A 110,603-nucleotide genomic window follows, 5' to 3' on the forward strand; every position below is an offset into this window, starting at 1 on the left:
AATAATTTGGGCTCTGGCTGTTGTTTACTTAAGCAAGCAGTGTCCACTATCTCCTCTGTTGTCTGTATTAAGTTTGGACTCTACTAATTCAAGGAATATTATAGAGGGGGGCAAAAAATTGCAGAGAAAATAGTTTGTGGACAATTATTTACCTAAGTCTTGAAAGATTAGTATTCCAATATTGCAATTTCTGACATCAATTTTCTCAGGGTCAGAAACAACTTCTCAGACTTCATCTAAGCCTAAGAGTACCCCCATGAGGAAGCGAGTCATCGTTATCAACATTTTGAAGAAGGGCAAATTGGAGGTAAGAGGAGGTTAGATGGCTTATTCCATGGCAAGAGAAAGACCCTGACTAAAATCCATCCAGAATCCAAATCTGCCTTTAAATCTTAGGAGGGTATTTCCTGTTATGAAGTGACAATATTCTTTGATGAAGCTACATACAGTAATTATCAAACTTAGATCTAGTCAAAAACATGTGTACATATCCATAACCAAGGCAAAAGATACTCAGCCTTCCTGCACAAACATACGACTGGATTTTAATAAACTGCATAACCACAAGAACTCAAATTGATGAATAGCTTCAGAGTGGAACAGGATCTGTATGACTAATTCACAGCCAGGAAATGCATAAATATAGTATAATATCAAACGTTCATTTATACCACTAATTACACCTTAAAATAATAGACATGGACCCAAATTTTCCCTTTCCCTGTGGACACAAGTGGGGAATAACTTTAGAACTTAGAAAAAATCATGGTTCTGGCACTGAACACGGGCGTTCTTGGGCCAGTTGTCCCACTCAAGTTTCTAGTATGAAACAGCTGCTGCTTGCTGGATCTCCAGCCAGTTAATAATTTGCCACTCTACCAAATAACTTTTTGAATGATTTATTAAGCGATTAGGAATCTGCTCACACAAATCAAGTGGACTTTATTATCACAGCAGTGGTAATTCAGCCCTGTAGCAGAAGGAAAGTTATACCTGGAAGTACAAAACAAAGTCCTTATTCAATACCTTTCACTTTCCTCTTGGAATTACAAACCACATTAGCTGTGACTTACCAATCTGTTTTCCCTTCCAGTACAGGGCTATGCCAGCATCCAGCTTTGCAGGTGTACTCGGTCTGGCTGGGATGGAGTTAATTTTCTTCATAGTAGCTCACATGGTGCTGTAGTTTAGAGTGGCGACCAAAACAGTGTTGATAACACAGGGATGTTTTTGTTACTGCTGAGCAGTGCTCACACAGAGTCCAGGCCTTTTCTGCTTCTCACCCCACCCCACCAGGGAGCAGGCTGGGGGGGCACAAGGAGTTGGGAGGGGACACAGCCGGGACAGCTGACCCCAACTGACCAAAGGGATATCCCACACCATACGATGTCATGCTTAGTAATCCATATGTCATACTCAGCAATAAACCTAGGGGCCAAAGCTTTTCCAAAGTTGCTGTTACTCAGGGACCGCTGGGCACTAGTCTGCTGGTGGCGAGTGATTGCATTTTTATCACGTTGTCTTTGCCATTCCCTCCCCCCCTCCCCAATTAAACTGTCTTTATCTCAACCCATGAGTTTTCTCACTTTTACCCTTCCAATTCTCTCTCCCATCCTGTTGGGGGTGAGTGAGCAGCTGGGTGGGTCTGAGCCGCCCACCAGGGTTAACCCACCACAGCAGGGTACAAGTCGTTACGCAAAATGCTAGAAGCTTCTGGAAATTTCTTGACTCACCTGCCTCTTAATTGAAGAACCTGTGGAAGTTATCTCCTCAGTAGTTCTTGTGTGGCCTTAGTTAGACAGGTTCATCACTGTGAGAAAATGGAGGCTCTAAGGTCAGGGTTTTTTGGTTTTGTTTTTTTTTAGCGTTGATGTTCTCTGATTTCTTGCTTCAGGTTCACTAGCTTGAGTTAGTCCCTCACTCACAAAAACACACCAATGAACATTAAGAGAGTTAGTTATATGTCATCATAATCTCATGCCTTAGGAGCAACAAGTTTGCTTAAGGGCCTAGTGTCATGTACCAGGGATATGCAAATTATAAAAAGCTACAAAAAGTGTTAAGATATTTTCACTGTATTTAAAACTAACATTGAAGCACATACCTCATATGCTGATTTTATTTTGTTGCCTATAATGTGTGCCAGCAGTGGAAAAGGATTCTGAAGTGAACAAGGCATTGGGATATTTAGCAGTTTATGGTAGGTGAGATACTTTCTGCCATGACCACTACACTTCTTCCAGCGAAACCATTATACATCATTTGCAGTGATCCAGCTTTACACATCACAAATGTGACGTATCCTTGGTGTGGTTGAGAACTGGACCTTGCTAAGGTGCAGCTCTGTATTTGCTTCAGGATCAGATGTTTCATAACAAGCACAGCAGAGCTTCCAGTGGAATTACTCAGGCGCACTCCTGTTAACAAAATTTGGTAATCCTCTAATAAAAACATCCAGTCTGTATCTGGCTTCTACCACATACTACATAACCTTATAATCCTCAGTTTTAATAACATCTGCAGGTTTTGGGAATAAAGTCTTGCAAGTGACAAAACAGATGATGACTCATGGGAGGGAAACCTGGAGGCTGAAGATGGAAGGAAGGTTTGTAACAAAATAAAAGGAAAAAGAAAAAGGATTTTTCTCTTTCTTTTTTTTTTTTCTTCCCTGCATCTATTAGAACAATTTCTGATGCATTCAAAGGATTGCTTTTCCTTCAAGAAGGCCACAGTGAAATATTTCTGTGTTTTTATTCTTTTTTTGTAGGCATCCTTCTGACGAGAGAGTAGGAACAACCACCAACCCAAGGATTTTTCCGTGGAAAACAGCTGGTTATCCTATTTGACTGGAACTGAAAGACTTCACATTCATAAAATACCCCAGCAAGAGCCTTATTTTGTACAAATGCGTACTAACTCCATGGGGGAAATCTGCACCAGCATACCTCATTATATCCCATGGAATACTACTAAGAACTCCATGCTTTGAGAGTTGAAAACCTTTCTGTAAGCAGGTGGCATTCTCAGTCTTGCTTATTAATGGATACAATCAGAGCTGGTAAAAGCATAGTCCCTTCATGTGTTTTGCCTCCTATCTATCCTCTGTTATTCTAGAGCCAAACACCCAGCTTCAGAGATGCTCGAATCCTTTGTGCTGCTGGGTTGGAACTAATGGGATTCACCTGGTCTCAAATTAGAATCTGCAGAACCATGCTGCATCTCTGCAGAGATCCTAAAACCTGGCACCATTTGGGGAAACTTTGTTCCACTGCACAGTTGGAAGAAAAAAAAAAAAAGGCAAATGCAAATATAAACAATACTAAGAGTGTCTTCTGATAGAAGTGACCACTCCTACTTGCTCTCCTTCAGGATGGTCCTGAGGTTGGGAATTAATCTTCTCAGGGGAGGAATTCAGGTGAAAATATTTAGCTCAGACAGAAGCTTCAGAGTGTGTAAAATATTTATGTTAAAATTCTTAAAGGCGAGTCACTTAGAAATTAAAATGGTTTCATTTAATTTTCCTAAAAATGGTTCACCCATACTGTGGCCCATTCAACAGTTCAAGAAAACAATCTTAATGACTTACATTAAAATGTCAAAATGGTTTTAAACAATCTAAAAACTCTTGTGTTCCTAATCCCTGAACAGCTGATCTCCAAAACCATTCTCCGCAGGGGAACTTAACTACATGCACAGGCTTACAAAAGCTGCATGAAACTAAGAGATGTTAAGGTCAGATGAGTGGCTGGAACCTCTGAAATTTCAGATTGTAAATAGGATTTAGGATCCCGTGTTTTCACTGAGGCAACAAAAGTGGATATAATTAACACACATTGTTAAACTTCATTAGTCTCCCAGGGTTTCAGTTATGCTTACAAAAATCAACCCACTAGAATAAATATGGTTAAAAAGGTGGGGAGCCACTTTACCATGAAAACAATTTTCACTCTACAAAAAAATGCATGTTGGGTTGGTTTGGTTTTTTTTCTGCTGTTCCGAAAGATATAAATAGAATGGTTTTTACCACAAACTGCTTTGAAAAGTACTCAGAGGTTCAGGCCCTGAACTACTCGGCAAGCTTTTCAAAGGAGATGGGTATCCAACAGTAAGCCAGACACTTTTTTTTTTTTTAATAGTAGCATATCACAACATCCACTGTGAAATACCCGCTTTGAGAAAGCCTCCAGGAACTCAACCTGCTCTCCTGCACCCTGCGGTGTTCAAGGACGAAGAACCTCCTCAGGAGCCTCCCAGATGCCACCGAACGCTGACTTCAGTAAAAGCCCAGGGCTGTTGCTTTTCATAGCTGCTGGTCAGTAATACCTGCCTCCACGTACAACATTTGCAGTTGGGGTCTTATCAGAGCAGGAACTGCTGTCTGCTGTCAAAGCCAGGTGGGCTTTTGTCTTCATAAAACACGATTGCCCTCAGTTTCTGCAGAGCTCTAGCTTGCTCCTGTGCAAAGCAGAGCCTTTGGTGCCTGCAAGTGTCAGCAAGAATTTAAGTGCTAATGGGAGGCTGCTTGTCCGTGGCATGGGAGTACCAAGCTCCTCCTGAGTTTGTAAATAAAACCTCACCATTTTTCACTTTATTTGGTAACCTGACATGCACATATGACTCTACATTAAAATGCAAACTTAGGAATGGGCACAGCTTTCCTGGGTTTGGTGAGGTGTGCCTTATGGTATTGGCAATTGTAATGAAGGTGGTGGGGAACATGGACAAACTGGGAGACTTCTACAAACAGGTGCTGCTTGCAAGAAGTAAGAGGGTCAGAAGTGTGAACCTTTGGAAATGTATTTAAGGAATTAACCTCATCTTTGCTTCCATAGCTGATGTAACATTAAAGTACAACAGGTCCCATTGACTCTTTTGGCAGAAGGGAGATATAGCTGTGTGGGGATGTGCACATAAAAGGTGGCTTTTCACTAGTTTTTGGATGCCTGAGTTTTCAGACACCACTTAGTGTCAGGCAGCACTTCAAAGACACTTTGCCTCTCCCAGGGAAATAATGGTAATGAAGATACATTGACACAGGGCCAGTAAATGATTTTGGTTCCTATGAAGCCTGAGGATTCAGGGAGGATAGGTGAGGCTCAATCCAGGAGTCACAGCCACAGAAAAATCACTAAAAGAGGCAAACTTTTTGCATTCACCTGAAAGCCAGAAAGGGAAATAAATAAAAGACATCAGGAACTTTTTATTTTCTTCCTACGAGAGAATAACAAGTCTTGCATATAGAGAAGAAGTAGATGTTTACCTTTACTTACTTTACTAAATATCTTAACTACTATCTCACATGGCATTTTTACACACAAGCTATGGGAAAAAAAAAAATGGTCTTGATCACACTCCTATAAAGCAGGTACAGAGATGGTGGGAAATCTGCACCCAGTCTGGAAACCAGTCAATTCCCAATGGGGAGGACAGCCTGCCTCGGGTGCAGAAGTTTGTCTGTGATTTGCTTTTATTCAGCCCTTCTGTTAATGACTTGGATGACAGAACAAAAAGTAAACTGATTAAATTCACAGCTGACACCAAGCTGGAAGGGCTGTAAATACACTGTGGGGAAGGATTAGAATTCAAAATGCTCGTGACATGCTGGAGAAACAATAAGGGGCGGGGGAAATAAAAAAAGGGAGGTAACTCAAGACAAAGGTAAAATCTTGGCAGGAACAGCCAACTACAGAAATATAAAATGGAAACAATTGCATAGACAGCAGGTCTGCGGGAAAGGATCAGGCAAAGATCACATTATGATATAGAGAGTAATATCGTCTGCAAGACAAGGGCAGTAGTAGTCCATGCTGGTCAGCTGATGCGCAGAGGTGTTTGTGCACTTCTCTTCCACAAAGAGGTGCACAGTCCATAGGAGAAGGTGATCTACTCAGCATAAAAGCCTACAAAAATTTAGGAGGAAATCTTAAAAGAATTGGGACTGTTTATCTGAAAAGAGGGAAGGGCCATTGGTACAGAGTTAAACTCTCAAGGTTGCACGAAGAAGAGGCACGAAGGTTGCAGGAAGAAGGCTGTTGCAAAGAAGAGAATAATCTGTCCCCCGTGCCCATAGTGGATACGGCCAAAACAATGGGTTTAATCTGCAGCAAGAACCAGGCTAGAGAGCAGAAAAACCTGTAAGAGCAAGGATAGTCAAGCCATGGCTGATGGTAGATTCTTCATCAATGATGAGTTTTAAGAACGTGATAGACAAAGTTAAGTCACAATTTACGTTGGTATGGTTGGGTACAGTGTCTCTAAATCCCTTTCAGACCCTAGCACAGACACCAAACAAGGAGTCATGAGTGGACACACCATCACTTTCCCAGCATTCTTTAAAACAACTTGTATTTCTTTGCACAGTTTGATTTCCTCCTCCTCTTTAACTGCACTGGGTATCCATGATAGTCCATAGCCTTTCAAATAAATTTTGGAGGTTATTTAAAGAGAACGCTGGGTTATGTTTTGTTGAAATAAAGCAAAGTGTATCTGTATTGCAATATGTAAATCAAAAGAGTTTAAACTCTCTTATTTGAAATACTGTCTGATGCTTAAGTGAAAGCGCACCAATCCTTTACATGTAAACATAACGGAAGTTAAACTGAAATTTGTGAAGAAGGATCAGGTCAGTTTTGGGACTCAAACTTGTTGCCTGTAGAAGTATCTGTAATTTCTCCTTTCCTGCCTGCTTGCATCCCTGCTTCCTGCAGTGGCTCCTACCTGCCCTCTCTCACCTTCCTGGCATGCTCCCGAGGACAAGGATGAGCCTGGGCCAGAACTGGGCTTGTTCCTTTAGGAAGGGACCGAGCTTCCCCTTTTTGGTCCTGGAACGTCCTGCTGTGTCCTACTCAAGTAGGCGGCCTCAAGTCTACCGCTGCCAAGGAGGACCTGGCAGCCGGCAGCACCCACAAACCCATCTCCCATCCCAGCAGTGACAACAGAACCATCGCAGCATACGCACGCAGAAGGCAGGGATTAACCTGTTATCAACGGCTGTGTCTCCTTAGTACGCTAGAAGGATGGAAATATCTGAAAATCATGCTCAGTTCATCCGCGATGATCATCAGACTTCCGAGACACCTGCTCTTAAGTGTCATAAAAAGAGAGATCGTTCTGTATTTAGGTATCTGTACGTAACTGCTGCTCATATGTCTGACCTACTGGCCCAACCTCCCTGCAGCTCCTGAGCTTTGACTTGAAGCTATACACATCATTAAAGTTGTCCAAATATGCACAACGTGTGCAATGCGCACTTTGAAATAAAAAAAAAAAAAATCAAGATATTTCCATTTATGGCCATTGGACAGTGAACTTGAGAGAAGTCTTGTGTTTGTTTCTTGTCTCCTCTCAAACAGCAAACCCCTCTGCAGATTAATGGTATGCAGCAGAAAAGATAAACATTTAATAAAGGATCAGGGAATTAATGCAAGCACAAATAATAACGTAAATTATCTAATATTAGCTGGGTTCCGTCCCTACTTTTTACATTACATATTTATATTTTATATCCACGTGTGAAGTTGAAATTCTGTTAAATTAGTCTGACAGACCTAGAATGAGTTTCTGAATGCAGCTTTTTTGAAAAGCTTACTTAACAGTTCATCTCTCCCTCACTCTTATGAAATGATTTCTTCTCAAGCTATTAAAGAGGAAGAATTTCAAGAATTTTTCAAATTGGCTGATGTACAGTAGTTTGACAGTTGCATGATCTTCTGTTTTCAAGAGAAATTACACCCCAGAGAGAACAGTGTTGTTTCCCTTTTGTGTATTTATTTAACGTGATTTTTTATGGGTAATGCCCTGAAAAGTTGGAAATGTATATAGCTCTTTTGCAAGAATATTATAAATGGATGCTTATCTCAGGCACTAAATGTCTTTATTTCTTTAAATAGAAACACCAAGTCAAGGAACAGGAATAAGCAGGAAGAGTAAGCCTAGACCAGCGACAGATTTTCTGTCTGCTACAGCAAGATTTTTCATTTTCTTTTGTTTTTTTTCTCCTTATAGCAATTGCAAACGAGCTCCTCCACCATGATTTCTGCAGGACGAGGTGCTGCTTGCCACCCGGCGCCAGCCCTGTGCTCACCACGCAGGCTAAAACCGCTCAGCCCAGGACGAAGCCCCCCCTCTCCTGAGCACCGGAGCCCCACTAGACATTAACAGGCTGCATTGGACAACACGACAGGCAGTAAACAGCCGAAGTCTTTGCGCCTTTGCGGACGCCCTGACAGCATTTCTGCTTTCTAAATCCTGCCTGAGTCGGCAGCGCTGCTCGTAGCTCTACAGATGAAAATCAACGCTGCAGGCTTTACCCGCAGACCCGCCGGCAGCTGCTGGGACACGCCAGACGTCACGCGAGGCTGGTGCTGGGCTCGCAGGCAATTGCTGCGCGGAGCACGGACGATACCGTGCCAAACTCAACATGTGGCAGTTTTGGTGCCCTGCAGTCTCTGTACAGCAAGCCGGTAACTCCCACGCACCAACAAACGCCGGATGGCCATGCTGCTGCCTGATGACCCACCAGCGTAACTGGCTCCCTGGCTGGGACCGTGACTCAGAAATGGCAGAAATTGCCCTGAACTGAAGGAGCAGATTAGGTTCCCAAAGATCTTGACTCTGCTTCCCTCAGGTTACAAACATCCCCCTTCTTTTAGCTGCTCTCGCCTCAGCCATACGTGGAGAAAAGCAGTCAGCTCCATCACCCGCTGCAGAAGACGTAAAACCTGCATTCTCTGGGTGTCATTTTTATGGAGAATCATTCTACCGTAAAATCACTGAGAGCAGATCCAAGTGCTGGAGACACAAAACGAGGCTACTGCTTGCTACAAAAGGATGCTCTCCTATGCGGTGTTTCTTCATCACATTTAACTCTATGCTGGACAAATCAAATTATGTTGACCGGCAGGGTGATGCAATGGGATGATGACACCACAAAACAAACCCACCAACCAACCAACCCTGAAGGTCACAGCACAGATTGAGAACTTGTGAGCAGAGCCGCGTATAAAGTCCATTGTAAAGTCCACGAGTAAAGCTAAGTCTGGGGTTTTTTATGTCGTCTAGAGAGCCTTGCAGAAGTTGTTTTGACAACTCTGTCTTGTATAGCCCAGGAGACTCCAGGACATTGCATGAAATTCAGGATACAATAGATCCTGCACAACTGGGACAAAAGCAGAGGTCTATTTTTTAAACTGGGATTGTAATACAAGAACAAGTGCACAGTCAAGTCGCTGTGGGCTTTCCTCCCATTAACCGCTGTCTTCTTTAAAGGCTGTTAGCCCATTATTCAGCACCTCTTTTTAACCAGAAAACTAAAAACATAGGCAGTGGGTAACAATAGACTTTAATGACACACCTGGTTAGTACTTAGCGAATTCCCTCTTTCAGACCCAGACTCAATGCCAAATCACCCTGGCAAGTGCAGTTGTTGTAGTTATCAGCCCTTCTCCTTTTTAAAATACACCTTTCTGACAGCAGCCCACAGCTAGTATTTCCTTTTCACTCTCTGAAGTGCAGAGCACTACAAATACATCATTTAGCTTTGCTGCAGTCCTTTCTGTCCCTTTGATCATCTCCTTTACACCCTTCTGCATTTCGGCTTCATTCCCGCATGTGCAGTACATCAAAAAAGAGCTTTGCAGCAACTACCTTGGGCTTTTCAGGGTGGTTTTTTCAGGGACAGAATCCCAGCTGGTGTAAAACAGCACAAATGCCACTGAAGTCAGCAGCATTATTGTATTTAAGCCAGCTAAAATTCTGACCCTAGTTCCTATTTCAAAATGCCTTATAATTCAACTAAAGCTTTAAAATTCTTTTCTTGGAGTACTGAGTGCTGGCTTGGAAATTTCCTTGCAGAAGCGTTAAACTCAATTGCAGTCCATTACTTTGTGACTCAAGGAGTAAACCATGAATGATGCTCCTTGCTTCCTTCCATTCATCATATCCCCTTAAAAAATGGTTTATTACGCTAAGAAATAGTTTTTCTAATAGTACCTAGACTGGACAGTTGCTTCTTGGATTTTACAAATTTAAACCACCCTCCTTTGCATTTGGCTAGTTGTTAGCTGAACATTTTTTGCATATATTTATAAAACATGATTATAAAACATTTTACTTCTTTCAAATGCTTTAAAACCGAGCAATTTCATAGTATTACCATGTTGCAAGTATGGATTTCCCCAGCTCAGAGACTGCCAATGAAAGAACTTGGGAAAAGGCTGCAAAGGAGGTAGTGTTAGGCTTGGGGTGATGGGCAATCCTAGCTCTTGGTCTTAAGAGTTCAGCTTCCACTGAGCACTGTATGGTTCCCATGAGCACAGTAATCTGAACAACTCATAAATACCCTGAAGAAAAGAAATACTAGTTGTCCTAATTCATAGATTAGGAACTGAAACCCAGGGCTAAAGTAACACGTTCAATATCCCAAGCAGAACTTAACTCTGTATTTCCAGTCCCTGGCTAATGATCCAAGCAGTGGACACCCCTTTAGCTCTACTCTCCCTCATACAGAAAGAAAAAGAATCAGCTTTCAGATGACTGAGTATCTCAGATCTGATGTAGAATAGGATAGCAGCAAGATTAACACATACAATTTTACCATTCCAGAAGCTGACAGTCCCATTCCTTACCCAGCTGGCAGGAGACATGAACTGGGAAAAAGGATTTTCTTTGCAATTTTCTTGAGTTGAGAATTGTTCCTGAGTAATAAGAGCTACTCTTTTCTCTCTACAGAAATCTCAGCCTGTTAAATTGCTCTTGTGACGGCTGAATCCACATTTCAGCTACAACAGTGGGAAGCGCTGCAGGCAGGGCAATGCCCTCAAGAGGAGAGCATTTCTCAGTTCACAGGATGATGAAACACATGTGAACTCTCCGTGCTCCAGCCAGCTTCTGGGAAACCATTTCTCTGTGCCTCGGTCTGATGTTGCACTCACTGCCTCAGTACTGCTTACTTCTCTCTTTGGAAAAAAATCACTGCTGTCTCAAAAAAAGAAGAAAAAATTACTTCAGTGGAGCAGATAAGTTGGCAAGTGAAGTCGCAGACGGTAGCCCTAAAACTTTACAGAGAAGCATCACTGAAATGTACCTCGACATCTGACAGTTTGAATTGTGCCCTTCAGGTTTTAAAACCACAGAAACTTTGGTATACATCCATGTGGAACAGTTCATGTTGCTCAAGCACCACTTTCAATTTTGGCTAATAAAGAAATAAAAAAAGCAAACCAGCTCCATAACAACCAGCACGTAAGTGAGCGAACTGCCCAACTGTGCCTTAATAAAGCTCCCTCTCGCTGCACGGCATGTTGAAGGTCGCTTGTTTTAGATAAGCACATGAAGTCATCAAAAGGAAGATTAATTTAAAAGCTTGATAACTTTTTTCCTTTTTTTTTGGAATGTCAGTGAGGACTGAGAGCCAGACTAACAAAGTAACCGAGAAAGGACAAAGTGTTCACCCTGCCCAAAATGAAAATGCCTACAACTTCTACCCCCCTCCCACAGTTCTCCTGGTGACGCCTCCCCTGAGCCAGCGTTACCTAACTTTTGCACAAACACGCAGTTCCCACAAGCATCAACTTCAAACAGCTCTGGCTTTCTGTCTGATCACATCTCTGTTGAGGGGAGCAGAGGCAAAGAGCTACTACTGAGGCGTTCTGCAACTCTGCAAGGTAATCAACTTGTTGCATTTTTACTTTTCGTTTGTAATGCCTAAGCAGTGGTTAAGTAGATTGACCAAAAAAAGCCTCTTGGCAAACTGTCTTGCTGGAATTTGTAGCAGGAGGAAAGTCTCAATACAAACTCAAAAATAGATTAAACAACGCTCTGGCTTACTTGCTTCCTGCAGGGAAAAAGAAGCAGTTTTTAAGATCAAGATCTAGCGTAAAATATAAAATCACTAGCATTTCTTTTAGTCATGGGTGTCAGTTGTATGTGTTTAAACATGCATATGCATTCTGATTTAGTTTCAATTCATCACATTAGACAGATTTAGAAAGCAGCAGTCGACCGGGACAATGCTCCAGCTGTTTTGCTCAGCACTGCCACAGGCTGCGTGCCTTTCTCCCCCACCCACCATACTGCTGAAAAAAGCCCTTAATTCTTTGTAGCTTCTTGTACCTTTTGCAGGCTCTGAATTGCCAAGATGCTTCTGCTTCTTTCTCTGGTCACTGGGCTTGCCCTGTCTGCCTCTGGTGTCACGACAGCCAAAGAAACCGATCCAAGCCAAGAGTCATTTCATGACATACAGAAAAAAGTGAACGACCTCTGGCAGAATTTGCTCCACCCGGTAATGCCTGGTAATGAGACTGATGGGATGATTTATGCCACTTGTGAAATGAAACCCAGCTCCAAAATAGATGCTGACAAGCCACAAGTGACTGGACAAGTCTTATTCAGACAGCATTACTCACATGGAAGATTAGAAGCCATTTTTTACTTGGATGGGTTTCCGTTGGATAATAATCAATCTGGTAGAGCTATACACATCCATGAGCTTGGGGATCTCAGCAACGGCTGTGATTCTACAGGAGGACATTATAACCCTTTCGGTGTGAATCACCCCCGTCACCCAGGGGATTTTGGCAACTTTTTTCCTAAAGAAGGCAAAATCAGAAAATACAAAACAAATCTCTTTGCCACTATGTTTGGCCCATATTCCATCATGGGCAGATCTGTTGTGATCCATGAGCAGGAAGACGACATGGGCAAGGGCAACAATAAGGCCAGTTTGGAAAATGGAAATGCTGGGAAACGTCTGGCTTGCTGCGTGATTGGGATATGCAACAAGAACTTGTGGGAAGAGAAACTGTCTGAGGTTACAGACAAGAAGAAGAGAGGGCTCAACAAACGAACATAGAACCAGGCTTATGTGAAGATCAACAAGCTGGTTACAGCCTGGGCAGCACAAAGTACCTTAGGCTGTGCCACTGGCCACTAAGATACACGGCTAAAGGATTCCCATTTCCATTTGCTTGCTCCTCTCAGAAATGCGTATCACTTTGTAGAGTCTCCTTTCTGTAAGCCCATCAATAAAAACAGCATCAACTCAACCTTGTGATGTATTTTCTTGAAAAGATTCCCTTTTATGCAGTTTGGGAGTTGAATGCATGTAAGGAAGAGTGCTAACGGAGCTGGCTGATAGTCTGTAAAGAGTCTGTGCACTGTAAGGGGCTCTTAAGGGATCAGAAGTTAGATACTAAAGGAAAAAAAGTTAAGAAGGATAAGTAAGAAACTGCTTCTCATTAGCTGCTATCCTGTATTTAGCTGCTATCCTGTATTTAGCTGCAAATCTGAAAGGCAAAAAGATCTCTGTGCTTTCAACAGTGTTGGGTGTTGTGTTGCAAGACCTGGATAATGGACTTCCCTTAAAAATAAAGGAAAGTACAGACATTTCTGTTTTAAACTTTAGATCCATTACATTATTCTACTTATACTTTCAGGTTTAACTCACAAACACATATAAGCTTCTTATCTATTTTAAATTGTCCACATGGCTACACCTAAGTCACACTGTTTACATCTGAATGCAGACTTAAAAGAAATATTCCCGTTTACCACCACTCCCCAGCAAAAATTCCCTAAAGCTTCTAGTTTGTGCCTGTTAGTAACTAAGTTGTATACAGAAGTTTTAATGCTGCTTAGATGATGATAAATTTAGCAGATCAGAGATAAATATTATTTTCAAAGCCAAAAAATACTGAGCGTGTTTCTTCATACAAAAATGTAGGAAGTAAATCAGTCAATTTAGCCTGGGAGAAGTGACAGTGAAAAGATTTAAGTCAGATAATTTTCAGACTTAAAACTCTCACTCAATAAAGCTTTACTTTCTTAATTTAACACAACTCACTGAAAACACTAAACAACTACCTCATGACTATCATTCATCTGATACTGAGAAGAGAAAAGGGAACAAGCAGGTAGAACAAACATATCAGGAAATGTTTTTATTAAAGATGACAAAATGTATGTTGTGCAGTGTTGGGCAGTTAATCCAGGCAGCAACAAAAGATTTCAAATAAATTAAACTGCGTAATTTAGAAAGTAAAGCTACAAAACAGAAGCTGGTAAACAAAATCCTATCTTTTAGAAATGTAGCAGACTTTCAACTTAATCTCAGTTAAGATTTTGAAATACATTCCTGAGCTCATATGGATTAAAGAAATTCCACTGTCTTTATTATACAAATTTCCATATGCTTAAAAATAGTCTCACTTAGAAAAGAAGCAGCATTCTAAAAGATGCTTCTTAATCTGTCATTTTCACACACTTATTTTACAAATTCAGTGAACATTGTTTTTCAAATAACCACAACATCGTAGTTTCAAATGAAATCCTTCTCACAGATAATACATGAATTCACTTTTAGGTGAGACAACCTCCTTAAAATCAGTTTGCAAAATGCATCTTCCCCATACCCCTGCCACAACATTCCCTTCCCAGTTTGCTTACCCAGAGCCCAACACCAAAAACACTTATATGTATGGATGCAATTCCTGCATTTCTAAAGTCCTAGAAAAAGGGAACACATTTCTAAAAAAACCCCCAAAACCAACCAACCAAACCCACCCCGCCCCCGAAAAACCTAAAGTAGTGTTGATTCCACAACAAAACAATTAATTTACTGGGAAAAAAAATCATCATTCTAATAGCATAACAACATCAATTAAAGCAATATCCAAGGAAGATACTGACAAGAATATTCAATTAGTTAGCACATAGCGCAGCAAAGACGTCTTACTTCTACAAGCCTCCTGGCTTTGAAGCCTTGTCTTCCTGGGAAAAGGCTAAAAACATAGCTAGAATACACATTCACCAGAGCAGAAAGGAGAGGGACAGTATTGCAGCAGTGATATAGCACTAAAAATGATGTTTCCAGAGATCTAGATATCGCACTGGAATTTAATGATTGCAAAGATATAAAAATGGCATCTAAGAGGGAGAATGGTGTGAGGATAATTACCAAGATGTCCTAATTGTTGGGTTGTATATCTCTATGTTCTCACAGAAAAAACATACTAAAAAGAATCAATGAATGAGGCACTAAAAAGCTGTTGGTCCAGCACTGCTTCTACCTGCTCGAATTTTTGCACCAAGCTCTTCATTAATTAATAGCATTAACTGGCTGTTAAGGGACCAGGAGCAAAATGCTAACTCACACAACTGTGGGTCAGGAAAGACACAGGACAGGGAAACAATATAACACTCTCAACACTTCTGAGCTCAGCTACATGAAATCTTGACCTTCTTATTTGCTTGCCTCAGTTCTGACTGCATTGATATTTAGCTCTGCGCAGGATTAGTCTGTGAAAGATGGAAAAGAATATATCTTGAATAAAATGCTACTTCATGTGACATTCAAGCATTAAAGGAAAAAATCCTGCCACATTCTCCTGGAGATTTCAGTTTCTGCAGGTATTTCTCTTCTGACTTGTCAGTACTGTCATATAAATGAGTCAATAATGCAGTCAGTTACAATTAATGGGAACAGCATAACAATCTTTCAAATACTTAAGCTCTTCTTGGTTTTTCAGGTGATGAGGAACTTAAGTGGTGACAGGATAATGAAAGAAAAACTTTTTACTGCTTCATGTCCCTAATATGCTTAAATATACAGATGGTTTTTGTTCCTAAGGGCTGCTGCTTAGTATCAGTGAAATGCTGCAATGTCAAATTACCTTTAAAGAGAAAGGAAACATCTTTGAAGAGCAGTGTGAGTATGGCTTTATTGCCTGCAGACAGACGCGGAAAGGGTTACACAAATGCACCTGCTAGGGAAAACACATGAGAACAGAGACAAGCCACATTTTTCACCTTCCCACTATCATTCCTTATATTTATATGTAATAATTTACATGCAGCTTTTCTTCTGCTGAATACAAACTGTTCATGGACTCTGACACCTTGATTATGGCAGCACCTGCTAGCTCATCTTCCATATACAGAAGAGTTTGTCAGTATTGCTAATATAAACTCTGTTTATTCAGTAGCTGACAAGTGGGCTGTAAAAATTTGCAGCTGGCAGTTATTTGTCAAAGAAGGACTCAATCTGGGAGGGATTTTCCTTTTTATTAGTAGTATTTTATTAAATTTGGTTTAATTCTCTCTGATTGGTTTCAAGTTCTAGGAGTGAGAAATGAACATTTACAGACAATTAGGTCCCAAGCCAGCAGAAAAATTGCCTTGACGGCTGCTGGCCCATAGAAGCTCTGCAGCTGCAGAGACTATTCCTTATGCTACGAACAGGAGAGCAAAGACATGCCTCTCCTTCTCCAACAGCTGCTAACTTCAACATGAAGTATTCCCTTGTTGCTGCCTTCCTAGGAGCAGAGTGGCACAGCTCCAGCATTAGGAGCAAGCTAGGGAATGACACAGCAGCCTCCCTTTTCCCCAGTTATTATAGAAGTGTTTTCCTATGACTAAACATCAACAAGGGAAGAAGTTTAAGAAAGCGGCAACAGTGCAAATAAACCTTCTACCACACCACAGATTGGTGAAATGAGGAGGAAAGGAACAGTTATCCTTAATTCCAAAACATAAGAAAATAAAAAAGACACAGATTCCTTTAAAAAGGAGGGCACGGATGGAGTAGGCTGAAATCTACCACCCGATACTCAGCCCGAGGGCTGTTCCAGCTCCTGTAAGTTGAGGAATGCAATTCCAGTAACTGAGAGAGCCAAGTAGGTGGACAGCGCATCACTGGTTCTCCTCTTGCCGTTCTCCTTGCTTTGGAACAGCATTGCCGTTGCTCACAGAAAGACTTCTGGCTTCTCTGATGATGTTTCCTTCAGAGCTTCATTAAATTGGGTTCTCAGTGTCTGGTGAAATAACTCCCTGCATTTTCATGAGATGAGCTAGGAGAGGGAAGGAAAAATTTTGTACAGTTGAGAAGATATAAAGGTTTGTAATGAGAGAACTATATACATGCAGGGATGGTTTTCAGAAACTTCCTATAAGGGAATAGTGATTTTATTCTAAGGATATACTTACAGTCACTATATGTAAAGAGAAACTGAACACAGTCTGAGAAACAAGCAAAAGCTTGCAGCCTTAAGATGCTTCTCAATTTATCGTTCCAAATTTTTCATCCTTAGAAGACACTTCTAACCATTAAAATACAGTCCAGCACTAGGACCACACATGTTACAGAAGCCTAGTGATAACATGATAAATCATTATCATTGGTTTCTTTGCTACACTAATGTAAGAAACTTCAAATCATTACAAAAAACCAACACAATTAAACCTCATCACTAATTCTCTCCCTTAGGTAATTTACATTTTTGGTACACTGTAGCCAAAACTAACAGAAAAACACCTTTATTAGACAAATATTAACAGTTCAATGTAAAAATCAACCCTACGGCACACTGTGTCACTGATCCTATTCGCAGCAGCACAGACACTGCAAAAGGATTACAGTGAGATGCTCGAGGGCCTGGATTTCATACCTCAAGCCAAACTGTTATCCAAATATTCACAGTTTTCAGCAGGATCAGATGGTTTCTTGTTTTCAGATTCAGGGAGCTCCTCAAAGCTGTTATTTGTGTGTGCAGTTGTAACACTGAGCCCTCCATGCCTTCCAGGGTCCTCAGTATGCACCTCATCCACGGTGCTGCTATTTCGATCCCCTCTTTCATTTGAAATTTCACAATCGCTCTCTGAGGTTTTGTCATTGTCTTTCAGGGCCTCAGTTTCAGCTGTTTGTTCATTCTCTGAGTTTGAGGGATCTGTGGGGTTGGATGGGTCGGGGCTGGAAAGTGGGAACTCTCCCTCAGATGAACCATTAAGCTCTGCTCCAACCACCCTCTTCTGCTCCCCTGCAGAAGTGCCTGCTCTTTTCCCTTCCAGTTCTGCAACTGCCTGCTCTGTCAGCTTAATTATCTGACTTCCAAGCTTGTTTATTTCTTCTTCCTCAGAAGGTAGCTGGGGTAATGAAGGATAAAAATGTTTAGTTTGGTTTCTGTTACTTAAGTTTGTTCCCTCTGGAGCCAGGGACGCACTTGCAACAGGACAAGTTTCAGCACGTTCTCCCTTTTGTTCTGCTGAAAGAGAAATGGAATAGCAAGATGCTCTAGTGAGTCACAGGTATTTATGATATATCTCACCTGAAGACCATCACCACCAGTGCCAGACCACAGAGAAATTCACCTCAGTAAGTAATTTCTAAGAGTGATTCGCCACCGCATCCCAGGCCCGTTTCTTAGACAATAAGCAATCAACACAAAGTTTCTTGCTGGATCTGGCCCTGTTTTGGAGCCTGTCTTTCCCTAACACCAACAACTCTAACAGAGTCATAGTGGATACCGTACTGTAGAACAGCAGGGTCATTTTTTCAGAGGAATATAAACTCTAAGCAATGCACTCAGCTACAGAAATTTTTGGCACAACTTAACATTAATCCCTGCATCGCTACCACCTTCAGGGGTTAACACAAGCTCCATTTATTTGGAGCTTTTCACAGGCTTTCCTCTAATAATGAAGTTTCATTATTGGTCCTGCAACATTTTTCCTAACATAAAAGATTATTCTTATTTGGGCAACAGCATAAAACAAAGCAGCAGTGGAAGGATTTTAAATATACTGTTATACCAAAAGGCAAACACTGAACAAAGTGTCAGAATAGAGAAAACAGCAATGTGTAAACACACAGCTTTGTCAAAGAGAGAGAATTTGTCCTCATCTCAGTTAAGGACAAAAAGCCTCATTGAAAATAAGCTTGTGAAATCAAGTAAGAAAAATTAGGAAATGCCAGAAGTACAGCTGCATTGACAGCTTAAAACGACTCTTGTCATGCAGATGCATTATCTTTTAGTATGTGAGCATTTACACTATTTCTCCCGCAGGAATCCTGCCTCATGCAATGCACAGGACAGCCTGGCTGCAGGGATGGACCAGAGCTACACAATACAGGAGCCTACTGTCTCTATCAGACCCGCCTCATTTGTAATTCGGGAGCTACCAAGTGAGTGAGACAAGGGTTGGCATGAAGGGAACAGACACTCTTACTACCATTAAGGAAGCTAGGAATGCTACTTTGAAGAGCTGGAATTTAAGTATGTGGAAACGGCAGGGATAAATTAATTTTCAAAAGGTGATCACCGACTGGATCTAATCCTCATTATCTGAGCACTCAGCTGGAAACCTAGGAGCTTGTTTTGCAGTACTGCTCTGCTCCTGTTGTATATCTGAACACACATACTCAAAGTGCTCCAAAAAGAGCCAAAACTTACGTGCATCAAATTGGCACTTGAAATTAGCAGGGACTCTACCTTACTCTTTGTGTACCTCAGTTTCCCCCCTCTGCAGTGGGATAACACCATCCCATCACCTTGCTGCAATTTTCTGAAAATAAGTTGTTTCAAAGCACTATATCACCAGAGAAAAGTTCATAGAAAAACAGTACTTTTGTCTTCAGGGAATGCTTGAAATAGCGCACAGGCAATACAGCAGGAACAACGCATTCAACAATGAAGAGGGAAAAAACCCGAATAGCTGTTCATTAGCAGCTGTAATGCTCAAGTACAATCTATCCCACTACGCTATCCATCCTGTGCATTGGATAAAATGAGATTTGGTGGCAGAAGACAATCTTTAATTCATATGATTGCACTACATCATTATGCATTTTAACATAGGAACTGCACAGTATATCCTACAGACTTCTACCATCCAGCTTAACTGAAACAATGATAACACATACAGACTAAAACAGGCCTTGATGAGACCAGGATAAGCAGATAGATTAGATAAAAAAAGCCTGAAAAAGTCCTCTGATTACCTGTAGATCTAGCTAGAGCAACATTTGATGTATAACAGAAAGTTCTGATAAAGAATGTATGTTAGTGCAAAAGTTAAAAACATTTCCTGGGCCAAACAGGCACCAAATATCAATGGTACTATTTAAAGGACTATACCTGACCAACATGACGTCAGGCCTAGTATTTAAAGATACTGTCCTGGTTTCACCTGGGATAGAGTTAATTGTCTTCCTAGTAGCTGGTATAGTGTTATGTTTTGAGTTAGGTATGCGAAGAATGTTGATAACACTGATGTTTTCAGTTGTTGCTAAGTAATGTTTAGTCTAAAGTCAAGGATTTTTCAGCTTCTCATGCCCAGCCAGCAGGAAGGCTGGAGGGGCACAAGAAGTTGGGAGGGTACACAGCCAGGGCAGCTCACCCAAATTGGCCAACAGGGTATTCCATACCATGTGACATCACATCTAGCATATAAACTGGGGGGAGTGGGGTTGGGGGGGATCACTGCTCGGGGACTAACTGGGCATCAGTCAGCAGGTGGTGAGCAATTGCACTGTGCATCACTTGTATATTCCAATCCTTTTATTATTACTATTGTCATTTTATTAGTGTTATCATTATTTGTTTCTTCTTTTCTGTTCTATTAAACTGTTCTTATCTCAAGCCACGAATTTTACCTCTTTTCCTGATCCTCTCCCCCATCCCACTGGGGGGGGGGGGAAGCGAGTGGCTGCATGGTGCTTAGTTGCTGGCTGGGGTTAAACCACAACAGATATGTAAGAATTTCATTGCTATTCTGCTTATCAACTGTTTTCACTCAAGTGATCATTCAACTAACAGGAAAAGAAAGTGGTTTTGTTTTTATTTCTGGAATACTTTTAAACCAAGGGCATACTCGCTTGGTAAATGAAGGCAGGTGAACACATTCCTATGTTCTTCCCAGCTGCCAAGCTCCTCCAGATTTTGAAGGTACACTGTATAGATGAAAAATTGCAATATGCACCAAGCTTCTAAAACTCAACAGCAGACAGTCATTCTCTATTCAGAGTGGCACAAAAGGTGACTCAGTGTATCACTCCCATATAGCTGCTGACTGCAGAGAAGCTGTGTGACTCTAAGCACAGGGACATGCCCTACAGCTGAAAACACACTGCTTCCTTTCCAGGCTTTGAAGGAAGATGGCAGCCCCAAACATCCTCCAGAAAAAGAAGTTACTGTTGCTCCACCTACTGCTAGAAGCTATGGTGTTCCCTGCATAGCTGGTAGTATGTATGTGCTCATCTATGTCACTGAAAAGTTGGCCCAGTTATTTAAACTATCACAGAGGTGAGTTTTGTCTGAGTTCTCACTGCAGGTTGTCAGGTATACTGGACCACATGCAACAGGAAAAATCAAGCCGTTTGTGCAGGCAGAACAGTAATTTCTTAATCTACTCCAGTTTAATGACATGATTTCTGGGATTGATCTTGGCTCTTTTACAGTTATGGGATGGGGAAGAGGAAAGAGGGTGAAGACCTCCTGGGAGCTGATTCTTCCCATGACTGCCACAGGCCTAATCCTTGTCTGCCTTCTCCCCTCCAGGGCTGTCTTCTTCTACTCTTCCCCTGCGTAGCTCTTTGCTCCTGCCCTATATCCCTTTGTTTATCTCTGCCCATTTCTCATCCACCTTTCAATCTTTTTTATCACACCTTGCTTTCACTGTGAGCATTTTGATTCCTTGCTCCTGTGCTCTGACCTCTGCGCAGCCAGATGCAGGTCTCCCCTCACTCAGACTTCCTTCGACTCTGTCAATCCCCATCTACTCTAGTCTTCCCATCACTTGAGATTCCTGATCTCAGCCTTCCTTTCCTCTCTGCTCCTAGTTTTGTTCCCTCTAGATGGTGCAGGCAGAGTTTTACCAGCGTTGGTCGCACAAAGCAAGCTTAACAGAATCATTGGTTTGGGTTTTGTTGTTTTTAGCAGATGAGATTTGAAAGTGAATGGTTTAGAATGGGGTGGAAACACCAGCCTGTTTTCTCAGGGTGGAAACCTTTTCCCCAGATTTCAAATTCCTTTCAATTATACATATACTAAATGCTTGCATGTTTTAAAAAAAAAAAAACAAAACAACACCAAACCCAAAGGAAAAAAACCACAAAAAACACATGGTCATCAGAATTTAACACAAAAAACTGACTTGGCTGATATTACAAAAATCAGCTGAAGTAGAAAACACAGCAAGGAAAGCTTCAGCCCAGAGCTAAAGTTTGGCAGTGTTAGAAAGCAACAGAAACAGGGTCTGATGAGATTTGACAGGCAGCTTTAATCAAAACTGTAATACCAACCTCACCTAGGACAAATAAGTAAAAGAAAGAGCATAATGCCACCAAGTAAATACTTTCAGTAACTGCAGATTTAATTAAAAAACAATGATTAAGCAGGCAAAAAATGAATATTTATGAGTTATTATTACTCATCGGAGAACTATTCACTAGAGTTTCACTTCTTATTTTTAGCAAAAATATCAGCTGATCAAGATTATAAAAAACGATCAGTCTGGCTGTCAAGTTTTATCAGATGATGACATGGATAATAAAGTAAAAATTAAGCCACAATCTATTTAGTTTTAGGACTGACAAATAAATAGTTTATGATGTTTCATGGTTAGCTGAGTAAGATCTGGGCATACCAAAAATGTTATGCCCATTAAAGAGCTTATCCAAATGCTGATAGGCAAGCATAATAATCCATCTCCCATCCATTATGAAAAACTAAGGAAAAAAAATTAAGGTTATCAGCAAAGCACTATCTCCTGCTACTGTCAAATAAAGTTAAGCTTGACTTTGGAGAGATGTTAAAGCTTGCTATTGGGGAAGGACTTTTAACAAAACACATGCAAGACTATAAAAAAAGCAGTCAATTTCTCTGGGAAAACGAGTCAGGTATTTCAATTTACTGGGTGCAATCAGGAAGCCTTTCATCTAGGTATCAGCTATAATGCAGGAAAGTGCTAAGCCAGTTCCACCGACTGCTCTCCTACTGTGCATTTTAACTGAGGGAAAAAGAGCAGGAGGCAGTTAACTGTAACATAGATGGCATGAATAACTTCTCACAGTATCAAGTTATCTGGCAGGAAAATTCTTTGAGGTGTTAAGAACTGATCCCTAGCCCTGTGCAATCTATTCAACAGTCATTTTTCAGTCGTTTCTTTGCTATTTGTACTGGGACCATCTATCCATTTTACTTGTGGATGATTTATTCAATCTCTGTGACCACTGAAACTTTGCCTTCTGCTATGCCAGCATGAAAATTTATTACTTCTTATTTGGAAAGAAATGAGTGCTCAGGTCTCATCATGTTCCTTACGTTCCAGGTGCTCACCTTGTACTTTAGTTTTCTGTGGCTTATCAGTAAACGCTAACAACGGTGACCTGGACTGCTGTATAACAGGCAAGGTTGGGTCACTGAATGTTATGGTATCCTTTCCACCTGAAACAATCAAAGTGTTAGAACCATTAATTCACCAATTACATCCATTGTGGACTAATGATATTCAAACATCCCACAACTGTTTTGCAATGTTATTGAAAAGTACAGAACAGGAAAAGCATCTCAAATGATCCTTCTACAGCATGGAAAAAAATACTCTGTACTGGAGCTGGAATATGCAAGTCAAATACAGAAAAGGTATATGTTTTTACCTGCAGTACTGAGTAAAGGACAGATTTTGAAAGAAGACCAGGTGCTGTATGCAGCAAATTGTATTAGCAATTAGCATTCAATTCAGAATATTAATAATCAGATCATACCAAAAGTTTTACAAAGAGTAATGGATCATTTGCATGCTATTACCAGCAAGTGTTCAGCACTGACTCTTTACTCTCTTATTACTCTGCCTCAATGATGAACCTGCTCGTATCATATATACAGTTTTACAGTACAGACTCACACACATATTATCCTACAATGCTCCCTTTAAAAAAAATATTAAAAGCTTAGCATAACTAAAAACTGATGGAGCAAACAAGTATACTTGGCTAGGGAACAGGAGGGATTTTAATCTGAAAATTCCAAAAACATTTCTGAGCATTTTCATTTTAAACCAAATGGAAAAGGGCAATTTTCCAGCTCTTTTGCAGACAAAATAGTGCAAGAAACTCTTCAGCTGAGGACTCTGCTGTAGATGTCTAGTCTTTACATATTCTAGCCATACAGAAAGCAACACCTGCAGATCCTTTAGGAAGTCCTCCACTATTCAGGATGCTCGTGTTTTTAGTGACTGACACCACCTTAAACCTAGAGGGGAAATGGCAGGAAATGTGCAAGATCAGCTAAGCGTGGTGTTTGTGTGGCCTCCAGAACAACTGCCAACTGATAAGTAATGGCTGGGGAGGCGGCAAGCTACTGCTCTATTTATCTCCATAAGAATGGACATTTATGTAACAACCACTTCTCCCCTCTAAATCTGTTTGTACGTTTCACCTTAAGGCAACATCCTAAATCTAATCACCCATCCCAGACAAAGACTTTCAAAAGAGCACCAGGTCAGGAGATCCATGGAATAAATCCAGCTCTGAGAAAGTTCTGGTACCTAGTAAGAAATAATGAAAGTCAAGCTGTTCCCATGGAGTCTAACTGGACTACCCCAATCCCTAACTACTTTTGAAAGCACTGGCTATAAATACCTTGATCCTGAAGGTATTAATGACATTTTTATATCCTTAACATGTTGGGGTATATACTGCAGCAATATGAATGCAATTAATGCTTTTGAAACATGGATCTTGTCAAGCTTTGATCCCCCTGTCAAGTATGCATCAGAATTCTTCCTTCACCATAGCAAGTAATAAAAAATAATATTAACCAAAGCAAAGTGGAGAATCCCCCCAGTGTAAGGCAAAATTAATTAAAATGGGAAAAAAAAAAAAAAAAAAGGCAAAACAAATCCAATGGCTATTTCAAAATCCAAAAGCGCCTAGACAAATGCACTTTCCTGTTAACAATGAAAGAATTTTGTGTTGGAAGAAGAACTAAATCATACAGGGAACTAGTGGTATGAAAACATCCAATAGATATTCATACACAGTCAAAAGTAACCACATATCCAAAAAGAATCCAACAGAGGAAGTAAAATTGAAAAAGATGATGACTAAAAAAATTGGGCAAGGGAGCTTTAACAGAGAAAGCAGAGTCGTCTTCTTTTGGAATAAAAGAGTAAAGCCTGAGCTAAAGTCCCTGAAGATTGCAAGACAAGCTTCAAAAAAGAAACTTCTTGACTTCCAGCCAGCATTTACACAGTAAACACATTTACTTTCACATTTTTCTCTGAAAACCAACTTGGTTACTGAAAATAAAGCTCAGCTCAGTATCCACACATCTAAGCAGCAGATGTGGCCCAAAGAGTCCGATGCATATTTATTTATTAACAGCAACTCACATCCATTCATGAAGGAGGGGCATGGGGGTATTGCTGCACTATATTCTGTGAATCATGATCTGACGTTGGATTACACACAGGGAATTTCAATTAGCTGCCATGTAAGCTCAATTTCATAACTTACATAGCTTTGTGTTCCTCTATTCAATGAAATTTTCAAGGATATTAGTGAAAAGTACACAGATCTCAAAATAAGCAGACAGATAAGTTTTCAGTAGTACTAAATTCGTCATTTTTTTCTCCAGGGATGGGTATCCCTTTATAACCTCTGCTGCACCCTACACCACTGTAACTGGCTATACCCACAGCAGCTGCTGAGACCATTAATTCTACCTTGCCTCTGCTCCACGCTGATTACTGCAGAGCAAGAGGCAGCACCAAAACTTTCTTATCATCCCAGACAGAAAAAGGCTGAGTCATAGTCAGCTCTTTTCTTAGGCTCTTTTTCAGTGGAAATCTGGAATTTTCAGGAAATTATAGGTTTTTTTAAAAATACAGAATTACTTGTCTGAATGTCTAGTGACATCAAATTGCGAGAGGAATAAGGTGGTGTTTACTATGTATTATTACTGAATACACGTATATTATGCATGCATATTTGAACCACAATGTACCTAAGACAAAGCAAAGAAATGCTTCTGCGAACATCACATTCTCTGCTTTCTTCTCAAGGCAAGTAGGCTCATAAAAAGAAAATCAGAGCCAAATCTATGCCCATGCTTGCTTTCTTTTCAGCAATGAACCTTGCAAGAGATTCATCTAATTAAAGCCCATTTTCCAAACAGGGGAAGCTAAAGTTTGTGGTGAGCAGAACTTCTACAGAAAATGAACTATATTACCAGTTTCACCATTTCAAAAATTAAATACACACTTCCTTTTGATTTAGCTTCCCCATAGTTCATTCATGCATTGCTTGAAAAGCAGATGACAAATATGTCACCTAACAAAAAACCAGAAGTGGTCAAGCTCTTTCTTCAATAGGGTAAAGTTTATTAACATCATTTATTAACACCATTTGGAAGATATTAATACCATGGTGACAGTGGATGTTATGTTATATGGACAATGATGCCTAAGTAGGAATGTTAACTTCAGATTAAAAACCTGCAATTTATAATGTGCATTTCTTTCAGTGCTAGACTGAACATCAGCTTTCATCTGCGTATTTTTTCCAATGACAAAAAGTTCAACTCAACCAAATAATAATTTATTCTCTCTGGATTTAAGACTGCCTAGATGAGATACTCTCCATATTCTGCCCCTCACCCAAGCCAAAATTGAGCTGCAGAGTCCACTGTGGTAGTTCCCACACTATTTGTTACATGCTGCTGTTTTATGGAGCGGAAGCTTTCCACGCTCTGAAAAGAAAATTGGTGACCCACCAGGTGTTGCAAGGCTGTTTCTGACCACCTTGGGACTGGAGTGCACTTGGAAACAAAAGTGCACTCTTGATTTAAAAGGCAAGCAGCAAATCAACAAACCTTGGGGCTCAACAGAACTCGCAATCCAGTGTAAAATTCCTTTACAACTATTTAAGATCATCCTTTTTTACTATTTTCCTCAATTTAAAGGAATTGTCTTGTAGAGCAGCCTTCCTCTCTCTTGTGGTCATCTAACTCACTTCACTGAACATCTTAATCTGCCCAATATAAAAATGTTCAGATAACATTTGTGTTTGTTTACATGCAGTGACAATATTTAACGTACTGCTAAAATCAGTTACTAAAAATATATGTTAAGCAGAACCTACTCCCAAATCCCACTGAGACATTGTAGCTCAGGCCTTCAGGCAGCAAAAGAAAGGAAGGAAAGAGACAGTTGTTATTGTATAAACATTAATTTGATGTCTTACCTACATAGACCAACAATGGTGCAAGAAGTTCCCACTGTTCCTTTTTTTTTAATATATTTTGCAAAGATTAGAAACACTGCATTTATTAGTGTATTAATTTCATGGAACACTATTTTTGGGGAAAAAAAAAAAAAAAAAGCCAAACCAAACAACCCTACAGTACCTTAAACTGGTGACTTTATGATACACATCTGTACTAATGTACAGAACTGCCTTACCAGGGTCTTAGACAAATATTTCACCTGCATCTTTTGGAAAATGTGGGGAGGGACAAATGCACTAATGTTAGGTGACTAAATGAAGAGTAATCCATGGAAACAAATGTGCGACCTTCAGTTCTGGAAAGCATCAAGACGAGAGCCAGTTCCAGAAAGGTGATTGAGAATGCCTACAACGGCCAAGCTAAAGTGGAAATACACCACATCAGGCCAAATGGTTGAACAGCATAGGTTTGTCACAAGGTCTTTTCAGCTTTGTCAAATGTTTTCTTCTAGATGGAAAGGTTAGGTGGAAAAAACACAGAGACAAAAAACTAGAAGCCTAAACCACACTTATCTCCCACCCCCAGTAGCACTGATAGGAAGCCGTAAACAACAAAGCCTAATGATGCAAACACCAACAATGGAGCAGCATAATTTACAGTGGTTAAAGAAGACACAATTAGGTGTAATGAGAAGAAAAGAAGCAAAAAGTAAATGTAAATTAAATATTGCACATTTTCCTAACAGCGAGGTCTATTAGGAAGCAGATTAATCTCCCATTACTTGAGTAATTCAAACCCAAATACAGTACTTAAGATACTACAGGGAATAAGCCTGTTCTGGAGAGATGGACTAGAAAATTTAAGATCATTTACATTTCCAATTTCTCAGAGTTTATGATACTACAGAAAAACATTAAAAATACAGCAATAAAATTCATGGAAGTTACAAGAAGTACAAAATTAATAAATAAAATTTGTTGAAAAACATAATGGTCAATATCCTGTGTATCATTTTATATAACTGTTTAAATAAAATAGTTCCCTTTTTTTTGCCTGCAGACTATGGAGACAATTTGATTATTTCCAGTATTTAAAACTTTTATTTTTTTCAGTATACATATTTGAATTAGAGTTTAAAGAGTCTAGTGATTTTTGGTTTCAACTTAACATTTATTAGAAGTTTCTAATTTTGCAAATGTGCTGAACAGCACATTCGTAAAATAACTGTCATTAAAAAAATTATAGCTAAGCTTTTCATAAATGCAAATATACCCTTGAAAACTAAATAATGCAAGCTGTTCTCTTGAATTTTTACTAACCTGGAAGACTCCACAAGCCAGCGATTTCCAAAGTTCTTAATTTCTTTTCTAGTTCTGCCACCCGATTCCCTAGAATTCTTCAGAAAAAGAAAACAAAAACAAAAGCCAGGGACAGTCAGCCGAGATGAGATTCCTTGTTACACTAAGGTAACCAAAGCCCAATTGCTCACATGACTACAGTTGAATTTTTAAATTGTTACTTAACTAGTGCAGTAAACCTGTATACAGTCATCTCTTTTCACTAATGGCTTTGGACAACCTCCCCCAGAGTTAAAAGAAAATGAAATATAGTTGTCTAATCTATCCCATGTTTTTTAAAAAAAAAAAAAAAAAAGTCTAGGATGTACTGGACATTCAGCCTTGGCCCTTCAGTAAAGACAAACAATACCAACTCACAATATTTCTACTTCCTTGCCCGCAAATGTCTCTTCCCAGTTACTCTTACTTTCTCTACAGCTAAAACCAGAAGGTAAAAGCTATGCAGACAAAATATGGAAAACTCAAGGCAGCATCTAGAATGATTTTGAAGTTCTAAGGCACAATTTTGGGCTAGACCTTTATTCAGAGAGGTTTCTCCATCACTAAGATTGCTTAAAATGGCAAGGAATATCTTTTGTACTGCATCTTTTCTTTTAGTGCTGAACTCTGTTTTTTACTTTACTAAAAAGCTTCAAGCTCTTTAGTGCGTTTATCACCCACTCTTAGTTTTCACTGCATTTCTTGGGTCATCTCTTCTTTTGTATCTGATTCCTACACAAATACTATTTGCAGTTAGCCCTCCTGCAGGATTTAACTTTTAGTCTTAATTCTCTCCCCAGATCAAATGAGAGATTACTATCTTGTAAAGAAAGCCCTTTTTTCCAATGAATTTTTGAAAGTGTTTCTCTCACAGGCACAGCAAGTTTCCTGGAATCAGAAGTCTGAGTAAATCCCAAACAATACTCAATAGAGTGAGAAACCTAGACGAAGCAGCAATTCTAAACATGACAGCAGAGAAAATAGACAGCAAGTTTTACTCATCAAATTACAGCAACAGGGTAAGTCAGTTAAATTTGAACTGAATGCTGAGAAAAGCAGGATATCACAACACAGCAAGGCAACAGTACCTTCCCATGCTCACCAGAGCTGTGTAATACTGCACTGTGTGCTCTCCAGCAAGGGTTTTATGCTGCAGACATTTGAGCATACTGGGAATGTCACTACTCACAAGATGGCAGAATCTGGGAAGGGCGTGAAGAATAGCAACCTCAGCAAATATCAAAGGGGCTAGAAAAATTGATTAACAAGGACTAAGTATTTTTGAAATTTCTACTGTGAGGGCTCTGCAGTGACACAATAAAAGCCTATAAGTATTTTAAAGATTACAAAAAGAGAAAGCTTATAACAAGTATCAAAGAAAGCACTGAAAGGTACAGGGGTGTGTATCAGCTAAAAAGCAAACAGTCCATCACATTTACAAGCAGAGGAGAGAAGACATTTGGGAGCAGTTACATTTGTTTCCCCATTGAAACTCAGTAATCAAATAGGTTACCCAGGTTATGATGGATCTGTTACTGTCTTCTCCAATTACAATCAAAATTGTTCAAGGCTAGATTTCACTTTCGGAATGCTTCCATCTGGTAGGAGAGACTCAGCCTTAATACCTCTGTTTTCATATCCCAGTGTACGGCCCAATGCCCAGCCACTGCACTCTGCAGTACAAAGCAACAGGTGATGGAGAAAGGCACAAGACCAACTTTCCAGAAGCTCTACCTTGCACACAGGCAGCCCGCTCCCATCTCCCTGTCTAAGGCCCCATCAAGGGTCAGCTGAAGGACATGGAGTTCTGCTGGCTTAGAGGGACAGGGAACAGACAGAGATGATGCAAGACTTCTTCTGTGTTACGTTAGCTCAGCCAGGGAGCTGACAAAACAACGTTGATTTGGCTAATGATTGTCACCACAAACAGGTCACAAGCTTAGAGCACTTCTGCCAGGAGAAGAAAAAATCCTTATTATTTTCATAAGTAGTTCACCAGTAGTTCCAGGGCAGAAAAGGGGGGAAAGATACTGCCCTCCCTGTCAGCTAGCCGTGTCACAGAAGGAAACTCAACCCTCTGCATCAAGTTCAGTTATTTCTACTGCTCTTGTTATTCAGACAACAATAGCAAAGTCACTTTTCTCTTGCTTCTCTTAAATTTTATAGTTCATTTATCAGCTGTAGCACACTATTTCTAAAGGTTTTGGAACAAATATATCCTGATAATTCCTACTGGATCCTGAGAAGAGACACTGAGCTATTTAACCTTTGTTGCAGGTTCTCACATAGAAGGATCATTCTGCAGCTCTGAACAACAGTTGGCAAAAAGAGAGGACAATACTTAACCCTGCTCCATTCATTCAGGAAGACAGCAAAATACATTCAGTGATGTGTATGTGTCCTGGGTTCAGCTGGGATAGAGTTAATTTTTACAGGAACCTGGGAGGTGGGGGGGCATAGCCGGGGCAGCTGACCTGAACTAGCCAAGGAGCTATTCCATACCATGTGACATCATGCTCAGTATATACATGGGGAGTGGGCCGGGGGGAGGGCTCTCCTGCTCTCGACTTTCGGTGGGGGAAGTGGCGGAGCGTCGGGTCCCGGGTGGTGAGCAGTTGCACTGTGCATCACTCTTTTCTGTATACTCTTTCATTAGTACCGTCGTTGTTGTTGTAACTTTTTTTGCGTTGTCCCAGTAAACTGCCCTTATCCCAACCCTCGAGGTTCCAGTTTTTTTTTCTTTTCTCTCCCCCGTCTCCCCCCTATCCCACCGGAGGGGGCGGGAGGAGTGAGCGAGCGGCTGCGTGGTCCTTTGTTACCGGCTGGGCTGAAACCACGACAGTATGATTCTAGTTTGCTTCAAACCACAATATCTGAAGACAGGTATGGGAGGAATGAACCCCACATAAAGCTGCAAGTTCTTATAGAAATATCTTTTGAAAAATAAAATGTGTAAGCAATCCTGAACACAGTGTGGTTTATCCCATTCCTTCCTTTCCCTTGTGACCTCCAAATAATTTGCCACATCCATATGTGCTGTGGGAAGACTGAGTTGTGGTGGCCTTGAACAGTAGGTATTTTTAAAGAGGCTGCATGGGTTGGTAGCATCAAATTCTGATCTATTTTTTTTATCTCTAGCCACAGTGGACTAGATCCTTCGACTGAAACAGAAAGATCATGTCATGGACAAAGGTGCTGATAGCTATTTCCATTGTCCTCTGGTCATGTGTCTAATGCAACAAGGGAGTTAGCCTAAACCTCCCTCCAGGATAAGGTTTTACAGAAATCTGTTGTTCACGTAACAGCAGCAATGCTCCTACCTGAATTCTGAAGCTCCCTTCTGGATCTCCCATGCTTCCTAACATACCTGGCCATAATCTGTAGGGAGCTGTGCTGATTTACTGCACCTGAGCTCCATTCACCTCACTTTCAATTTAGATCTTGCTACAGAAGACATATACCCTCATATAGATACAATCACCCAAATGTCTGTAAACAGGGTCTGTCACGGTCACATATCTAGTTCTGTATATCACATGGAAACATTTACCCAGTTACAGACTGACACAATTCTTTTTGTAATTTTGGTCATGACCAAGCTTGCCCAAGTTAGAAATGTTAAAATTAGTGCAACGTGTCTAAGCAGCAGAGCAGCTTCTACACTAATCTGGCTTGCATGGGTGCTGCCAATTTCAGGAACAAATTACCCTAAAAAGAACATCTAATAAATGGTTTATTTCTGGCAGAAGAAAAAAAAGATTTTTATCCACTTTCTAGGCAGGGTTAGGACTGTTTATTTTTGCATTTATGTAACTATTTAATTTTGAAACACATTACTGCATACAGAATTCATTTACAACTGCATTTTCAAATTAAAAGCTAATGCGCTTCTGAAGAAAAACATACAACATTACTTAAACTTAGCAGTAATAGCCACCAATCACCTAGGGAAAATGACCTGTTTTCTTCTCAAACAAGTTCTTTTTTTCTTAAAAGTGGGACTAAAAAAATAAAGGCTGGATTTAGCCTACTTGTTCCTAGGCACATACTCCCACAGCTCCTTTGATCATGCCACATATTTAGAAAAGCAGCAATAATAATAGTGTGTCTGTTCCAAGAGCAAGTAGCAACGGATGTTTTCAACAACAGTGTAACAGCAGAAAGTCAACTTCAACAGCAGACCCACATTCTAATCTACATAAAAAAATCCACTGTCTTGTTATTGCTTCAGTTAATCAGAAAGCACATCTACCATTCTGCTATTGTAAACTTACATACCCATACCTTAATCTGCAAACAACAAAAGAGGTTTTGACTTTAAAGTAGGTTAACTGTTTGGAGGAAAATAAGTTCATATGGTCTGAAAAGTCTCATTTACTGGTAATAGAATCACTAATAAGTCAATCATCTATCAAATATCAAAAGCAGAACTTCTTCCCTGAATGAAACAACCACCTCAAAATCTCAAGTTCTTTACCCAATAAATCTCACTTTCTTCAAACAACCACCTCCAAGAATAACTGTGTCCTCCAACATGGTCTTTCTGCAGGAAAAGCCAGGCAAACAGCACAGAGGGGTGAAGGAGAAGACTACCTTCTGATTTATGACCTTTTGCCATTACAATTCTCTCTAGCCCCACATCCTTCTCATCTTCCTACTTTGAATGGAGAAATGTCTTCAACAAAAGAATGCATCTTCTACTAGTACCAGTCTATGGACCTGTCTGTTTTACTTGTGCACTGATGTCATTCTCACTTCTAACCTTCTCTGACAGGTGGGCAGTTTCTTCCCCATTTCCAGAAGTCAGCAGTCTTTACTTGTAACTTTTTACTTGGCAAATAAGTGCCCCCAAAAACCAGCTAATGCACCTCAAGTAAAGGATGTTTCTCTGTGATGTCCTACCTGCATTTCCCTTTTTCACTTTAACTCTTGTGTCTTAGGTGTTTCTACTTGAAGTAGTTCCCATTCCTCCTAGCTCCTTAAAAGCTTCTTTAATCCCACTAACACCAAAGGTGACAAAAAGAATGAGCATACCACACAGGAGTATTGCTGAGGCTCTTCACTCAACTTGCCCAGGATTTATCTTACTTTTTTTTTTTCCCCATGAAGCATCCTGAACTGAATACAACACTACAGCTCTGAGCACACTCCTGACCTGGGAGAGATGTGGACTGTCAGCTCCAAGACCTGATCTTCTATTGGGCATAGAATACTAGTTTGTGCACACATCCAATCTCTACTCCTGTGGCTACATAAGAGCAGTTGGGCATGCAGATAAAAAGAATCATATCTTCTTGTGAAGACTTATCTCAAGAAAACCCGTACTCAATAGTTGAAAGCAGAAACAGTGATATCAGAAAGTAAAGCCATCATTGCAATGGTACATTTGAGAGATGCAAGAGACTGCATGTGATCAGAGAGAGATACAAAATTAAGAAGTTTTCTATAGTTATGGGCAAGAGTACACAAACTAGAACATGAGGTAATGATACAGTATTGCGATATAAAAGGCAAAGATTGGTTATACCTGAAATAACAAAAATTGTTCTCTGGATGTTTTCCTTCTGATGTTACATTAGCGGTAAGAAGGGAGCAAGGTGTAGCCCTTCACTAGCACTGCTCAGTGCAGGAATTCCTCTTGCATTACAGGACACACTTATAGACATGAATTAACTGAGCTGCCGTCAGTCAGATCTGGGCTACATTTTCACTGCTTTAGTCTCCCTTTAGCTGATTAGGCATTTGCCTTCTCAAGAGTATTAAGAGTGGCTATAAACTGCTCCTCCACTTCTGTTGCCACATCACTAAGAATTATGCAATGGAGACTGCCTAGTATCAGAGTTATCAATTTTCAAAATGAATCATCTATTCTAGTGCAATACAGTTTACTTCAGTACTACTCCTTCCTTTCATGAAAGATGTCTGCCTGTTTCTGGCATCTGGTCCTGATGTGCTTTTGAGAAGCCTGAATAACCTCTGATTACTAGTAGTGACTCAGTGTTTTAAAAAAAAAAAAAAAAAAAAAAAAAAAAAAGGAAAAAAAAATGAGCACAGAATCAAGGAACACTTCCTAGTTGTGATTTTCATACACTGTAAAAGGACAATAATATCAGAATGTCAGAAAATGTGTCAAAAATTATTATATTCTGCAATGATAGGAGCTGTACAAGACACAAAGAATTCTACTGATGAGTAGAAGAGCTAAGAGTAAACAAATCCTCCTTGAAAGTTCAGTTCAGATTTTTAAAAAAATCATATAGTAGCAATCCAACTGTGTTTATCTCCTACAACTCTTGGCAAAGTAACTATAGGAGCAACAGCTATCATTTGTATGACACATAGGCAGGTAGCCTGTGACAAATGTTACACTAAAACTTTTCAGATCCTTTCCTAAGTGCAACATTTACTACTCCCACCAGTGTTCATTAGCAAATTGCTACATTAACAACCAATTATCACATATCTTCTCCTCCAGTTCAAGGGTGTCCTTCCTCCCAGCAGCTTTTCTTTAGCTCTCCCTACAAACTACTTGCTAGAAGTTCCCTCTGTGTTATGGTTTGTCCCAAACCTGAGCAGCAAACCAATCCTTGCCTAGCAGAGGCAGACAGGTCTCTGTCAACCCCAGACTTTACTTTGAAAATGTAATTTTTCTCTAAACACATACCTGATCTTAAAAACTACAAAAACTACCAGTTAACAATGACAATGAATTTCTGTGAAAATGGACCTTCCTTGCCATTTCCCTGAAAATCCCCCAAAACCATGACTTTTCCATAGCTTGGTAAGTTCTGTTTTACTTATAAGTCATGCTACCTACTTGTTGGTTTGCCTTTGGTGTTGTATGACCATGTTTTTTTCATGGATAGTTTCCAGCAATGCAGTGGCCAGTGATTTGAGATCTGAAATGGACTGTGGTGTGGCTGGTAGGCTACATCCATGATCCTCCGACAACAACTCTTGGACTATAATGTTAAAAACACAAATGAGTTTTGGCTTCTCATGCACAGAGATGTGACACAAACATTTACTTAGCATTAAAGAACTATTCTCATTACTTAAATGAATACTTTTTTTTTTTTTTCCCAATTAACAAGCAAAGCCAAAAGACCACAAATACAATCTCCAGCTGGCATGAAGATGGTGGCTTTCTACGCTCATCATTATTCCACAGCAATTGCCAGAATAAGTATAGGCAGACACATCTTACGTTAACATAATTCTGCTTTTGGAAAATTACTTTTGTTCAGAAGGAAACAAACTCATTCTTCTACAGGCCTACAGACTGGTTAAAATCGGTCATTTCTCTCCCACTTACATTAAAACATAAGCCCACAAGGAAGTCTTTGTATTATTTTTTAGAACTATTATATCCTTCAGGTTATTTAAGATTGATGTGAAAATACAGTCACTCAAACTCCTCCTCTGCAGCTTAGAGCTTGCACCTCTCAACCACATCAGGAAGTTCACTAGTATCATTAGCTTCTGTAACTAGAATCTGACTCTGCTTCTTTTTATATTTTTATATATATGCAAGTAAGTGGAGAAGAGGACAGAAGAGAAGTCAAAACCAGAAAAGCGAGTTTCAACCTACCATGACAAATACTACTGATCTCGTGTGTGTATGAATATACCTAAACAGTAGGGTGCCAGGTATACTGTTTCGCTCAAAGAATTTTTACTTCCCCTTTCTTTCCTAATCTTGATATTTTCTTTGAAGGGGGAAAAAGAGATTACTCCATTTTGCTGCCCATGAAGAAACATGGGACAAAAGGATTTCTTGCAAAACATCTGAATGTAAAAGCTTCCAAGAACAGTAGCAGAAACCCTGACTTAAGGCCCCTCCTCTACCACCCAGTCTATTTTTCATTGGAATATGAATTGTGATTGCCATTGTTAGCAGAGCAAAGAGATGAATAAAGAAGTGATTTGTCAGGGTCAAAGTTGCTGAGGGGTTTAGAGAGTGGGGGGAAAAAAAAAGAAAAAAAGATAAAACTGACGGGGAAGAGAATGAATGGCAAAAGAGTAACAAAAGGAGAAGCAGTACTCAAGAGGCAAATTTTATATTGTCAAGTCAACTGAGAAAAGGACAAAAATTAGCACATAATAATAAACAGGAAAGAGAAGAAAGATTTTGATTTGGTTGGTGAGGAAAGGGTTACTGAAATTAAGAGGTAAGATGGAAGGAATTCAATGAGCTATGCAACACGACGCTGCATTTATGTAATACCTTGCTTTGCAGACAGGACTCCAGTCAGAGCACTGCTACTGGATCTACTATGAGTCTTTGAATTTTTTCGTCTCTCTAGTGCATTCTAAGGAAACAACAAATATCTTATTCAGAAAAACAGTAGCTAACAAATCCTTTCATTAGGAGTAAAGAATCTGGAACTTTGGATTTTGGTCTCTGAACAACTGCAGGGCCCGCAGCTTACACCCATAGTAACCTATGGGAGTGTGACTCTCCTGGAGTATTATTCTCCAGCCAAAACAGTCTTTGCAAAGTCTGTTACAAAAATTCATTCTCATTGCAGTCACTTTATTGTAGTCTCTCCCACTCACTCCCCCCAGTGCATTTTTAAGACTTGCCTATTTTTTAATCATTTGCTGAGCGCCAGTGATTATACTCCAGTATCCTGTAGAGAATATCAGTTGGGAACAAAATCAGACTTTTCTCAGTATTTCTTTGGATAGGCTTCAAAGGGAAAGCTCAAACTTCTCTATCAGAGTTTCTAGAAGCCCTTTTAGTAGCAAATACTGACTTTCAGGAATTAGCAGCAGAATGATCCTGCTGCAGAAGTCCAGCTCTTCCAAAACAATTACAGTTCTGTGAAACCCACCAGACCACCAAGATGCTCGGTTGTCACCGATAAACTAACTCACACTCTGAGAGCCTCAAGTCATAAGTGTGAACAGAAACTCAAATGAACCTGCTACTTTGAGGAACTTTGCCCATGGACAAAAAGCAATTAGTGCTGTGACTGCTTCATAGTGACCTAAATGGTTAAAAATTCCTACTGACAGTCCTAAGACAACCCTTCTCATGCCCTGACAAGCAGCCCTCCCCTCCCACACCCCAAAATCACTTGCAGAAATAAATGGAGTGCTTGACTTCAGGGAAGAGCAAGAATATTTTGCCCTCAGGATTCAGTCCTGAAGGTTTCATGCAAAACAGCATATATCTCAACCCAGGAACAGAAGAACAATGAAGACTTAGCAATCATTAAGACACATGAAGAAATAGTGTGGCCATTAGGGAACAGGGAGACAAGACCCGCTTGTGACAGCAACACAGTTGCAGTCATTCACCACACGCTGCGTGACCTGCTACTCTTCACCTACAAGCAGCCTGGAAAGCTGATCACCCCCCCCAAGCAGGAGTTCCCCACAGAACTTAAAAAAAGGTACTTAATTCATTTTTCAAAATACTTTTAATGGTTATCCCTTTGTACTACATCAGCTAAGAAGCCTACAAAGATGACTGAGCATGTAGTTAAGTACACATACTAATACTTTTTGAATGTTAATGGTGCACTTTTCTTTGAGGACACAATTTTGTTCTTTAAATGCATACGAACATGAGAATGAACGATAACCTCCGCGAACAACGAAGCACAGTTTAGATGATACACTGAGAGGATCTTACCTTATATTTAGTAATATTAGACTTAAGAAGGTTGACTTCCTCTTGAAGTTGTTTTAATCTCTCTTGAAGATACCTGAAAAAGAAATGTAATCCTTTACTTCGTGTTACCTTCAAGTACTGCCTCAAGCGCTTCTCTTTACTATTTGGCATGTCCTCTCTTTGAACTACTGAGAGTTCTTTTCCCTCTGCAGTTCTGTGAGGGATAAAATAACAAAATCTTACTGCTCTTGACCCCATAAAACTTTTAAGTAGGGAAACAAATTGCATCAGAAAAGGAGGCTGCCCTTTTGTTAGATTTGCCAAGCGTGCTGCACAACCATTTTGTATCGGTCCTCAGGTTTTTGTGGAGGGAAGCTAAAAGGATATATTTATGTCTAGAGGAAATAGTCAGGAAGCATTTACTCGTATCCTCTGTACTTGAAGGGTTGTGAGATGGACACATGAAGATTTGTATACATGTCAACACAAGACTCAACTATGCAGAACTTTTGCATTGCAATATCCATCACTTACATGGCACTTCTCATTACAAAGCAATCACAAAGTAGAAAATTCAACAGTATAGTTGAAAAATGGTATACAGTTAACTGAAACAGTACAGTTCTTCCTAATAGAGTTTATGCACTTGGATTAGATGGCTATTTCCACATAGGAAAATATCTTTTTCATGTATAAAGGGTTTATAAAAAATCCTCTTTCATGTAGTGCAACTGCAGCTGTATTAGGGTTTGTGACAATTTAACTATTTTAGAGAAAAAAAATCATATTGCTGTCGGGGAGCAGGGGGCTTAAATTGATACAGAACTCTGTAGGCCACACAAAACAGAAAAAAAACCTGGAGCTGCTGGGAGGAAGTAATGCCTTTGGTATTACACTTTCCTACCTGAAGCATAAGTCTCTGTAAATGGAAAGTGTCTTACAAGATCTATTTCACTTTAAGGTAATTGTTGACGTTAAGGGAGGTACCTGCTATGGCTCTGTCAGTGACTCCTCTCTGTTGTCCTTAGCAGAGACCATAAAACACATTCTTTTCCCATGGAAGTGGCAAGAATATCTGCATGGGTGATTTCACCAGCAACTTTTGTTGGCAAATCACTCCATGTTGACAACCTCTCCCTGTGGTGAGAATTATGTCCGAAACTGTTAACTCAGGGTACTCAAAGTCCCTGTTTCCAATCCAAGATTAGCCCATTACAGCTCATGATGAGCTTCTGAAGACACCGATTTTTAATATTCTTGCTTTTGGTGCCACACAGTGATGGGAATAAAAAGGTCTGCACTTCTCTTCCTTTTCCTCATTAGCTCTATTTGGGAATATCACTGACATCTCTGTAGCCAAATAAAACATTGGTAATTTCCTGCAGCCTAACTTTCTCAATATTATTTGATGATTAGCTACAGTACAAACAAAACAAATTACCAAAATCTCTTAACTTTTATTCTTGGATATATTTTCTTTAAAGTTTTGTTGTGACTGACTTCCTGATGCTCCTGTTAAAGCAATACACTGCTTGTTCTAGGGAAACAGTAAGGTTTGCAATGCACTCACCTGTTCTCCATACATAAAGCATCTACGTCGATGATACGGTTTTCATGCCCTCCTAAGACATGATTAAGTTCTTGGTTTAGTCTGTCAGACTTATCTTGGTAAAAAGAGCGTTCCTCTTTCACATCCTGTAACTCATCCAGTGCAGCCTGAAGATCATATCTCAGAGTCTCGATCTGAGAAGAAAGGAAAGCTGTACGACTATTTTGAAGTTTAAACAAAAGATTACATAGCGCCCAAACTGAAAACAGCAACAAGTACTGCATGTCTGAAGAGGTTTGATTTTGGGCAGTCAAAAGTCTTTCCAAAGCTCATAACCCCTGGTACTTTTACTCTGTTTTGGTATTATTTCATTGATTTGAAGTTAAGTACCTTCAGCAGTTAGACCTATTTTACAGAATTTCTGGAAAACAACTAAAATGTAACAGTGAAAGAAACCTCAATCCATACTATAATTCTGCTACAAACATATTAAGCTGGTTTTAGCATATAATTTCTAGGACTCCAGGAATGAACTCAACTGAATAAAAATCTGGCAAATTTGGAGGATGAAGAAAAAGCCTGTAAGGGGGAATTTATACTAATTACGGGACTTTCAGCAATGAACTTCTACAGAATAGGAAGAAGAACTGAGGAAAGTAAAAAATAAGCCAGCATGGAGTTGACAGGGTAAACTTTGCTATTAAGAAAAAGGGTGAAGGAGTCCAGTATGAAAGATACTCAAGGACAAAGAGCTTCAAACTGCCAAGGAGGGGAAACGGAGAGCACGAGAAAAGTCTGCAATGAGTTGAGGAGTCTCCACTGGCACCTCAGAAAACACTGATAAGCCAGGAAGGACAACAAATGACTATGTAAAAAGAGGCCAGGTGATAAACAGAGAGCGCAAGCTTGGGAACAGAGATACCAGAGAGAATCACACTGGAAGAAGACCAAGTGCAGTCAACAGTCTTTATGGTAAGCTAAAGCAGCCTGCACTTGAGTGAAGACTGAAACCCAAGAAATATGCACCTCCTCCTGGATCACAGAACAGCTTGTTCAGGGTGGAACTGACATTGGTATGAATGAGTGTGGGAACAACAGAGAACACAAACCCCCCAAATTGTCCAGAAAGCTATGCAGATGAATTGGATGCTGCATGGTACATAGTATTAATACAGACTTGAGGTAGGCAAAAGAGGTCTGATGCAAGAATTTTTCAAAAGATGGGAAGAAATAGCTAAGAGGCAGAAGGAATAGAAGACTAACAACACTTCTACAGAAAATTTGATTCAGAGAATATCTTTAGGAGATGCATCAGCCACCACATAGAGTGTTGAATACTTTTAACAGCTTTCACTGAGGAGTCTCTTTCATTGACAATATTCAATTGTCACAAGTTGTTGCTTCACATTGTAAAAAGAGGAGAAACAGTAATCTAGAGAAGGAATTCCTGAGATTAGGGAACTCACTCTAACCACGTATGCATGTTTAAATTAGTGCTCAATAACAACTATTTCAGTAAAAATCCCAACACCTTCACCACTATTTGCAATGTTAATCAGCTACCAGCCCTCCAAACACAACAGAAGCCATCATTCACTTGCTACTGCACTAGCTCTGTAAAACATAACAGTATATGCCTATTTAGTTATTACTTGCTCTCGAGCTGTCTCCAATTGTTGAACAAGGTCCTCCCGTTCATGTGCTGCAAAGTGGCGAGCCCCAACTTCATCATCTCCAAGTCTTTGCTTTGCTATTGTCATTCGAAGGAGCTGTGATTACAAAATCAGATTCGGTAAGCAAGAGAACACAGGCTGTAGTATCAGAGTACATCTGCATTAGAAAGAGTAAAGCTGTCATAGATTTCATCTTTCAGGCCAAACAGCTGGTATTATTTAAACCAGAGGGAATTTTCTGAGCCAAGGGCTCAATCCTGTTCTCAGTGAAAAATTCCAGTCAAACACTCAAAGCATCAACAGGAGCTGAATTAGACCTGCAACAATAGTCACCAGAGTATGCAAATTATGAAAGACTAAGTAAATACAGACACATGGTCAATGTTTTTTTAGCAGTCTCAGGAACTAATTCTGGGCAGACTAAAACTAGAGAATTCTCAGAAAGCCGTTTTCATATGTAAATCTTAAAATTCTCTGCAGCAGAGAACTCTTCCTAGTTAAGAATAAAAAGGCACGAAGTAGCTTGTCCAGCTTCATTTTACTGATTCCACTTAAAATCCCACTGCACTACATCAGTGCAGAATTTGCATTAACAGCTGCTAATACATTTGCTTGTGCATTATATTTTTCATCTACTCACTCAGTTAATTCATGTTAAAACCAAAAAAACGGGCTAACAACAAAAGGACTTGGCCAAAATGCTTAAACAGCTGATGAATTCATGAGCTTTGTGACTGCTGAAAACAGTCTGACTTGAATTAATACACAGTTATATTCAATATCCAAAGCAAAAAGCAACTACCTTTCAAGAATCATGGCATATTAAAATAACAGTCTATAAGGCATTCAGCATTTACAGTTGTTTATACTGAGTACAACTAGGCAAAAGTGTTGCCTCCCTATGGCCTCATTTGTAGCAGCTCCACAGAGACTAGAGAAACCCACCACAATAACCAGCCTGACTTTCCCCGTGTCTCTGACTGCACCAAGGAATTAATGTACATCATTATATTGCAGAGTTAGAAAAAAATCAATCTTCTGAAGTAGAAGATTGTACATTAAAATCTATCTTTGGTATTTATGGGATGCCAGTCACCATAGCTGCAATGTGCCAATTAAAATCCTGCTGATGCAAGACAGACTACCAAAATCATCCTCCCCACTTATTTCAGCTCCAGTTCAGTGCAAGTCACTGAAGCTAGTACAACTTGTTCTGATAAGCAGCTCACTTGTTCAGGGGAAGCTGTGCCCCCAAAAGTAACTGGTTTTGGCAAACTACGTTGCCCTATCCCCACAGGGAAAGTACAAACCACTGCACAGTTAGTAAGGCTGAATGGATCCTAGGAGATATAATTCCTATTAATTTCTTTATCAAAACAAGTAAGTCAAAAAGGCAACTAGCAAATCCTGGAATGGCTTCATAGCTATGGGACTGGTTTTTTTAAATACTAAAAGGCTCATGAACAAAAGGTATGGTAACATGATTTAATTCAGTTAGATTAATTTAATTTCTAGAATCTCTCGCTAGTGAGAAAGGCAGTAAGAAACAAACGTGATAACATTTTGAGGACTCAATCTTGCTCACAAAAAACTGGAAACAGGAAGGGGAATCACATTTTACCAATGCCTCCAATGCCTGCAGCAGAGCAAAACTTCTGCATAATGCTCGGCACGAGGCTGGGAACTGGATCTGAGCTGTGACTCATGCACTATGACCAACTCTCCTCCGGCCCAGGATGGGGTGAGGCATAAGATGCAATTATAACTGCAAGCAATTATTACTTGCAAGGTCAAACAGTCTGCCAGTAAAAGGAAAACTATTTACTACTAATTTTGAGGTGAAAAAAAATATGTATGAAGTCTTACAAAAAGAATGCTTCAGAAATCCAAATTCAGCCAGTAAAAGCAGCATTATAAACATACATAAAATAAAGTAAAATACCAATCCATAAAACGACAGAGTGCTTCTTCCAGACAGTTGGCCAATCAGAGAGTTGACAGGGCAGAACAGGCCAAGTCCTTTAATTCTGCATTGCGAATGTCTCATGAGGCAGCACCACCTGCTATAAAATTCTTCCTTGAAAATGCTGTGACCCAAAGAGACACTAAGTGTTATGCCAGAGGGTTAAGGGTTTACTTCATATATTAGTGCTTTGTTATAAACTTTATACACCTGCCCTCTGGCTGCTGTATTTTTATTTCTGTCATTCAGAAATCACGGAGGAAAGGACGGCTCAACTTCATTTTGCAGCTAGAGAATAGGTTAATGCTACCCCTCAGGATTCTGAGCATCCACAGCAAAGTGGATTTAAATTAATGGCACCCAACCAGAGAAAGCTCCTGTTTGTCAAGAACCTGTAGATTGGTAACCAAAATAATCCAGTGTTGCAAGCCACTGTTTTTCTTATATTAATATCACAGCTTTTTCTTAATCAGTGTCAGCTAAAATAATTATTTATAAAGTAGCAACTCTGTAGCAGCCCCACAATGCCCCAAACAGGCTTCACTGTGATAGCTGCTGTGCAGGCTAGGAGTCCACAGACAATGCCTGCACCAATGTTGTACATTCCCAATAAAACATGCAAAAGGAAAAAGGCAACAAGCACAACCAGTAAATTCTTCATGGAAGGCAGAAATCATCATGTTCAGCCACAGACACTGACAGCAACTGTCTTCACCACATTGCCTACAAAATCTTAAAAAGTAGACCAGAACTATGCAAATTTGCTACCTTAAGTCCCAGTTCTGCCAAAACATATGCACCACATTTAACATTTCGCACTGTTGCTGCATAAATGATTGTCTGCCTTATAATAACAAACTGTCAGTAATACCGCAGCCATTGTTTTCCATGCATCTTCCTCTCGCTTAGCACTGCCCTCGACAGCTTACAAAACCATTTCTTTGCGTGGGTAGGAATTCAAGCGAAGGCAACTGAGTCATCTAGTGTTCCAGAAGTCTACAGTTTCTCTTATGCTTTCCATTTTCACCCTTTTACAAGAGAGAATTAGATTTCCTAACTATCCTCTTCTAAGTTTCAGTAATTGTTCTCCAAGCATTGCTGCCAGAACGTTAGGAAGGAAAGAGATTTACAAATAACTATCACAAACATAGAGTAGTTTTCATGTGTCAGGGCTGATAAGAGATTGTGATCAATCATAAAAATAAATAGTCTTAGATATCTGTTGCTGGAGCGCTGCAGTCTAACTATTGCTGTATTTCTCAAACTGCAGCAACAAATTCTTCCAGAGACTGCCTGAAGAAGTTTTATTATTTGTGCCAACAGAATTCTAGCTGAAATTAAAGGAAAAAATTAGTCCAGTTAAACCAAATGCAAGTAATTTGTTATTGCCTAACTGATGACGTATTTAAAATTATTTCAACAAGTAAAATGTCACCAGTTTAAAGCATTCTTGCTAATCTGAGTGACTGCATCTTACTAGTAGCAAACATTAAAATGGTGAAAAACAAGTCAGGCTATCAAAACAATTCTTTATCAATAGAGCTAATGTGTGATATTTAAAGAGTTTTTTTCTTTTTCAGTCCTACAAAGCTCTTGCCACTCAGTGACAAAGCCTGCATGAGTCACCCCTGCTGAAACACAGGCAGAATTGTTCATCCATAAGCAGCTTCACTTGGTGCAAAAGCAGCTGTTTGTTCATCTCTTGCCAGAAGTAAGGTTGACGTAGACCAGCTGGGCAGGATGCCCTCCCTCACTTTGGAAAAAGCAGAGAGAAGAATGCAGGGGAAAAACGTAAGAACAAGCAAATTATTATAGTTCTTTGTTTTTCTATATACTATGCATTATCTGGACTCCAGTGCCTAAAGTAACCCAGCTGCCAGTACAGGAGAACTGATGAACAGAACAGAATGGCTTCAGGAACAAGCCGCTTTTATCACCAAAGCTAGGAGGGAGCAAAATCTAACACAGGAAGAGAGTGTTAAATCCCTCAGAGAGATGGCAATGCTTTTTTAGGCACTTCAAAAAACAGCAACCTGACTCTAAAATAAGCTCTATTTCTCATTTACCAGGAAAGTGAAGAATGTGTTCCAAAAATGAAAATCCTAGTCTAAATTAATCCCTAGCTGATGCAGTTCTTTCCTCCCTCTATTTAGTGATGCAATACTTCGCATCTTTTGGAGAGGGGCATGGTGGGCAGAATAACTCTTTTTGTGTTTTTCCATTCGTTACGAGGATCATGAATTTAAATTCATGCTGGGAATACAGATGTCACAAAGATGACCAGCTAATACCAAGTTAACCCGCAAAGGCAAATATAAACAAAGCCAGTTCAAGCACAAAGAAGTAGGCTCTGTGTTACCAAGATCATATTGTTATAAGGAATTAGAATAGGTACATAACCTTGATATTTAAATATGTTGTAGTTTTACTACCTTTGTGTTCTGTTTGTACTTACAAACCCTTGTTATCTGTTCAGGACTGGCTTGGAAAAGGCTGTATGGCATAATATTAGAACTGGAGAACTGCAAGGCACAGTCTTCTACACTGTCATATAGTTCAAACAATAACATACAAAGGAAGAGAAACACTGGGAAAGCTGGTCTTTGAAGACTTGAGCAAGTTACACTGAATGGTATGCATACTACAAATTCAGGTCTCACTTGACCCTCTCCCAGCTCCCTGCACACCTTCAAGCAAGTTCTTTAAGACAGACAAGAAATAAAACTGCATTATCACAATATACTTACATTTAAAATAAAATAAATAAAATAAAATGAACTTAAATGGAACAAAAAACCCCCACCTGAATAATTAAAAGCCACATCATTTTTATTCACATTTTTAAATCCTGTAACTTTAAAACTGTAGTTGAGGGAGTAAAGTTATCATTCATTATTTGTTTCATTTTTACTTTGTTAATCACCTCGACTCTCAAATTCAACCTCTCACTAGTTTGATCTCTGAATGTACTTTTGCATACCGCTCCAGCTGTGAATGTTACACACATTTGGCTTGAGTTTAAATATTTCAATTAACAGAGACAACAGGAGTTTGATTAATACCAAATGGCAGATTTTGAGCAATGTTCCATATAACTTGCTAAATTTAGCAATGAAATAAATTGGTTATGTAAGGGTAATAGGATGAGGGCTTAATACAAAGCTCACTAGATATATATTTGTCATCAACCGCTCCATATTTTTGAAGGGAAACATTATGTCTCCCCCAGTTTTGTCATCTACCAAAATTTTGCATTTTCATTGCAAAAAAAAAAAAAGAAAATTATCACATGATGAAGAAGACATACTTATCTGTACTTATTTCTAAGAGGAAATACCACTGATAAAATATATTTTAAAAAAAAAAGAAAGCAAGAAAGAAAGTCTGAGATCATTAAAGGAAGGCTAGGTGCAAAATACATAGTTAAGGACAACAGAGCAAAAGCAGCATACAAAAATATATAATAAGCTGCACTTACTGGTATCCTGTACAAGCTTCTTTTGTTCTACTGGTTTGAGCATTTATTGTAATCAAAGTATTCTAGAAGTTCTGTAACCCATTGTTTTATTTGTTTTCCTAAGAAGTAAATGCAAAACTCCAGCCCAGTTTACACATTCCATGCCATTTACTGATAACAAAAGTTTATAATACCTTATTGTCCCCTTGTACTTCTCCCAGTCTCTGTTGAAGCTCTCTAATCTCTTCTCCAAGATGTTTATTTCGATCTTGCGCCTCACTCAGTAGTTGAGCAAGATTTGCCTAGAAAAGGAGTAAATATCAGTCAGAAGTTAGTGCCTATGGAGAGAAGTGTAAGTGGTGACTTAAAAGAAAGCCTAGACTTACTCCTCATCTGCCAACAATCTTTACTTTTATTGTTGTTGGTACCCAGACTTCATGCTTCATTAGAGAGATAACAAAAAAAAAAAAAGTCGTCAGGGTTCCTTTATCTTTAATAGTAGGAAATACATACAGCATGTGTGCATCCACACTCCCAGAACAGTGCCCAAACCCCAAACAAGACAAAGTGAAAACATCTACGCTAGTTCTGGTATCTTGGCTGGTGGGAAGAGCAAAATGCAGAGTACTTTGATAATATTTGCACAAAGTTGCCAAAATAATAGTTTTAAACTTGCATATAATTAGAAAAAAGGCACAGCTGAGAAATAATTATGATATAATTATATTCCCTAATACTGTTTAGAGCAGATTCCTAGCCAGTAAAGATGATGCCAGCCAGAATCCCTGCCCCTATACAGAGCTGTACCATGGATATCTAGTAGCACAAAACTTCAAACATGACCTGACTTGTGTTGTTAGCTAGTATGTAAACTTCTCGAAAAATAGAGGTGAAAGCTAGAGATTAAAAAAAAACACCCCACCCCCAAATAATCCAGGTCAAAAGCTGTCATTCACATTAACCTACTAAGTTAGCAGGGTGAGCAGTCTGGTCTATAATTTTACAATTAAATTCTATCAGCTTGATCACTAACCAAAAAATAATGCAATCTCCTTCTTTCCTATCTACGATATCTGAAAATGAGCGAATACTACAGATAAATTTATTATATTTTTACCCTAAAAATATCTCACAAATACACAAACATTGACCCAGCATAGGAAAAGCCTACCAATGACATCTCTTCTAAGAGAGTTATAATCATAGTGGCTAAAGTACAACCTTTCAAGACACTGTCTATGGACAGCTAGGTGTGTCATCCATTGCCATAAATTAGAAAAGTATAAAAACCAAATGAAAAAACAATTTTCTATCTTCTAAGCAAGACTTGGTAAAGCCCCATGAGTCAGTATTTCTAAGCTACACTTACACGTACTGCCTGGGTTTGAGGCCAATGCATCAACTGACTGTTCCTAGTTCTCTCTCAGTATGTTAGGTTTAGTTTTAGATTCCCTACTTGCTGTGCTTCTCTTTCAGCTCCCCCATTTATCTATTTGGTATCTTTCTTTTTCAGTCCTGCTCTTTCAGTCAGTCATTCTCACCACCACTTGATAGTCTCATAGGAAGTTTTTCTGAGTTTTATCTTTAAAACTCATACACTATCAAACCAACAAGGTGTCTAATAGCCATTCCTGCAATCTCTCCCCTTATTTACTAACAACTGCTATTTCCACATGTCCTGTTTTATATTTAAGAGAACTACTAACATGAATATCAACATGAATATAGCTATGCATGCATCTGACCATTTGCAGGATTAGACTATCCAACTATTGTCAACTGAACTTTTGTATGCTAGTATATGAAGAAGATGGCTCCAAATTCCAATTGGTCTAAAAGAGCAATAGGTTCAAACTTTTAAACAGGAAAAATAACTTGAGAAACTGATATATCATACTTGATGAACAACAAGCCTAATTCACTGCTACAGCTTCTGTACTGCTGGTGCTCTGAGATCAAAGGTTCAGAATAAAGTAAGGTAAGTTTCCCACAGTTTTGGAAGACAGTAAAGTATTTTTTAAACTACTGATAAACCTGAAGACTGCAAATAAAGAATTTGGGAAAAGAGTGTAATAGCGAAAAACATAAATAGCCAATTACAGGGCCGAAATTAAGCTGCCTCTAACTTTAAAGACAGCAACCATTCAAGCAATGCAAGAAGTTCCTCAAGTATGCTTTGACAGAATGATTTTTTTTCTGCATGTTAAACAAATGCGTAATAGTCATTCATATATTGAATGAATCAAGGCACTTCAGAACACATTCTGAAGTCAATGGTTTTGAGAGGTACTTCTTAATGGCTGTTCAAAAGAAAGAAAACAAAGAACCCATGTTTGCAGGAAATTGTATTTAAACGGAAATATCTATGGCTACTGCTCAGATACAATTTTTTTTTTTTTTTAAGAAAGCTGACTTTCAATAAAGACCATCCAACCACCAGACTGAGTTAGTTAAAAGGAACACGATTTGCACAAACCTCTCTGAAACACTTCTATTTATAAAGTCCCTTTTTATGAGGAGTTTGAACAACTCCTAACACTGCAATAGCACATGTAATTTCAACACAATCTCACTAATCAGTGTTTACAGCCACAACACCAGGATTCTAGCAGTCTGTAGTCAAAATCTGGCTCCCGCTAACTGCAGGAAAGGCATTACCATGCCTATACTAAATCTTCTGGCTCAGATTTATTTCCTTTAAAACCATTTCTCTGATGCTGAATTTTATTTGTCAGTCATATAAATGACATATTTAACATGACAAAAAACTTTATACTGGAGGCAGGTATTTTGGAAGAAACTTTAAACAAAGAATTTTAGACACCAAAATAAGACAGCCTCGATTAAGCATGCTAAGAGCATTACAATGAGCTAAGTATAGACTTCATCCTTAATGCAAAGCTTCTATTATACTTCTCTTAAACTAGAACAACCAAGTTATGTCACAGAAGTAGTCTCCAGCAATTATTCATTTCCCTGGCTTAGGGGTTCCATACAACATATGATTTTGATTGTTCCAAGTTTTAAAGGTTTTGGCAAGACCTCATTAAAGCTCTCTGTTAAATGTGGATAGAAGGAGAAATATTTGATTTTCACAAGTGCTCTACTGGGCTTAAAGAGAGCCAGCCAAGAGGATATGTTGAACGACACCTGGACTTGCTACCATTTCTTTGGCGTATATAAGAAAACATACCATATGGTTGAAAGATGATAAAACTAACAATGGAGGACAGGCTTCGTGAACATGTATTTTTTAAAGAAAGAGGAGAAATCTATGCAAGGAGAAAGGCGATTCATTTTCCACCTGGCAACTTCTTTTCAATATTCATAGAACAAACACAGAATTCACTTAGAAATTCAGGACAAGTTACTTCAGCAGACAATAAAGCTCGTATCATTTACCTGTGCAACAGAGAACAACTCTCTGAAAATTAGCCAAATTCAGCTTCTCTAGACTCAATTTCTTCAACAGCTTCTTTTGATTCTATGTGAAGCCTTAAAAAGACTCCTGTAACTGTCAGAGAATTTACTTCTTTCACTCGCGCTATTCAAAACTAACTCCAAAGTACTGATGAAGAGAGATTTCTGAGCCATGGGTAATGGGAGGGACTTGTCTTCCCTCTGCAACAACCCGCAGCAGTGGAAAAACTCTTTCTCCTACCCTCTCTCAGTGCAACTGTTTGTAATACTAAATAACAGATAGTCCTTCATTCAAGTCTCTGATTAACTGCCCGGTATCAATCTTTCTGTGCACCTCTGGCGATGTTCAGTTTCCGGCACGTATTCTTGAGCCTCTGCAGCATGACAAGCTATTTGTTTTACATCCATCTGTCACAGGAAGCTTGCATGTAACATAGAGTATCTCAGGTTGGAAGGGATCCATAAGGATCATCAAGTCCAACTCCCTGCTCCTCACAGGACTATCTAAAACTAAACCATATGACTGAGAGCATCGTCCAGATGCTCCTTCAACTCTGACAGGCTTGGTGCTGTGTCCACTTCCCTGGGGAGCCTGGTCCAGTGACCGACCACCCTCTCAGTGAAGTACGATTTGAGTGTAGTCCAAACCCCCACTGAAGTACTAGACATAAGAAACTGTCCCCATATTCCTTTTTCCTCTGACCAAAAGCAAGCGCAACCATAGCCAACGATCCCAACAGAAGCTAGGAAGAAAGGAGGAAAAGACTAATATGAGAGTGCCGAGTGGGAAGTGCCTATCTTTATTACATAGGGGAAAAGAAGCACCATAAATCAGAACAGACCAGAGAGTGAAAGATTCAATGGGATGGGATCACAGACCTCACACTTTTCTACTTAGACTTTGTTAAAATTTGAAAGAACATTTTTGGGATAGGAGGTGAAAGAGAACCTTATTTTTAGCTACAGAGGAGCATCTGAAATTACTGATGAAAATACCTGTCAATATTTATTAACATAAGCCAGTGAATACCTGTCAGACAGCAACAGATCTTTGCTCACTACTGACCAATGACCCAAGAAGCGGGGGGGGGGGGGGGGGGGGGGGGGCGTACGGGACAGACGGACAGACAATAAAAGTAACTCCAACATCCCTGGCATTATGCACTATACTTGAATTTGGCTCCTTTAACAATTTTGCAAATCTAGCCACACATACACACAGTGTTATTTTTCTTCACACCACTTTAAAAATGATGGATAGTAACACAGTCTTTAATATAGCTCTCAATTCTCTTGCACATAAATCTTATCTGACACTTAAAAAAAAAAAAAAAAAGGAATTTAAAAAAAGGACTTTCTGCCTTTAGATACTGCCTGAAAAAGTAATTTGGCAATGGGGAAGAGGGGGAAACTTCCAACATACCTTTCCAGTTTAAAAATATTTTTAAATACAAACAAGCATTTCTATACTGCAGTTTACAGTCTTTTATCTTTCTTTCAGCCACACCTTCAAATAAAGAAGAACACTGAATTATAGGGCTGACAGAAAAAAAAAAACACAAAAACCCAACTTTGATGAAACATTAAGCACACTTGATGGGTGTGACTGATAGCAAATTTAATTGCAGTTTGTCCTCCAATGCATTCATATGATTGCAATGGCTGAATTAATACAGAAAAACCTGCTTTGCTTACCAACTATCACTTTTCACTCCAAGGCAGAAGAACTGACAACGTCCCCTAGCACTAGCTTCCTTATGATAAAAAGCAAAAATTATTGTATTTTTCTCTTTATGTTGAAAAACCATGTAGAGAAGACTTCTGAAATTATAGGTCCTGGGCATACTAAACAAAATACACTTAATATGGGTCATATATCCCCACAGAAAAACAACAGCAAAAAATTAAAGCCTTGCCAAGCAGCCACTTGACATAAAACAAGAGAAGAAGAAAATCCTCTCCTCCTGTGAGTACCTGCCGCTCTGAGAACCAGGCAGGAATCCCACCACAGAAGTACACCAGTCAAAACTTGACAAGGCTCTGCAAAACAAGAAACTTGCTCATGCTGACACACCTTCAAGACACTCAGCAATTGGAATTTTTATAGACCTAATAGAACCAAAAAGCCATTTTAGCAGTAGACAAATAAAATGAATACTTTTTCTCTCCTTTTCAACCAGTCTTCTGTGTGTTAGTTTAGTATAGTGTTGTACAGGACCAAACACCACCAAGCCAGACCTAGAGCATTTGCCAAAGGCTGACAAACAAATAAGGTTAGCATCAGCTACGGACTCCTTTATGAGGCCAGTTTTTGCAAAGCAACTTGTTAACATACATCATAAGCAACAACCGAGGGTGTCAGTATGAACAGCCAGTACCGTGAGAAGTTACTTGGCAGAAATTCCTTCATTGTGAAGGTTCAATAAAGTACTTCAGTCCCCCCATACTTCATATAGGCATCAAGTTTTTGTTGACAGCAGATGAACGTAGTCAAAGAGAAATGATTAACTTGTACTTTTACAAAGACTACTATAGTAGGATAGAAGGAAAGATTGTTTCCTTGGCTTGTTTTACCAGAAATATTTAGCTGCTTTGAGATCTTGAGGACAACTTAAACTGCTGAGATAATGCACAAAAAGAATCAAAATCCCTTAAACATTTTGAGTGTTGTGACTAATTAACAGAATATTTATCGAGAGTATTCAGGTGCAGGGGTGTGGACAAGCGTCTCTCTATTCCATTAAGGTAAGACACAGCAACCAGAGGAGAGATCGTTGTACACATCAGGTCTGAACAGCGCTCCAAATTTTAAAGAGGGACCATCACATCTATTAGAATCAGAATTTCTTCTCTCCTAGCCTCATGTTTACTGCAGAACCTACATGTTGAAGAAACAAGTGTCACTTCACAAAGCACGACTCCTAGTGTGGCTAGGTTTTGCTTACTGCCACCTGCTCCTATCAACAGAACAGCAAATTTCAGCGTGCAGAAACCAAAATCTCTCTACCGGCTACGCTCTCAGAGCAGGCACATTTTGAAATCCACAGGAATATTGCTCTCTGATGCATTGCAAGGGCAAATGATCTCACTGTTTTCCATCTGCTACTCCACACTATGGGAGTCAAACACATGCACATACAAACCAGAGTAAAGCGCACAGGTCTAAGTTTGGCACATGCGTAATGTTCTTCATCTTCAAATCCTCTGAAGAGAGAAGGAAATCACATTAATCTTCACAGCACCCTTGTGAGATAAATACAAGATGATTGCTTACCCTCTAGTATATTTTATCTGAAGATTTTATCTCATAGAACTCTGAATGCAGCTTTTGCACCTGAGCACAAGACTAGCAAAACTTCCTGAATTCATTAATTAACAAGAAATAGTCACACTAGTCATTTTTTCTGATGATGTCAAAAACAGTCATAACGTAATCCCTGAAGTTTGTTTCAAAAGTGAATTGTGACAGCTGAGTACATTAAGCTAGAAGCTGGAAGTGGGAGGTATCAAAATGGGTCCATTTGTGGTATGTCACAAAATACTCCTGTCTGGAACCTCTGGTCCTTCTAATGTTCTGCTTGCCCCAAATGCCATGCTCGTGAACTTATTCATCAGCAGAAGTCAAGCTGTCTGACCAACATCTTGGTGAGTGGGTAGTATGCTGCTGTGACGTCAGTGATCGCTGAAGCAGTCAGAGTCTTGGTTTGAATGAATCACCTTGGGACACCTACAGATAACTATAACAGAGTTAAGGACCACAACCTTCAGGAAAGATGCACACAGGTTCTCTGATGAGACTTTTTGCCTGGCAAAAAGAGTAGCTATCAAGCTGTGCTCTATACTAGGACTATGTCATCATTATTTTATGAGGCTCATTATTAGGAGCCTCAAAGAGGGTTCTATGACCATGGGACCCTCTCTAAGGCTCAACAGCTGCTTGGAAGACACAAGATCCACTTGACTACATGAGGCAAAAGTATCTTTTCCAATAGGCTGGTCAACTTCATAAGGAGAGCTTTAAACTAGAAATCATGGCAGAGAGAACAAGGAGGCTTGGGATAGGGTAGACAAGCCAAGAGCCTAGGATGATGGCAAGAGAAGAGACATAGCAATTCACAAAGCAACTGAGCTGAAGTGCAATTCCTTTGAGCACAGGCATGTAAAGAAGGAAATGCCTGTAGAACAGCCTTATGGGTAAAGCTCTCAAGCCTGTGCTGCGGAACCGGCACACTTGGATGCCCCTCAGAGGTCTCTAACACATGCAGCACAGGGAAGAGTTCAAAGTCTGTGTGCAGTTACAGGGCTACAATCTCACTGGGATCATGCAGAAACAGTGGGACAGCTCACACAACCGGAGTGCTGTGATGGAGCGATACAGGCTCTTTAGGAAGGACAGCAGGAAGGTGAGGAGGGGTGTTGCCCTTTATGTGATGAGTAGCTGGAATGCATGGAGCTCTGCCTTGGGACAGGTCAGGAGTCAGCTGAGAGCTTCTGCGTCAAGATTAGTGGGCAGATCAACATGTGTGCTGTTGTATCAGGTATCTGCTATAGACCTCCTGATCAGGAAGAAGTAGTAGATAAGGCCTTCTTCACATAACTGGAAGAAGCTTCATGCTCACAGGCCCTGGTCCACATGAGGAACTTTAGCCAGCCCAATACCTGTAGGTATCTGAACACCACCCCCTCCCCCATTTTTACTGTGGGAGTGCTCAAACGCTGGAACAGGTTGTCCAGAGAGGCTGTGGATCCTCCATCCTTACAGATATTCAAAACCTGACTGGACAGGGTCCTGGGAAACCTGCTCTAGGTGGCCCTGCTTGACCAGGGGGATTGGACTAGTTGATCTCAAGAGCTGCCTTCCTGCCTCAACCGTTCTGTGATCCTTAGATGTTTAGCTGTGATGTTTAGCTCCATCTAATTTGATTCCTCATAGATTTAAAATACAAACAGAAGCCCTCACAAGTGAACATATGCATTGCAGCTTTATTCTTGACACACAGCCCCGTTATCTCCAACTGAGTAGTCTCCCTGAGATCAAATTAAATAAAGCGTATTTAGGACTGTGGCCCAGCACAGTCATCTTCCTAACCATGCATTTTACTTCACCTTTGTTTAATCAAGGGATCTCATTTGTATTAAAAGAACTTCCGTTTCATACAGAAGGTCAAAGGATTCACTGATCTGTTATCTCAACAACAAAGCTTCTCCCAAACTGAAGTCATACTGAAAATTTAAGCAACGTAGACTAAAATAATAGTCAGTGTAAATCAAGCTAGAAATCCCATCTGTGTTTTTTCTTTAAGTTTCCCAGCATGGCAACACTGTCCAACAGATATCCAGTATTTGTTTGCCAATGTCATAAAAATGTTTTGTATCACAGCAAATGCATATAAACGTACACCACTGTAGAATGGTAGAATTTCTACTCATATAGGATGCACAACAGAGGCTCTGTAGACAAAGCAACATTTTAAAATGCCTTTCAAAATGGGGAGTGTCTATTGTTTACCATCTCTGGTGAATTTTAACATCAAAATCAACTCTTCATTATTCCTATCCTCATGAAACACTTCACCCCTCCATGACTTATCCAAAAATTACCCTACACCTGACACCACAAGACATTATAAAACTACCTTCAACTGCACCATTTAATTGTGAATGTTTGGTAAGACGGGCCAGGAAAGCACTGACAGCTCACAGGCTGCGATAACAAGGCTAATGGTAAAACACCTACTGCAGGAAAAGAGATTTCAGTAGCACAGTTTCTCATTTCCTGCTTTTGTTGGTTGGCAGAAGGTGATAGACGTGGACCAATCTTTGGATTATGTTAGAGATATGTACCACTGCACACACAGCCTTGAGAGGGAAAATCCTGCAGAGCACTGCAGGTTAAGATACCTTTAAGTAACACCAATTTTACAAAAACACATTCTGAATTAACTGCTTGCCGATAGAAATTACCTGGTTACATGATACTTCCAAACAAAACACGAAAATTCTGTGTTGCAGAACAGGGAGAGAAGGCACAGTGTGGAAAACACACAATTTTAAGAAGTCACAAAGCGTAATTGATAATCAAGGTGAAAAATGAAGAGATGAATAAAAAAGTAGCAATTCCAACCCACCTATTACATTTAAGATTCTAGATTGTGATTTCAACAATAATTTCTCAGTTGCGGTAAAGAAACGTAACAGATAGCAAGTTGTTCAACATATCATGCTTTCATCTCATTTCTGACCATGAGAACAGCATGCACTTTTGTGTCACACAAAATTCATTATAGGATCAGGGTCCCTGATGTGACTGAAGTCACAAACTTCTCTGAGCAGGCTTCCAGGCAAAAAGAGAACGGGAAAAGTGCAAGAGAGCACAGAGAACTTTGCCCTTTCTTACATGAGAAAATGCTAAGAAATGTACATACAATAATAATGGGAAAATATTCATAATTTTATTCTATTATTCTTAATGCATTTCTCAAAGCAAAACTATACTCTTCTTCAGAAAGGTTGCCCTAATTACTCCAGATTATTCACCCTGTATGCTACAGACACACTTCTCAGGAAAATGAAAATTCAGGAAGTACACTAACAGCCTATTACTGTACAACCTAAAGTATATATTGTCCTTGGGGGAGACCTATAAATGACCCCATTTGAGAAAAAGATTTTCTTTCTTTCACTGTTACCTAGCACGAATACATAACTTCCTCAGAAAAAAAGACTCCTAGCTAGATTATTAAAGGGCTTTCCAGCCACTTACTATGGTAAGATTTACCAAACTTAATATAATCGCAGCTTCTGAATTTAGACTAAATTTTGCTAGTTTTTTTAGAAACAAGTGTCAGATTTATTTGTTTTGAAAGATGGAAGATCAATTAGAACACCATCCATGGGATGGCAAATCTCCCTTCCTACTTATCTCTGTAATGACCCATATACTGCATTGGTTTTTTTCTTTTAATTGTATATCCTTGAGCTCCAATTTCAGTAGTCAGAATGCACTAACATATACCTGGCCATAAACTTTTATTGGAACTCTGTTGAAATAACAGAATTTCAAATAAATTATGCTAAATAATGAGGAACTGAAATGATTCTACACTGAGCCACTGACTTCTTGGCAGCTATTTGTTTAAGTGCCTGAAGGAGTAATTATATTGCCTCTGAAAGTTTATTTTAAAACAACTAAAATCCTAAGCCCCTAGAATTTTAAGAAAATAGCAAGAACTACATGCAAACTTCCAGGGAAAGGATGATGAGTAAAACTTCTGATCCATTCAGAGAATGCAATAACCATGTTTTAAACATGGTTAAAAGACTTTCAGGACTAGCAATTACAGTAACAATTTTTGTTCTTTTGCGTTGTCCTCCTCTCCCTGCTCACACATTGTGTTTTGGGTGCCATTTTTCTCTAAAAATTAAGATAATTCTAAGATGTGACAACCAACACTCCACAACAGGGACACACTATGTAGATCTCTGGGAACAAAAAAAAAGCGAGCAGGCAAAAAGTTTTTCAGGGGAACCATAAAATGCAATTACCATTGTTCTTACCATTTATAACTCATAGAGCCCAAGCGACCTGGGAGAGTACCTAATGGAAAACAGTACTCACAACAATAAATTAACAATTATGGAACACAGACAATGCATTCCCAGATTGCTTTTAAGTATGAGAAGTCCTGTCACGAAACCATTTTAGGACTCAATACAAGAAGGATAAACAACAAGGAGAACAATCTCAAGTCTCCATACACTGACCAATTTCAGTCTCAGGTGAACATAAAAGCAACAGCCATATATTCTAATTAATGATAGTTCAGATATCTCAGAGAGAAACATGTTTAGACAAAAGCACAAGAAGCCACAGTTTAAAGACTAAGCTTTTCAACAGACAGAAATGCTTGCTTCTTACCAGATTTCTTAGTTAATATATTCACACTTTTGCAAAGTACTTCTGTAGCAGATAAATAATGTCAACTGAAAAATAAATCCTACCTGTTTCCTCTTTTCAGGCGGAAGGGATGGATCCCCATCCTACAAAAAAATGGACGTATTTTACTGGCAACTTATTTCTGAAGCCAGCAACTATATTAACTTCGTGGATCAAATTTTAGAACATGTATTTTAAATAAATGTTATCAAAATTGTTTCTAAAATACTGCATCTTGATTAATACCAGTAATATTAATTTCAACTCAAAAAATTGTCTATGGCTGAAGATTTGTTTACATTTCTAGAACAGCAGGTCATTACAAATTTATGTTGCATTATTTTTCATAACGGTACATTAAGTTGCTGTGGAATAATAATACCGCAGTCAGTTTTTAAATGGAATTATGACTGAAACTAATTTCCTCAGAGCATGCACTGTCTTTCTGTGTCTTATATAACAGGCACTACCTCATCAATGCAGAACAAATGAGCAATAATATGATCAGGGCTGTACAACTGCAGGACTACTGTAAACAAGTACCTAAACAATTTTACAGCAGTCATTATGGACTTCTTTCCAGTTTTTTTGAGGTTCACCCTTGTCCCCCAGTTATACAGTATTCATAAAGAACAACCTACAATCAGCTCCCGATACTTCTTTTTCAGAGACTGGTGTCGTTCCCGCAACTGGTTGGCCATAAGCTTGTACTGGTCTCTTTCTTGTTGACAGGTGTCCAGCTCTTTGGAAAGGATTAGCAATGCCTCCTTTTTACTTTCGAGCTTCCTTTTGCACACCAGATACTGCAGAAGAGAAAAAAACCGTAATTGTAACAAGCCATTTCTACCACAGCCAGTACTGGATTCAAGAGGCTGAAGTTTTTCTCCAAAAAGATGGAGGAGGACTGCATGAGATCAGAGTCTGCCACAAGTCATCTTAACTTATTAATAACAATTACAGGAAAGAAATCTGTTGTATCAGAAGCCTGAAATCCATTTGTAAGGCCACACGCTCACCTGACCACCATGAGTTAGAAAAAATCAGCAATTCAAGTTTCTCCTCTTTTTCCTCATATGCAATAGTATGAGGAACCCCACAATTTGACCTGCAGCCCTGGGAAGGCTGCTGGAAGGAAGAAGCCTTTGCAAACTCCCTTTTCTACTTCTGTCCACAATAGCCAGCTCTCAGTTAGCAACCAGCATTTCCCACCTCATTCCCCCTTCCCTCCTCCTCCTCCTCCTCCTCCTCCTCCCTGCTACCAGCAATGTCCTCTGGGCTCAGCCTCCCACCTGGACAGTGAAACAGTACCACATTACAGCAGAAGGGGTAGCACAAGTGGCAACCAAAATTTACCTTGAGTCTGAAACAATTAGAGTGTGATACCCTATCGGCACAGGTAAAAGAAACTAATTCAGCTCTGATACTATATGTACATGCTTGTTGAGTCAAAAGAATGGGAAATAATGCAGGAATATTGCAAACACCCAAACGGGGAGGGAAGGCAGAGGTGAGCCTTCCCCTCCAGCCACCGCCTCTTACGTGTAGGGCTCATGCACAAAGCAAAGCAGGACTTGCAAATCTTAGCTGTTCTGCTTCATTGCCTTTCCCTACTGAGAGGAAGAGAGTAACATGTATGTCATCCTTTCCTGCAGTGGCTGAATGTTACCTATCAGAAGTTTCAGGCAACTTTTTTCTCTTAACGCGTTCAATCAGCAGATTCTTCTCAACCATCACTTGACACTCCTCATGCTAAAGCATATATTTCTATTTCTGATATTACTCACATAAGACATGGCACTAAATACTTTCTGAATGTGCTCTGCAAGAGACCAAGTATCACAGCAGTCATGAAAACAATTTATAGTTTCATTATATACTCTGACAAGAATACTTTGTCATTATGGGCTCCTGCACAAAGCAAGAGCATCAGCACTTCCATACTGTTCAAGTCAGTGCTGTTCTTTGGGACAAAAATCATTACTTGTATGTACTACTTGCTTGGAATTGACTTTGTTAACCTTAATTTCAAGTCAATGAGAAAGGGAAAAGTAAGTTTGGTATATTAGTACGGCTAATGTTTTCCAGAAATGGTAAACGCTTAGTTGCAAAAAAGCAGGAAGGGAATGAGAAAAGCAATTCCGAGAAGGATTTGAACTCTCAAAAAGGACACTTCCACCTTGGATTAATTTTATTTCTGGCAATACTGAAGTTGAAATCCTGCCATAAATTTTCTGGATTATGATGCCTTGGCATCAACAAAGGCAAGTGTACCTATGTACTTATGTCCTTACTGATACCTTACACAAATGTCAAGTCCCCTGATAAAGCACTGAAAGGTATCAGAAGCTAAACTTTAATATTGTCAGCAAGTGATTATAGTGACATGGTAAACTGCTTCAAACTTGATAAAATAATTCCTTCCCTTACAGTGAAATATATGCCTCTCACAATCTCTCTCCTTTTTTTCCAGTTTCATCTCAAGTCTTAGTCAATTCTAAAATATGCCTTCACTAAATTGTTTTTAAATACTAGCAATCTGATACAGGAATGTGAATAAAAATGAGTAAAAGCAAACCTCACAATCACTTTAAAAAAACCCAACAGCCCAAATCCCTGAACCAAGTAGCCTGTCCTGTTCCTTTAACCACCAGGAAGAACGGATCTGGCCCATCCAGCCAACGCCTATGTGGAGCCGAACAGCCTACGCAAAGTACACGGTGGGAGGGGAGCAAAGCTAAACATTGTGCCTTAGGACACCCACACCACCAGTGGGTGCCTCCGAGCCTTGCCATGAGTGCTGGTATACGAAACAGTGTACGAAAGGGTTGGAAGCTAACTGGAGCATGTGGATAAGACTATAAAAAATAATACTTGATCAGGCAGGAAATGCAGACCTAGTGCTAAACACATCTCGCTTCTGCCATGAGTCACAGCTCTCCACAAAGGACACACTCAAAGCATAAAAGAAGGCTTCACCTTTCACAGCAGCACTGGTGGGGGCAAGGGAATTCTCCATTATCTATTAGGTTGAGGATAATGAACCATAAACAGATTGTGGGGACTGTTGTGTTCAGGGTCTAAATGAGAAGGAATAATGATCTCCTCCTTGTTTAAAGTGTATTTTAACTTGATGAATTATATACTGATGATGTGCCATACAGAAGGAAGGGGTTGGCATCTCTCATCAATGTACTGTTTGGATTTCACTATAAAAATGACCACCTAGAAGACTTTTTGAGGCCATTTTTGCCTTTTGCATATATTGACTTTCCCAAATAAATGGGATAAAAATAGTAATAATATACAGTAATTTGTTTCCATGGGCTTATGGTACAAGAAACAATAAAGCCACAACATTTTTTGTGGAATTTGATTATCCAAAGGAGCTATGTTTCCAATTCACATTACCATTTTTGGAAGAAAAACAAATTATACAAAGACAGACCTCAAAGAGGTTATTCAATATATATGTTTCTGAATGTTAAAAAGTACTAATAATGGCCATAAACTGACCTAACAACTATACATCAGAAATGATTCTACTCAGGAAAACAACTGAATCCCACCAACAATTTCCCATATATGGACAAATAAGTGCAGCAAAATTGGTATGCTGTCAAAGGAACATAGGAGTTTAACATTTTAGAGCAATGCAAGCAATAAGGAAAATTTTCTCATATAGTCTGAGAAAAAGCATTCAATAGATGCTTCTGGCATTCATATAGAGATTTCTTCCTCTGCAATTGAAGGAAAGCCCACATCTCACACACAGTCTATCAGTGAGACAAACAAGTGAATTCTGTTATGCACTATAGTTACTACAAAATATTCTTATTGTCTTTTGTTTCTTTTTAATTGATGTTCCAAAATAATCTTTGAGTTTAAAAAACAAAGTTAACCAAGAACCAGCTGCTATACTTTCAATTTAAAAGCTACAATGTACAACTTTTCATATCTGTCTAGTGACTTTTATCTACCAATTCACTGTTATCTGCAATAAAGCAAATTATAATTGCTACAAGGAAGATCATAATAATTAAAGGAATATATATGACATCCTACATTACTGCCTGAACTGCTTTACAGCCAGATAACTACTTTAGTAAAATTGAGTAAAAAGAGACTGACATTACAGGAGAGTGTAACTGCTCCAAGGTGACCCTTTACATTGAACACTTACTATTTGTCCATTGCTATTTTTAGTGACAAATCTGGACAGATCTCATTAACAACACCGTAGACATGGTCTAATAATCTGATGAAGCTGGGACACCGTCAAGGTTTTAGACTTTCTTTTTTTAAACCAACAAACACATCGAATTCATATCACAAAATAATTTATTTTAAATTGGAGCTAATTACTGGCCTATACTTGGGTATTTAATGGGAATTAGTGCCAAGAAGGAAAAGATCTAATTTTCTGAGGGTAAAAGCAGAGATACTATCTCCAAACTGTGCTTTGGAATCACTGTGGATCACATTCTGTGTTCTCTCAACACTCCAGGACCTAGTGTCCTCCTAAATGCCGATGGGCCACCACATCGTACGTGGGCCTGGAAACCTATTGTCCACCGTGCTCTCAGAGAGACCATGAACTCTACTCACTATCCTTTGGGCAAGAGATCCAACTGCTATTGAACTGCCTGAAGTTTTATCCAATTTCTCCTCACTGTACTCTCGGAGGCAATTTTGTTGTGGACATGACAAACTGAAGAGTCCCAAAACGCATTGCAATGTCACTATTCAGGGTGTTTGTTGACTGTGTTTCAGTAATGTTGCTCCCCTTGACTTCAAATTAGACTCTTCAACTTATCTGAAAGAGTCAAGCACTCAAACCCAGAGAAATACACAATTACTGGCTATTTGCCTGCCATCTCATTTCATGTCCTCATCTCTGATAAAACCTGAGACAATGCAGTGTCCTTGGTTTTATCCCACATCAACTCTGCTTTTCCTGCTGCCCAACGCTTGCTTCACTAGCTACCTCCTGACTGCTGAAACACAAAGCAGGCTGGTATCATTCACTGATGATATAAGCGACATAAGCAGCTCCCCAGAACACCACATCTTGTCTTCATGACAATATTACACCACATCATCTTCACTGGTCTTTTAGGAATGACCATCATTTGATTTGATTAGTCAAAATAACACTATTTTGCAATGTGGCCCAGCCCTTAAAAGTTTTCTATGCTGCACATCAGATTACATTATTAATTTCTCCGTGTTTGTTCCTCAACATCCCTGTGGGTGTCTTAGTCCAACCTGGAACATGGAAACATGAGAAGCAAACACTTGTTTTGTTGCCTGAAAGCCCAGCATGCAGGTCCCCATAGCAGCTCTCCCACAGCTCCCGAGAACTTTGGAGAGCAGTAAGTCACAGTGCCAGCTCTTCTAGTCTTTCCACTTCCTTTTCCAAATGACAAAGCCATTATGATGCCAACCCAATCACCTAGGGACCTCAGAACATCCACTCTGCTTTGCTCTTCCCTACAGTCACTGGCATTTGCCCGCGTTTAGAAAAGCTCTGAAATTAGTGGCTCCAAAGCCTGTTGTGTCCCCTCATGTAAGTTTGGTGAATTACATTTCATGCTCTGTTTGAAAAGGCAACGTGACAGAAAGTTAGAGAGATATTATAAACGTGAAAATCTCACTAAGTTTCCTTCCTCTTCTCTCTTGTCCACATAAAAAAAACTGTGCAACCAATGGGAAAGGTATGCTCTGCCAATTACAGGCAGGTTAGGTTTCTCACTCATTCAGAATTCATGTCTGGAACATTTAGCTATTTCAGCTAGAACTACTGCTCAGTAGTTGCACCTTTGATAAATAATTCCCCAAAACTCTTTCTCCAAGTTTTAAGTTGGCAATTACTAGGCAAGGGAGCGCAAGAGCAGAAGCATACCACTTCCCTCTGTGGTGCCGAAGACCACACACAGTTAATAATCAAGAAATAGCCTCTCGAGAATGACAAATTAAATGAAGACTAAATTTCTTCAAACTAATTTTAGGAGCCACAGTCACACATGAGTAGCTGTAAATAGCATACAGTAAATGCTCTGATGTGTGGGAGGTGACAAGGAAAAGAGAAGCACTTTGACACTGGATTTAATTCTAGAAGTTGGCAAATCCGAGGGAGAAGCTAGCAGAAAGGACAGAAGACAACCACTCTAGTCTTACGGGTTTCCTAGGAAACCTTTCTTGCTTCCAGTGGAAAACACCGCCAAAAGTACATGTTGTCCAAGCAATATTAAATTAGGACTAGTGCCAACTCTCAATGAAGCGAATGGAAGCACACTTACTGACCTCAGCAGAAAGGGGACCACACTTGTAGAAGTCAGCTCTCTAAAGCAAGGACAGAGATGGTCTTGCAGATCATGTAAAAGTGTGTTTTCCCTACTGCACATGATCTCCCAGTTCTGTTCAACTCATCCCACCAACCCAAGATCATGCTACCACCTACTCCTTTCTCCATCACTGATTCTGTCATTATCCTTAGATCAAATGATTCCAAGACAGTTTACATGGAATTCAGGCAAAAACTGAAATCACACCCTTCTCCACAGCAGAACACACAGAGTTGGAAGCTTCTACAACCTTTCAAAATGAAGCCCCCAACTACCCTCGAACAAAGTTCATATATGGTGTCTTTCATTCATATTCACGGAATTTAGTTATGTTCCATGTCCCTTATAGAGACAGGAAAACTGAGCCACTACGGAGTTGACTCACATGAGTTTGTGTAAGTAAACAGCTTAGCATATCCATAAACATGGCTGTCAGGCTAAGAGGTAAGTATGGACATTTGAAAACACTTAAAACCAAACAAACAGAACTCTGCAACCAAGATATTGGTGACCAAAATTATTTTCAAGAATTCTGTTCTCTTCAGTGAAGAGTACAGTATAACCACCTTTCCGTGACTGCTTTCTAGCAGTGCACTCAAAGCAACTAATAACTCTCAGACTTTCTTCTTTTCAACCTTTTCCAGATGGGAAAGGTACTTTGTTTGCACCAAGGATTGATTTTTTTTTTTTTTTTTTTTTTTTTTTTTTAAATAAGAAACATTCAAAGGCGTGTTCAAAGGAATGGGCTGTACTCTTGGGATAGTATTTTGAGATTTATGAAGATCACTTGTTTCCAGAGGACTTAGGCCACCATCTCAGTCCAGCCAGCAAGAAAGTTCCTGCTACAGCTCAGTTTAATTTGTGTCAAACAAGCAGTTATTGACCAGGTCTTCATCCTACAGCTCTACACAGGCTTTTAAATATCCTAAACATGGGTCATTCAGTGAGGCAAATGTTAGACAAAAGCCCAGACTCCAAGCAAAAATCATGTGGTAACCCAACAGAGTACTTTATATATATTTGTCTACCATCAATACTTGAACTCAGCTAAAGAATGAGCAAAATTTATGTGGATTCTCACTCCTGAAGCTTGTTCTTTTGCATTCAGTTTGTGACATTATCAATGGAAATAATGGCTCTTTCTGCCCCTTCAGTATTTGCTAAGTTGGCTTTGTCCCAGTATTCCTTCCTACGTCATCCTATTCAGGGTTAGTTTAAAGAATGCTCAAGGTACATGTGGTGCAAAGATTGTTTAGAGTACCAAGTGCACACTAGACCTGAAATGCATGTGGCTGTAGAGTAAGTGGAAAAATACATGAACACGGAAGCAAAAGAACAAGCAACCAGTTGGTGATGAGCATAATAAAAGCAGAGAAAGATACATGAAAGGATACAGAGCAAAAGGCACTGAAATGGAACAAAAGTCGAAAGGAAAAAAAAAGAGTAAATACAGAAAAAGACTGGAACACACAAAAAAACCCAAGCATTCTTTTTATCTAATGAAGAATGAAAAGCAAAACAACAAAAATATACAGATGTGTGTACAAGTGTACAAGGCCCAAAAATACATCCTACCACTTTTCTCAACACCTGCAATACCAGACTTTTAAAAATATTACAGTTGCTTTGACAAGTATTTCAATTACTCCTAGCTTTCAAGGAGGACTGACCTTGTGGAAATGAATGTGACCATGGATCTGAACCCACCAGCTTCTGGTCTTTTATACCAAGATTTTGAACCCCATTCTATGATTTAACTGTCCAGCATCAGCAATGTGAGAATGTTCGTTTAGAACTACCATGTCTTTTCCTGCCTGTGTTATCTTATATTTTGAAAGCACTTCAAAATGTTTACAAAACACATACAGAACAAAACTTAAACTACCTAGCAGACACTGAAGTTAAGAGGCCTGGAGAAGCTCTGTACCACTGTGGGATACAATAAACTGGAAAAACTTATTGCAAGTTACTTCAGAAGTTAGAGCCACTTTCTCACAGACCCATTAGGATGTTGGAGTTGATGGGTAAATTGCACGAAGGTAATCACAACAGCCAAAGTAAGAGGAAGGCAAAAGAGGGCAGCCTATACCCTGACAGCATGTGCAACAGACTTCATACAGAAAAACAGGCTGTAAGCCTGCTGTGGGAACAGAGAGAAATGAAGGAAAAATGGAATATAAATCACTAGGCCTCTAATTGTTCCTGAATAAAAAGGAATTATATGTATGGTTACGTATTTGCAAGAATGTAGCTTAGCACAGTCATTAAACTTCATTACAATCAAGAAGCCCCTAAACCAGAAGTAAGTGTTCAATTTCAGGATTGAGTTTTTAGGTTAAATACTAGCAAAAGTTAAAAAGTTCCAAAGTAATTCTAAATGACTTTCTAAAGCCAAGAACAGGGACTTTTCCTTTGAACACACCTCATGAATCGTCTCTCTCTCTTACCCTTCCCTGCTATGCTACACCACCCTCACCCCCAAATAAAACTCCATTTGGGAAATGAGATGTCAGATGCAACACTGCACAATCAGGATACTACTAAAAGTACACTTTTCACTTTTTTCTGGATTATTTTGTGTGCATAGGTAGACTCCAATTCTGAATGTACTGTACTAGCACAGATCTGGGCCCACACACACTCCTCCTGAAATCACGGAGAGAAGTGACAGGTTCAAGGCGCTGAACTCATGCGTCTTTTTGACAGGTCAGAGCCTTAAGCCATGCCTATATAATATAACGGAGGCAAAGCCCTCCTGAATCATGTGCATCGTACTCTAGGATGGTAGACTCAGTCAGGTTGATCTAGGCCCATGCCATTTGCACAGAAGTTTTGTTTGCTAGCTGTAAACGTAAATATACTGTTTTTATAGTTATGCAAAATTAACGTGGTACAAAGTGCAATGCAAAAATTGGCATGCCAACCTACTTCAAAACTTCGCAGTTCTGCCTATTAAACAGGCGTGACTTCGATGCTGTTACTTTAAATTACACTGACCTCAAGTTGTTTTGAGGCTGGTAACTTATCCTACATGAAAACGTGTACCCGTAAACGCTGTGGATCTTTTGATGCGGACGTAGCAGATAACAAAATTTCCTACTCTTGCATTCCGAAAATCCTCCACCTGTTGAAGCTCGCGGCCACTGTGCTATTACAGACTTTCCTCCCATTGTATAAATGACACCACGGGTCTCGAAACCCTTCCGTTTGCGACTCGGGTGAAGTACGAACACAGGGCGTACGCCCGAGGAGCGAACCCCCGGGAGCAGGCCCGTCACCCGCGCTGGCTGCCGCGGCAGGGCCGCACTGCTGCCGGACCTCCCTCCCAGCGGGCAGCAGCGCCAGGCCCGAGGCCTCAGCCCCACGGGCCACCGCCACAGGGGAGTCCCTGGCGACCTCACACCAAGAGCAGGCTCAGTACCTAAAACCCCCGTTTCTGGCAGCCACGCGGAATTTAATACACGCGAGAGGTTCGCAGACACGCGTCCCCGGTACTCGGCAGCCGCGCAGGGGGTCGGGGCCGGCGGCGTGAGGGCGGTTCGTGGCAGGGCTGTGCCACAGGGCAGACGGGGCCGTACGGCTCAGCCCGGCCGGGCTGCAGTTCGACGTCCCCCCACCCGCGCCGGCTCCACCTGCTGCCGCCCCAGTCGCGGGGGTCGGGGCCGCCCTGGGCCCCGGGTGCCCTCCCGCCGGCTCTGGCCTCGGCAGTCTCCCCAAGAGGCGGGGCGGCAGCCGGGCGCCGCGGCGGGGCCGGCCCGCCCGCCCCTCTTCCCCCCCGGCGGCCCCGGGAGGGGCCGGTGCCCGGCGTCCGGGCCGCGCCGCGCCGCGGGGTGGCAGGGCGCCCCGGCCGGCGGCTGCCCTCGCCCTGCCGCCTCACCTCGCTCACCAGCCCCTGCCAGTCGCTCTCGCTGCGGTGGGAGCTCATGGCTCCTGCGGGCCCCGGCGGCATGCGGCTGCGCCCGCCCCGGTCTTCCGCCGAGGAGCCTGCGGGGAGAGGCGGGGCCTGCGGCCGCCTCTTGCCGGCCGGCCGGCCGGGGCCGCCCAGCGGCGTCCCGGGCACGGGCCTGCCGGATCCGGGCCTGTGGCGGCGCCTCACCGCCCGCGGCCTAGCGCGGCCCTGCCCGCGGAGCGGTGCCGGGACCCAGGTGCGCCTCCAGACGGCGAAGTGCCCTGACAGAGTCGGGCAGGGCCGCGGTGCCCGGGCAGGAGGGCTCGTCTGCTGAGGAGAGCCTGGGTCGCACCACAGACGCCCGCCCAGGGCCGTGCAGAAGCATCTGAGATGCGTTGCCCAGAGAAGGGCGCTCCTCTCCTCACATCCTCCTCCTAAATAACAGCAGGGCTCTGCTGCCATCCCAGGCACTGAACAGCCAGGCGTACCCATAGAGCGGCCGATGAGGGGACAGGCATCGCGATATGGCACTGCAGTAGAGGCTTTGATACAGAATCATAGAATGGTTTGGGTTGGAGGGGACCTTTAAAGGTCATCTAGTACGACCCCCTTGCAGCGCGTAGGGACACCTTCCACCAGACCAGGTTGCTCAAAGCCCCAGCCAACCTGGCCACGAACACTGCCAGGGATGGGGCATCCACAACTTCTCTGGGCAACCTGTTCCAGTGCCTCACCACTCTCATTGTAAAAAATTTCTTCCGTAAGTCCAGGCTAAATCTACCCTCTTTCAGTTTGAAACTGCTGCCCCTTGTCCTGTCACTACAGGCCTTGGTAAAAAGTCTCTCTCCGTCTTCCTTATGAGCCCCCTTTATATATTGAAAGGCTGCAATAAGGTCTCCCCGGAGCCTTCTCTTCTAAACAACCCCAGCTTTCTCAGCCTGTCTTCACAGGAGAGGTGTTCCAGCCCCCTGATATCTTTGTGGCCCTCCTCTGGACTCACTCCGACAGGTCCGTGTCCTTCTTACGTTGGGGGTCCCGGAGCTGAACACAGTACTGCAGGTGGGGTCTCACCAGAGTGGAGTAGAGGGGGAGAATCACCTCCCTCGACCTGCTGGTCACGCTTCTTTTGATACAGCCCAGGATACAGTTGGCTTTCTGGGCTGCAAGCGCACGTTGCCGGCTCATGTCCAATTTGTCATCGACCATAGATATTATTTGTCTGTAAGGAAACCCTGCAAATAAGGTACACACTCACATTGTATGTGTAAAGTAAGACACAGCAGGAGGACAAAGAGGTAGAAAACCATCTTCTCAAAACATGATACTGTTACACTGCCCAGCATGGGCACAGATCTCTGTTGTCACTCAGTTCACGAAGGTGTAAATAATGTAACGACCCAGGAATTGGTCTGGCTTCTTTTTCTCCCTGCTTGTGCAGACTCCTCCATCAGCACTGAAACCGAAGCACACTACCCACATGGCACTCCACACCCTTCCGGGTACCTCCATGGCTCAGCCTCACCTTCCACAGCCCTGTGGCCACAGCGGCTGCACGGTATGTCCGCATTGACCAGGTCTACCTTGAGGCACACCATGTGCAACCTTTGTTGTACTCCTAACATAGTGAGTGCTCCCCAGACTTAACGATTTCCACTCAGAGTCCAAGTGTAATTGCATGGAGTATTCAAGCAGTTTAACCCACAATTACTCTTTGTTTTAAATAACACAACAAACAGAGCAAGACAACACAATAAAACATGCGTGCCTCATTCCTTACTACAATTTCCCCACTGTTCAGATTTGTTTGTAGTTTGGCATCTAGGCACAGCGTCCTTCTGGTCTCTAAAATGGCTGAGAGATCCTCCTTTGACAACTTCACATCCCTTCAAACAGGTGATGCCTCAGCCTCGCCACTGACAACATTTCTGTTCCAGGTGCTTAATTAACAGCTTATATGGGAAGAAACAGGCCTCATCTAAACCCAGCAGGAGCTCTCTTTGAATGCAAGATTATCAAGTTTAATAAATGCCTGTAGTTATCTCCATATAAAAAAAAGTCCAGCTAGCTTTAGTATGGAACTTTAGTTTGATAAATACAGAGTTCATACATTTTACCTGCAAATTACAAATCAAACTTATACATTTTCTCCAAATTATAGCCCATTTTCTCCTAAATTAGCTGTTCCTCATCTCTAGGCATTCTGTAACTTTAATGCTCTAGAGGGTACATTTGTCTTTCCTCTTTGTTCATATTTTTCTGTGGTTTACATTGTCATGTGTGTGATACATCACAATCCTGCATGTCCTCGCAGGCTTCTTGGCAAACCATTGCTGAAAACAGCATCTTGTTTGCACAGGCAAATAGCAAATGATGCAAATTAAGTGAACAAGAACTATAATTTAAACCCACTGATTAAAAGAATTGTTAATGATATTAGAAACTCCATCATTTTCATAGCATTGTTAATAGTTAAAGCGATACAACTGCTACCGTAGATGAACCAAACAGAAGCTTTTTCCCAGTTCTGCTTCTCTTTTGCAGAATTTCTCTCCTCTATTTTCTTGGTCTTGTAGCACTCCAGACTCAGAATGCTCTTGCAGAGAGAGCTCTGCCTGTAAGAAAGATAACCCTCTAATAGCCCTCATTTTTGAGGGTTGTCACTCATTTTAATCCCAAAGTTGCTCGCGCTCCCCACAAACATAAGGTTTTAGTTTTTATTGATGATAATTATTCAAATGAGAAGTAAATATTCATGAAAGAGAGGTTATTAAAACAAAAGGAACTCTCAATGTTTCCAGCTCTTATGATTTTATCAAAAGTCTGATGAGAGCTCGTGTTTTTCAGAAAGCCCAAGCTCCTGGATGAGAATAACCACTTTCTTTTGAAGTAAAAGAAAGATTCAAGGGAATAAATAAGAAATAAGCTGAAATGTGCCTTGAGTACACTTGATAGGATTAGAAAGGAAATAAAAGAACCCAAATATGTATTTTTAAGTAATCACTTTTAGTGCCTGATATCAAGCTTTTTGGCAGCTTCTTCAGCTTTCCTGATCCTCTCTGCCTTACTTACCAGTGGTTACTGCGACACTCCTATGTAATGTCCCTGTTGGGGCCAGGTTACTCTGCTAGCCTCTAGGCAGACATGCACTGAGATACGGTTCCTGTCTTAACTCAGACAAACAAGTCGAGAAGAAGATGATAGAAAAGAAGTACTATCAATCACCCTAGTTTATAAATAGGAAACTGAAGAGAGAAGTATTGCCTTGCCCAAGAAAACCAAAGTTTCAAACATAACCAGGAAGTGAAACTGCAGGTTTCAGGAGTACCAGTCTGCTGTTTTAATTGCAAAACTAACAAGGTGTCTTGATTCTTCTCCTACCTGCTGCAGTAAGTAGTCAGAAGTACCTTTTGCACTGTCACCTTGCCAACATCAGAAGAATACAGTATTGTCATTGAACGTCTGAGAAAAAAAATCATCTCTCAACCTTCCTCTTCAGCTACCATCCCATTGTCTTTGTCTCTAGATCTGTTATCGTCTTTGCTTTCTTCCTCTACACATTCACTAGATAAACTTATCTGCTTCTAGTGTTTCATCTCCCTTCTCTGCAATTCTGCTTTGTGATCAATCTTTCCCTCGGTATCTTGAGTTCATCTGTCTTTTCACCAGATTACCCTCCACTTCTCTATGCATTTTCTACATTTCATTAAGAAGGCTGCAGACTTTCTAAAAAACTTTTTTCACCTGGACAAATTACACATTCGGAATCAGATCCAAGTGACTGTGGCTCTTTGATGCAACTACTCAGGTAAACATATGTAGGAGATTTAACCAACGGTTTTCACTTGTAGGAGATTTAATCAACAGTTCTAAAACACGGCTTTCAGAAATCAGTGTCTTTGTCAGACATTAAGAAAGAAAACAACCCGGTTTTTTTTATCCATAGGTAAGCCAATGAATGGATCGCTTCAAATTTTGCTGCTTATTCTTGTCAACATTTGTCTACTGCACTAACATTATCATTACATCCATGTCCAACTCTAAAGAAATATATGATTAAAAAACCAGTGTAAATCCTTAAGATCTGGACAGGCTACATAATTGAAATGTAATGAAAACATGTAGTGCTTGTGCCCTGAAGGATGATTCAGTCTGACTCTCCACAGATGTTTCAGGGTTCCATTTAATCAGGGTTTAAATACCTCTGAATGAGGATATAACCTATCATAGATAAAACATCCATTTTAGTACTTTTGGTAATTTATATCGGCATTATTCTATTTCATGTTCTTGCTAATCTGATGAAAGGTAAGTACACGCTCAAACCCTCATGCACACATTTTGGAGGAAGCATCCTATGTTTGTGGGGGATACTATTACTTCTGGCATTTATCTGTTCCCCTATTTATTTTCTTTCCTTTGCTTTTGCCTTTCCTTTTTGGAAGCTGCTTTTTGTCCATTTATATTCCAGCTGCGCCTTCTCAATTTTCTCAGGTTCATTGCTGGTTTCACTATCCTGTATCAGCTCTTCTACTTCACATGCATGATCTGTCAGCAGGACAATATGATCTGCAGATCAGAAGCAGTTTAGCAGTTATTCATTTATGTTGAATCCTTTTGTGCCCAGTCAGGTCTGTGAAGGACACATCTTAGGCAAACAGCAAAGATCTTTAAAGTGATGGTGTTTCTTTTTTCCTCTTCAACAGTTTTGGGCCTTCAATGTATTGTATTTCTTTGCGTATTAGATGCTCCATGTATCTAATACATGCAGACATGTAATTGGAGACAGTCTTTCTGGTTTTTTTTTTTAAGCTACTGTATGACTGTTAGCTGGTGCGACTGAATACTGGAGTATTCAGAGTAAAGTAGCTCTCTCCTCCAGAGAGAGAGTGGAAAAAAGAGAATTTGGGGGAAGAGACAGGAACAGACTGTGATCTGCACAAACCAGCTCTGGGAGGGAGCTCGGTGGTGAGGTCTGCTGAAGGAAAGGGAAAAATGACACAAAGCAGCAGCCAAGAGGGAGGAGTGTAGGTAGTGGGTGGGATGCTCATGGAAAGAACTGAGGGGAAAGCTGTAAGGTGGTGGGGCAGAGGGGAGACTGCAAGCTTGAAAACAAACTGATTTTGAAAATAAATAAACACATATAAGCAAGAGAACTATTCTAACTCTGAGGTTTTCTGAGTGATTGAAAATCCAAAGTCAAGAGTATTCTGTTGTATAGATTTTCTAGGAGTATTGTATTATGTATAACTTCATATGCAAGTGCTTTGCACAATTTTGTTTTAAAGGCTGGTTTCTCCAAAGCCCTGCATCTTGCCCTTGCAGCATCTAACTCTTAGGCACACTTCTGTCTAGAGAAATCTTCAGCCGCAGGTAATACAGAATGTTGCATTGGAAAACAGCTGGTTGGGTGCTTCCTAACTTGCTATGGCTGAAATGCTCAAAAAATGGCTAGGGTGGTGGGCACAGGTGTTTGAACAGGTCACCAGACCTTAGATATTGCTAGTAAACACCCGTTATACAGAACCGTTCAGTTCAAACACTCTCTTTTGTGGACATATCCTGACACCAAGCATGGACTTCAGTGAAGTCCTGCAGGCACACCAGGCTGTGAATGAGGCTCTGGAAGATGCTGGATGCAGTTCAAATCCAACTCAGACAAGAAGGCTGTAAGTTCTTTAAAAGCATCTGTAAAATTAATTGGCTTGATTTGATCTAGGATGTGTTGGAAAAGTTTAGCACTGTTGTTTCTGCTAGTGATAGTAGATAACTGCGTAGGGATTATGAATAAGTTATTTTATGTTCACCAGCAGAATTCGTGGCTCTTCTTCCCCTCACCCTAAGAATAAGGAAAGCTCAATAGGAACTAGAACAGAGCAGTAAAAAAAAAGTACCAAATCTCAGAGCCTGTTTTAAGGCCTTGTCATTACAATTGCATATAGAGTTAATGTAAATGAATTCTGTTTTCCCAGAGGCATCAAACTCCTCCTGTCAAGACAGTCTCTCAGGAGAAACTGGAAAGTCTCTCACTGCCCTCCTTCTGCATTATTATTATTATTTCCCTTAAAATATCTTGCTATTGATGTAACTAAAAATGAAATATATGATCAGAGAAAATATTTTGTCAAGTGACTCAGACAGGCACAACTGATGGGTACCAAGGAAACGTGTACTGCATGTTATGTTCCTCTGAGTGTGTTAGAAAAATATAAGAAATAGTTCATTTTACTAAGAAATCCAGGTGGGGAATTCAGACTACTTTCTGTTACTATGAATTGAAGAGTGACCTACTACTGTCATCAGATCTGACATATGAGTGGCTTTTCAGACTCGTAAGTTCATTTTTCAACTGGTGGGGTATATCAAATCCCTGAAAGCTGTCTAACCATTGCAGAGACATTTATTGCTGTGACCACACCGGACTCTTTGGCACAAAGTCCATCCCTTCACATATGTGGTCAATACTCAGCAGACTGTAAGCGAAGAACAAGGTGGAGAATACGAAGGACAACCAGCCTGATACTGTGCTTCCTAGTCAATTTAGAGGGAATAAAGGAAGAAAGTTCACTTACTGAGAGCAGAAAAAATAAATTGAAACATCTTTTGTTGAGAATATCACAGCAAAATAATTTTGCATTTGAAAATGTCTATCTGGAAAAAACAAAAAGTATCTGCTTTGGTACGCAGTTTTTCTGGATTAATGAGGAAATTTCTCATCAAACCCTGACTGCACGCCTTAGAATGGGCAACGGCACCATACAGAGACACTGAGCTGAAGTTTGCCTGTTTTACATTCAAATTGTGCAGACCTTTGAACTTCAACTTCAGTCACTTCTAAGTGAAGTTTGGTGAGCATTCTTTTATCTCCATGGAAGCTTCTCCAGTTGGTAAAAGCAGTTAAATTTTAATTGGATCAAGGAGCTGAAGCTTGCGTTTCATAACTGGCAGAATATAACCTCCCTCCCTTCACATAAATACTTAGTTATGAAAGTGCAACAGCTTTAACAGAAGAAATTAAGAGATCTGTTTCTATGCTCCAGGTTTGAATCAGATGGAAAGAAATTAAACTCCATAATTCATTTATCACAGGAGCCATCGGAGTAGATGCTGTTTTAGAGTCACCATCTCTTTTCTTTGCCTCTGCCGCTTTCTTGTATTGGTGACAATTTTACTGATGAGATTATGATCCTATTAAATTACTATTCCAGTGAAAGTGGATCTATACCTTTAATTTATTCGTTGCTGCTTGCTTTACCTTTGAATTTCATATCTTTTTCTTTTTATTCTCAGTTCCTAACTGTTTATTTTTAAAATAAACTCTTTCGCCAAGAAAGGGTTTTTTTCTTCATGCTTGTTGGTCACTGAATCAATTTAAAATATAATCTCCTAGTCCTAGTGAGAGGTCATATGTGGATGGTATGTTTATTTATTTACTCTGACAAATGGTGAAGGCACCAAGCAGTCAGTACCAAGCGGAACCCCATAAAACTAGATAAGATAAGGGCTGAGGGCTCTGACTTGTATTCAGCAGTGGCAGAAATCACAGACTGAAGTGGGTACTCTCCCTGGCCTTTGCCTTGCCCTCCAGAGGCAGTTTGTATGGACAAATGAAAATTATGAAACAGCTTCTGAATCACAATTTTAAACCAAGTGTACTGAAATGAATGAAAATGGATTTTCATTAATTCATATATGCCATGCGTATCTATGGTACTTTCTTTAGCCATCTGTTTTATATCATCTGCCTTCTTTTGCTAGTGAGATTCCTGAAATCTACCAACAGGGCACAAGGGGTGGTTGTGAGGGTGTGTACTAGCAATTTGGTGTGGTTAGCTGTATGCAGAGCTAAGGAGCCAAAGGCATTCAGATCTCTGCTGAATAGGTCAGACCCTACATGGTTTTGCCAGAACTGTTTTCTCCGTAAAGGGTTTTCTCCATCATGGACTTAAAAATTTTGTATCTTCACTGAAAGAGTTGTCAAGCACTGGAGCAGGCTGCCGAGGGAAGTGGTTGAGTCACCATCCCTGGAGGTATTTAAAAGATGTGTGGATGTGACACTCGGGGACATGGTTTAGTGGCGGACTTGGCAGTGTTAGGTTTTACAGTTGGAGTCGATGGTCTTAGGGTCTTTTCCAACCTAAATGATTCTATGATTCCATGATTCTATGATTCCATGGTTCTATGATTCTATAATTCTATATCAAGATTCCTGTTAAGTAGAAGCATCTTTGCTTTACAGAAATACGTACATTGAAAGGCTGGAATAAATAAAATTAACTAGTCCTTTCACCACTGGAGGTGGTGTCCAAGAGGACCACACTCTTTAAGAAACTTCAGGGCTAGAAGATGTGGAGAGACCCGTGGTGGAACTTTAAATGCTACGAGGAGCCTAATTCCCATCCAAACTTTAAGACATCTGGCCTTTCTGCTTTAAAAGAAGCAATAACACTATCATCTAACGGAGTGTACTGAGTAATATGGTCCCTTGGTGTTTCTGTATTTGAGTAGGATGGCAGCCAATTTGTGTACACAAGGAATAAGACTTTGGTGGAACATTGCCAGTTTTTAGGACCCTCCTATGAGCTTGCTGTGCTCAGTCATAGTTCTCAGTTCTAGACTGTTCTCAGTCTATTCCTAAAATAGAGAAAAAATCCACACAGTAAGAAAAAAGAAGTCAAAGCCTTGTTAAGGCACTTCCTTGGACATTTTGCTGATGGAGAGTGCACTCTGCACTCTCCAGACCTCCAGTTCTGCACTGTTCATGGGTTTCACTAAGGGCACAATGTAATTTTTCTTAACTTTAGTGGTTGGACAGATTCTGACACACCAGGAAAATGTATCTGTTTCAATTTGGTATTTAACAAGGTGCACAGATGGTGTTAAAAAGCAGGTAGAAGTGGTTAATCACCTGTGAATTTTAGGCATTTTTCTGCTGACCACAGAGGACTTTAGAAGTGCATTTACTGCATGGGTTTCTCCACAATGATTTGCATTTTCATGGTTGTTTTCAATCAATCACCCCAGAGAGGTTTGCAAATCTTTTCATTCCAAAGCAGTGAAGACCTGCCCATGTCCACATTCCTAGCGCAACAAATTATTTGGGACCTGAATCATGTGGTATTCAGTATTCGCGTTCAGGCATATCCGTACCTCATCGCAACCTGAATTGTTTCATTTTACTGACACCATCTGTTTCTTGTGCCTAAACCAATTTGTATTCCATTTCAAGAGTTGTCCCCTATGCTCAGCTTTCTGACCTTGTAAATCGATCTCCTGTACAGTCTGTAACAAATACTTTCCTGAAATATGGATGAATTATGTCAACGATTTCATCTTTATCAATTCAGCAATGCATTGAAATGACCCTAATACATTTGTCATACATGATCTTCTTTTAACAGAACCATGCAGCTTTCCCTTTACTAAATCACATCTCTAACTGAATTGTAATCTTCTTCCTTATAAATGTTTCCATTATCTTGCTCACTATTACAGTCAGTCTTACAAGTCTGTATTTTGTTGGGTCTTCCCAGTGTCTCTTTTTGACAGCTTCTGAAGCTGCTCAATGGTGAAGTGCATTTCAGGTAAATATCATTGATATGCTCCTTAAAAGAAGAAGAAAAAAAATTAAAACCTAGTAAAATATACTCCTGGTGTTCAATAGTAGTTTTAGAAATTCTCTGAAATAAATGGAGAATAAAGGAGGATTTCTTTATTGCTGGCAGTTAGTGGCATTGATGGATCATGGCATAGCCATTCTCAGTATGGCCAAATAATTTCACTGTATAGAATTTTATATAGCTACAGCTAAAATTCAATGAACTGATTCAGAAGGTTCAGGATAAACTATAACAATAAGTTAAGCCCTTAAATCGATTTGGTATTTTAAAAGGATAGGGAGCAGCAAGATGTCATCTTCCTTCACAGATGTAACTTTAACTGGAACTGTAAATCCAAAGCAGAGTATTGGGGGATAAGGGTATATAATGTGTGATTTAAGACCCATCCTGGAAATCAGTGAGGATTTGAGTACACCAACTCTAAAACATAATCGGAGCGTTATAAGAGTCCATCCAGAAAGTTAGGAGGATATTTTTTTAGAAGAATAAAGATAAATTTCATATCTTAAAGAGGCTATTTTTGAAGAGTGCCAGGCAAGATGAGAAAAGAAAATGACTGTGAAAGAAGAAGCAGAGCAGCAGAGGCATAGATAACCACTCATCCTACTATCCTCTCAAGATACGAGCTGGGGATGATTTCTATCAATGAGTTCCAAATATAACATTATTCAGCTTTCATTATGTTGTCAATCTAATTTGAATGTAAGTTATTCAGAGCACATGGCTGTTTTGCCTTTGTGTTTGCCTGTAAAGTGCTGCGCACCCCGAGCCAGGAAAAAAAGAGAGAATTCTTGGATTAGAGGAGATAATGTCTTCATTGAAAGTCCTGTGTGCAAATGCTTGTTTTCTAATCACCTTTGTGAAACCTGTCCCTGCTATACCACACAGAGCAATTCCTCTTCAAAGTAAGAAGAATTACAGCTTATTTTATACTAACACTGGACAGCCTCTCCACTTATGAGGAATGGGAGAAACTCCTGCCAACTTACATTAGTTTCTGGGAAAAAACACCTGAACTCCCAAGATTTGGCTTTGGTGATGACCTTAAGTTCACAGAGCTCTCAGTATTGAGCTCCATGTTTGAGATGAAATCCTGAATTCACACTGAAGTGAAATAGAGTTTTTTCATTGATGTTAGAAAGGCCAAGGTTTCAATCCTTCCTTTTGAGACAGGAGTTATAAAAGTTTTTGCATGCTGTGGCATGGTTACATTAGAGTTGAGTGCTGTAGAGATAGCTCACAAGTAATAGAGAAAATATTACCCCTAGGGCTGCAAGATCTAAGGTAGTCACTGTGACCTAAAATAGTAGCTCGTTATGTGCCGACAAGTCCATCTTCCTTCTCTTAACTCTAAATAAAAGCATAAAAGTTTAACTGAAGGGACAATTAGAGCCTGAGAATGTGCATCTACCTGCCCTTTATTAGCCAACTGGGTAATTTTCTAGCTTTCAGCTTCCCTTTCCCTTATTCCCCCTCTTTACAATAAATCTACTCTAAATTTCCCTATTTTTGTTGCATTGGCTCTTTTTCCTCCTCTTTGTATTTTATTTTCGATCTCTTTCTGCCCCTTGGCTCTAGATGGGCCCTTTTTCTCTCTGACTTTATTTTGTGTGCCTGTCTTTGAGCAGCTTTCCATGCTCTCCACCCCAGGGCCTGATGGAAGGACTAGTTCACAATTACAAAAGTCCAGATCAGAGAGGCTTTCCTCTGCTGAATCCCCAGATCTGTCACTGGCCCATCCATGGCTCCCATCTCGTTCTCAAACGAGGCCAGAGTGAGGAATGCTGTCTTTGCTGTAACTCTGGCACTTACTTTTGGGCACAAGGTGCATTTGCAGTTTGATCAGAAGCCATTGCAGGGCATCATGAAGAAGGCACTTGTGAGGCACTGCAGCACATCCTACCCAAGCCTCCAGTAATGTGAGCCAAGGATAAAGTCAGTCCATGAGAGTAACTACCAGCAGCAGGCTGAGCAGCACACTCGGACTGGGATGTAAGCAGAGACTGTGTGTGACAGACATGGATCTATCGGCATGCTGTCGGACCACTGCCTTTCCTTTGGGTGGTACACAAAAGCTGGGTCCAGCAGATGAGTCCACGGCTCTCACAGAGAGTTCACTCCACTCCCTGCGAGGGTGGGCTGGGTATGTGAGGCAGGACTTTGAAAAATGCCAGGTAATGATGGAAAGCACAAGAATTGACCAAACAAGATGAATACCTACCATATAAAGCTAGGCATGTAAAAGGTGGAGGCTTGAGCTAAGCCAAGTGTATTGAATATCCAGCTGAGAGTATAATGGGAACAGTTTAACGTATGAAGACAATATTGTTTCCATCTCAAGAGCTGAAAAAGGAAAATGAAAAAAAAAAGGGGGAGGGAGGATAGCCCCCCTTTACTTGGGAAAAAGCCAGACAATGGTTCTTGCCTTCATACAAGAGGATGTACATACTGGTGGTGTGTTATATTCCGGTTTTGGGAGCTGGGCTACCCTCTGTTCACAGCGGCAAGAGGTGTGTCCGGGCACAAGATGCAAAGCATGGCATGTCCGAGCGCATGGAGTAGCTCAGTTCGTGGTGATGGTGTGCAGCTGCAGAATGCAGAACTGCTCAGCGGGGAACACCTCCTCGCCAAGCAGCACAAGGGATGAAGGACAGGCACAGAACAAAAGAAGAGGGCTAGTGATGGTGGATTGTCACTGTAGTTCTTTCAAAGACTAAAACGCAGCCAAGCAGAGGCCGACAGGTAGAAGAACCAGCACCCGAACAACTTACAAGGGGCACGGGAGCGACCTGGACAACACCAAGCTGGGCTGAAAGCAGAGTCAAAGCACTAGGCTGCTACCTGCCAGCAAGCAAGTCTGGGTGCAAGCACTAAACACCTCCCCAAGCAAGAGGAGAAAGAGGCACAGGAAAGCTGAGGAGGCAGATTCTCAGGAGAGCGATGGAGACCAAGCTGCTCAGCTCCCAGCCCAAGCAGAGGGGTCCTGGCACGGAACAGCGAGCTGCACATTGTGCAAACTACACAGAAAATCAGTGGTGTTATGTGATCCTACATGCAAGTTAAAAATGGCAGTATTTCGTGACTTTTCAGGGGTCTCACGATTTTTGGGCTTCAGGTGAGCAGCAGTGGTACAGGGACTTCTGTAAAACATTCTTCGCTCAAGGATCCATTCCACATATACCATACTTTTACTGAATTTTACAATAACTAAGCATATTAGCAAATGATACTGGGAAAAGTGATTTATGGTAAAAGGAGGGGAAAAAATTCATGAATTTGAGCAGGCTGCAGGATAGCATTTACCCTACGACTTATCTGCATAAGAGGCAAAGAGCTATCCCATGCAGGCTGCGCCTGAGGTGTTCCCCCACAGCCATCTTGTTGGCAGTAGGGCTGTGTCGGTACTTGCGTGACCTGGACCCTGTGTACCACAGCAGCAAGAGGCAATGTGGCAGCGAACCCCCCTGTTGCATTGCCTGTTGGGTTCATGCCTGCCACTACAGCTACTGTTTCTCTTTTTTGTTAAGGGAAGGATTTAAATCAGCTCTCAAGTTTTACACTGGCATAATGTTAGGACGAAAGCAGTTAGTAACCAGTGGGGAAAAAAACACTGCCACAAAAAATAAATAGAAATGAGGTATTCTGTTACAGTATTGGGGCATTTCAACCCTCAGGGGTTATTCATGTAAATGAGTCTTGTGCTTATTCTGTCAGGGAACACAAATTAACAGCACATGAAGAAATAAGAACCAACAATCTTAAAACCCCAGATGAAATCAAACCACACAAATCAGATCCCATTATAGATTTCAGGACCATGCTCTCGATCGGAGAGAATTTTGCTTCTGTAAATAAAGTTGTTAAAGTTGACCCCATATTAGGGTGAGAGTTTTGAACTTACCTCCCAAAACATCTGAGGTGTTTGGAGCATGGTTTTTCTTTTGGATTGTGCCCATCACCACATAAAGCTGAAAGGTCTGCAGATATGGTTCATTTGGAGAGTATGTGGAGGTTTGATTGATCCCAGAGCTCTATTGGCATAGAGGCTTACCGAAGCGTGCTTTCAGGAAATCAGAGTTGACTGTTCAATGCTACCACCATAAGGGCTAGCATTATTCCCCACAAAAAATAACAGCACTTCTTCTGCTTAGCTATAACTCTAAACAACACATAAAGTTGAACTATGAGAGGGAATACTCCCTGTAATTCTGTTCCTGAATATGTGTAAATCTCCAAATACTGAAAAAAATATCAAAATTTAGACTAGTACAGAGGTAAAAAAAGAAAAGTTTCAATTATATGAAAAGTGATCACAATAAAGAGAAATCATTGTTGATATCAACACCACTGGCAATCCAAATATCTGGAATTTTCTTGCTGCCTTGTCATCTGCTCATCAGAGTCACAACATTGGGGGGAGGTTGTCTCCTTGTCTCTGAATGCTGAGTTTCCACTAGCTCACACTTTTAAACTGTTTAGAGGGGTACGAAAGCAAGGTGATGAACAGAAGGAAGATTTTTGCTTGGTCGCTTGAGCCTCAGGTTTGGAGATCTAAATTACCTGAGACTAATCTAAATCTTGTCGCGTAGACAAGGCACTTCAGAACATGGTTTAGTGGGCATGGTTGATAGTTGGACTCGATGATCTTGAAGGTCTTTTCCAACCTAAATGGTTCTATGATTCTATGATTCTATAAATTACCTAACTAATTGCTAATAAGAGTGAGTTACAGAGTTTAGTCTGAATCAGAATGGCTTTCAGTATGTGAAAGGCATGCTTTGCATCTCACAGGGATGCACAGTTCCATAGCAGAGGAATTCAGATTCAGCCCCTATCTGCACTAGCCATATTGGTACCCAGGTACCTTACCTTGCTTATCTGTCTTTAGAGGTTTTTGTTCAGCAAGAGAGCATTACTTTAGTCTTTCTACAGCTTGTTATGTTGTTTACGATCCTACTCAGGCTGCTCTTGTTTTTCTTCTTCCCAGTGTGAAGGTACAACATGCTGTTACTGTTTACAGCAAATAGGCTAGCAGAACTATGCAAGCTAAGGAGAAACCTACATGCACTGGTATATTTGCTGTAATATTTTCACAGAAACTTGAATTTATACAATTTTTAAATAGTTTTGGTATCAAAATGGCTCATTTTGTAAAGGAAAAGAAAAAAAGCTCAAAATCAATTTGTGGAAAATACTGTGAAAGAAATAACTCGAAAATGTGACCTGCTTTCAATAATGTCTTAAGAACTGGCCTAATTTTAGTGACCTCTTAGAGGAACGTAATACTACCTAGTCTGTTCAGAAGTAGTATATTCTTTCCAGGAAAAAAAAAGCTCCAGATTAGTGCAAGTAGAAAGCCTGAAAATGGCATTCTGGACAAATTACTTCCAATTTCATTTGTACCTGTACAACTCAGTCTGTGAGCCACTTTACAAAGATGTGGTCCAACCTCTAAGGAACCGCCAGACTTGCAGACTTCAGAATTCATCACTGAGACTCAGAGCAGGAGGTTGCTCTCTGAAGTCGTGAAATTGCATGTAGATATTTAAAGCCTATATGGTGTTTTTTGTCTGCCTTTAGAATTCACCCTGCCTGCTTCCAGCATATGTGTGTATATGTGTGTGTGAATTAAAACATGTTGCCCCCTCTTGGTAGTATAAAAAAAATTGTCACTTAATGCGTCAAAAGGACTTTGGTATCTATCATAAAATCACAGAATAATTGAAGCTAAAGGGACCTCTGGAGGTCATTTGGTCCAACACCTTGCTCAAAGCAGAGCAAATGTCAAAGTTAGATCAGGTTACTGAGGCTTTGTGCAGTCTAGTTCTGAGTATCTCCAAGGATGGAGATCCCACAACTTCCCTGGGCAACATGGTGCAGTGTTTGACCACACTCATTAATTTCTTTTCTTCTACCTAACCAGAAAGTCCATTACAGCAACTTGTGAGTGTTGCCTCTTGTCCTTTTGCTGTGCAATACTTAAATGTAGAAGAAAAATTGTTCTCTGTTGCATCTAACTCTACACAGACCTACTCATATTACAGGGGAGGGAGAATGAAGATATTTTCTGGCTATTACAGCTTCTTTTTGCAGGCTGCCCTAAATTAAATTATCCAGTCAATTCTCCATTATCAGAAAGTAATGGCTGAATTCAATGGTTTTTATTGATGCATCACATTGGTGTTCAGATATGGGATTTCCCATGCCTCAAGGCTGCCTTTACAGGGATTAACAAGTCTTTATTTCTATGGTAGAAATACACTAGATTTTTCATGTTTATGAGAAATATGAGGAACTAGTGATATTCACTCACTCTTCTACTTTGTCCTTAAAACATATGTGGCAGACCTGTAACCACTGAAATAGCTAGTTAAAGTTATAAATGTATTTGTATTAGTGAACATATAGGTAGACTGTGTAGAAGGGAGGTTACTGTACATCCTTAATCTAGACCGGCTTGTTTAATTTTTGTTTAACTATGTTACAAAGAGAGTCTGAATTATAATCTTTCATTTAAAAATTAAGAATTCTATTCATCATAATTATTTTTATACCCACAGGTTAATAAATTAGGTGGCTACCTCAATCATACATCTGGATGATTAGGAAATATGATTATCAAAGGTTAAGGTTGGGAACTGAGGCAAAGTGAGACTAATGCCAGTATCCACACTTAGTGCTTGCATTGGACCTTGGGCTTGGACACCTGTGTTCTGCCTAAGGCTGCAATCCCCCATGCCCTAGCTAACACCATAAGTTTTGCAGGTAAAAATTTCACTGGGCACCTACAGTTATTCTTGTGCATGTGGTCAGAGCCACCTTTCAGTTTGGACTGAACAACTCCATATCCATCTTGTTATTAAGTCTGGCTGAAAACCTCCAGGATGGCTTTCCTCTACTTAAATGTCCAGATTTGCTCTACTGTGTCTCAGAGCACAGTAGATATGTCTACAGTGCTCACAACCACTTTAATTTATAAACAGTACTGGACGAGAAGCTATAAAGATGAGGGTGACCTCTGCTCTACCTAAAAACCCCCAAACGCTGATGAGCACTCACATTTCTGATGCAGGGCTGAGGCAGGGTGCAGCTCTGCAGTGAGTCATTTTCCCTTTGATAGGTCCCCAGATACATACACTTCCTTGCTTTCACAGAGGTGAAAGCTACCCTGCATAATCCTGCATTCATCGCAGGATATGAGCAAGCATCCACAAAGGTGCTCTGGAGCAGTGACAGCACCCATCTAGCTCATCCCACAGAAACTTGCCCATAGGGTGCATCACCAGTCCAGCTCCAGGAGAGGCTCGGGCTGTGAAACCCTACCTCCTGAAAATAGGGACCTGCATATTGCAGGGAGGCCAGGGTTACATTCTTAAATCCTGAGAGGGGAAAACCCCACGGAGTGGTTTGTGGATGGCCATTGCAATTTCTAATCTCTTCTGAGGTGCCTGCCTCTACCTACGAGCTGTGCAAGGTGTCAGGGGCAGCGCCCAGGCTGTTTGGCAGGACACCCAAGGGAAACATTGGCATCACCCCGACATTCCCATTAGTCTAGCCCCAAGTGATTCGATCATGGACATAGGGACTGGGGGCAGGGCAGAAAATGCAACTTAGGTCTTCAGCATCCTGTCCTGAGGCCTAATCTTATAGATACCATGTCCTAACTATCTTATCACCCACAGTTTCATATGCCAAAGTTGATGAGCTCCAGGTAACCTTCACAGCTTCAGCGCAGAAGAGTTTGTCCTGTACTCGCTAGAGGGAGCCCATGGGGTCCTAGCAGTGCTAAAGAGAAAAGAAACTGATTTAAAGGCAGAGACCAGCAACATCGCTCTTTTCCCAACTTGGTTTAAGTCACTAGTCATCTTAGTCCCTTTTCCTCTTTTCTAGATCTGGGATTTTTATACAAACTGCAGTTGGGGAAGGGAGACTTTCAGAGCACTGTCTGAAGAGAATCTTGCATTTTATAAAGACAAGACTATATATGAAATACTAACATTGTCAGCTGAGCTCTGGTCCAAACATTGTTGACTGAGGTCAAATAGCATAAAATGGCATCTGTCTAGATGTTCCCTTAAACATCACCATGACCAGGAGCACACTGCAATGCTAACATGTTCAGACACTCTTCTACACCTTGAGACTGAGGGCCCAAATCCTATTTACAGAGTGGTACGATGAGGAGATGACCTCCTCCCCAGGCTCCTATGTCACGGTGGCTAGAGGGGAAGAGTTCTGGTGGAGATATGGATTCACCATGCAAAACAATTAGGATGGACTTCCACCAGTGGTACCACTGATACAGTGCACATTTCAAAGAATTACACAAGATGTGACATGGCCTTGTTTTTCTTCTCTTCTTTATGCCACTGTGCGCTGCTGCTATAACTTCTTCTGGCATCTAAGGAAACAAACCCAGAGCTGCTGCAATGTAGGGAGATGGGCAAGATTTGGGGAACCATGGAGTGAATCATCCTGGTAGCTAGAAGGATGGGCAGGGTGTAGGTACCCTAACAGGGATCACAGCTGAGATGGCTTGAGCATCATGGGATCCCAGAGGGCAGGGCGTACCCCTACCGCATGGGTCAAACATGCAAGAACATGACAAACTGGAGGTTCCTCGAGGGCTTGGGCTTGCCAGCACTGTGTAAGTCTACCATTAGTGGCATTAGCCCTATGTTTCACTCATTTGCTCAGACTCTTGCTATGCTTCCCTTTCCTGCTTGAAGAGGCCTGTTTAATTTTGCTAAGGACTCTGAATGAAGATAAGACCTGTGTGTGTAATAACAGACTGAAATTAAACTTCAAACAAATTATCTGTTAGGATTTAGGAAAATCTTATCTGGGGAGGAATTAATCCTTGCTGCTTGTTTTGGGGCTTTAGCAGGCCACCGGGGATTTGAAAGAGAACACTTTTTCAGGTCTGGCGCGTACACAGCAACTGGAGCAATGTGCATAATTCTGTGGCGGTGCTAAAAAAACCCCACAAAACCCCAAACAAAAAAAACCCCACAACCCCAAAAGACACCTAAACATCTGAATTGTAGCCTGAACTGACTGCAAACCAAATACAGGTGCTGTACATCATCAGCTGCCACTGTCAAAGCCCTGGTCTCCTTGTGACTAATGTCCCTGCTTCCTTCGTCATTGTTTCTCAGGACATTTCTGTATGCTGTCTCTTAAGCCTTAGTGCTCCATGCCGCATGGTTTGGAAACTAGCCATTGCACCCTCCCAGCGACGTGAGGTTGCTCTGAGAAGATGCTGCTCAATCCAGCCTATTAATCAAATTAATAGAGAGGGGGTAAGAAGTGTCTGTGGGGGTTACTTTGCTGAAAAATGCTCGTGTGGCTTAGAGTGCTGTTGGGAATGGGACTAGAGGTGGTGCTGGCAGAAACTGGGCAAATTCAGCCCCATTTAAATGCTGTGATGGTTTGAGGGATTTAGTCCCAGGAACCATTTCAGACTAACACTTAAGTTCTGCTTCACTCACCTGCAAGTAATGCCCATAACAGACAATAAAGACAAGGACAGGAAGACCTCTGGAAACACCTTCTTACTCTTTTACCACAGTGATACCTCAAGTTTCCATCACCGAGAGATTCCTGGTGGAGGTCTTTCATCTTTTTCTCTTCCATCCATTTTTTCTTTCTTTCAGCTTAGCTGTCCACACCAGCTGTAGGGTGAAAGAGCAGTAGGAAGAGGGAACAAGAGAGAAAAGGAGCTTTAACAGCCAGGAGATAAATGGGTACTCTTTGGAAGTATAAACTAGACCAATAGTCAGGAAAATCACATGGGAATATCTCCAATGTTTATTGTTTTGTGGTTTTCTTAAGCATATTTTTCTTGCAATTCTGGGGGCATAGATTATGCAGGGTTCAGAGCAAAAAGCCATTTCAGGACTGCACAACAGTATGAGAAGAGAAACTGCCTAAAAACATTGTCTCAAATTTCCATTATCCTCAGCCACACAATGGGATAAGATGCAAGTCTTAGGTGGAAGTATTAGATGCCTGAACTCTGCAAAGATTTCCACTGAATCCATTGGGTATTCCACTACTGTCTTGGGAATATTTGACTACATTGCCATGCTATCAGATAGTTATGGTTCAGGGTACCCAGAGCAACCTAACAAGTAATAGAATGGGCTAAACTTGCATCCTGAAACGCCAGAAGACTGAATGCACCCACTATAGGTGTCCAGAACATCTGACTGCATTCCCTGAAGCTGTGTATGACGAGGGATATCTTGCCTGAGGGAAGTGAACACAGTCAGAAGCTCAGAACACAGCAGGAAAACATGTACAAATAAAGAGCAAAATGCCCTTTCCCCCTCTTTGATAGTTGGCTTAGGTTCCTTCCCACCCATGTAGGTAATAGCTCTCTGGCCACTCTGCCTCCCCATCCATTCTTCCCTCCTTGCAATTTGAAGCAGTAGTCCTTTGGTATTTGCAGGTCTGTTTCCCATTCCAAGGACTCCAAGTCACTGCTTGGCCTACCATAATGATGCAATTTATTAGGAAGTTAAACAGATGAGAACTCACTGAAGTCCAGCTCTGTTACCCTCCCCAGCTAGCACCATCTCTCGTTGCAGAGGTACAGGTCTGCATCATTGCTCCATCCTGTCTCTGACCATGGATTACATCAAGGAGAGGAGCTGAGAGGGCTCGGTTCAATGTGAGGTCTTCCTGGTCAGAAACCACCTCTCTCCAGAGCAGGGCTCTTTCCACTCCCTGAGCTGCTCATGAACCCATGTTGCTTCTCATAAATCTCAAGTGTCAACAGAGGAATAGTGCATAGGTGGACTATGCAAGGAAAGATCTTTGAAATAACCTTTTCCCTTTCATCACAAAGAATCAGAAGCAAAAAAGGAGGACCCCTTCTTTACCTCTGAAGCTGCTGGCAAGGACACCAAATTTACAGCCACTGAAGCACAGTGGCATACCTCCAGCAGTGCACAGTGCAATGATGCCCAGCGCAATAAACCCATGCTCAGTACGGAGACCTGAGGATCTACCAGCCCAGAAGCGCTGTGTTGGTGCAGTACTTTGCCTCAGCCATCCAGCCCTGTTGGATGGGCAAAACTCCCTGCGGTCCCATTCCTCCTGCTCCCCAGCAGTGCCGCAATCACACGGATCAAGTGTGGTGCTGTTGGTGTTTCTCTTACCCACCTAGCCATCTGCTGAGAAGAAAACCAAACACAACTTGCATCAGCTGAAGTTGTTCTTTCATGCTATTTCTTGGAAGGCATCTAATGACCTGCTGGTAATCACTACCTGCACGATCTTTCTCAGTATGCAGCCAAGCAGGACGAGGCAGAAGTCCCTAGAGACAGGCAGTCTTTTTTCAGTCCAGCCTTCAACAGGGCAGAGAGGTCACTACTGAGCAATCTCTAGTCCATGCAAAAGGAGTATGTTATCTTGGCAACACTTCAAATGTCTGCTGACCTGAAGAGTGAAAGACTAGAGACAAGAGGTTAAGTAGTTTGGTGTGCTGAACGCATGGTATAATAGCTCTTTTTTACCTTTCTTGAATTTCCATCTGTATCTTCCATACAGCTCTTGACAATAGATGTCATATGTTTTATTGTAATAGATATTACTAGCAAAAGGCAAATACATTTCCAAAGGATTGAATTTGTTGCCATGGGAGGCAATGCAAATAATTTGGGGTTAAATACAAAGAGACAAATGAAAGCTCTCTTGTTAAAGTAAATACAATCTCATTGCTTTGCATTCAGTTTTAGAAGGTTCATGAATATCCTTGTTTTCTATAACCTTGCACGTTATTGAAAAAGATCTTTCATTTGCTCCTACTCTTGGCAATTTCCTTAGATATTCTATTTCCTTGCATCTGCAGAAACTGAGCTGGTTTTTGTGTGCTTGACAAACCATCAACATCTGCATGTGAAAGATTTCAGAGAGAGAAAAAACAGTTAAAAAAAGAAGATAGAAACCTTTCCTAATTATTTTTCCCTTGATTTTCATACACTTGTGTAATAGGATGTATCCAATGGTGGATTTTTCAGAAAATATATTTAAACTGAGCAAATTCAGATTTGATTGTTGACACTAGAGAACAAACTCAGTGAAAGAAGTAGTCTGTCTTGCTCAGAAGCTGCCTCAGACTGAAGCTGTGTACTCCTCACAGGAGTATATTTGTATCTTCATAGAGGAACCAGTTGGAAAACTGGTCTCGATTTGAGAACATGAAACAAAAATACAGAATTATGCAGGTATGATACCTACTGGAGGTAGCACCCGTAACTGGAGGGTCACCAGCCAGCACACTGAGGTGACACATTCGAATACCTACTCAAGGTCATGCTGCAAAAAGAAGGGAGTGCTGAAAGGTGCTGCGAGCATCCAGGCGTCCTTTCTGCTTTCCCACACAAAACGGTTTGTAACTCTGTGCCGCGCCTTGGTTTCTTGGTAACAACAATTGTCAGGTTTTAGCAAATCAGGGAAGGGAAGGCCCAAACCTGATCCTGATGAATTGGAGCAAACTTCCTCCCAGTTTCTCTTGCTGAATTGTTCATATAAATCAGGTGCTTCTGACTGAAATTTGCTTTGTACAAAATAAGCTGCAGGAGCAGTTGCTACACACTATGCCCTCTCCAGATGGGAGGAGCTGCTCCCTGAGGAGCTCCCATCCCCTTTTTCTGTTGCTCAGAGGAATTCACATCCACTGCTTCTAACACTCTGTCTTTTGGCCAGAGACCCGCACACCCTCAGAGGCTGCCTGTGCCCAACAACCACACATCATTTCCAAGGAATGAAGGGGGTTGCTTATCTATTCTTATTTCCAAGTGTAGGCTCTGGGGAGCCCCAGGACTGGGATACCAGACCCTGTCTCCCCTCAGGATAGGGGAGAGTTGAGCTTTCCTACCACCCAAGCTCTTACAAATAAGAGAGGGTCCAATAAGCATTCTCCCTAGCCCACCCACGGGGAGACCCTGGCAGCAACTCATGACCTACTTCAGATCAGAGGGTTTGTGGAAGACCATTTTGTCATCATTCTTATGACTCTAGATAATTTTTACAGTGTTTACCTCCATGTCAGAGTATTCATGGATAACTACAGATAGTTGGTCTTCTTGGGTTGAGAAGGAAGATCCTGAGCTAGCTGTCAGTGTAGACAAGTGAAGGTGAAGTACAGCAAGGAAGAAACCCATGGATGAGCCTGAGATGTTTTTAGTGAAGACAAACTTAATGCCTTGGGCTGCAGTCGGGAGCAGTAGGAGTGACTCACTCTCTTCCCTAAATTATGCCACTGCGTGGGGCATGCATCAGACATCAGCAAGCTCCCAGTTATTCCAGAAGTTAGTATGCTGTGCCAACTCATTACTTCCTAAATAGCTTCAGTGTCAGTGCTAAGTGGCGACTTAACTGACTGCTGACATTCACTACAAGGTCACTAAGCTAAGTCTATACTTAGGAACACTTTGGTGCAATGCAAATGACATGGAAGTGATTTCCTCTATACACATTTTGACGAGGATAAGAGGAACAGAGAATTAAATATTCTTAGAATGGCTGGATTTTCTATGCAAGTGGTTATAAGCAGTATATTTCTTCTTTGCTCTCCTTCCATCGGGAGGACCTGAACATAAGGAAAAAAATGAACAAAAGGAGAAACTTTTTTCACTGTGAGGGTGACCGAGCACTGGCACAGGTTGCCCAGAGAGGTTGTGGAATCTCCATCCTTGGAGATCAAAAGCCTTCTGGGCATGGTCCTGAGCAACTGATTCTAGGTGACCCTGCTTGAACAGGGGGGGTTGGACCAGATGACCTCCAGAGGTCCCTTCCCACCTCAGCTATTCTGCGATTCTGTGACTTTTTCTGTTTTGGCTCAGGTCATGATCTGACAGCCTTTCCAATACCTGAATGCCTTGTCTCGGCTGATCCTTCCTATCACAGGCCTGACCAACATGGACAAAGAAGGTAGAAAACACCATTAATATTCAGCTCACTAAATAAAACCTGGAGAAGGAGTCTCAGGAAAGCAAACACCAAAGACAACACCAACAAGGAATTGAATAAGAGCTGAAAAAGTGAGCATTCCTGCATTTTTTCCTAAGGAATCTAGCATGCCTCTACTGATGACTGCAGCAAATGTGCAGCATTTCTCACTGCAGAGAGCTCTTCTTGACTTACACAGCTCTCTTTGCAGTCCACATATTGCAAATGGATTCTTCCCTCGCAGTGCTCACTGAAGAGGATCTCCCCAAAAGTACCGGTGCCTATGGTCAGATGACAGGCGTGTACAGCTCCACCTGGCAGCCTGGAGCTTTCAGCACCATCATGAACTCCCAAATTCAAAGGGTAATTCTCATCACCCTACCCCTACAGCTATTAGCACATCAGCAAGTAACCTATTCCCAACTGCATCCTCGTCCTGCCCCTTGCTGCTAAATCTCTGCCTGTCCTAAAGCTCCAGGCATTTTAGAGATACTTCCTGCACCCCCTGGGTACCAAGCAACATCGTAGAGGCTACCAGTACCATGTTCAAAGTCCTTGTCACTTTTGCCAAAATATTCCAGAGTAGAGCAGGACACTGAAGTCAATGTGTTTTTAAAAGAGGTTTTTTAGTTCATTACTTTCATGGATAGACAGTTTAGCATTTCCCTTCACACCTTCCATGGGGGAAGCTTGTCTCTTTACTGAGAAAAAGGGTCACAGAGCTGCCTGATGCCAAGCTACAAGAACCCCTTTGTTCTCCTCTCCACACCACACCAAAGGGTCAGGATTTGCACCAGTTGGCCCGCATTGATAGTGCATAAAAAATATCAAAAGGTAAATTATCCTCATCTGACCTGCAGATGTTGATATGAGTCTCCCTACAATGATAAAGATAAATATCTCAGCTGTCATTTAAGGGGAAATGGCATACAGTTCTTCAAGTCTGATGATTCAGACATAATAATCTCCTAGCGATTAGGAAGACAGAGGCAAATAAATTGGGGGCAAAGGGGAAAGAAAGAAAATTGAAAGAAGATAAACTCTCTATTACCTTCCTTTTTACCCCCAAATCTGTCTTGATCCATATCAGAGAAAAGCAAAGGAACCAATCACTATTTGTTACTAGCAGGGCAGCACAGGACTGGGAAGTGCGTCTGCACACATGTACGCTCCATTTCAAGCCAAAGGTGGCAAGAAGGCATTAAAGTGCCAGTTAGTTTCGTATTTCACTTTATTCTCTTGGCTTAGGGCAGGTACATCCTTAATGCGCATGGGGATAAACCACGTGGGAGTTGTGGAGCTCCCGCAGCGCTGGAGCAGGCTGTCTCAGGCACATCGGCTGCCTGCACCTCTGTACCTGCACTGTCATATGGGGTGGGACGGGGATTCAGCATGGACATGAGCACAGCCTGCTCCACACAGTTGTCACCCATGATTTCCTTATAATTTTCCAGCCCAAAAAGCAGTGAATGGTTTGGGTTTGGTTTTTGCCTCCTACCTGCACTCATTTTCAGCCAGCAGCATGCTCCAAGCTCATCCAGCCTGTGTTGTGACAGGGAAGGAGAGCTGCCCAGGCTCTCACAGTCCCAACTGTGTGGGATTTTATAGGACAAAGTCCAAATATGAGGTTTGGCTTTTTAAAAATCATAAAAATCAGGTGGTAGCTATTCCTATGATAGAGGCAGATCCAGTAAGTTGGTGGGAAGTAACTGCAGGACTCTGCAGTTATTCACTTCATTAAGTCTTAATTGTAACAATTTCAAGGTGCAACCCCAGCACCATAATCAGATCCCGAGGTGACGGAGGCACAGATAATTGTAATGAGCCTTTCTCTGAAATGAAAGGCCTGCAGTTTTCTCCCCAAATGCTAATGGTACAAAGCAGAGTCAGAAAATGCTGTCAACAGGAACCAGGAGAAGCTGGGGATCCAAGGAGACCCCTGGGCTACAGAGTTTACAAATAGTACGCAGATGCCATTAACCAGAGTTGCTGATTTAACTTCCGTTTCCCCTTTCTCATTCTAGTTTGACCTTAGAAGCATCCCAAGTAAATCTGCACCATCCTGACCTCATTGGTACTTTGCTTTCTGTAAAACTCTGGCAGAACCATTTGTCGTACTGGCAAGACCAGAAGAGAAAGAAATGGAAGAGAGAGATCGATCAACATGCAGAGCCGTGCTGCTCCCTCCTTCCATGTGCCATCCCTGTCTCCCTCCACACTGACCCCACCAGCAGTGGATGGTGAGTACTTTCTTGACCCACTGGCCTTTCATTCACAGGACTAAAATGGAGAATTAATTGCCAGGGCACACCTGCAGCTGGAGGATGAGTCAGCCCCAAGGGGCTGCTGAGTCAGAAGAACTGAAACAGCCGTTGAAGTTGGAAAATGAGCATTCTTGTACAATCCAGTGCTAATGTCCAAGCAGGAAATAGAAATGAACTTTGGAATAAAAGTCACCAATTCCAAATGAATAAAAATGGGAGCAACACTACCAGAAGCCCTTCACTCTGGTGATGTCATGGTTCCCAAATACCCTTCAGAAATGCAAATTGCCTACAATGTAATAAAAAGGGCATTTTCTGGAGTGTGCAGAGCTTGCATAGTTTAATTAAGCATAAACTAGGGTGACTCTGGAAAGGAAAATTATGTGGATTGCATTCTCTGAGTGACCTTGGAAAGACACTTAGATACTTTCTCTACACAGCAATTAAGTAAACACAGACTTCATATGCTGTCACTCCTATTCTTTTCCTGTCTTTAGAAACATATTTTTTGTTCTGCCTTATTCCCTGATCTCACATTGATTTATCTCTGTGCTTAGAAAATGTGATTTGTTTCCCTCAAGGTAACTAAACATTGGTCTACAGCCTCACCATCCCTAGTTTTCTAATCTCCACTTCAATATTACTTATATTAAACTCCTGGCACCTGCTTTCCTCGCTTTCCACCAAACTCTACCTAGGCTACCTCACTGGCATGGCAAAACTGGAATAAGGAGATGCCTATAGAAATTTCTCATCCAATCTTCCCGAGACCAACCTAGTGGCCTTCTATGATGGAGTGACTACATCAGTGGACAAGGCAAGAGCTACGGATGTCATCTATCTGGACTTCTGCAAGGCCTTTGACATAGTCCCCCACAACATCCTTCTCCCTAAATTTGAGAGATATGGATTTGATGGATGGACTGTCTGGTGGATAAGGAATTGGTCACATCCAGACGGTAGTGGTCAACGGCTCAATGTCCAGATGGAGGTCAGTGACAAGTGGTGTTCCTTAGGGGTCTGTACTGGGACCAGTACTGTTTAATATCTTCATCAATGACATAGACAGTGGGATTGAGTGCACTCTCAGCAAGTTTGCAGATGACACCAAGCTTAGGGGTGCGGTTGACACAACTGAGGGACGAGATGCCGTCCAGAGGTACCTGGACAAGCTCAAGAAGTGGGCCCATGTGAACTTCATGAAGTTCAACAAGGCCAAGTGCAAGGCCCTGCACCTGGGTCAAGGCAACCTCTGGTATCAATACAGGCTGGGAGATGAAGGGATTGAGAGCAGCCCTGCGCAAAAGGACTTGGGGATACTGGTGCATGAAAAGCTGCACAGGAGCCAGCAATGTGGGCTTGCAGCCCAGAAAGCCAACCCTATCCTGGGCTGCATCAGAAGAAGCGTGACCAGCAGCTCAAGGGAGGTGATTCTTCCCCTCTGCTCTGCTCTGGTGAGACCCCACCTGCAGTACTGCGTTCAGCTCTGGGGCCCCAACATAAGAAGGACATGGACCTGTTGGAGTGAGTCCAGAGGAGGGCCACAAAGATATCAGGGGGCTGGAGCACCTCTCCTATGAAGATAGGCTGAGAGAGTTGGGGTTGTTCAGCCTGGAGAAGAGAAGGCTCCAGGGAGACCTTATAGCAGCCTTCCAGTACCTAAAGGGGGCCTACAAGAAAGCTGGAGAGGGACTTTTTACAAGGGCATGTAGTAATAGGACAAGGGGTAATGGCTTTAAACTGAAAGAGGGTAGACTTAGATTAGATATAAGGAAGAAGTTCTTCACTGTGAGAGTGGTGAGGCACTGGAACAGGTTGCCCAGAGAGGTGGTGGCTGGCCCATCCCTGGAAGTGTTCAAGGCCAGGTTGGATGGGGCTTTGAGCAACCTGGTCTGGTGGAAGGTGTCCCTACCCATGGCAGGGGGATTGGAACTAGATGATCTTTAAGGTCCCTTCCAACCCAAGCTGTTCTATGATTCTATGAAGACCCATATCATCTCTTTCAACACAACCCACAGATTGTAGAAGTTGTATCCCCCTTGCTTACCTGTCGAAGTGCATCACACCCCACTATGAATCATTCCAGGGTGGCACTCTGCAACTCCAGATGCTTCTCTTTAGCATTTTCTTCACCTGAAGCCATGACGTTAAGTTCAGTTTGACTTTGATTTTGCTGTGCGTGGCTTTGTAGGGAATCACGTCCAACTTGCAACGCATGCAGCTACCCACCTTGTATGTGGATGGCTCCAAACCATCCACTCAGACCTGAAGATAACAGAATTTGCCTAGTGCTTCACAACATGGACCTCATCTTCCAGCAACTTTCCTCCCATTCAATATTTTGCAAAACACCTCTGCAAATCATCATGCAGCTCTGTGGCAAGAATGGCAATGGTTTATGGCAAAAGTGGTACTCAAGTGTGAATTAAGTTTTTGTAGCTGTCATCTGAAATGCTTTCACAGTGTCAAGTCTCTTATTTTGTAGAGGATCTAACACCATGTGGCCAGCTGGTTTTGTCAGATTTTGAACATCAGTTTTGAAGCCCACTAGATCATCCAGCCTGCAGTTTCTCAGAAAGGAGGCTGGACTGTATGGGGAGTGCAAGAGCGGTTAAGGGGCTGGTTTCCAGACACTAGAAAAAAACCCCAGTGTTAGCAGCTGGGCTCCATTTCTTCTGGGTAAGAGTGTGAAAAAGAAGTCTCAGTAATTCCTGGCTGTGAGCATTGCTGCCAAGAGGGAGCGGTGGTGGCAGCTCAGGTCTGTAGGCCAGGAATGAATGGGACTTGAGGGGATGAGTAGGACTCTTACAGCTGTTTCTTACACATCTGCCTTCAGCTTGACCTTTCAAAAAGACTCTGCTCTGTCTTCCCCTTGAAATTTGCAGAGGAGTGACCATCCCCGCATTGCTCTTTGGGAATGCTTTTCTCTTGGTATCTTGCTGTGACTTTCAAGGAGGAATAGAAACTTTCTGAGGAAGGTTTGCAGAAGGTTGTAATGGGTGAAAAAAAAATGTTCACCTAGCAAGGGCAAAGAAACCGGGGGAGGGCAGGTGGGGAAATGGTGCTGATTTGAAGCTGATGTTTGAGCTGTGATGGAGTTTCAGTGAACCACACCATAAGGGCTGCTGACTCATAAAAAGGTGGAATACCCAAAAGGAAAGCAATGATCCCAGAGCAATTGCATCCCATTATGGTACGTCAGACATGTCTTTGATTGCACAAGCCTATAATTAGTTATAGAGGATTGCGCTGTTTCTGAAGAAAGAAGAGGAAACAAAAAGAATTATTCCCTGCGTTAGTGACTAGCAGGATCAGTGGATAATGCTCAAGGAGTGCTTTAAATAAAATGTATTCACTGTTGATAGATTTATATTTATTTTTGCAATTTCAGAGTAAATGCCAATGATTCAGTAAGATTTGACAACTCTTAAGGGACACCACAGCGAAGATCTGAAAGTCTGGGGATTAATTTTAGGGCCTGGTTCCTATCCACTCTGCATGTAAGAAACCCCTGCAAGTATATTAAGTATCTTTTGAAAATTATTTTGAAAATGAAGATCTCTTGGGTTTGTGATAAAAAGAAAGAAAGGAAACAACCGAATTTAATATGCACCAAAACCCGTAGGAATAGCTGCATTACATACTTGCTAACACTAGATGGGGTGTAAGGAAAGAGTGAAGGGGAAAGCCAGGGAACAGCAAAATCCTGGAGGTCCAAGCTACCTCAGGCACAGAAACTGAATTTAACTAAGCTGAGCACGGCTTCCTCCACGTTTTCAAAAGGCAAAACCGATCATAAATGGACAAGGACCCGTTTGCCTACTTCGTCCATCCGCCTGGCAGTGTGGATCTTCACAGTGTAGATATTTTAACATGCACAACGCACCACTATTAGTCTCATTAACTACATTTTATTCCTATATTGAAAGAGTACATACATGTGTCAGTAGCATAGATTGCATCAGCTCCTCTTTACTTAAAAAAGCTCAGTGTATATACAGCCTTAAAATGTTCCCACTGTAGCTAGCACATGGTATTAAATCTATTCTTATATAAACTACTGTTCTTTACATAGTTTTATGTATTTTAGAATACATTAAAAATTACCAGGTGGCATGTTCTGTTATCCTTTCTCACTGTCCTGACAGTCTAACAGTTGCAATAAATTATGGATATGCATAGGTTATTTACTATTCAAAACAATTTCTATTACAGAATGTAGGCCATGGAGACAAAACTGTTGTTGCATTGGAAAGGCAGAAAGTATTTTCGATGCTTAGTGACGTCTGTTGTAATGGCTGCATCCCGCACCTTTTCCTTGTTAGCAAGAAGAGCAGAAAAAGGCTCTTTTTGAGACCCTGCCTTTGTTTAATCCTGTGAAATGTACTGTAACCTTTTCTTCATCAACTGGTGTTTTTTGCCCTCCCTCCTACCTGCTTTGACCTCCCGTGCACTAACTTGGAACAGGCAGGCTGGTGTCTGACTCCAGGCTCCTCCTGAAGCTGGGAGGGATGCTGAGCTGGGCTTTCTGACCAACCAACACAGCTACTCAGCAGAAGCGGCAGCCTGCCCGCAGAATTCATTTCCCTCCATTTCTTCTTCTGGTCCCATGTGAATGAGCTACAGTCCTGTGGATCACTTTATCCTCTTTATTAAGCCTGTCTCTGCAGAGACCATTTTAATTTAATTCAGCTTGATAGCCAAGTCCCAAAATCCCCTTGGCTCTCGAAACACTACAATCTCCTGGTATTTGATACACAAGCCCTTTTCCACCATCATCTTGCTTCCCGTCAAGTAAAAAATGCCAAGATCCAATTTCTCTAAACTAGCTTTTAGCTCCGACTGATGCCCCTTGCTGCGTGAACGGTACTCACAGTGAGCCCTAAAAGAAAGTGCTGGTGCACTGAGAAATGCCCCTCCTCGTGAGAATATCTGACTCTATTTAAACATGCACGGTCGACAGAAAAGCAATAATAAATGCCTTCACTCAACACAGGCTAAAGAAACATCGCTTGCTGGCCATGCCCACTTTAAAAAGTAAACTGGGAACATGGCAAGAAATTGCATTCACATGAATCATCTCTTTGTTTTGTCAGATTTGTTAGCTTAATCCTAGGAGAGGTATTGCTAAAACCTACTGCGGAGGGTTGGTTTGCATCTACTGGTCTGATTGAACCACTGGGACCGACATCACACTGGGGTTTGGAGGGCAGCGCTCAGTACTTCAGATGGCTGGATGGGCTAAGTTGCCAATGTAATTAAAAATAAACCTAGGATGAGCACCTGTATAGGAAAAAAACTAGCACGTAATTTAAAAACAGAAAAAAGTGAGTTATGTTTCTGACAGGCCAGTAATAATTTTATTTCATAGCAGTGAGGCAAAAGTTGGGGAAGGCTGTGATATGCCGGGTCACTGGTAGGTTATGACTCCTCATGGGAGTCCTTGTGCATAATCCTCTTCTGCAGCACTGTTCACATCTTGGATGTCAGAAAGCCTATGAGAACATCTCTTTTTGTGATAATAGGCCATGTTTCACATGTCCAGGGCAAAAATGAGAAGCTCACTCAGCACAGAGATGGTGAGATAGCCCTGAGTATGAAGGAATAAAGGACAGTTTCCTTTGCTCCGCCTGCTTTACACAAAGCCTTCCTATTATCCAAGGCAGCAGTGCAGCAGCAAGACATGATAAAACAACCTAGTATGCTAAGTGGTATGAAAACTTAAAGAAACGTATGGTGTAAGTGAACAAACAAGGACTTTGATACACAATTTTGTTGGATAAGGATGGTGCAGAGCCTTTCCAGGAAAACAGTCCTTTGCTGTTATCTTGACAGAGGCTCTGTGTACCAGGACTGCCCTATTTAGGATAACTGAATGCTTTAGTCTGCAGCCACCCAAAACACCAATGCGGCACTGTCTGTTCACATCCTCCTGTTTAACCTCCAGTGGATTCGCAACCTGGCAAAAGGCTGGAGCCACCAAGAGGAAATCCTTCCTGGAGGCAGTGTTAGCTCTAACCTGAAACAGCTCCAGCTGCCTTGGTTTCAAAAGACTTGGTGATACCGAAGTCATATTTAGACCTCAGCCAGAAGGAGGCTTCCCCAAATAGAGCTTGTGATGACCCAAACCTGAATTTATTGCTTGTGAACTATGCTGGGGGCAGAACGCTGGAGAATAAATCATCTCATTGCACACAGATGAGCTACAGCGCGGAGTACATGAATGTAGATGTGTGGTTTAGGCTAAGCTTAAGCTGTGCCTTCTAGAATGAGAGATCGCAACAGATTTTCTTGTTAAAATACCCCAGAATCTACTGGGATCATCACAAAAAGCATGAATTAGGGCAAAATGGGGTGGATTTCTGGAATACCCATTAAAACAGAAAGTGGATGGAGTTTGTAGTTGATTCACTCATGGCACCATGCAGACCTCTGTTATCTTCTGTCTATGTTAACTTTCTAAGATCTCACAGTCCAGAAGTGACATCTTCTTCTTTCCTGGCTACCCAGTTACTGTGGGCTGGGCTACTTGTTACGCACAATTTGTTGCTGAAATAGTGAATAATGGAAGAAAAATGGCAATAGATTTTTACTTTCCCTTTAATCTACAATGAATTAAAATGATGCCTCAGACTTACTACAAGCCACAAAGACAGATTTTGAAGACAGACCTCAAGAAACCAAAATAAAGTGTATTCTGGAACGTTACTGTTTGCTTTTACAATTCATCAGCAACCATGAAGAACTGGCTCTAGTCTTAAAATCATTACTAACATGTTAGTTTAAGAGTCAAGATCATTTCTATGCTTTGTATGGCTTACTCTTCACTTTCTTTATGAGATCTTTAATTCAAGGTAAGTTTTCTGTGTAGAATTTAGATCATTCTCTTAGATGTTAACATTAATCCTAATGCACTGCATTCTCCCCTGAATGACTGCAGATTGCAAAGTGTCTTTGAAAAAGGATAAAACGGACATGCCATGCAGTAACCCAGTAAATGCAATCCCTGATTAATATGCAAGTTTGAAAAGTTCAGAAAATGTCATGATACTCCATAGGCGCAGCCTGTTTTTGGAAAGGTCTCTTTTTGTTTTGTTTGTGTATAAATGTCATTCTACATGAATTTCACTCCAGCAGCTTTTCATAAACTCAAGTCAATGACAATATGTTCAAATATTTGAGTGTTTCCTTTAAAACTAGAGGCAAAGAAAAAATCTCTTCGATCCGTTGACACAGCTGTGAAAGACCGTGGTGCTTGCACATAGATTTCTTTAAATAATCTGAAGATCTTCTTTTCACCGTCCCACTGGTAAATCTGGGAGAAGGTATAGTCACTTCCCAAGGCTAGGTAGTAATTGTTCTTGAAGGAGAAAGGCTGCAACGTCATGGCTCCTCGGGATGGAAGAGCCTGTATCTCCACAAACTGTTTGCTATTCCATTTCATAACTCTGGAGTCACCTATGAATCTCGTGAGCGTGAGGTACAGGTTATCTTGCATCCTGAAACTCTTCACCGCCAAGACATCTTCCATGTTGGGGATTTCACTGTGTGGGACAAACTTCTTGGAAACTTTGTTCCACTGGAGTATAATGGGAACCTGGGAACGGCTAGAGAGGATTAAATGTGATTTCCCATCTATATCGAGAAACTCAGCATCGGTGTCCCTGAACCACTCATGAAGGGACTGGTATGAGTAAAATCCTTTGTTATTCCACTTGTACACTGTTGACAAACCTGCTTTAGAGCTATCTGCTATGACAAAAAACATTTCACTGTCTATCTCAAAAAGCTCTATATCATTTGGCTTGGAAATGCGAGATACTTCAATATCCTGGAATTTGACAAACTTTGTCCAGCTTTCATCATACTTGTAAATGTGTGAGCCACCAAACAGCTGCGCCACCACCACAAAGACTTGGTCACCAACAAGAATGGCTTTACATCCCACTATGGACTGACCTATTGCCCAAAGAAAAAAAAAGCACATATATTAGCACAGTACAAAGCACCCTTTAAACCACGGAGAGATTACCAAATCACCCCTCCCCTTTTTAAAATCTGCACCATCACATAATTTTGTCTTTTGCTACATGCTGTCAGAGCTTCTTTTCCTGCTTTTTTCTCCCCAGTAACCAGAAAGATGACTTCAAAGGTTGGAAATGTCGGAAATGTCACACCCCTCAAGGTGTGCAAGTATGATGCACCCTAAAATAGTCATTCCTTTTTATCCAGAATACTTTTTCTTTACCTGTTTGTTCAAACACATGCCCCCTAATATCCAAAAGAATTATTTAAGCCAAATTTTATTATTCCCAAATAACAAGAGTTGTTATTCCATGACTCAGCAGGAATCTGAAATTCTCTTATTCTTGGAATATTTGTCTTTCCAGCTTAACTAGAAGAATGAAATATAGTCTATTTTTCTTGCTCCAAGAGGGCCAGACTCAGCTTTTTGCTACTGTAAATAGAAATATTGATGCATCTTGCGGATATATCACTTGACAGCAGGATGAAAAAGATAAATCTAAAAGTCTGTTGTTCCTGTTAAGTATTCTTGAGATTATGTTAAACTAGAAATATTTAGGAATATTGCAGTTCCCAGATTAGATCAGATCGGGTTATGGTCTGTTTTGAGAATGTCAAGTCACTATACAAGAACCACATCAAAAAAGTAACAACCAGACTATTTACAAAAGGTTTTGCTGGAAGAAGAGAGGAATTTCTCTCTGAAGCGCACAGTTTAAGTAGAACTGTAAGTGCACAGATTCCCCCATGCATGCTTGGTCACAGTCACTACAGGAGACTCGCCCTGGCATCTCTGCTGGTCCCCTACCCCATGTTGTTTCACAGCTGGCCTGGGATGGTCTACCACCCTCTCAGCGTAGGAGGGGTGGGATTCATCTCAAGTACCATAAGGTATCCGCAACGTAGACATGAATGCTCAAGCTGATCATCCAGGCTCTTTCTGGTCTAACTTAGTCAAAAAGCACTCTAGAAGAGATTTGACCTGGCCTGCAGATGTCTCCTTTTGCAGAGGACAGCAAGGCCTATTCTCTGCATGTTAGCTCCAAAAGCAATCTTGACAACTAGTTCAGCTCCATAAGCCCGTGTTGTGAAGGGCTAAATTCGGATATCCGAATGCCAAGCATACAGTTAGTAATGAAACTCCCCATGGAGCACATAGCTGGCTCCTGAGCTCTACAAAACACTCTTTAGGCTCCACGAGAGGCACTTTACATGCCTGTGTCCCCTGGCAAAAGTCTCTCGCTCACTTACATTTCAGAGTCCAGAGCTCAAGCTCAGGCCTTCCAGGAACACAGGACGGTTGTTCAAGAAACAAGTCTGGGCACGTATGCTGGGTGTGGAGCTAGGACACAAGTCCCCAGCAGAAAAGTCTCCTAATCATGCCGTTCCCAGGAAGGTGAAATATGTCCAGAAGACAGCTGTCTTTAGAAATGACCCAAACTCAACTTCATTTCCAGAGCTTTTCTACAGCTCTGCTGGTACATATTTCCTCCTAATCTACCAAAACACAATGAAACCTAAAAAAGCAACATTATTCACTTCCAGAATTTCCTGATGGAGGGGTAGCATCTTGTAAACTTTCGGTAGTGACACACACAGCTGATCTGAGGAGGTAGATGCTTGCTGCCTTTGTAGACTTCAACACCAGATGAGGACACAGCATACTCTTTGTTTCCCAAAATGCAAGGCAAAAAATAATCTATCACATGTAACAAGGAACAGGAGGGAAGGATGCTCCATGGATAAATTTAGCTCCTGACTCTTCAGAACAAGTAGCTTGAAGGAGCTGGGAAATTGAGCAGCTCTAAAAGCTCTGTCCCTGCTCTCGTGGTGTGACTGATCACCATAAGCGTTGGTTAGGGGCAGAATGGTTGTTAGCATTAGCCCATGGCATCCCATGGGCTTTTTGTTTGATGAGTAATCTGCCCAGGATGCTAATTCAGCATGTTTGTAAATGGAAAGTAAACATGAAAGCTTTACAGCACATCTCTTAGGTAGCAACCATGGTTTAAATATTTCTATGTCGTCCTCAGCTGTGAAACACACTTTCCTGGCCAGCCCACCCTAGAAGCATTTTTCAGACCTATTTCCTTCTACATGCAGTATCTTTGTACTCTATTTTGCAGGCACTTTGGCAAGAGCGAGGGCTCCTTCAACTTACACTTTAACTTGTAATGTGATTCAGGCAGTGAGTGCTAAGCCGGGCCATGCCATGACATTCACAGCAAGTGTTTGTGCCTTCAGAACAATTTACATGATCATACAAAAAAAAGCCTAGTTCGTGTGCTACAGCAAGGTTAAATGTGCATGTATTAACAAGACGCACTAATCCATGAAGTCACTCATGTCCAAACATTACACACTTTGGTCTGCCAAATTCAACAGAGAGTCAGGACAAAAAACATCAACTGGCCCCATCTACGAATCTCGTCCTTGTGAAATGCCAACAGTTCCTCAACAACTGGAATCCCAGCGTTCATATACCTGTGATATTGTCATAACTCCTGAAATTCATTTCAATGTGATCCCACTCCAGCACCATGCAGTTCTCCATGCTGGGCTGTGCAATGGCTACGAACACATCATTCTTTGAGTTGAACGTATCCACTGAAACTGACTGGTAGGGCAAAATCTGGTGAACAACAAAATCTAGAAACATACATTTACAACAGTTAGGATACATCCTTGCTGGAAACACAGAGTAAGTGGTCACCGATTTTAACAATTTACACTGAAAAATGAGTGAAATACTCTGGATTTTGTATAACACTAGCATGGAAGTGTCAGTGCTCGTGTTAGGCATGCAGCAAGAGGGGAAAGCATCTCCTGCTTTAGGCATCATAAACTGTCCTCTGGAAATACAGTTGCCAAGGAGATCAAATAGGTAAATAGTGGCAGAAATCAGATTTTCCAGCTAGGCTGGCTGCTATCAATGAAATCAGGATATCAAGAGAGAAGTCTCTCCCCACAGCTGGAGGTTGCTTTCCCATCAAGTGAAATGGCCTTGCTAGAATCACTTTCAAGCTGAGAGACAGCAACTTCCAGCTGAAGTCCAATAACTTCTTAAGTCATGCAAATTTAATCACTAGCAATTTGTGTTATGCTAAACCAGGCAGAAAGTGAAACGATATCGGAAGTTTGCCTGGGGATAACCCCACTTCAGCTAGACCATAGACAAAATGGTGTAATCAAAAACTCAGTTAACATAACGTTTTATGGGGCATTGTAAAGTAGTTTAGGCATAAAATACAACCAACCTGCAAATTACTATCCAGTGGAAAACTTATTCTAGACACTAAGACTGAGGAGTTGGAGCAACCTGTAAAGACTAGGAGTGTAACTCCAAAATTCAAGATTTTTTTTTCTCAAAATCTAAGTGCCTTTGTAGATTTAACTCTAAAATTCACCCTGGGCTAAGTCAGCAGTTAGCACAGAGCCAATCTGGGGCAAAGCGAGGAGACCTGGGTCTGAATTTGATCTTTGGCCTGACAGCTGGGCAAGGTCATTATTATCAGAAAAAGAAACCGGTATAGCAGAGCTGACAAAGAAAAGCCAGAACTTGGGTCTAGAACGCGGCAGAAGGCCTGCGCTGAAGTGATGTATGGATATAGATACATAGAAAAAGAAATGCATCTTCCACTACGACGGCATCTCTCTGCAGAACCACGCACCGCTCTGTTTCAAGCTCCATTTGCTACATGCCTTCACCATGCACTCCTACGTTGGAAGGGCCTGAGCATCCAGGGATTTTGGTGAAATGGTAATTAAGTCCTCACTCCAGTCCCTCATTTTGGTGCATTATGAAATAATTGGTTTTGAATGAAGAACTCTCTGTCTCTGCATGCTTGAAAGCCTTGCCCTTGAGGACTTACACTTCTGGAGAATAAAGATAGATGACTACCATTAAACAAACAGAGCAGATTCTACAGCTGCAAAAGAAATGACAGTCTCCATTCTTTGAGGGACTATTATAAATAGACTTTGGGCTTGATTCATAAATGCTGGTAGGAAAACAAGAAAGTTATCTTCATTCTCACTGTGAAAATAAAAGGACCGGAGAAAACTGACACCAAAGTAGGCAGAAAGTAAAAGTAAGTGATAAATCATGAAAGGTAACTAAGGATGGAACAATAGCAGATACAGTCACAGAAAATCAAAATATTTTTAAAATCTTGAGAAAAAAACCAAAAAAACCCTAATGCTGAAAAAGACATCTCTTGAAATCTGAACAGTTGTGAAACACTTTGAGGGAATCCGTGAATTAAAACAAACCAGTCTGTGTTTTAAAACCCACTGCTCATTCAGAAATGATTCAGTGTTAACACAGCTATTTTTACTTGTACCTGTCATTGAGCTCTTTATGTCACTGGATGAGTGAAAATGGGTAACAAAATCAGTCATGATCAGTAAAAAGCAATAAATGTTGTTTTTAGCACCAGCTGGAAATATCAGACTCTAATGTGGAACAGGGTTACACAGTAAAGAGATGCTGCCGCATCAAGCTTGCCAAAAATTTAGGTCTTGGGGGGCTCGATTTAGTTTTACAGGCAGGTCCACATGCCTTGCTTTCGTGCTAGAAAGAGCTCGTACAGTAAATACAGGGTTGGGGCAGGGTGTTTCCCAACATTTTTCTCTTTTAAGCTGGATCAGCCTCCACAGGAGAGGGAAGAGGACGCGGCCCTCGCCTCCCCGCTGTGCCGCTGGCTGCCCGGGCTGTCGCTCTCTCCCTCTCGCCCCGATGCACAGTTTTACTCTCCCCGTCTCCAGGCAGGTGGTTTTGATACAGCTGAGGGCTGGGTTGGTCCCCCCCGTCCTCCAGCCGCCCGCTCTGCCTCTGCTCCCTCTGCTGTTGAACTGGCATGAGCCATCATGGATGAGGGACCCAACCCTTGTGCTGTTGGGCTGATTTCCCTTCTGGCAGCCCCGGCTTTGGCTGGTCCCAGCACACAGGAGCACCGATGCCGGCAAAGCAGAGGGGGAGTGCGTGCGGAACACTGGAGGACACTACAGAGAAAGGGGAGCGATGACCTGCTTGGGCAGCAGGTCCTAAACTGCATCCTGTCGCTCAGTCCCCCTCTCCTCACGTCCCTTCTTCCCCGCCGTGGGGACTTCTGCTCCAGGTGAGGCTACCCGGAACGTGGCGGGGCTATCAGGGAGCGTTAGCCATCCCTTCCCACCGTGGCAGCACAGGTGATCTCCAGCATAGGAGCGAGTACGGAGCAGATTAACTCTTAATTTGCAAACTACCTTCCTTCCAGCCAGTGGGGAAGGAGAAGACCACCTCCAGAAGCCAGTCCCAGCTAGGTAAAGAAAGGGAAACCAAGCTTCTAAAGCTCGGTGAGGTGATCCCAGCCTGCAGGTCTAGGCAAAGCAGGTCCCAGGCACGCACATGGCCTGCTTCCAGTGACTGTGGGAGCATGAGGCCCGTGTTCCAGTTTCCTGAAAGTAAGTTACATGTTCCCCTGCCGTGCTTACAGCCACAGCACAGCCCCCTCGCGCACTGTTGTGGGAGAAAGACAAGAAACAGTGAAATGGCTTAACCTGCTTCCATGATGCAAGCCGTGACAAATTAAAAAGAGATGCTATCACAAAAAGAGTTAAAAGTGCAGACCACCAACACAGTGAATCGCTTTCTCTGTGAAGAAGTGACAGGACCGTGTTGTTCTTTGGCTTTTTTTTTTTTTTTTAATTTGGCAGCACGTCCTTCCATCTCTCCTCCTGTTACCATTGTAGCAGTTCAGCAAATGCAATGAACCGATGGAGCCGCCGACATGCTTGTTTTACCAAGCAAACAACTGCTTTGTTACCCCATCCTACATCCAGTCATGCTCGGCACAGAGTACCAGAGACCAGAAATGATGGAAAGTCTGATCACGCCTGGCAAAGGAGGGAAATACAATACTAAAGACTAACATGAATGAAAGAGGTTTGCAGAGCTCTGCCTGTCACCGAGTGGGAAAGGAGACTACACCTACAGGGTATGTTGCTTTACTTCAGAAGCCTACTTACAAGCCTGAGCCTGTGACTAATCAATCCTCAAGGAATGAACGTGGGCATATTTACGCTCCCTTTGGATCTAGGGGAGGCAATGGCAGAGAAGGAAAAAGCAGCTGTGGCCTGATGCCGCAGACCACCAAGGCCACCAGAGGGTTACAGCTCCAGCAAGGTAACTTCCAGTTCAGCGCAGGGGACACGATGCTGCCTCTGACGTGACACATTCCTGAAGACTTGCATTTCTGCTCTACTTATCTCTGTTTTGTCTCTTGCGGGCGACTTCTGCATGCAGTCTGTCCCTCTCGGACACTTTGTAAGGATGCTAGAGCTCCACATCTTCTGCACCCCCACCTTCACTATGCGCTGGAGCTCTGGGAAGCCCGCTGCTGCCTACCCCCAGGCCAGAGGGGTTAGGCACACAGCCTTCCCTTACAGCAGCCAGAGAATGACTGGATTGAAATCGTCCTTTACTATCTGAAGAGCCCATTAATTACAGCTATACGCTGTGCTGCTGCGAGAGCACTTCTCTGGTGGCTTTTGAACAAATATTCAGCTGGGCAATCCTTGCACCACATAACGCCTTAGCTCCCCAGCAAACTCTACAGCATGTGAAATTAGATTTATGCTTGGTGTAATTTCGCTTACAGCAGACAAAGGGACTAACATGAAGGGTGAACTTTGCCTGCAGCGACTTTATAGTTAGGTTTCTAGGTACAAAGAGATGACAGAGGGCAGGTAGGTTAGTATAGGTCTGAGGACTAGGTAGGTAAGGCTTATTCTCGCACACTGTTAGTGCTGCGCAATTGCTTAAATCGGACTGAAACGAAATAAAGCCTGCTTTTACTTTGTACTTTTGCATCTTGGTGATTCAGCAGACACAGGAACGTAACTTTGGTACCGTTCTAAGCTACGTTGCTCTCCTGTTTTTGACATCCTTTTATGTAGCAGGTAATCACGCTTTACCTCTGCTGCTCTTCTGACATGTTTCTGAATTCTGAGTTCATTCTCTTTTCCTTTACATACTGCCCTTGGATTACCTTTCACACCTTGTCCTGAAACTTCATTTTACATTACTGGTAATCAACTTTTCTATTGTCTTTTAATGATGATGGCTGCCTTGATGACATATGAGAGCTCAAATGCCTCTGATATTACCGTATAGAAAAAAGGCAGAGTGCTGACATCATATACATGAAAAATGCAAAACAATACTCGCAGCTGATATTCTCAGTTATATGATGTGACTACATTTAAAGATAGGTAACTGCAGCTGTTCGGTTATAAAATATAAGCATAACGACATGCAAGTTTCTCTTCACTTCCTTCAGCATGCTTTACATTACCTAAAATAAAAATCAAGATCCTAAACAAGACAGTAGTCAGAATATTATTGGACATTTTTCTCCAACTTAATGGAGTTCCATGAAGAGCTGCTGGCAGTATTGCCATCACATTTGATGCTATTAAATTGTGGCCTACTGAATAAAGATAACAGATATAGCCACATTATTTGAGCTTCTTTTCATTGCTTTCTGTGAAATAGAGAGATTTTGGGAAGCTCGTCTGCCATAACTATATGGCCTTATTCCAGATAATAGAAAGCATTCTGTGATGAAAATTAAGTCACAAAGTGAGTCATAATCAAGTCTTTTGGAATATGAATAGTCAGAGCTCTTCTCCCATTATCACTTAATCCAAATAAAAACTCGCTACTTACTTTGGCTTCAAAATGTAATTTTCCCATTTTATGCTTGCTCTGGTACTCGGAAGTGCTTTGTATGTAACCCTTTCCTCCCCCCAGGTCATGCTCACAGAAGCAAAAGGGTATAGTCTAAACTTCTGATATATAACCATTTGTAGTGTGCTTAGAAATATACATTCTGAATACCTGTAGTGGTGCATTCATAATCAAAACTTGTCACATCATTTAACTTCTTATCCTGATATTCTGCTGGACCAATACACAGGACATCAGAAACAGTGGAATTTGTCATCTTTAACCACAAAAACAACCACTTGGCTTTGCAGTCACACTCAAATTTATTTCCCCTTAAATCTCTAAAAAAACACACAGAAATAAACATATTTGAAAAGGTTGATAGCAATATGAATACTGCAGTACTGTTATCACCTTGACATGCTGAATTTAAAAATATCTGAGTAGCCTTGAATGGGTTTTGAACTGAGAACAGAAAAGTTTCTTAAGTTTTATTCGGACTCTCTTAGTATGGACTCTCCTTCACTGAGTGTTCTCCTTGAAAAAAAGTTTCAACCTAGGAAATATGCCCACGTATAATCTTACTAATAGAGCACTGTGATTCACGTATGAAGTCACTCATGTTTATAAGTTTTCATAGGAGTAGGACTATAACTTAATAAATCCTGACAGTGTGGTTGTCTGCAGCAAGCCTCCATCCCACCATCTACCACTGACACAGAGAAATCCCATTCCTTCACTAAACTACTCCAATACCGCTGGTTGACAGAGTGGCCTTGCTGGTACCATTTCTGTGTTACGTTAAAATACAGATGTAAGGCTTGTATTTTTAGAGTCG

At 41.2% G+C, this 110,603-nt stretch overlaps 3 protein-coding genes across 9 annotated transcripts in view; 1 reads left to right on the forward strand and 2 right to left on the reverse strand.

Moving 5' to 3' along the window:
• Positions 1-11,515: 11,515 nt before the first annotated feature.
• Positions 11,516-13,043, forward strand: SOD3 (superoxide dismutase 3). 2 transcript variants are annotated; one of them, XM_030027389.1, is made up of 2 exons: positions 11,516-11,663; positions 12,121-13,043. In XM_030027389.1, exon 2 carries the CDS (start codon positions 12,137-12,139, stop codon positions 12,848-12,850), a length of 714 nt encoding a protein of 237 aa, XP_029883249.1. In that variant the 5' UTR covers positions 11,516-11,663; positions 12,121-12,136; the 3' UTR covers positions 12,851-13,043. The 2 variants fall into 2 exon arrangements, with proteins under 2 accessions (XP_029883249.1, XP_029883257.1); XM_030027397.1 differs by having other exon boundaries at positions 11,535-11,663; positions 12,102-13,043.
• An 879-nt stretch (positions 13,044-13,922) lies between these two features.
• Positions 13,923-68,458, reverse strand: CCDC149 (coiled-coil domain containing 149). Of its 6 annotated transcripts, none has more exons than XM_030017768.2 (15): positions 68,178-68,458; positions 58,598-58,759; positions 58,022-58,060; positions 46,795-46,902; positions 41,160-41,276; positions 39,529-39,701; positions 37,980-38,052; positions 36,564-36,648; positions 35,154-35,298; positions 29,425-29,538; positions 28,319-28,395; positions 26,915-26,947; positions 23,109-23,216; positions 17,442-18,032; positions 13,923-16,844 (listed from the first exon to the last, which is right to left on the reverse strand). In XM_030017768.2, exons 1-14 carry the CDS (start codon positions 68,247-68,249, stop codon positions 17,443-17,445), a joined length of 1,896 nt encoding a protein of 631 aa, XP_029873628.1. In that variant the 5' UTR covers positions 68,250-68,458; the 3' UTR covers positions 13,923-16,844; position 17,442. The 6 variants fall into 6 exon arrangements, with proteins under 6 accessions (XP_029873628.1, XP_029873617.1, XP_029873639.1 ...); XM_030017757.2 differs by having other exon boundaries at positions 17,442-18,035; positions 68,178-68,456; XM_030017779.2 differs by lacking the exon at positions 26,915-26,947 and having other exon boundaries at positions 17,442-18,035; positions 68,178-68,454.
• A 29,466-nt stretch (positions 68,459-97,924) lies between these two features.
• LGI2 (leucine rich repeat LGI family member 2) overlaps positions 97,925-110,603 on the reverse strand; it is a 20,713-nt gene continuing 8,034 nt past the window's right edge. Inside the window, exons 6-8 of the mRNA XM_030022974.2 lie at positions 109,937-110,106; positions 104,539-104,703; positions 97,925-101,988 (exon numbers count right to left, since the gene is read on the reverse strand). Coding sequence (XP_029878834.1) covers positions 101,171-101,988; positions 104,539-104,703; positions 109,937-110,106 — 1,153 coding nt within the window. The 3' untranslated portion in view covers positions 97,925-101,170. The remainder of the gene's footprint in view (positions 101,989-104,538; positions 104,704-109,936; positions 110,107-110,603) is intronic.

Source organism: Aquila chrysaetos, chromosome 1 (genome assembly GCF_900496995.4).
Source record: "Aquila chrysaetos chrysaetos chromosome 1, bAquChr1.4, whole genome shotgun sequence".
NCBI classification, from domain to species: Eukaryota; Metazoa; Chordata; class Aves; order Accipitriformes; family Accipitridae; genus Aquila; species Aquila chrysaetos.

Bases quoted from the DNA above. Each gene is read 5' to 3' on its own strand.
- SOD3 (XM_030027389.1), top strand. From the start codon at position 12,137: ATGCTTCTGCTTCTTTCTCTGGTCACTGGGCTTGCCCTGTCTGCCTCT.
- CCDC149 (XM_030017757.2), bottom strand. From the start codon at position 68,249: ATGCCGCCGGGGCCCGCAGGAGCCATGAGCTCCCACCGCAGCGAGAGC. The intron at 38,053-39,528 runs GTGAGTGCATTG...TTTCTTTTTCAG, and splicing joins GCTTTATGTATGGAGAACAG to GTATCTTCAAGAGAGATTAA. The intron at 23,217-26,914 runs GTAGGTTCTGCT...TGATTGTTTCAG, and splicing joins TGTCTCAGTGGGATTTGGGA to GTGGAAAGGATACCATAACA.